Source organism: Tetrao urogallus (assembly GCF_951394365.1).
Source record: "Tetrao urogallus genome assembly, chromosome: 1".
NCBI classification, from domain to species: domain Eukaryota; kingdom Metazoa; phylum Chordata; class Aves; order Galliformes; family Phasianidae; genus Tetrao; species Tetrao urogallus.
The window spans coordinates 85702548-85846726 of record NC_136813.1 but is presented as its reverse complement, the minus strand read 5'-3'; the positions used below and the strand labels follow the sequence as shown (position 1 = coordinate 85846726).

Here is a 144179-nt window from a genome sequence, read left to right as displayed (position 1 = left end):
CATGCTTCTCACTTTTTCACTCCTTTGGTTGGGCAGAAGAGGAAACACTTTCTAAAATCCTTTATCAAAAGGATGGGATGTATCAGAGCTCTTGTAAACAGATGGCATTAATCTCTTGCTCCACTGCAGAAATACAAAGTTGTTATTTCATATTTAACAGGGGGACCTCAGGCCCTTGTATAACACAGATATAACATAAGCCTGCTATTTCAAATACTTACTAGGATGAAGATGAGTGGGTAGCTACAACGAACATTTTAGATGTAGTTATTGCAGGGAGGAATCACTTATACCATAACTTCAGAGTAGAACTGACAACTCCTTTATAAACCACCAGTGGGTTTTCTAGACATTCAAGGAAATAATCCAAGATGATATTTATCTCTAATAACAAAGCTTCTCTCTGTCTCATGCCAGCTTTCACAGTCAGTGCAGTGACGGAAGCGCCCACCTACACAGTCCACGCTTTGTCAGAGAGACAAAGGGTTCTGTGAACATTACACATGCAGAAGCTCTCTCCCACTCCTCACCAGGGAGACAGGAGGAGACTTTGATTTAAACCAAATGCTACTCACAGCTGGACAAAGACATGGAAACGCATCTTCTTAGCAAGCTCCTTCCTTTCCATGTTTCTTTAATGGGGAAGTTCACAATCAGTGAATTGAATGCAAAGCCCAGAATAGTATCTTGTTCAAGGACAAGCCTATGAAATCAGTTAACTTAGAGAATAGCTGTGTGAACAGCCTGTGATAAACAGATGTTCACTTGATACTCTCTTCACTTACTCAGCACTTGTGTGGCAGTGTTATCAGCTTGCCAACACCTTAAAATTAACTCCTGATGTTGTCTGTGAGAAGGGGAAGCTCAGTGGAAACTTAATGTACTGGAGCACTGGGGTGGAGTTGTGCAATTCATGTTCTGGACTTTAAACAAGCTTCTGTTGTCGAGAAGATCAGATGGGGTGAAAGCTCTAAATCAGGAGAATATTTATATAGCACTATGGAATTAGAGAATTGCTTCCATTCTAGTGGGAAAATTGAACTAGGAATTTGCAATCTATCAACTGAAACCAGCACTACACTGCTCAGAAACACTCCTACATACCCAAAACAGACAAATTCATCATCTGCCAAGGAAAATAAGCCCACATCTCTGCACTCATGTGGCCCACCACTACTTGCAATTCCATTATCACTATGCTTCAAATTATATTTTGAGCTTCAGTTAATTCATAGCGGATAACAGTGGCAAAAATGAAATGTAACACGAAAGAAAGGAAAAAACAATTATAACCCCACCTTATCTTCGGTTGCCAGAGTCATTAGCAGACTGAGTGGCACCTTTAAAGCACTAACTCAAGACCCTGTTACCTTAAATTCCAACTATAAATGTCACACTTGGTTTGAAGACGATCTTTGCCCTTTTGTACAGCTGGATGCACATCATGACTAAATACCACTGCTGGACATCAATTTCTCTGGCATTTCCAGCCCTACAATGCCATCAAAACACTCCTCTGGTCCGGCTGGCCATCAAGACAAAAACAATCTCTTAAAAAAAATTAATGCATTAATGAATGGTCACCACACAGGCTTAAAACAGTAGAGCTGGTCTGCCAGAAGTATGTAGTGAAATCTGTGTAGCAATACAGCACAGTTAATTTATATGCCAGCTAAATAATAAGCCAGTCTAAGCAACAAGTCACACAGAAGTAATAATATAGCTCCATTCACAGCAAGTTGCTTACCAGATTCCAATGACCCAATAAATCTAGCAGGCAAAGTATTGTAAAATAAAGCCATTCTCAAATAAATACCCTGCAACTTTACTGAAGACATAGATTCAACAGTTATAAAACAATGTTGTTTCAACAATGCACTCTCTTTTGACAACAAGTGTAAAACACCCAGATTACACAAGGATACCAACTGGGTGGATTTGTGATCTAATTTATTGAGTCAATTTTTCACTTACGGAAAAAAAGTCAATAGCGACTTCGAAAATCCAGATTTCAAGCACAAAAGCAGAAACAATTTGAAAGACTTTGTGTATCTGGACAGGAGTTGGTTTAAAATTTCAACTATTTTTAAGTTCAAGAGCAGGTTACATCGTCCAGATAGTTGTTACGAACTCCTGCTCAGAGGACAACAAGGGCAAAAACAAGTGTTTCAGTTTCTGAGGTTAGAATCCTGTGATGCAAGTGGGCTGCCCTCAGAGCTTCGTTAAAGACAGAAATGAAAGTTGCATGTTACTATTCCTGAAAAACAGACAAACAAACGAAACCAAACACCCACTGATGTCTTCCGCGTAGAAAAAAAAACGAGCTGTCAGGTCTGTCCCTAGGAGTATTGTCCCTCCATGTGCAGTCCTCTCAGTTCATTACAGGGATTCTGACTAACAAGATCAGGTCAGTTCCCCATTGGCACCCTGAGCATGTATATATCATACTACTCACGTACAGACTGCAGTATAAGCATTGCTTCTGGGATATTCGGTTTCAACAAGCAACAAGCAATACATTTTCATTTTGGACACTGCCCAGTTTCAGAACAATCAAAAAAAAAAAAAAAGAAATCCTAGCAGTTTGATTCCACGGGGCAACACTATTTCAGATAACTGGTTTCAAATATTACAAAGCCTCTTCACTCAAAAAATTTAAAGTGCTGTTCAAGTTGCAATTTAAGTATGTTACAAATGGGTCAATTTTTTAGATTTTTCCAGTCTTACAGTACACTTTCTAGCTAAGGGACTAAGACACCAGTGTTTTCTGAAAAAAATAGTAAGCAAAGGCTTATTTTGGTTTGCAGAACATGTATTCTGCAAGAACTAAGAACAGCTACTTTGAGTCATTGCTTAGCATTTTTAGAAATTCATGTAATTCATGTAAGACAAAAACGAATTTCAGGGACTTTTTTCCTTCCTTTAAATTCCAGGCTATTTAACAGTTTCTAGGTCTTATGTAACTTCCAATACCACTGACAGAAGGGATGCACTCCTGACAAAATGTGACAAACACTTCTGGGAGTCATAAAGGATCAACAGGACAAACAGGACAGCAAAAGCATTGACACAGCCATACCTGGTCCATTTTGGTTGTCTCAGACCCACAGATGCTGCTTAGATGACAGCAGTACACCTCTTCCCCAGTTTCATATTTCCAAAGTCTTAGAGTGCAGTCCTGGATAGATTGAAGTGAATACAAGTTGATGACTAACAGTTTCTCAGGCAAAGAGTGGCCACTTGTGGCCTGCAGCTAAATTCTATTTCCCTGAAGAGATTCCCACAGAAGTTCCTAAGTAGTTACTCAGCTAAGACTTCAAATTGCAGATAAGGCATTTTAATTAACATAATTTACCCCCTTTCTCCATAATTCTAAATTATTCAGTCATGATGACTGTAATTCTCCCTTTGAAGTGGAAATTAGGTAGCTCTAAGACTCTTGTCATCACCAAAATTCTCATTTGATTCAGTAACCTCCTGGAGAAAAACTGAACACCTCTCTTCAGTGACTGTTTTTCCAGAGAATTTGCAAAGAATGAAATACAGCCACACAACACTGACAGTGGAGCTGCTTAAAAAGAGGAGCAAGAGACAGGAGTCTTGGGGAAGCAAGAGCAGGAGGTGAACATTAACGCTAAGAATTGCTAGAATCTTCAAAATTGTTTCTTACCTATTCAGTTTTGGTAGTTTCAGATACCAATAATACTGTTTCCCTTAATTCAGATTGGTGTCTGGTGTGACAAAAGAATCCCATCAATTTAAGAAAAGGAATGGCAGGAAGTTAAAACACTTCTTCAGTTGTCATCCAAGCATTGTGTTATACTGCACTGCAGTCCCTGCTCAACATACACTAGATGCATTTATGAGGACATATAGAAGAGGACAACTCAGAGCATGTCTCACACGGGGAAGCAAGTGGGAGGATGACTAGGGAACAGTTTTCTCATCTTAAAAGCTCTAAGAAAATCTGGGATTCTAAGGCCATTAATTCTCAAGACACTCATTACCACTGCAGGCTGACATAACACTCATTTGCTTCAAAGTTGTTTAAAAAGTGCAACAATTAAAATTTGTCAGTGCTCCAAAGCAAGAATTAATGATGAAGAAATACTGAGGGCTTTGCAATTTCTCCATCCCAAAGATCTTAGTAAGAAGCTAGCTTTGCTACAAACATTGTAAATGGTTCTCATGGTCCAGCAATAAAAAGGCTTAACACTAAACAGAAAGCTGGGAAAGGAAGGAAAAGGGAGAGAGGACAAGCAAAAAAGATTATTCCAAGTGTCCCAGGAGACCTGCGGAAAACACAAGCAGACAATGGTTTCAAAGTCTAAATTTTCAAGAAAAACACTTTTTGGAAGAAACTGCAATACATACCCCAGAAGCTGACAACAGAAGATCAGGATAGTTGGGTACTACAAATATTCTGCTTACAAACCTAAAGGGAAAGAAGTCAAATACTGAACTCTCTCTTCCATAACACTCAGGTCTTTTAAAACACACTAAGAGAAAACACCAATTTCAAAGAAAATCTTATAATAAAAAAAAACAACCAGCTTCTCCAAATAAAGCCAGTTAAGAGGAGAAAAAGGGTATGCCTACAGTACTTAGTACATTATATACATTATAAGAACTTCATATCTAACATAAGTATTTTCCCACCTGCTCTCAACACTCTTCTCTAACTTCTTCCCAGCTGAGAGCATTACTATTGTGACCAAAAAGAATGCTAGTGTAGACAGATTTACTCAGGTAGATCTCTCCCTTTTCTCAATTCATGCTGCCCACTTAAACCACTTATCAACAGATGCTTTTAATACACATCAACAGTGATGACTCAGCTTTCATCTACAACACCTCTCCCATCACAGCTGGAGATCATTCAAAACCAATCTTTACAAAGTTCTGAAACAAGTCTGTGACAATTTACCACCAGTGTCTACATTCAGCCAGAATCCTTGTCTTCCAGAAGTATTTAATATTGCTACATCTACTTTGACTCATCTCCGGTGGACAACAAGGACCTGAACTTCTGAAGTTTATTATTATCTTACAGCTCAGCAGTATAAAATGCAATGCCTTGAGTGGGACTGTCTTGCTTTTGAAAACAGGCACAAATTTAAGACTATTAAAACAAGAAGGAAAAAAAAAAAAAGAAAAAAAAAAAAAAAAGGAAGAGAGAGATTTGGTCACTGTAATGGCAAACTTTCATGACAAAGCAGTAAGCAGTAACAGCAGGTGCATGAAGGTGTAATAGAATAAGAATCACCATGCAGCCCCCCAAAAGAAAAACCAGGACCATGAAACCAGATCCATGAATTACAGCTGCTTTCTGCAGTCCTCTGCTTATCCATTCCTTAGACACTGAATTTTTGCATCTATTTCAAGCAATTTACATTAAGTGCCTTTCCTCTACACAGCCATTAGTGAACTCTCTGCACAGGCACAATAGCCCCGGTTTAAAACTGCCTTCTGGGGCACCAGGTTCTATTCATTAGGAAGTAGAACTGTGTACAAAGCAGGCGGAAAGTGCAGATATGACTGTGTAAATATGCTATAGAAATTATCTGATATCAAAGGCTACACTTTAACATGTGTACTTTGGAGGTTTCATATTATTCTGGGTCTATACAGGCTAGATTATCAAATTGAGATTAAAAAAAAAAAAATCAGACAGGCACTTCAAATTAACACATCCTAGATGCTCTGTTAAAATACTTAGCTGGGTAAGTTCAGATAGGTTGCTCCCACGCCTCAAGTTCCAAAGTCACACTGTCTTACTTTAACTCTTGCTCCCAATACAGCAAGCTGACTGCACCATGTCGTGTCACCTTATGAACGTGCCTGGAAGGCTGTAGTTATCCTCAATTATGTCTGTAGCCAGCCAAAGAGAATTAAGCATGTTCTGTGACCTGTGTGGGATGACATCTCCTTTGTTACCCTATCACTATGGTCTTCAAAATGTACTAATGGCTAAGGAAAATAAAATCATAAAATCACAAAATCACCAAGGTTGGAAAAGACCTCCAAGATCATCTAGTCCAACCATTCACCCTCCACCAATATGTCTCCACTAAACCATGTTGCCCAGTATCATATCTAAATGTTTCTTGAACACCTCCAGGGACGGTGACTCAATCACCTCCTTGAGCAAGTTCAATATACCCCAACAACAAAAAAAACTCCTTAAAAGCCCACAAAACCAGAGATGGAAGGCAAACAGAAAATAGCACAGACATTTTACAAAGCAAAGTGTAGACATGGGAATCTTTTAAAGTCTCTTTGCCATTTGAGTCTTCTTAATGAGAGAAGAACTACTGAGAAGAGAAGGTACAGTCCCTCCTGCAGGCTAGTACTGCTATACCAGCTAGAAGACATCCCTTACTAGTCTCGTAGCAGGTCACATTTTAGATCATGGCAGCATCCTCCTATAAGGATATCCCCTAGGACACATCCACATATCCTTCTATTTGTCTAAATGTTCTTACCCACAGCAAAAGAACAGTTTCAAGAAAAACACCAAGTCCCTTTGCTCAGCTACCAGAAAGACCAGAAAACTACATTAACAAGTGTGATTCCAGGATTCTGTTTTACAAGACTGCTTTACAGTCCCTAGCTCACTGTAGTCTAATGTTTACTGAAAGAGTGCTCTATCCTTCCCATCAATACAGCTGTATTTTAAACACACAAAAAAAAACTACCACAGCTTGTATTACCACAGAACTTTCAAGTCTCATCTCCTAAGATGCCATTAGATGAATATCTGTTCAAACAAGACACTCCCTTCCTAAGACTAAGACTGTCTTGAGCTAACAATCTCCAAACTTTGCAGTCTTGGTAACCTAGACCTGGCTGACATTTAATATAATTTGGGCAGACAAGCACTTCATTTGTTCAGGCACACTGAAGAATTGAGCGCAAGGAACTTACTCTTCATGTCCCAGGCAGTAAGATACAATGTTGTAAGGAGCCTTAGTCAAACTGACTCTGATCTTCTCATCTCTATCTGCAGTGAGGATATACCGGTCATCGGGACTCAGTGCCTGTTGGTAAAGTGGCAGTTTTAGTATCCAGTAGTCCAATGTTTGTTTCAACACACTTTTCCCAACCAGTGAAAGACACAAGCAGTCAACTACCTCATTCTCTTGAGGCTGAATAGCAAGTGCAAGCATTAAGCCACACACTTTCATCTACGATTGATGCATAAATTTTTAAGAGAGCAACTTGCTTGCTTACTAAGACAAGTAGCACAGACCACTAAGTCCAGTAAAATCTGCTGAATTGAAAGCACTACAGCACAAGTTCCACTGCATCTTCAAAAGAAATAAACTTATCACACTGAAGAGCTAAACTGACATGACAGACTGGGTGAATTCCCTTATGCTCTTCATCTCCAAGTCTTCTGTGACCGTAACACAAATAATTTTTCAACGGTCATGTAACCAGCTAGATAAACCCACATGCTTGCTTCTTTTCCAAAATCACCATTCAGACAAACTCAGTAGGAAGAATTTCAGGCTATATAATGTCATCTATGCCTAAAGGAGGCTGATGCTCTTTTGCAAAGAAAACTACCTCAAGTTGAGAGAAGAACAACAATTAAAGACCTGAATACAAGTTTAAGGCCTTGAGGAATCAGACAGTAGGACTTGATGAACTTTGTAGGTCCCTTCCAATTGAACTGTTTTGTTATATTGTACGAAGGAATGAGAGTTTGCACACTAAGTGCACAGAGGGATGTGCTTACCGCATCCAGTAGCATGGACAAGTGACCCAGTTCAAATTTGCCCTCTGCTTGTGGTTCTGTTATTGAGTACGAATAGACATCACCAGATTTGTCTGCCACCAGAATCTTATCCTCTGCAGCTGTAATAACGAGTGAAGTGCATCTCCTATTCACAGGCCTGAAAGAAAAATAGCTGTGCTTTAAAGAAAGTCTACTGGATTTTCTTGTATTCTCTGTAAGACAAATCCAATCTAGGCACATGGAAAAAAAGAAAGAAAGGTAGAAGCTCTTAGCTCCTACTTTGCAACCACACATTAAAAACTGCCTTGAAGTCATTTCTCCAGTAGTTACTCTGTATTGTACAGCAAAGTCCTCTGTGAGCCTTACAGCAACTTCTTCCTCATATAGAGTCAGAGAGATATAGTTCCAAGGCTTCTTGTCCAGGCAAAACCCTGAAATGGAACTTGGATTCTCCCAAATCACCTGCCAGCATTTTATAGCTCCAGCTGCCAGCATGTTTTTTTCACAACTTTTCAAGTAAATTTAAGGGCCACATATACCAGAAAAACAAGTATTAAAATAGGTTTAATCACTTAAGAATGCTTCTGCAAATTAACAGCCATTGCTATTACCACTATTCTTCCATTTTCAAAACACCTCTTTTCCTAGTCTATGTCCTGAATGAGCATATGCAGACAGTGGGGATCATAGGAAGTGGGCATTTCTATTCACATACTCTGAAGCCCAGCGACCTCTAGAGGCAAACGAACAACATATTACGCTTCCAAAAGACTGACAAAAGTTTTCATATTCTTAGTGTTCTTAGAGAATAGCATAACTCATAGGGCATGAACGCCTACTAACAAACACACTTTTGTTTGCAGCACATTTTCAAAATAGGATACCATGCCATCAAGGAAATCTTATTTCAAGTTTGGCTGTACTGCCTTTGATCTTAGACTCAGAAGTTCCTTGCCTGACACAAGCTTATTTATTACAAAAGCTAGCACTATGTGAAACCTTTAATACAGCTTGCCACAAAAACCACCACAAGTTACATAACTCAGCCTTGGCAATCTATTTTTCCATGCAGAGATCCTTTTGACTCTATTTCCAGTTTCCTAACAGGAGTAGGAACAGCACAAAATTTCCATCTGTGATCTTAGCTGACCTTCTGGGTGAAAACTAAAAATGTCAAACAATTATCCAGTGGCATCTTACAGGCAGAACAAGACAGGACAGCAAGGAAATGAGAACACAGAATGAACAGAATTTGTCATTTTTGATTTTGTCAGCAATTACTCACTGCACCACTGATTAACCCAACATGGTTAACCCAGAGGCCCATCATGTATAACTCACACACACAGATAAGCTGAGAAGAGCTCATTCTGGTTTTGCACTTGTCAAGATCACCAGAGGCAGTGTCCTAACACACTGAGTTACCTTCTCAGGAAGTCCTTCACAGAACCCTTTTTTTTTTTACAGAGGATTGTCATAAGCAGCAATGAAAAACTTGTAACTGGAGGACCTCTGGTGGACAGCTGAAGACAGTTTTCAGAAGAGAACTGCATTACAGACAGGAAACATCAGTACTGCTAAAGATACTCTTTTCAGACAGAGTTCACAAACTCCCTAGAAAATCTTCTCCAATCAACAGAAGCAGACAGCATGTTCACTAACCTGCTCACTGTCACTCTTAAAGGCTCAACCTTAGCACTCTCCAGGAGAAGGTAAAGTCCCAGTTCTTAAAGATGGAAATACTGTCTTTTGGAATAAACAAGGTGATTACCCTTTTGCCAGACAACATAAACATCTGCACTTCCACTCTTGGTGTGGGATGTACCACACACCACTTCTTGATACGACACAACAATCTGTGAATTCCCAAAAACATTAAGTACTAGGGGGGGAAAAAAAAAAAAAGAGGAAGCTTAGCAACAAGAAATGGCTGCACCACAAGTCCTACTACATTATAACTCTACCTTAATCATCCATAGCTCAATTACAAATAGAAAAGTAAAATCCTGCTTCCTTACCTGATGCTAACGCATTCCCAAGAGGGCTTAGTCCGAAATAGAATCAGCTGTTTGTTGTCATCTGTCAAGACAAAATAATCTCCTGATGGGGAGAAGGCAAAAGCTAGGATGTTATCACTTCCTTTGTCTGCTGGCTGTCCATCCTGTCTAATAGAGAGAAAGGAAAAGAGAAAAAAAAAAAAAAGAGTTCACAACCTGAAATTCTCCAGAGAAGGTTGTTTTCACACCACCAGCAAGAAGGAATACAAAGAAGAAAGTACAATGCTAGAAGTCATGTTTGAGCTTAAAATGTTAAGCTAATTTGAATGTTAAGGCAAAACTACAGGGACTCTCCTTGCCCACAAAATCTTTTCAAAGATGCTTTCAGGTGTGTTTCAGATACATGATGGCCTAACTTAGAACTTAACAATGTCAATTTAAAAAAAAAAAAAAAAAACAATAATATGCCACAGCTGATATTCTACATGAAGACCTGCAAAGGCACATCACACAAATAACAGAATAACTCAGTTCAGAAGTGCACTACAATTCAAGTCAAATTACAGCAAGCTGCTCAGGTTCTGTGCAGTGAAATCTCAAAATATGTCTAAGAATGGAGACTCTACAACCTCTGTGTGTCCTGCTAAAATGTTTAAACACTCCTACAGTGAAAAAGTTTTCCTCTTGTGCCTTGTACTGACCTTCTGTTCAGACACAACAAGCTCATCTTCTTTATACTCACCAAGGTAATAATAAATAAGATAAACCCTTCTTCTCAACTCAAGAGGTTGGAATTTAAACAACCAGGAATAAATGTACAGCTTTTAAGACGCATCTCCATTTCACGATACGGGACAGTGCACAGAGCTGATGGTTGCAATGACTAAACCCTGAATCACAATCACCATGTGAGAAATTACCCTTTATTCAAACCAATCGGTACAATCAAGACACAGAACTTTGCTGTACTCAAATTCAGACAGGAATCCTGGTTTTCATACTGCTTATTTCTGGGCGGTGCACAGTACAGGAACCTCCACATAAATTCATAAGAAGATAGCACTCAAAGTGTATGGTTATAGACAATAATTTATTTAATACTTAGAGCATTTTTTAAATATTTAACAGCTTTTATAATCAGGAGGCAAGTTTTACATTTCTTTTTTCTCTGTGGTGGGAAAGAAAAAGCACAAGAAGAAGGAAACTGATGTAAGGCCAAGGCTTCGCCATTTTTTCCTTTAAAAGTACTAGAGTTCAAGCTAGCATATCTTCATACACTTCGAAGGAAAAACAGTAAAATTGGTTATGGATATAACAATGGCAAGTGGTTGAATTTAAATTAAGACCTCTTCATCTGTTTGAAATCTCCTAACTTACAGAACAGACTCAAAGGAAGTTATATGTGTGCAGCAATAGAACAAGGGACAATGGGCAGAAACTGGTACACAGGAAGTCTCATACTAGCAGAAGGAAGAACAAACTCAAACAGGATGCCCAGAGAGGTTTTGGAGTCTCCTCTGAAGATATTCAAGACCCACCCGGATGCTTTTCTGTGCAAACTGCTGTAGGGAAGCTGCTTTCAGCAGGGAGGATTGGGTTGGATAATCTCTAGAGGTCCCTTCCAACCCCTACAGTTCTGTGATTCTGTGAAGACTGTGCCAATTTGGTTGGTTTTTTGTTTTGTTTTGTTTTCCTTTCTTAGTTGCTCTAATCAAAGATACAGCATTTTTTCTGAGATGAAACTAAAATATATATATACATTGACATATATCACAGAATCACAGAATCGCAGGGGTCGGAAGGGACCTCAAAAGATCACTGAGTCCAACCTCCAGCTAGAATGGGTACCCTACAGTAGATCACACATCTAGGTAACATCTAGACAGATCTTGAATATCTCCATAGAAGGAGACTCCACAAACTTCCTGGGCAGCCTGTTCCAGTGCTCTGTCATCCATACTGTAAAGAAGTTCTTCCGCATGTTAGTATGGAACTTCCTGTGTTCAAGTTTTACTCCTTGTCCTATCACTACAAGCCACCAAGAAGCGCCTGGCCTCATCCATTTGCCTCCCACCTCCCTTTAGATATTTATAAATGTTTATTAGACACCCTCTCAGTCGTCTTCTCTCCAGGCAGACCAGACCCATGATACTCAGCCTTTTCCTCATAAGGAGATGCTCCAGGCTTTTCTAATCTTGGTGGCCCTTCACTGGACTCCTCCTTGGAGATCCCTGTTTTTTTTTTTAAACTGGGGAGCCCAAAACTGTGCATAGTATGCTGAATGTGGCCTCACCAAGGCAGAGTAGAGGGGGAGGATCACCCCCCTCAACCTGCTGGCCAAACTTTCAATGCACCCCATGATACCACTGGCCTTCTTGGCCACAAGGGTGCACTGATGGCTCATGGCCAACCTGTGATCCACCAGGACATCCAGGTCCTTCTCTGCAGAGCTCCTCTGCAGATGATCATCCCCTAACCTGTACTGAGGCATGTGGTTATTCCTTCCCAGTTGCAAGACTCTACATATCCATCAGGGTTAGCAATAAGCATCTGGCCATCACCTATTCAAGGAGCAATCTCAAGGGTTTATTACCTTGACAGTCACATAACCTCAGGCACAGATGCACCATGAAGGAAAACACCATATATCTACACTTATTTTCTCACCCTTTATTTCCTAAGGCCTTCTTTTCCACATTGGCACAGTCATACACGAAGAGAGTATCATCCCTGCAAATAAAAACAACAGAAAACAACACCAGAGTAAAACTGCAGGAAGTGGAATAAACACGACTTTAACCACAGAGCATGTCAACTCTTCCAGAACATCTTTTGCCATTATAAGCTCAGCTGATCCCTGCCCACTGCAAGCAGGGCTGCCCCCCACCAGCTCAGGCTGCCCAGGGCCCAATCCAACCTGGCCTTGAGCGCCTCCAGGGATGGGGCACCACAGCTTCTCTGGGCAGCTGTGCCAGCGCCTCACCGCCCTCTGAGGGAAGAATAGGGAAGAATTCCTAACTTATAACTAAGCTAAATATCCCCTCTCTCTCTTTGAAGTCAGTCCCCCTCGTCGTGTTACTACACTCTGAGAGTCCCTTCCCAAGGAGCCAAGCCGGAGGGCAACCCCACTCCACCCGGCACGCACTAACCTCTCCTCCCCTCTCCGCGCTACCAGCAGCCGGCTCCCACCGCCGACGGCCATCAACGTCCCGCGAAGCGCTAACGTCGGGCCGGGCCCGGAGCTGCGTCCTAATCCGCCCTCCATTCCCCTTCCACGTGCGAACGAGACGCGGAATGTGGACGTCACCAGAGGGCGAGACGATGATGACGCACGGGAAGGGGAACGCGATTAAAAAAATAAATAAATAAATAAATAAATAAATAAATAAATAAACGGAAAGGATCGCTGGGAGAGCAAAGAAAAAAAAAAGAAAGAAAAAGGGAAAAAAAAAAAAAAAAGTATTGGTGATAGAGGGCAGCACCGGGCTGAAGGAGGAGGACAAGATGGCGGCGCCCTCGCTGCTGAGCTGCGGCCGGATGGCTGCCCGCAAGGTGCGGGTCCTACAGAACACCCAGCTCCAAAGAACCTCGGCCCGGGGCCTCACCGAGGCACGGAGCGGCCGATCCGGCCGCTCCGTGCCTCGGTGAGGCCCCGGGCCAATGGCTGGGAACTTAATGGCTGTGTTTTTTCAGGCGGTGCAGCTGGAGGCCTGGGGGCTCCGAGGGGCGACGCTGTGCACCCGGCCAGGAGGCTCCGGGACGCCGCCGGACAGTAGTAAGATGCTTCGATGTTAATTTTCCTGCAGCTTTCTGGTTTCAGAAGGTGCTAGGAGACCTGTCTACCTCTTTCAACCGTCTGCTTTCCCTGCATATGGTTATGTTTAGTCTATGTATGGGATATAGCTATCTTTTTCATGCTCTAGCTAGACCAGGGTGTGCACATTTTGGCTGATGGAGTCAGTGATGGGGAATTGACCTGTAAGTTCTGGATACCACCTTTCTGAGCGTGAACCTGTTTTAAACACATATCAGTAATCGTACTGATGTTACACCCTAAGTCGCTTCTGATAATAATGTTCTTGTTTTGGATGTGTTGTTCTTCCATCAGAATCAGTTCAGTAATGACCAAATATAAATCAGGCAGTGAAAAGTTTGAAATACCCCAACTAAAGAGTAAGCTTACGATTATGAGTTGAAATGTGACTTTTCTGCATATCTAAATGTTACTGATTAAAGTATTTTTCCAGCAACACTGCTTCTTAATGCTCAAGTTGAATGCTCTCTGCTTTCTTCATTTCTTAGGACATCTTAGTACTAATACTTCAGCTTTTGCTTTGGTTTTGCTCGTATGTCTTCCCTTTGAGCGTTCTTGAGTTCTTCCTCTGCAGTTCTTTGAGACCTTTTTAGCCTTGAGGGATGCTTTCTCAAATATTAGATTATACAGGCTGCTGTGCTTTGCTGTTAGTCTGGGCAGGGAGTCAGATGTCCTTCACATGTGATTACCAGTTCTCTTGCTTCCCCTATCCTCTTTCCCCACCCTGTGCCTTTAGTCCAGCAGAGATTCATGTCTGAAATTCTCTGGAAGTATGACCTGAATAGTAAACTGATTCTCTATTGTTTGCATTTATTTTAAGAGCTCTGTATCTCTATTTTTGGCTTTTAATTAGACGTATCTGTCTCTTCTGTGATATTTTTATCTCAACGTTGTTAAAAGACTTGCTTCTATTCAGAGCTACCTACTTACAGTAACTCCTTAGGTCATAGAAGGTATTACTGTAGAACATTAGTAAGGGAAAAAACCTGCAGTCTACCTTACCTTACGTCCTGTGAAGTAGGTCTGGGCTTCCAAACCGTGCAGATATATCTGCGCAAAAGTGTGGAAATCAGCTGAACTACACTACAGGTTGGAAAAAAAAAAATGCAACTCCTATGGATGGAATGGACTTTCCTATAGCGAATAACAGTAGTGAACTATCTTGTTAATGTGCTCTCAGTCCTTTTCGTCCTCCTGTTTTCTCTAACAAAAATAGTATTTGCTGTTGATCTGCTTCTGGAGCCTCTGTGAGGGAGAAGAAACACAGATTCAAAAGCATCAGGAAGTCTTTTAGGACTTTTTAATGAAGGCTTTTTAAATTTCAAACTAAAATGGGAAGTAGAGATAGAAAAAAATAGTATTAAACTGAGATGCAGCTCGGCTGGTAGATCACACAGACCTATGAACTGGTAATACTTCCATGTATGGTCTCAGGTATCTCTTGTACTAGTCCCAGTTCCTTGAGAGTCATCCTTCCCTACTGCTTACAAGATAGCATTAGCCAACTTCTTGCAATAGCTAGATCTGTTTACTATGTCTTCTGCTCTGCTAGCCTGCTTCTGGACAAATATTTGAAGATCTCTGCTGACAAGCTGTCTGAATGTTTGCCGGAGATTAGAAGGTGTTTGTAACCATCTCCAGTGATGCAGAATTGAAGCACAGAAAAAAAAAAAAAAAACAACTCTTGCAAGGAGCAAAAGGCGTTTCAGCATCACAGCAGCAGAAACTGTTCAGTGCTAACTAGCGCTCTAGTTTCTTTAGCTTAAAATGCCTTAGAGCTTTCTGCTTCATGTCTATGTTCACTTTAATAACTTTGTAATTTGCTTTTTTTTTTTTTTTTTTTTTACTAGATTGTGTCAGAAAGTTAAATTAAATGGCTAACATTGCTCATTAGCTGGAATGTATGTGTAACGATGATAATCATCTTTGTGCCATTCCCTTTATGTAGTGGCAGCACAGGGAGGCACCATGATACTAGCCACCAAGGCAACAGTTGAATTTCCTAAAATGTTGTCTTCTAACTCTCACCCAGTATCTGCAAAAGAAGGTGGGAGCACGCTGAATACTAATCCAAAGGAAGCTTCAAAACCTGATGAAGATCTGAGAATGTTGATGTCAAAAAAAACTGTGGTTGCATTTCCACAGCGAGTGATTGTTTCTTCCCTTGAGGAGGCAAGACTCAGTAAAATTGCAAAAGGAGGAGGAGGCATAAGGAAAGAGCTAGCTGAAGAAGAAACTTCGTCTTCATCCAGCTCAGATTCAGATTCTAGCTCAGATTCCGAAGAAGAAAATGATGATGGTGATGAGTCAGGAGTTTCCTTTAAAACCAGAGTGGAGTTTCCTAGGCGAGATTCCATCTTTTCTGAGAACACACCAATAAAGACATCACAGCTACCAAGAGGTGACTTGTCCCAGAAAGACCACAAAGAATACGTAGCTAAGAAGAAGCCAAGCAAAACGGAAACTGATGTACCTATTATCAAGAAGGGTGCATTTTCTAAAGCATCAGTCAGTCATGAAACATTAAAATCCAAAGCAAGAGACCCGAACACAAAATCAACTCCAAAAGAAGCAGATCAGCAGAAGCTAGTTTTAGAACCACACTTGAAAAAAAAACAAGTCTTGACAGATGCCACTCTGAAATCTGATTATTTGGAGGAAAAGTCCCCGAGAGCCCAAATGGCAACTACTCAGCTGAGAGCTCCATCAGTGACTCAGGAAGGCAAAAAGCAAAACCTGATATCTAGAACGGAAGGAAAAAAAGGAAAGGAGACACAGAAATCAGAAGCAGTAAAGGTAGCTTCTCCTAAACAGGAAGAGGAGATTTCTGAAAGCACAGCGTTGGTGATGGGTACAAAGGAAGAGACTGTTCAGGAAGCAGGAGTCCAAACTGGAGAAAGCAGCACCATAGATGGTACACCTTTAATTTCTTTGATCTATGTTATAGATTCTTCTGGGTTAGGGTGTATTTTTTAAAAATGGTTTCCAAGTCATCTCTGTGATTGTCTGATCTTTATACTGAAGCTAATGATGTAGCAGTGTCTTTCTAGAAGATAAATTCTTGTTCACTGCTAATTGTTTTAAGAGCTTTGTAGCACTCAGTTTCCAGTTACATTGTGAAAGGAAGCTGTCTTCCTCTCACTGTACTTGCAGTTTCATAAACCAGTTGTTACTGATAAAAATGAAAACAAAAGTATGAACAAAATGAACACTTTTGTATGACAGAGCTCATCTTCCTTCTTCTTTGTCAGAAAGTTTTGGCAGCTTTCCTTCTCTCTCCTCCCTTTTTTCTCTCGAGCTCTTACAATGCTTCGGATTTCAGTAGACTTCAAGAAATCATAGTGTAATACCAGAAACAGGTGTTGATTCTGAGATTGGTAGGCTTTAAGAAAGTCATGTTGAAGTAATATAGGGTTGACCTTGCAGCCTAACTCTTGTTGAGGAACAGAGAGCAAAAGGTGTTGTTTTTTTTGTTCGGTTGGTTGGTTAGTTGAGTTCTTTTAGTATTGTTTTTTGTTAGTTTGTTTTGAGGAAAAAGCATCATGCCCTCCCTAGCTGTACTTTCCTTTCCAGCTTGGCTTTCTTAGTTGCCACCAGTCTTGTTAACTTTCCTTTTGATCTCATTCTGTGTATTTAAATAGTAAATTCTTCTCTGTCAAAATCTTTTGTGACTTGCCGTTCTTGATTTGAAACTTAGACAGCATCCTGTTCTTCAGATCGCCCTTTTGACTGCTCTTTGAATTTACAAAAAAAAAAAAAAGAAAACAGGAAAAAAAGGAAAAACTTGCTTGAAGCAGAAGCAGCATCATTATAAAGCTGTAAGGATAGCATCTTTCCTATCATATCCTTGAAGAAGCGGCCCTACAGGGTCTTGGTGGACAGCAAGTTAAACATGAGCCAACAGTGTGCCCTCATACCTAAGACCAACAGTATTCTAGGCTGCGTTAGGATGAGTGTTGCAGGCAGGTAGAGGGAGATAATTCTTTTTGCTCAACACTGGTGGAGCCCCACCAGGAGTGTTAGATCTCCAGTTCTGGGCTCCTCAGCACATGAGGCATGGAGAGATTCAAATATGAGTAGGAGGGGGGCGACTTGATACTGAAATGTGCTCATGATTCATAGTAAAGCTTACAACACCCCATGGATCTATTGAACAGCTTTCACTACTCTGACACTGACTCTGACACTGCAAATTCAGAGTAAGATTAAGCCTAATGTGACAGACTTTTCCTGTAGATCTGTGTAACAGCCATATTGCAGATCTCTTGTCAACACAGCCACACTAGCAAAACCTTTGGGATAGACCTGGCTATTCTGAGAAAATCACTTTGCTATTGAGCTCCTGTTGCTGTGTGGAGGTGGTGGGGCTGAGACAGCAGAAAATTTTCTGCTAGCTTTGTGCTGAGTCTCCACTAGAGGACTCTGCTGTTGTGGCTGTGTGGGAAGCAGGGATTAGTACAGGTAAGTTAACACACCTTTACTGCTGGTGAAACGTCCTTGGGTGTCAGGAGTAGCAGAGTGAAACCTAATTACACTGTTCAGCAGCATTGCTACTGTCTTTAGGCTGTTCTCTCTTCTTTTTGAGACCTTCTTTGGAAACAGCTAGTGCTTTTTCATGTTTATTGTTCACAGTTAATGATTCCTTTTGTTGTCTATAATTCTGTCCTGTTCCTATATTATTTCAGTCATCTGCAGCAAGTATACTGAAGATGTAGTAGTTTTAGTAGTTTTTAATTTAATGGCTTTTCTCATTACAAACCTAGATGTTAAGCTGATGTCATCCACTTGGTAGAACAGACATGCAAAAAGCTGCTGACTTCAGCTGCTCAATAACAGACAAAATAGCATGGTAACTCAGAAATATCCCCCTGATTCATTTCAGAAGGACATCCTGAGATATTCTTGCTCTTTAAGAGAGAAGGCATAGAAGTCTGGAGTGCAAGGAGAATGAAGTCAGAGATAAATTTTTCCTTTGAGAAGCCAAGTATAGTGTATTTGAGCAGAGAAAGTGAGACTCCATCTGCTTTTCTTCCTGAGCATCTGTCTCTTAATTTGCAACAACTGTCTCTTGCAGGTTCAATGTACGCTTCCCTACGCTTCCTTGTTCTTGGGGCTATTTGCAGCGAAGCCTATATCATCTGGCTTTTATATGTGTAGTGGTGTCTCCTGTGAGCTGTCTCAGTTGGAACTGAGCAGCAGGGATAGGGGTATTTCTTTTCATAGGTTGTGTGTTATTTTGCTGAAACTGTGCCTTACTACATGGTGTTTGATAAGCAAGCCATGCTAAATTTTATGTATACACGCTCTTAAACCAATAGCTTTACATTGCAATAATTGTGTCATAATCAAAGGGAAATTCTGGTTCGAGTTCTTGTATTTTTATTGTAGGCTGTTGCATTATAAAAAGAAGCTTAATACGGTCTAACATAAACCACTACATGCAAATTTATACGAGGAAGCTTTTCACTGGATTATGCTTATGTCTTTCCTATTGCTATAACTCTGAGCATACGAGAATAAATTAATATTGGGAATAAAGCTTTATTTCTTGCAATTTCCTTGGTTGTAAAATCAGCCCGTACCAGGATCCTTTTATGTAAATATTACTGCCTAAATTTGCATAATATTTTAAAAGTGAAAGAATTAATGTTGGTTTTAATGCGAAATAAAGAGTTCTGAGCAACACTATTGGATTGTTCTTTTAGGAAGAACTGATTACAAATTTTGAAAGATTCTATCACAATTGCTTTTTTTCTGAAAGAAAGAAAGCGTGTATCAAAACCTTATAATATATTATTGTTAGTATAAGCACATTTGAAATTAAACTGTGAAGATATCAGTAATTCAAGCATTTTCCCCATGGAAAAAAAAATGTCTTCAAAATTCAAATGAGCTGTTCTGCCCAATTCTCTCCGAGCATTAGGTGGTAGTTTGGATTTGAAAACCTGTGCTGTATTAGATGGCTTGTACAGATTCCTGTTCCCCTGTTGCATAATAATGTACTTCTTTAGGATCTTTAGGACCACAATGATCGTCTAGTTTCAACCCCCCTGCTATGTGCAGAGTCGCCAACCAGCAGACCAGGCTGCCCAGAGCCACATCCAGCCTGGCCTTGAATGCCTTCAGGGATGGGGCATCCACAGCCTCCTTGGGCAACCTGTTCCAGTGTGTCACCACCCTCTTGATGAGGGATCTGAATGTTGCCCTCTCTCATGGCATTCCTGTAGTCACCAATTACTGTTTCTTTTCACAGAGGCTACAGCAGCTGCTCAGCCTGCTCCAGAAGAATTTGATAATTCTACCTACAAGAACCTCCAGCACCATGAATACAACATCTATACCTTCATTGATTCTCTTGTGGATCTCTCAAAATTCAGGCAACCTCAGCCATCTTCTGGAAGACCATCACCAAGGCACTGAAGACCCACAATTAAATGCACAAGCAGAATGATAAATTCTTCTATTTAGCTCTAATGTATCATCTGTTATAAATCAATAAATGCATGATAAATAATGCTTGAGTTTTCAAACAGTTTTTGGTTCTTGGAGTCCCTCAATTCCTGATTTTTATGATCAAGCTACAGGTCAATGAATCATCAACAAATAAAAATAGGCTTTTTAACTCTGAATGTATACACAGTGTGAATCTGTCCTTACTTTTCCATGTTTCCAGAATTTTCATATTGACCAGGTACTGTGTTGAAGGAAATAATGGCTTCTGTTGATGTGTCTGTTCAAAATGTGCTGTAATATTGCATGGTTTTAGCAGGTATTGCTGGAGATGCTCAGGACCAGGTTGGAAGGGGACCTGGGCAGCCTGAGCTGGGGGAGGGCAGCCCAGCCCACAGCAGTGGGGCTGGAACTGGATGGGCTTTAAGGTCCCTTCTGACCCAAATGATTCTGTGATCTCCATAATGCAGTGAGCTGTTCACCTTGCACACAAATGTTTTTTGATTTAGAGGTTACTCTTACTCTATTTTTGGATGTGAAATCATTGGCTGAAAGCAAGTTGCATTTGCCTCTTGTGGCAACAGTGCATGTTGTATGTTAGCAGATGAAGGAATCTCAAGTTGTGTGTTGTTGTAAAGGGGAAATGTAACATAACTTACTCTTCTGCTGAGCACGCTAGCATCCAGGCAGTAGTTGAAGCCATTTAAAGTATATGAAAACTTGAAGTTTCTTTACTTCAGTTCCATCAACTTTGAACTCTTAAAGTTGATGGAACTTTAAGAAATAACATATGAGTTATATTTGCTTGCTATTTAAATGTGACTAAAGCAGTATTAAGGAAAATCAGCTCCTATTATTATTTTTTCACTGAGACTATGTTTCTGTTCCCACTTTTTTTTTTTTTTTTTTTTTTCTCCACAATAAAAATTAACATGGTTGTGTTCAGCTCCTCTCTTGCTCTGCAGAAGATGTGACAAATGAAGCACTTCTCAATCTGTACTATCAGCAGTTACAGTTGGTCTCAGTAATTTTGTATTTCCATCCTATTAGTAACAGTCTTCTACCTTCTGGGAAAACTGCCTTGATGACCACCAGCTGTTGTGGGTTTGGTTCCATTTTGGCTTCTTGTTCATTTCATTTTTCGGTGTTAATTGGTCTTTGTGTGGTTGTACTTGCAATAGCAGACAGGTTTTCTATCACCTGTCTGTATTCTTTCAAGCAGCAGAATATGCAAGATCAAAGGGACCATGGAGTCAGCTTTAGTAGTCTATCTGGATACTGGGCACAAACCCCTGGGTGCAATTACTAGAACAGCTATTTTGTACTCCAACTTGGCAAAAAATGTGGTAAGAAGGATCAAGAGGCCTACATCAATCTGCTGTTTAGATTTTTTTAAGTCAGAAACCTCTGGCGAGCAATTTTATTGTCCTGTAAAAACTAAAAAGCATATTACTGACTGTAACTACAAAATTTTAAATCAGCAAACGCATAAATCCACACGCTTAGGAATAAAGAGCAGAAAGTTGCTCTGAGCCACTGATGGTACCACGTGCACTGCACTTGGGAAAGAAATTTGCTGTTAACATTAAAAAGATGAAAGAATAAAGAAATGGGTCTTCAGAATGAGCTCTCGGACACTTCCCTTATTAAGTGCCCACTGGAGGGCCACTGTAAAGCTGCTGTGTTTTGTCGTTAGCTGAAACTCAGCGTAGTATGTAGGTTAGTCTGTGCTGGTGTGTAAATGTGTTCCCAGTTGCTTATTTTATGATGACTGGAGGAGGCTGCAAGCTGCCAGAATCTAAACAGTAAAAGTAAAAATTAGATGGTGCCCATTAATATGCTTATGTGTTCGCTAAGCCTGCTCACGGTGGTTGTGATTGTTAGCTGTTTGGAATCAGAATTACTCACTTAACGCACTTTTTATTTCTAAGGAGGGTTGGTGTTACAAACACTGAGTTAATCAACTAGGGAGGAGTGGGCTGAAACTGAAGTGTCTTGTCTTCACTCAATTCCAAAGTTCTTCTGAGGTGGATTTGCAGCAGTATTTTAATCTGTATTGATGCGAGGCCTTTCGCTCCCCTTTTTCAGTGATTACAGAAAAAAGTAGTGTTGAATGCCCTCCGTGTAATCCTATTTGAGTGCTTTGTGGGGCTATCTTTTTGCACCTCTAAAGTCAAGCTTGAAAGTCAAGCAACTTTGTAATTCTAGTACGTTTGGTAGGTGTGTGGCATACACTCTATTCAGTGAATCAGTCTGAGAAGGAAAATAATGTAAGGAAGGGAAGAACACAGACTTTTTCCCACTGTTGTGTCCCAGACTTCAAAGAAAAAGGCTTCATTTTTTTGGTCTTTGACTATTATCTGATGTTATTGTGTTTGAGTCATATGCTAACATTTAAATTTCAAGCAGGATGTGATACAATATGCTCATATTCTGTGATGTTATGATGATGAATAACTCCCTTGTTCTGCCTGGCACTTGTCAGATACAGTCAGGAAATTTGTTTTAAAGAATGCAGAGTCTGGGATACTAACATAATTCCTGGAAACTCTCAAATGTGAAAGAAAGAAATCAAGTCACAGCTTGGGTTTTGTGAAAATCAGTTCTGTAGATCCAGCATGGAATTCAGAAGTGGGCTTTTCAATGGAGGTACTGTGTCATTGTGGGAGTACATGAAAATATGGAAAGTGGGATTCACTGATTTCTCATTAAAGAAGGTGAAACTCCTGCTTCCTTTATTGAAGGGAGCAGTTTTCAAACAAGTCCTTCTAAGCTTTTCTCATGTAGCAAATGAGTTACCCACCAATAAAGTTGCTTTCAATGATTCCCTTGCATGTAGATCTTTCAGAATGAAATTATGAACCCAGAAGTTTATGGATAGTGGTTGAAAACTCAGACCCTAAGGTCTAAGGTAGTGATGAAAGCAGAGATTGTGCTAATTACTTGAGGTATTGCAAGGTCAAGATTCTTTTGGTCCTTGTGGTGCCTCTTTTGGCAACCAGTCATGATAACCAAGGCAATCTGCAATGCCATTTTGAAGATTTATTTTAAATCTGAGACATGGGACTTCTATCTGGAGATCTTCCGAAGTATGTCCTCAGATTTCAACAATCAAAACACATTCAGTGCATCTTGCTCTGCTTGCCTGTAAATTTATAAGCCATAAAAGATTTGCCTATAGTCTTTTCTCTACTGCTTAAGCTACTTGCACAATTATGTTCTCCACTCCTATCTGAGGATGGTACATAGTCCTTCCTTTTCCTACTCAAGCTAATGGGAACACAAGAATACTGCCTATTGTTGTCCAAGTCTGCTGAAGATCTGTAGTAGAGCAAGACTTCCCATCTTTATGCTGATCAGAAATACTACAGCTCACGACTGGGTTCAGGTGAGACATTGTGACCTTGAGGTATTCTGGGAGAAAGAATGGGGGAAGCCTGTGAAAGCAGCTATCTCTTCCAAACAGCTTTAATTCTTGAGTTGGCCCAATCAATGACTACTCCCATCCCATGAGGGAGGAAGTAGAAAGCATGCTCACAGCATCCTGAAGGATTGTAACATCAGAATGATGGATACTGTGGTTGGAAGCAACATCCTGAAACTAGGAGTCCTCTGCTCTGCAGCAGGTGCAAGTAGATCTGGTTGCACCAGGCCTTGTATGGTTAAGTTTTGAGTATCCCCAAGCATGGAGATTCCACAGTCTTTTTGGTCACCCCCAGCATTTTAACATCCTCACAATTCAAACAAAAAACAAAACAAAAAAAACACAAAAACAACCAACCAAACAAAAAAACAAAAAAAAACCCAAAACAACAACCAACTGATTTCAGTTATCTAACTGAAATGTTTGGGATTGTTACTCTCATCCTTACTGCTCCTTCCCTACCACTTTAAGTTCATCAGAGAAGGCAGTCAGCTTTGTCAGGTGCTACTGACTGCCTTAGGTAGTTCTGTTCTGACTGTTCCCAGTGCTCTTTTTGTGCTTCATAAACCTGGGCATAGGTCCTAGGAGGATTAGTTTTACACTGTTCCAAGGAGCTGAGCTAAGGATGGGTAAGTTGTAGTTTCCCTAGTGTTCTTTCTTATCTTCATTAAGCAGGCTTGGCGTCAGCTTTTTCCTCAGATATCAGGAGCTTCACAGAGTCCCCATGACTTCCCTAAGGTGAAAGAAATTGGCCTTACTATGGCCCAGCTCCCTCCACACCCTTGAGTACCTTACCTTGTACAAATGTATCTTAGTGCTTGCATGGTAACCTTAGTGTTCATCTCAGTGTTACACTGTTCCCAAGACATTCTGTTTGACATCTTTTAGAACTGTAGATTCGTGAAGGTTGGAAAAAACCGCTGAGATCACCAAGTCCCTACTGTTGTTTTTTTGCCTGCGAATACTTAATTACATTTGGAAATTCACACCCATCTCTGAAAGTTTTGCAATATATGGCACATTTGGGATAGAAAACAGTGTGTTTACAAATAGTTAGGGCAGACATAGGTTTAAATGTCTGTTCATAGTAATAAAGTATCCCACAGACTTTGGGTCAGTATAAGGGGTCAATAGATCAGATGCCAACATTTATTTTGGGTGTGCCTGTGCTGTGAGAAATTTTTTTTAATGTGTTTCAGTGAATCTGAAGCCTTGAAGAATGCAGCCTATAGGCTACGTGTAAATTCCTAATGCTCGCAGAACTCATGCCACGTATCTTAGTGACAAGTAATGCCTAAAATTCATAGCAGCAGTCTCTTTTTTTTCTTTTCTTTTTTTTTTTCCAGTCTGATATTCATTTCAAATGGCAGTATCCCTTTCCAAATCTGAGTGTTCTGTTAAGTCTAGATAGTTCCTGAAGCAGTCAATATCCAGCAATTTAAAAATGTGCTAATTAAGATTATTTGTGCTTTCCATTTTAGTTGGTTGGGTTTTGTTATGTTTTCTGTTTTTTTTCTTGTCTCTCTCCGTCATTATGAGGTGATTTCGTATTATGTTTTGCTGTTTGCATGGAGGAGATGGATATACTTTCTTTGTAAAATCAATGATAGTGACTGTCCAGCACTGGAGGGGGAATGTGCAAAGCACAGCACACCTCATACTGGGTAAATGCCAAGGGCCTGCATCAAAGAAGAGAGCAAATCTTACTTTTCCCTGGAGGCTTGGAAAGGGTTTTCACAGAGCCACCTCTTGAAGCTTTCATTTCTCATTTTCACGCACTCTTTTGTCCTAAAAACATCTCCTGTGTTTAAACCATTCTAATCCGTTGGTGCTTCCCAAACTCTCCTGGAGTGTTCTTAAAAGTGACATATATTCTGTTCTGTTAGGGTGGAAAGAAATGTAAGGAGAGCAGGAAAGAAATTCAAAATACGGAAAAGTAAAGGCTAATGTAGGAACGGAGGGCATGGATGGTCCCTATGACTCAGGTGTTGGACTGATTCTGGATTCATTTGTGAGGCCCCTGGCTGCTGCATAGCCTTTGGCAAGTTGCATCGTTTCTTGGGTTCTCAGCCCTGTTTTACAGGTGTGGAGTTAGTGGTCCCAGCTTTCTCTTTGCACCTCACATCTATTTACAGAGCAACTCAGACTGAAAACTAGTGAAAAATAAATACTTTTTTTTTTTTTTTTTTTTTTTTTTTTGCATATTCTATATCGTTTATGCATATTGTTTAAAAACTCTGAGCTAATTCAGGTCCTCCCAGGAGATGTGATAATCATTAAGCCCACAAACAAGTACATTTCAGATAGCCTGCACAGAAATTCCAGCAAATTTGAAATTGCATTCAGGCAATGGCAGGGCAGTTTAGATTTTTTTTTTTTTTTTTTAAAAGGGGGCTTTACAACTGTTCCAAATACAACTTCCTTATAGTGGAAGACTGTTAACAGACAGGAAAAATTGGGGAGGTATCCAAAACCAGCAATCCACCCTGGTGAGAAATCCAGCTGCTGGGAAGTGGAATGGTGCTGGAATTCATACCGGGTTGTTGTCTCTGGACACCAGTCAATGGCCTCCATCTTCTGTATCACCCTCCCATTAGCAATAAGGATTCGGTAGTTTTAAACTCTTTCTCTTGGTGGCTTGGGAAGGAGAAGGAACTTTTTCTCTCAAATCCTGAAGAACCTTTCCAAAGCTGTTATCCTGAAGGAACACCGTTGCTCTATTCCGCTCCTGAAGATGCTGCAGGGCAGAAGTAAATTCACAAGCTGTCTGCTTACTGCTGGGCACTCTGCATTCTCATAGCCTCCTTCCTCTGTGAGTAACTCCAAGATTTACCTTCAGGACCAACTGGTGCTGGGGAAGAAATATGTTTGAGAACCTCAAGAACCTCAAGAGAGACACCCCATCCTGTCTGCAAGTTTGAGGTGACTGTAAGAAAAAAAAAAAAAAAAGACAACTACAGGAAAAAAAATTGGGAGTTCTTTTCTTTGATTTAGTTGGGCTTTTTTTTTAAGATTTTCTCCATAGCCTCAGGGAATGGGGCAGCTATTTTTCTGGATGTTAAGATTTCGGGTAACAACAGCACGGCTCCAGCTGCTTGGGCCTCAGGCTTTCAGCTATTTACCAGTTCACGTGTGCTAATGTTCAGAGACCTGGCAGTGCTTCAAGCAACTGAGTGTGAGTGCTGGGCTTCCTCTTGCCCTTTGACTCTGTGGCGGCCGTGCTGCTTGCCCTACTGTTCCCCTGCCCTCTGCCTCGGTGGAGGACCAGCCCCAGAAGCACTGAGGAGACAGCTGGCTCAGAAAGGCATCCTTGCATCACGTCACACTCGGTAAGTGATCGCTGCTGTCAGAAGGAGTAGGGTTTTCCCTTTTTTTAATAACCGGGATAGAGGTGTTGTGCAAGCTGACCACAGGGATCCTGCTGTATCAGCAGGCAAAGCTTCCCACTCCTCATTGGTGAGGTGATTCTGAAATGCCGCTCACACTGTAAACCTTAAAAAAACTCTCTGCTGGATGCCTTTTGGAACCCCTTTAAATGAATTGTTTGCAACCTTGTCAGGTTATTTTTTTTCTTTCATTTTTCATGTTTATATTGTTCAGATGTAAATATTAAAACCAACACAAGCAATAAAGATGAGTTGCCAGTAAAATAGTCTGGCCTCTGACTGTGCAGAGGAAGCAGACTGATTCAAGAAAATATTTTCTAAAAGTCACTTTTCTAATCACAAGACTACTCTAATAACTCTTTCTTATTTAAAATCAGTACTATTTTCTATCTTACACATTGAACTTAGAGTGGAAGTGCAAGTTAATCAGCACTCTGCTTCCTCAGTGATACTGGTATTATGAAGGGTACCAACCTGGTTGAGTAAAAGTGAATGGAAAGCATCAGGGAGGTATTTCTGAGGCTCCAAAAAGGGTTTGCGAGCAATAGATGATGAACTCACATGAAATGGTACTTATGAGTATATGGGATACTGGTAAAATTCTGGCTCCAGATGAATCGAAGGAAAAATTCAGATAGACTTCTGTAATGCCAAACTTTTGCCTTGTCTCTTTAAAACTCTTATGGTGAAACTCATAGGGAGGTATGTCTTGCCCAGTTTGCATTTTGTAAAAGTATACACACGTCGAAGACTCACTGGTAGGGGATCACGTATGGGATTCTATCCTTGAAGTCGCTAAGCCGGTGAGTGTATTTTGCACCTATTTATGTTGAGCGTGTTCAGCAACTTGCATGAGGAATGCCGTATCCTGAAGGGCTGACTTCATAATTTGCAGCTGTGTGTATTTCCTTCATGCAACCACACTAGTGTTTCTTTATTATCATTGTTATTTTAAAGGTTTCAAAGACTTCTACTTCTCTTTCCTTAAGTCCCGCTACCCCATGTTCCACATTCTGACTTGTTAGATTTCAAGTCTTGGCTATGGCGTTGAAGCTCAGGTTGCCAGCTGGGAACATCTGGATAGGTTTGAAATCTGTGCATATCAAACTCAAATCTCTTAGCTATACATTTTGAGGCTACATTTTCATTCCTCCTCTCTATCTCTCATTCTGTATCATCTTACTTGCACGAATGTATACAGTCTCATTATAAAAATGCTTTCCTTGTGCACAGTATGTTTTATTTTTACAGCTTTACATTTGCTTTCTTCCTCTCTCTCTCTCTCTTTCTTTCTTTCTCTCTTTCTATCTCTCTCTTTCTCTTTCTCTCTCTTTCTCTCTTTCTCTCTTTCTCTTTCTCTTTTTCTCTCTTTCTTTCTTTCTCTCTTTCTTTCCTTTCCTTTTCTTTTCTTTTCTTTTCTTTTCTTTTCTTTTCTTTTCTTTTCTTTTCTTTTCTTTTCTTTTCTTTTCTTTTCTTTTCTTTTCTTTTCTTTTCTTTTCTTTTCTTTTCTTTTCTTTTCTTTTCTTTTCTTTTCTTTTCTTTTCTTTTCTTTCTCTCTCTCTTTCTCTCTTTCTCTCTTTCTCTCTTTCTCTCTTTCTCTCTTTCTCTCTTTCTTTTCTTTTCTTTCTCTCTTTCTCTCTTTCTCTCTTTCTCTCTTTTTTTCTTTTCTTTCTCTTTCTTTCTCTCTTTCTTTCTCTCTTTCTTTCTTTCTTTCTTTCTTTCTTTCTTTCTTTCTTTCTTTCTTTCTTTCTTTCTTTCTTTCTTTCTTTCTTTCTTTCTTTCTTTCTTTCCTTCTTTCTTTTCTTTCTTTTCTTTCTTTTCTTTCTTTTCTTTCTTTTCTTTCTTTTCTTTCTTTTCTTTCTTTCTTTTCTTCCTTCCTTCCTTCCTTTCCTTCCTTTCCTTCCTTTCCTTTCTTTCCTTTCTTTCCTTTCTTTCTTTTCTTCCTTTCTTTCCATCATCCCATCTTGTGTTCAAATAGGTAGAGTAAGTTAAGTAATGTGTACACCGGGACTACTCCACCATGGAATGGAGCTTTAAGTATCTCTGTTAACACTTGCTGTAGCCAAAGAAGTTTACAGCATGCAGAGGGAAAAGGTTATTGTTAGTGTAACTGAATAAGTATTAGGGTTAATATATAATGTATAGGTCTATGTAATGGATAGTTTTTATTCATCATAAAATGTTCAAATGACTTGCAGATGTATGACTGCTGCAGCTGTTGCAGACCTTGTAATGGCATTAGGCTCTGACTCAGAGAGCAGCCGTTTGCCAAGAGGTTCTGGCAGTGGCTGCAGTTGTGATATTCCCATTGAAAAAAGTATTGTCAGCAGTGGAGATGGTGATACAAAACCGAAGTGGGGTACGAGGAAAGGGTGAGCTTCGGTCTAGGTGCAACAGGAAAGTGAGGAATCTGGAAATCTATTGTTTCTAAGTGTTTGATTATATCAGTAGTGTCCCACCACTACATTGGCTACTAGGGGAGCAGCTGTAATTTATGGTCACTGCAGGTTGTGGCCACATGCAGCTTATGTTACACTAATTGGAGGGGAAGCAGCAAACCTTTGATAATGAAAAATGTTGTTCCTGAAGAATACTTTAAGAAGAAAAAAAGAATGATGATTCCTACAAGCAGGTAGAATGGAATCTCACTGTGCAAATGCAGGTTGGTGCACAAACTTCACAGGACAAAAGCTGGGCTGCTTCCTGCTTTTGGAGACTGTATGTCAGGAAGCACGCTTACTTAGCAGGCAGAGGAATGCCATCATCCTGTGGATGCATACAGTACTGTAAAATAGTATTGAGAGAAAAAAAAGGAAAAAAAACCCCTGCATGTTTTGTGTTTGTTTTCATAGGTCTGATTGGAATAAAGAAAATAAGGAAGATTGACATCTGAAATAGGCATGCATTTTATATGTGGGATGTCATACTGAAATAAACATGCTGGTTTGATCCAACTTCTTGAGTCTTGTACAACTGGAAAAGCACTTTTAGAAGGCAGTGCAGAGCAAAAGCAGAGCTTTCAAGGTGCAGTGATAACACTCCCAAAGTAGGATTGAGAGAAGCAAGCCCTAGTTAAAGCTGAACTGTGATTCTCTGAAATTACGAGTCACCTATACATGCAGGCTGTATTTCATCGCTTCATTTTCTGATGATTTAAACTACTGATGGTGTGTACTGCGTAAATATGGAATGGACTCTTGCTTTCCACCAACAGGTACAATCTCACAAACAGTATTTCTGGCAAAATCTGTAATGCCTCTGCTGATTCCAAGTGTGTTCTTTCTGAGACTGTTCAATATCACATCTTTGAAAAATATGCAGAATATTATAAAAGTGATGAAATGAACTTCACTTACTACACTAAAAAATAATAATTATGCAATCTTTATGCCTTACATTAGTAATATGGAATGAATTGCTAATAGCTTGATGCTCCCTGGATAAGACAGAAAAAGCCAGGCAGTGTGACTGTGTAGGCTATTGGTTGGTGTGAGGAGCTGAGAGCTAGCTCTCCCCTCTTCCCTTGCCAGGGTGCTGCTTTCTGGGCCAGTGTAATTCATCAAATCATTCAGCGACCTTTTCCTCTGGTCTGCTGGAAAACTTTACTGGGATCTGGTCAGTGGGAAGCCATGTGCAGAAGCAGTGGGTTGCCAAAAACTTCACACTGCCTTAGGGGTCTGTTACAATGAACCTCAGATTCTTCCTAAGTGAATGATGTGAATCACAGAATCACAGGGGTTGGAAGGGACGTCTGAACATCAGCTGACCCAACCTCCTGCTAAAGCAGGTTCCCTACAGTAGATTGCAAAACTTTCCAGTGTATGCAGGGTAGGATTTAGCTTGGGAATGGGATGGGAGAACAGTCAGGGCAAATTTTATTTCTGGTCCAGTGCCAGATCAGATCTGCATAAATAATCCTACAGAACGTTGCTCCATAATCATCTGCACTGGTCAGTAAACACTGTGTGCAATGAGGAAGAATTTCAGTAACAGATGAGTGGAGTTCCTGGACTTATAGCCATGTTATGGAGCATAAAGTCTGCAGATCTGTGGGATTTCATGCCCCCCTTCTGTGGGCTACAGTTTGGAGGACTCTTGCTGAGAATCTGTACCTACTCCGGGGAATAAGCTGAAAAGTCACTATTCTGCAGGCTCTATTCACTCCTCTGTAAATCCCAGAGATGGGTCAGTGTCCTCAGGCACTGCAGAGCTGTGGCAGCAGGCCTCTCAGGACGTGCCCCTATAGCAGAAAGCAGCCCTGTACTGCAAGCATCCAGCTCAGATCTGAACGGGCCAGTACTTCTCAGAGAACAGACCTTGGCAGGGATATAGGCACAGATCCCAGAAGCGGTACTGCCTGGTGTGCACAGTGCTCGGTCTCCAGCTGACTTCCCTCACCACTTAGCCCACCAGCTGGCCTGGGCACAGCATGGGGCTGGTATCACTTCTGCTGCTTCCAGAGCCACAGCTATTTCATGCAGAGCTGGTGTAGGGATCTCTGAGGCTTACTGCTCCACAAGCTGTTGATACATCCTTTGTTTCCTGGAATGTCTTCTCACTAAGAAATCTTGGAAAAAATGTCCAGAGATTCCCATATCTTCTCTTTCTTGTGAAGAATGGCAGGCTTAGGAGTCTAACTCCTGGCTGGCAAAAGGAACTGCAGTCATAGAGTCATAGAATCATTAAGGTTGGAAAAGACCACTAAGATCCCCCAGTCCAACCATCAGCCCACCTCCAACATGCCCACTGCCCACGTCCCTCAGTGCCACATCCACATGGCTCTTGAACACCTCCAGGGATGGTGACTCCACCACCTCTCTGGGCAGCCTGTGCCACTGCCTCACAGCTCTTTCTGAGAAGAAATGTTTCCTAACATCCAACCTGAACCTGCCCTGGCACAGCTTAAGTCCATTACCTCTCTTCCTATCACTGTTACCCGGGAGAAGAGGCCAGCCCTCACCCTGCTGCAACCTCCTTTCAGGTGGCTGTAGAAAGCAATGAGGGTTCCCCTGAGCCCCCTCTCTCCAGACTGAACTACCGCAGTTCTCTCAGCTGCTCGTCATCAGACTTGTGCTCCAGACCCATCACAATTTCAGTCCCCTTCTCTGGATACGCTCCAGAGCATCAATGTATTTCCTGTAGTGAGGGGCCCAAAACTGAACACAGCACTCAAGGTGGCGGCCTCACCAGTACCAAATACAGAGGGATGATCACCTCTAGTCCTGCTCACAACACTATTTCTGATACAAGCCAGGATGACATAGGCCTTCTTCTGGGTTCAAAAAAGGGAACTAAGCCATTAGTGGTAGAGAAGTCTGTCTGCGTGCATTAAATATGATAGTCTGATTGCAATTTGTGGTTCAGAAAGGTGCTAAGCTACTGATCCCCAGAAACAACTAAGAGATACAAGAGGAAGACTGAGCCAATTGTCTCTCACCAAGCATTGACAGTTGACCACAGCCGGACTCAGTGCGGAGGAAGAGCCAGACAAGTGCAAGTGCTTGCTGACCCAAGCATCCGCATGGACCAGATATGGGACTGCTCCAAAGAGGCCCCATGTGGCAGTAGGAGCATGTGTCCCACCTGGCACAGCTCTGCAGCCTGCTGTAAGAACCATGGTGTGGACTAGCAGAGGCAGACATGTCTGCTTTCAGCCAAAGGGCAGGTGTGTGTGCAGTAGCTTCCAAAAATCCAGCTGTGGCAGAGCAGGGAAGGGGAATGTTTATGGAACACTTTTGTCCTTGGCGTTTCCTATTTGCTTTTCAGTCAGTGCAGACATTTGTGTGAAGCTCAGCTTTTCTTCTGCTTTGTGCTAGGAGCTCAGGTATCTGGCTAGACAGTGGCATTAGGCAGAAAGACACATAATCCTCGACGAAGGCCAACTAATCCTCTCAACTGAATGGCCTTCTGCTTCTTCAGATATTCTGTCTTTATTTTTTTCTCTTTTATTTGCTAAGCAATGGATTTCTTTCCTCTTCCACTTGCAAAACTGTCAGGAGCAGGCTGGCTAGCCGGCCATTCCCATTCCCCACTGCTAACACCTTTTGGTTCTCCTAGGCTCCAGAATGCAGAAACCCATAAAAACAGCTGGAAGTAAATGAGTAACGGAGAGGAAAGACAGGTCTCTATGGACTGAAGAAAGTGGTCTGTAGACCACTGTTTGAAAACCTCTCATTAATTCTTCCTGGTTATTTTTTCTGCATCTCACTTTGCTGAATCCAAATCCTGCTCAAGCCAGTGGGAATTGTTCCACTGACTTCTGTCAGAGTTGGATCTAGCCCCTGGTCTGGAAGGTAAAACTAGTCTCACTGGTTTTCTTTTATTTCAGTATATTTTCACTCTGCTTCTCAACTCCCAGAGTAAAGTGAATGCATTCACTGCCCTCCATGGTGGGATTCATACCAAATGTTCTCTTTTCACATTTTTCTTAAAGATGTGTATCTCTTTTTTTTTTCTTTTTCTTTTTTTTTTTTTTTTTTTTGTCCCCCTATCCCCTGAACCCATCCACAGTGACATAAATGAAGGAAAGTCTTTTTAAGTGTAACACATTTTGGAAGAAACTTTGCAGTCCAGCAACGAGATGCTGTCAACTTTTGGCATCGTTAAAAGCAGTCACTTTGCACTCAGAAGGTAATCTGTTCATAGCATCTCAAGTGGAAAAAAGATATGTTGCATTGTGAAAGATGTTTGTTCCATCACCATGGAACCCCTGGTGCAATTCCCAGGGCAAAGCATTGCTTGAGGGGTGGCAATAGTGTTTTTCTGCATCATGGTTCATTCTTCAGCTTTTAAGCATACGCTGTACTTCAGGGATGAGCTCTTTTTCTTAAAATAGCATTTTGTTCAAATTAACATCCCTGATAGTGGAAAGTGAACGGAGTAGAGCATGGCACTACAGAACGTACAGAAGGGAGCATTATCTTAGAGAGCTTTGGGGTTTTATCCTCCAGCTTGCCTAAAATTCTTTCCAAGCAACGTGTTAGATATTGGTAATGCAGTGACTCAACCATATAAACAGATGGAGTGAGTAGTATGCAGCCAGTGATTCAATTAATGTACAGATCTGGAAATTCAGATTAGATTTAAGAAGAGGAAAAATGTTGAATAAGATATAAATAAGATACAGGATTTATCACTTCTCCCTTTTTAAAGGAAGTTTCAAAGGAGTTTTTAAAGCATCGCACAATAACTCCCAAAAGGACGGCATCACGATCCTGACACAGAAACTCCTTGGAGAAGTGCTGCACTGCAGTGCCAGCTCTTGGTCTGAGCCCAAACCCTGCTGTGGGACGTGAGCTCTTAATTTCTCCAGAGGGAGTGTTCCCAGCTGAGTTACACAGATCTCCATGATCTAGTTCAAGCAAAGCTTGACGTTTATTTAGACTGAGTTAACTCATTAATTTCAGCTTTAAAATCTTAAAAACCATATCCACCATAAAATAAGTTGCACATTTTTCCCAGGCTCCTCCTATGCCACGTAAAGTTGTGGCTGAAGATGGGAATGTGCTGTGCATGCAAACAGGGCACACAAAGTTTGCTTTTTGGAATGCTCTCCGAACAGCCAGAGGACATCTAAGTAGCTGACATGTCTTATTACATACTTTCTCCCTGAGGGTGTTGAAAGAAGAAACTGGTTTGCTGTAGAGACCTCCTATTGTTAAGAGATTATCACCTAAAAACTCACCTGACTTTTATGGAAGTCTGGCCAAAACCCTGCTCTGCTTAGATTATTCCAACTGCTGCAACTGTGGTCTTTATTCAGTAAGTTATGAGTGCAGATTGCTGTTACCTACACGGGAATCCATCTCTTCACCTCTATGTGAATGTTTCTCTTGAAAGCTTAATTATGAAAGAGTTGAGAAGGGCACAATCAGGAGCAATGCTATGTATCTAAAAAAAGAAACCTCCTTTTTCTGAAGAAAGTTAATGCATATAAATATTGTTTTGTGCACACAGTTGTAATAATTAGGACTTGGAAATGAGTAAAGGATGCCACAGTAATTTTAACCCGCCACGCAGCTGTATGTGGGAAGCAGTTTTGCCCTCTGATACATTTATGCATTCCTGCTATCGGTAAATTGCGACTGAAAGGATATTTCAGAGAAGAGATTTGGAGAGTGCTTTTCTCATTCAGTGAGACAGGATGTTAACAGCTTAGTGTCTGCAAATATTTGGTATGAGAGTGGGGATCTGGTACTGTTGTCAATAACCAAGTAAGGCTACAACCATACAAACATATCCGTACTTGCTTTAAGTAATGAGCTGTACTTAGGGAGTGTATTTAATATGTCCAATAAGAAGAAAGGAACAGCAGCTTGAGAAACTGAGTGTTCTGTTACTTGCGTTTTCCACTCTGAATAATACTCAACCTAATTTTTATGTACCTGTAATTTGTAATTACAAAGGATTTAAATGACATCTTATTCAACCTTGCACATAGATTTCGCATTTTTAGATTAAAAAAAGGTAGCAGTGTCAACATCTCACTTATTTGAATGCACCTGTACCAGTGGAATTTCACAGCATCAGTAGTACTAAATGCATAGTGTGGAGAATTTCATCCTGACAGCTGCCTTCAGTCTGTGTATTGGATCTTTGGAAAACTGAGGAAAGACAACACAGTATGTTTGGATGACTAGAAATAAAGAAACAAAATGCTACCTATCCTTTCCTCTGATTCATTTTCTCTTTTGTATGTTTTTTTTTTTTGTTCACCTTTGAATTACTCTTCTCAGTTACTTCTTTATTCCTTGCTCCTGTCCTCCCAGTTCCTCCTGTTTTTCAAATGTTGCCTTGTCATTCATAGTGCCTTTCTTAAATCTTCACCTTCTGGAATCATTCAGCTGACATGTTTTTTAAAAACAAGCTTAGCTTCTGAGCCTTCAAGGAGAGACCTGAAAGCGAAATGGAAAACAGGGACCTCTTCACAACAGCTGTGAACAGGGAATTTATAGATGGTCAATGGGAAAGCATGAGTTAGATCAAGAGTTACTTTTAGGTTAATGAAATTCATATGGCCATGTCATGCCCCATTCCTGGAGGCATTCCAGGCCAGGCTGGATGTGGTTCTGGGCAGCCTGGGCTAGTGTTTGGTGAGCATGTACATAGCAGGGTGTTGAAACTAGATGATCTCTGTGGTCCTTTTCAGCCCAGGCCATTCTATGATTCTGTGATAAAGCTAGCTGACCATAAGGCATACACGTGTAGGCAGTGAGGCTGGTGCTTGAGAAATGCCATGATTTTGGGATTGAGAGAGTTAGAATGTATATTTGTACTGCAGAAAACATTAGCGACTGAGGGGAATACAGCACAGAATAAACTTAATCACAAAGGAGACCGTGAGATAGGATTGCTGGGGCTCTGAGCAATCCATCTAGTGGCTGGTAGCCCTGCCCGCTGCAGGTGGTTGGAACTAGATGGTCTTTATAGTCCCTTCCGACGCAAGCAATTCTATGATTCTGCGATTGTGGGGGAGAGGGGGAGATGGCAGATGAGGAATTCCTACACCTGTGGGGTGTGAGCTAGGGAAGAGAAAGCAGCAGCAGAAATAGAAGGGCAAACAGAAATAGAAGGGAAGAAGGAGGAAGGGGAATTCAAGTTGTGAAAGGTACCCAACAAAGCTTTGAAGACAGCTGCAAGAAGGAATTAGAAAGTAAATTAGTTTGAATTGAATCTGTTCTTTCTCAGCAGAAGTCGGTGAACTCCTGTCCATAGAAGCGCAGGCAAAGCGGATGGAGAACAAAGGGTTTGCGGGGTGAATCAATTGTGAGGAAAAGGCAGGTCTGAACATGGGCATCAGTTAATGTGAAGCACCATGCGGTGAATGTGTCACCAATGAATGTGATGAGAGAGGGATGACGAGAGAAGAAAGTTGTGGTAGAAAAAGTCAGCTAGGCCACGGGAATTCTATTAGAGACATGGCATGGCACAAGAGCAGAAATGGAGAATGAGGATCTTGTAAGAGAAACCAAGAGTTGGATTTATTTATTTATTTATTTGTTTGTTTGTTTATTTTTGGATTTTTTTTTATTTAAGTCATTCCCATGAACGCTGAGACCCAATTCACACAAGTGAGCACTCTGGATGAGCACAGCTCATTTCCCTTCCCACTCTCCCCACTGGATGCACAAGTTCCCTCTGTGCTCACTAGCCTCACTAGCCTCTGTGCTCACTAGACTGTCCTCACTAGACAATCGTGTGGATCGGGCCGTGCTGGGAGAAGCAGCTGGAAAAGACACGGCTGCGGGGCTGAGGGCAGCCAGCCTGGCAGAGAGTGAGGCGGCCGCTTTGCCAGCAGGCAAACAGCAGCAGTGTGGTCAGTGGGGAGAATGCTGAGGGGTCCACAGTGACTGTCAGCAGGGCAGGGTTTGGGCACAGCAGTTGTGGACTGAAGGCAGGCCGGGCTCATAGGAATATTTCAGCAGCCGTTCCTATCGCCAGCCTATTAGCAGTCTTCTTTCAATGGCCTGGCACAGAAAGGCATTACACAGTGCAAGATAGACCAATGGGCCTGAAGGCCATAGGCACTGCAAATTAAGGGGACGGGATACTGTAGATATGGAAGCATTTCCAGATGCTCTTCTTTGGTGAAGAACAGTAGCACAGGCTGTGCCCGTTCTGGGCTGAACACTCTGAAGGAGCTTTGTTGCCTACATCTCAGAATCAAGGGGAGACCCTTGGCAACATGCATCCTCTGAGTAAGGCTGTTGAAAGGCTTTCTGTGGTGTCGTGAGGGTCTGGAGGGACAGATAAACCCACTGAAGAGTCACAGAATCATAGAATATCCCAAGTTGGAACAGACCCATAAGGATTATCAAGTCCAATCGGTGTGTGTGAATGCCAAAGGGTGTGAGCTCAATCCCTCTGCTGCAGCAGTGAGACAAACTCCTTAAACATCCCTAAGGCAAAGCCACTATGACATGAAGTACAGCTTCAAGAGACACTCCTTTTCTCCGCCTCTCCCGTCTTTACACCACTTCAGGGGAACGGCGTACACCTGGCTCCAGCAGAGGAGGCTGCGCAGCCCTATCCCGGCCGTTTGGTATCTCCCTCCCAGTCGGCCTCGCCTTTTCCCCTCCTTCTCATTGCATATTCATGAGCAAGCCCTAGGGCGCGCCGGCGTAGGGCGGTGGCACGAGGCCGCCCCGCCCCCCTCCCCGTCGTCCGCCGCGGTGGGCGTGCTCCGCCCCGCCCCCGGCCCCGCCCCCTTTGGTGCATATTGATGAGGCGTGATGCGCGGCGTGCTGTCGTGTCGGGCGGCGCGGGCGCCGATTGGCCGAGCGTGGGTGTGCGCGGTGACGCGCGTCGCGGCGGTGCGGGTCCCGATTGCTGCAGCCGCTTGTCAGTGTGACGAAGATTGGCACCCAGGTAAGCGCTGTCACTCAAACCCGCTCCCAGCCAGCCAGCCCGCCAGCCATCCATCACGGCGCACCCGCCGCCGCCGCCCGCCGGGCCCAGCCACTCCGCCGCCGCGCCGCGGGGCGGGGGAGATTGGGGGGACAGCGGGCCCGGCAGACGGCACGGCGGGGAGGGGGCGCCCGCATCGCCGCTCGCCCCGAGGGTGGTCAGGGGCGGCGGCGGCGGGCAGGCGCGGGCGGGAGGGAAGGAGGGAGGGAGGGGGGAGCGAGGAAGTTTCTGGAAACGCCGCCGCTGCCGCTACGGCCGTTGTGTGGCTGCGGCGGGGGCGCGCCGACGGGGGCGCGCGAGGGCCGGGCGCGCGCAGGGAGGGGAGAGGCGGGGGTGGGCGGGGGGGCGCGCGGCGGGGGGCGGAGGAGGAGGGGGAGGAGGGAAGGGGGAGGCGGCGGCGGCGGCGGGGTCCTTAAAGGGGCAGCACCGCGCGGGCGCCTAGGGAGAGGCGGCGGTGGCAGTAGCTGCAGCGCGCAGCTTCGGCCGCGGGGCGCCCTCCGCTCTCCGTGAGCGATGGCGGGAGCGGTGCGGAGCCCTCGTGGTGTCCGTCCGTCCGTCGGGCCCTTGACAGTCAGGCCCCGTGGTGTCTCCGTGGTGCCCGTGTGGAGCTCCTTGCCTCCTCTAGTGTTTCTCTGGCGTCTGACGCGGGCATCGGGGGTGCGGGATGGCAGTCAGGTGCCGGGCCTGCCCCGGTGTGCCGGGCTTTGTGCTTCCACGCAGATGCAGTGCGCGCCCATACAGTAATGCGGCTCCTGCAGCCGGGTGCTGTGCACGTGTTCTGCGGGTTATGCAGCCCAGGAAACCGATGGAGGCTGTGTCAGTAACCGTATGGCCAGGCCTTGCCAGCGCTGGAGTATCAAGCAGCGAGAAATGCAGCGAGTGCTGTTTTCTAAATGACTGTAAAACCAAATGGCACAATTATCCTTTTCTGGGTCTGTGTGTAACCATATATAGTCATTAAGTTTATTCCGTCTGAAGACTCGGTTTTCACTCTTCTTGGCATGTCGTTGTTTTTATTCTGGGAGTTATTCTGGATTTCTTCAAAATGTGCCCTATTGGTTTGTTCTGTATAGCGTGTGGTGTGTTTTCTCAGCAGACTGCTTAATGCTCTGCATCTTTCTGTGGTATTTTATGATGAAAATAACCCCGTGAAAGCTTCAGTGTAGGTTTCACACTGCTTTCCTCACATAAGCTTCAGTTCAGTAAATGGTGGATGGAATGGCTCTGTCATAGCCTACAGCTCCTCACAGGGAGCGGAGGAGCAGCGCTGAGCTCTGCTCTGTGTGACAGCGACAGGGCCCGAGGGAACGGCATGGAGCTGCGTCAGGGGAGGGCAGCTGGGGGTCAGGGAAAGGGGCTGCACCACAGGGCGGTGGGCACAGCTCCCGGTGCTGGAGTCCACAGGGCATACACACTCTCATTCCTGGTCTGATTTTTGTTGGTGTTGTGTGGAACCTGAAGTTGGACTCTATGATCCTTGTGGGTCTCTTCCAGCTTGAGATATTCTGTAATGTTCTTTGTTGGGTATAGTAGGGGACGGTGCACTGCACTGAGGCTTGGAAGTCTCTTTCTCTTCATTCTCACTGAAGTGATTTTGGGACATTTGTTTTCAGTCAATGGCAGTGTATCCTTGCCTGCATAGGTTTTCATAAATGTTCCTCCTTCAGGGTGGGTCTCATAGAGTGCTGTGCTGGACAGTCATTTGTCTTGTTACTGTTTCCTTTGTGCTAAGGGCAAAACAGAACTCCTTACATTTTGTGTAACTGTTACAGTTGCTTTATTCATGTGCATTTATGTGTGTATGTATACACACACATATATACAAACTTCACTTTGTCATTACTAACTACAGTTGCTGCTGCAGCAAATGTGGAAGTGTTTGAGACGCAGCTCAGTTCTTGGAGGAGCGTGACTCTCTTGCTGTTATTGAGACACACGCTGAAAGCCAGGAGTGAATGATCCACAGAGCCTGAGGTAGTGAGATGTCCCAAATAGAGAGAGGTGCGGCCCAAGCTGTATTTCAGAATATTGTGTAATGCTGTGAGAGCCGAATGCCACCTCTGCAATACCAGCACACGTGGAAGTTTGCAATAAAGCAGATGAGTATTTTGATGTAAGACTGGGTCGTTTTTGGTGTGTGAAATTTAAAATTCCACGGATGTGGTTTCTCTCTCTCGCAGCAGCTGGTTGCTTCAGTCGTGCTTGTTACAAGGCTGTAGGCTAACAAATGCGAAGTCTCATGGGAGGTTGTTTTACCACAGCTCAGTGCTGTACAAAATGTAAAACAACGTATTGCTCTTCTAAGCAGGGGAGTCCAGGAGCAAGAAGAAAGCTGCGAATGGAGTGCCTTCCTTGGCTTGCTTGCTGCCAGATGTTACCCAAGTATTTTATCCTGTCCATTACAGCTCTCCATCAGATAATCAGATGCTGAAGGATGCGTGTTTGTTGGCTGATTCTTCACTAAGGCTGTTTCATATCATAGCTTTGTAACACTGCAGTCACAAATAGAGCTGGAAATAGGGTAGAAAACAGAGACAGCAGGAGTCTGGAAATATCAGTCTTTTTGGTACTGGTGCATTACTGTTTATCGAGATAATAAAGGGCGATAACTTGGTTTCCTTCCTTGTCTTCGCATAATTTCTTATCATCTGTGATGTGAATGTGCTTGGTTGTTCTTAACACATGAACTACTCCAGGCTATAATCTCCTTTTTCTCCCTATATATATATATATATAATGTGTAAAAAAGACTATTTAGTATTAAAGAAGGAGGCCATTTCAGTGCTTACACTGAAAGGGGATATTTTGAAAATGGGAGGCAAATAACCAAGATAATCATACCCTTAGCTGAGTGATTCACTGGGAGTATGATGACTTTCTGCTGGTGTACTGAAAGAGGAATACATTTTTTCTGTACCACTCAACTTTAATTTATATTGTACTTGGGAGCCCTTTGAATTCCATGCATTTTATTTTGGGTACGGAGGGAATACGGAAATCTGGCTATACTTCATATCCTGCTTAGTTTTTTTGAAGCAGCACAGCAAACAGAACAACGGAAAAGGGTATTACAATACTTAGCACTGAAAAAAGTAAATTCCAAGTCTTTCATATTGAAAAGAAGCAGGTTTATAAGACGTAAATTGGAGCTTCATACATATTTAACATGCCTAGAGAATGGAGAAATGTATGTGCTGTGTTGTATGGTTACATAGAATCACTAAGGTAGGGAAAGACCTCAGAGATAACCCAGTCCAACCATCAGCCCTCACCATGCCCACCAACCATGGCCTTCAGTGCCACATCCATGTGGCTCTTGGACACCTCCAGGGACAGTGACTCCACCAGATCCCTGAGCAGTCTGTGCCTCTGCCTCACTTCTCTGAGAAGAATTTTTTCCAAATATCCAACCTCCCCTGTGCAACTTGAGGCCATTCCCTCTCATCCTGTTTTTGTTACCTGGGAGAAAAAGCTTACCCCCCACCTTGCTCCAGCCTCCTTTTGGGAGGTTATAGAGAGCAATAAGATCTCTTCTGAGCCTCCTGCTCTCTGGACTGAAGAACTTTATAACTAAGGAACTACCCAATCTGTCTATGATCACATAGTTCACGTATTCTGGCCCACTGGTAGTCTGTGGGTCATGGCACAAGCAATGTCAGCAATAGATCTATCCTGTGTTGTTTTTTGTTTTTTCTTAATTTTCTTTTAAGTTGTTGTTTTCAATAGCTTATTTCTTAGTCATACTGAAATTTGCCATTATGAGTATGTTTGAGTTATTCCGGAAAGTTTAGGCTAAAATGAATTGGCATTTTGAAAAAGACATTGGGAGAAAGTAAATGCGTTAATGAAAACAGGAGGATAAGTGCTTTTTTGGCTTATTTAAAAGCAACTCAGCACTTGGGTTCTAAAACTTAGAATAGCAGAGGAAGGGGAAACGAAGTGTACACATTGACATAGCACATATGGCTGTACCTAGAGAAACTTATATCAGATTACAAGCTCTTGAAAAACTGGATCAAGTGTATAACTCGGCAAATGTTTATTAAATTGCTTTAATATTCCATATATCTCGAGTATCGCCCTGTCTGTTGGTGGCTGCATGTCACCTGACTGTGCAATCATCATCTGGACCAAGCAGTTAAGCATGATGACTCTTGCAGCATTAGGCAGTGGGTAAGTTTAATCCTGTGTAGCCTTTTTCGTTTGTGCTTCTTCCCCAGCCCCAGGGCATGTAGATGCAGTGGTACTGATGGAGAGGTGAAGACTGGTCTTTGGGGAGGGTGGGGAGCAGAGGCTGAAGCCTGGAAGGAATGCAGTAAACCCAGGAGCCTGAAGAGATTCCGGATAGTCATAACTGGAGGGGATGAGAAGTCAGTGGGCAAGGAAGAAAAGTGAACAAGGAATAAGGGTGGTAGATGGCTGGGGAGCCCAGGGGACATGGATGGCAGAGCCAGGCTGCTCATGTTCAACCAGATGTTGGAGTTAAAAAAGTGGTGGAAAACTTGCTGGTCAATTGCAGCTGGGTTTGGCAGTTACAGGACTGGGATTTCATGTAGCTTTAGTTTATTCAACTGGCCCAAGTCAGTGTTTCCTTGAAGGGCTCCAAAATCTATTGAAAACCATTACTTACTGAGAGAGTGGTGAGGTGTTGGCACAGGCTGCCCAGAGAGGCTGTGGGTGTCCCATCCCTGGAAGTGTTTAAGGCCAGTTTGAATGGAGCCCTGGGCAATCTGATCTAGTACTTGTCCTAGCAACCTGCAGCCCTGCCTGTGGCAGGGGGGTTGGAAATTGATGGTCCTTGAGGTCCATTCCACCCCAAGCCATTCTATGATTTCTGAAACCATTGAGGACATAAAAATAAAACCACTGATACTGGAACATTTTAATCTTAAGCGTTTAAATGTTCAAAAATGTATAGAGGGGTTTTTGCTTACATATTCAACGTCTTAAGTCTGTTTTAATGGCAGTTATTAGTTTAATAAAACTTATCATCTTCCTTCAATTGTATGTCAATATCGTTAAGGTTTGTCTGTCATGGAATCATTAGAAACTTTTAAGTTTTGTGATATGAATGTTAGAAAACTTCCATGCCTATGAAATGACATCCTCCATAAATGTCTTGCTAACACTGTAAAGAATATTTAATAGAAATAAAGACATAGTAAGATTGGTGCTTATTTTGTGTGTTCTTTATGAAAATAAGAAATCATGATTAAAATAGAGCTTGTCAATGCTCTGGTTTAATTTAAAGGAGATGTTACAGTGAGCTTCTCCAGAAGTAAGAGAGCCATGACAAGCTTGTGGGGATATTCCAGAGGCTGCAGTGGCGGAGATACAGAGCTGGGTGCAGCACATGGGCAGAGATGTTGTTCATTCACAGGGAGTGCTGAGGAAATGGGGAGGGTGGGCTTCTGCTTTATTAATAAAATTGTGTTTGAAAAAGTAATTAAGTATCATTAGTTAGGAGAGTTGTATCAGAATCAGTTCCAGCTGTATAACTGCTGATACACACCCTCTGGTCTTCAAGGGTTCTTCAGTTGTCTTTCTGATGTGGTCCTCTTGGCACTACAGCAAGTCAGATACCATGCTATCATTTTGATAGTAGGAGTCTTAGATGTTACGATGACAGTTTATTTGGTATATCTTGAAGGGAAAAATAATTCTCTGTCCTGTGATAAATAGACATATGTGAGGAATTCATGTGCTAGGATACATAAGCAAAGACCATGGAAGTCCTTCAGTTTGCACTGTTAACAAGAAAAAATAGCAAAAGAGTCATCTTTTACTGTGTGGACAATTGGGAATGAATGAGAGTGATGGGGAGTATTTTTGCTTCCCTATGCTCTAATCCCTCAGGAGTCTCAGAGCAATTAGGGAAGGAAGCTTTCCTTTTCCTCACATTTTGTTTTCCTTTTATCAGAATTTCTAGTCCCCATAATTCTCTTCTACTGTACGGAGCCGATAAAGCAGCATCAAATTGCAGTGTGAAATGGATAAGAGAAACTGAGATGCTGCAGAAGTTTCTTGATTTGGAGAACCTTTTAACAGTTGGAAGAATGAGGTTTTATGCCTGTGAGGATTACCTTCTGCAATGCCAAGAGCTACCTGCAGCCAGGGTACCTAGCATGCTGAGGTGGCATCATTTTATGACTAGATTGTAATAGAATTCTTTCTTGTTTTTAAGAAGCATGACAGTAAATAGGCAATTACACAAGCCATGAACGTGAGCCATGATGATGTGTGCATCCCCAGAAATGTGCTGGTGCAAACCCAGAGGGTGTAGGCAGAATTAAGGAGCTGGAGTTCTTGACAAGACCCATCTGCTTTTACTGTTGTGCCTTGAGAAATGTGTATTGCCTTATACGTCCTTAGTATCTATTTTGTAAGTTACTGTGTATGCAATTGCAGCATGTAAAGTGGCACCATTTTTTATATATGTAATGGTTTTTTCGTATTTAGTACCAGCAAATAAAAGAATTTCCAGAATCCCTTTAAAACACAGAAAGCAGTGTGCTCAATGAGTGTGAACTGCTAAAGGGGCACACATCTTCTCATGAGATGGTCTGTTGTTCACAATACAGTGTGACACTGTGGCCATGCTTGGAAGATAAAACCTGTGATACAAATATGTTGTATGCCTTCTTATCAAATGGAATGATATGAAAACAGGGTGCTGTGGAGAAGTAATGGAACAACAAAGCAGTACATATAGCATTGAAGATATCTTGCTGAATAAAGCCCATATCTTATAGAACTGTAGAATCATTAAGGTTGGAGGAGACCGCTGAGATCATCTAGTCCAAATGTTGACCCATCACCACCAGTATATACATCCAAGATTGAGTGTGCAAATAAAGGTTAATGGTAGATTGAAGCCTCAATTTCTGAAAAAAAAAATCACCTTAGCAGTGGATTTTGATTTTATTTTAATTTTCAGTTTCTTAAAGTGTACGGTGCACTCTTCTTAAAATTTCATCTCATCTTCATCCAGATTAATATATAAATAACTTTATTTTATCACCAAACAATAAAGGGAAAAAAGTGACACAAAGTAAATCTCATTTTACTGCAGCAGAAAATTGGTTTTGTGGCTTTTTTTAGGGCTCTTCTCCCAAAGAAATTGACAGCATAGCTGTTGTGTAATAATCGTTGAGCTGTATTTGTGTAGTGTAACTCCCCGAGGCAGGTATTATACTCCTGAACAGGAACATAATCTTTCTAAAAGTACAATATTTCTAAATAATGGCTGTACTTTGTAAGTACAGAAGATAGAGGAAATGAAAGTCACCTCGCTGCTGAGTAAGGACTGCATTCTCATGGAGTGCATTTTTAATAAACTTGTGTGCATCAACTTCACATTGATTTGTTTGTCTTAATTTTACTTAACGTCTCTTTGTAGGCAGGTCGATGGAGATAAGTAACGACTGCAGCAAAGGTAGAATGAAGCCCTGCTGGCAAGTTGTCATATGTACTCTGTGTTTTACTTTGTTATTTTTATTTGAATCTGTAATCACATACATGTATATATACATACCCTTTATGTATGCTGATATTTATAGATCTGAATGTATGCACAGGTCTTTGTTTCTTACTGGCTGGCATGCAAAGTGAGAGCTGCTGAACGCAGGGCTTATTTATGCTTGAATGAACAAGGTTGTATTTTACTTCATAATAAAAACCTAAGCCTTTAAGTGACAAAACAAGCGGCCATTTGTTCTGGTTTCATAGTTAACTGTCTTCTTTATATTGATAACATGATTTTCTGTCATGATGATCATGATGTCATGATCATCATGATTTCAGACATGATGGTCTGCAAGAAGTATAAAAATGAAAAAACAAACGGATAACAGTAAAGTGCAGGCTCCACGACGCCTTGTTGTTGTCTCCATCCTTTAACAGGTGAGCTGCGCCCTGTTCTTGCCTCCTCTGAGGTATGTGGGAGGACAAAACATGCAAGTTCAGATCTCTATCGTTTTCTTCTCTCATATGTTTCGGAGTAGGCTTTGTAGTTGTAATTGCTCTCAGTTGTCTTTTGGAAGAAAGCAACATGACTGCAATGTCCTCTCACTCCTCTGCCCAACCTTTTCTTGGCATCTTTCACCTGGGCTGCATTTCTTCAGTACTTCCTCCATTCTGCCCTTGATGTCTCATACACGAGGTCTTGCAGCTTGCCTGTTTCTGGAGTTTTGGGAAAGGCTTTGGAAGCAAGGACTGCTTTCTTCTTTTTACGTCGTATTTTTTGAGTGATTAGATCTGTCAACCAAGATACTACGGGTTCTTTGCTGCAGCTGTTTCTGGATGAAAGAAACAGGCTCTTCAGATTTGTGATGGTAAAGTAGACCCTTTAGACACAAAAAAATGGATAATCCCCATTTATTTGGCAGTGACCTATGTTCAGAAGATTCTGCAGAGTGGGAAATGACTTTTTGCAAGTAGCTCAGTAAGCTGAGAAAAGTGAAAAGGAGTACCAGAATTACAGAAGGTGAATAGTGTGTGAAGAAGGGAATAAGACAAAAATGAGAGAAATTTCTACTTGGGGTACACAGGTCTTGGACAGCTGAGGACAGAGAGCCCTTCAAGGCTTCATGAACAGGCATGTCATTGTAGGCTGGGACTCCTAACTCAGTATTTCATCTCTTACCAGTGACTAAATCATATAATGCCTCACTGCTTCCTAGAGTATCTTCTCAGCTCTTTCAGAGCTGGTTTTCATGAACTGTGGATGGTGTCTGTATTGACTGGCCCTTAGCATTTTGTGCGTCTGTGAACTGACCTGGAAAACTGTACATATACACTATACAGATAAATGTTGGTTCAGAAATGTAGATACCAACTTCATCTCACTTTCAGAAATGTTGGAGTTACTTTCGTTTCAGCTCTTACGCACTCAGCAGAACTGGGAACACGAGTACTTTTTTCTGTGTGGGAAACAAAGATAATCTGGTGTAAGAGCCAAACTGTGCTGTAGCCATCATTTCAGATGGCCTTTGCACAAGGTTGGCATCAGTAACCTCTGGTGAGAGTTTTGTAGGCATTCTGTAATACTTCTCAGTTAAATATTTTTATAATCTTTGCTACTTTGCTTTCTTGGTCATTACAAGTCTTCTAAAGTAGCTTTAATGTATCAAACAAGTGCTGTGAAATTAAATAAAATTAACTGTAAATGGTAATTTTTGTGAAGTTTCTTTAAAATTGCTGAATAAATCTGTAGCAGAACCCGCCTTCTCTAAACATTCAGTACCAATGATGGCACACACTCCTTGGTATGCTGCTAGTGTTTATCATGTAGAAGATTACTTGATTATAGCCACCGCTGGAATACATTCCACAATCAAGTCAAAGTGTGATTATGAAAGAGATTTAAATTAGGAAATGAAAAGTCTTTGCCCTTTCTTGGCTTCATGCTGAATTTTGATGCAGAAGGACTTCCCTGAAAACTCGGAGCTGAGTTGTTCCTATTAGTTTTATTTGGGGATGTGTCTTGTCTCATCTAAGCAGACAGAGAGTAAAGTGTGAAGACTCAACAGCAAGCAAGTCAACTGTCTGAGTGTAGCCTTCTGTATCTTCTTTAATCATCTTCAGTCTCAGAAAGTGTGTTGTATGTTGTTGTCTCTGAATCTTTTTCTGTTGGTTCCCAGGTTTCTGTTGTGCACCTGGTACATCAGTGGGACTCACTCTGCTGGAATGAGATAATGGTGTCCTCAACCCACTGAAGGAGAAGGGTGAGCAGCTTTCTCCCGGCTTATATTTGACTTAGCCATGCATCATGGGAGCTATATAATTACATATTTTGATGACAAGTGAAGCAGGTTCTAGATGCTTTTCATATGTCAAGCAAACTCCGTGTTTTAATTTTGTTTCTGTTGAATTTTTGTTGAATGTTAGCTGCAAGAATGTCTGTTGTATTGTACATGCTGCCTGAAGTTAAGAATAAACCAATAAATAGCCATACAGAATCTGCCAGTCCCCTTTTCTCTCTGAAGTACTTCAAAAGAACGTGTGTAGTGGAAAATTAAAAGGAACAATTACGTGTTAACAGCTTGGTTGGGTAGTTTCTTCACAACCCTAAGACAGTTAGTGGTTGGCTTATACCCTGAAGCATAACTATTTATATCTCTTACAAACATCTGTTGTAGCTTGTATATGTTAAAAACGATATTACTGAGCTCCAACAGCTTACTTGCACCTTATGTTAACATTTTCTGGGTGGTCCCTGCGCTCTTAGTTATGAAGGAATAAGTAGAGCAAGTGAGGAGAGATGGGCACTTTGTCTGAAGTGTTTCAGTTCACCTTTGAGCTTTTTTCTTAGATATACTCCCTAATTTGCACAAGGTCTGCATACTTCTAGTTGTTATCATCCCTCTTAATTTAGCTTCCTTTCTAGCTTACGTTTTACCTCCATACTCATTTCTGTTAAAGGCTTGAATTTTTTTTTCACTTTTGTAGAACACAGTTGTTTTGCAAATTCCCTTTCACCACAGATGTCAGTGGCATTTCTGATTGCAGTTCATGTGTCAGCCTCCAGTTTACATGACCTTAAGTGTTTCCTTGGGTTTTCCTCACACTTTGTTCTCAAAATAAATAAAACGAGAGTTAATAGTGTTCACCATGAAGCAGTCTGACAGACCCCTCTCAGCCACCAGTTATTTTTGTTATTTGTAACTCTTTGAATATAACACAACTGCACTGTTTTCCTTCTACTCTCAATTTCCTTAACAAAGAATAACTGGAATTTTTAAAGCTAATTTGTCCAGAAGTCACGTGTGCTTAGGCCCCGTTCAGATACCTTAGGCCATGTAGCATTAGGTATAGCTGTGCTGGTTAAAGATGGTCCTGCTGTTAGTTGATAATCACCACACTTGAACCAGAAATTACCACACGTGAGCCAGAAATTACCACACTAATAGGTCAGCGAGAGCAGGGGTTGTGTGAGTGCACAGTAATGTGTCTCAGACAAAATCGGCTGGTTTGCATTATAGCCACCTTTAAAAGAGAGTTGAATTAGCCTGGCTAACTTTATGTAGAAGGGATCAGAAGTCATTCACATGTTGGTGAGCTCAGGGTAGGGCTGTGGAAATAATTAGCTCTGGCAGGGTGGCAGTGATAAACATCTGGGAGTGATACCAGCTTCATCCAGCATCACTGTTTGCAGAATGAACATCTGCTTAGGCTGTGTATCTGCTAACTGGGACTGGATGCTGTATCCTAAATTAGCTTATAAAAGCCAAATGTGTAAATACCTTTAAAGTTATTTTTCTTGAAGTCTAATGTAGTTTGTTTCTAACCACTACTGGATAATGAGATGTTTCTCTTTAGTGAACTCAAGTAATTCCTCAGTTAATTGCCTCAATTTAAGTGTGTCATTAGCTCAATTTGTTCTTCTTGATTTGCAGTAGTTTTCTTCACTAAATCTCATCAGTTGCTATCTTGCCTAATAGCTTAATCTTCCACTACTGTAATTATAAGTCGGAGGGGAAGCTCTTATGGGAAATAACAAATCTACCCATGCAGAATCCTTTCTAGCTATTCCATGGGGAGAGAATGGGGCTAAAGCCTTTTTTGGTGAGATTATCTATGAATCTAGCTCAAAGCTGCACGTCCCTTTTTTTTCCCTTCATTTGGCCTAAGGGATTTCTTAGTGTGGAATGTCTTTTCCTTACGGAAATGTGGAAGGGTCAGTCTAGAAATTCTTATCATATCCTATTGTCTTCACCAGTTTGAATGTGTTATCTTGGTTACTTCCGTTTTCATGTTGTTATTTGTGTCGCTGATATTATCTCACATCTTTGCTAACTCCACCACATTTCAAAGGTACTTTTCTTAAAGTGTTTTACCTTATTTCATCATTTCTAAGAGATTATCTGTCTCCCATAGCCAAACAATTTATTTAGTGACATTTTGCAAGATTCTTCAACTTGTAAAATAATCTTGAAATAGTGGTTACTATTTGTAGATTGATGAGTGTGATCTGTTTGAACGTTTTGATGTCGAGGGTAGCCTTGTTTCTGCTTCTAGTATCACAGTCAGTAATGAAATGCGCTCCTTTAGGGAAAGAAGACTAGGACTTTGTGCCTTTTGACTCTGTCAATACAGTCAGTCATCAATACTGTGGCTGTAAGCTATTCTGAAAAACTAAATGTTTAAACACAAGGTAAATGCTCACAGCACTTATATTTTAGAATTTTAGAATATGTTCCCTTAAAGTTCTTTTGGAAAGACATCAACATTTAGGTATCTGATTCAACTTTAATGTTGAATGATTCATAGCCATAAAAAAGCAATTCCGAAGTATTTCTATCAGTGAGTGTGTTCATGTCTTTCCCTTTTTTTTTTCTTTTGATGAGGAATTAATATTGTTTTCCGAGTTTCAAAGTAGTAGATATTGTTGTCCTATGAAGACTGAAAGCTCAGGTGAGATGTAAGTTATAAAACTAAGTAAATGTAGCATGAAATTTGAAGTGTTTCTTGTTTTCTTTGGCTCTACAGTGTAATAGTAAAGGGCTAAGTAACATTCATGTCATTTGATGTTTAGGTTAGAAATATAAAAAGAACTCAAGGGTTTTTGTTTGCTTCTTTGGTCGGTTGTGGTTTTTTTGTTTGGTTGGTTTGGTTTTTTTTTGTGGTGGTAATCTGTTATGCTTTTGGGTTTTTTAATCTGAATCTCAAAATAATAAGTGATGGCTCATTTAAGAATGTCTCTGTTCTTTGCAATCCTTTATTTCTTCTTTTATTGGATTGTTTTTTTTCAGTGCTGTATTTACATAAGGTACCAACATTTTTTCTGCCTTCTGCTTTGAAAAGGAATAGTATACGAGGAGGAAATGTTGATTTACTTTTCCTTTTTTGTCTGGAGCCTTCTTTGTGATTGGCCTTCTCATTGTTTAATTGTTAGTATTAATGCCAGCTATGTGAAAGCTGGAAGTAGAGTACAGCTTGTGTAGTTGCATATGAGTAATTATCACCTGACTATGCAATAGCAGAAGTTCAAATTTTAGCACTGCATATAAAGTCTTATTTATGAATATGAAATACTATTAATAAGAATTCATGTGATGTAAATAATTGTACAATATGTTGTATTGCTAAGCTAAAGCATAGAGTAGTAGTTGAGAAAGTAGATCAGTGCATTATTAAAACGGTAAGGTATTTTGTAATGTGGGTTTAGCTAATAAAAAGTAGATTTGAAGTTCTTTTTACGTTATTCCTTGTATAATGTTTCATGTTTTGGAAAGCAGATATGGAAGGGAGGAAGCTGTAAGTCAAATAGTTGGAAAAGAGCATTGCATATTAAAGATAGAAGAGCAACTGTTGCTAGAAAATGCAAGAAAGATCATTCAGTTGCTTGGGTGAGTTAAAAGGAGCTTTGTAACTCAAAAACATAAGATTATGATGCCTCTTCCTTGATGTGATGTGTGTTGAACCCTCTGCCACCCAAAAGCAAATGGTGGGGGGATGATACTGGTAGGCTGTTGAATTAGTCTAAAGAGAAAGTTTGTTTTCATAATACTTTGACTAAAATCCAAAGAAGTATTCTTCGTGTTAGTATCAAAGTGAAGTCAGGGGTTACAGGGATTGGAGATTTTATTCTATTGATGATCCTTCATTCTTTATTAGTGATACAGCTAAGTATTTGTCATAAGAAAACACAATAAAGCTGTACAAGAGAAAGTTAGTTCTCCAGCACTATTTGTGTAAACAAAACGTAAAAGAAGTAGAGGATTAATGTTTTGGCTAGAGGTGCTTTACTTCACACGTTAAACCCATATTTTTGGTGTATGCTAAAAATACACTCAAACATCAGCATGTTAGGATGTTGCTGTGAGAGGTTTCTGGCTCGTAGTTGTACAACTTTGCTGTGTGAACCAAAACTCTTCAGAGAATCCCGCTCCTACCAGATGCTTGCTGCCACCAAACCAGCAAACACTTGCATTACAGCTACCAGAAAAATAAAATCAGTCTTTACTCTTTTTTTCTGTCATCTTTATTCTTAAGAATAACTGTAGCACAGTTGTAGCGCGTCTCTTCCCATTCCACAAGCTGCTGAAGATGGTGTGCACGTGCTGTCTGCAGATGGAAACGTATGCAGCTACACCGTGACCCAGAGCCAGGAGTACCTCAGGTGGCACGGGCCGCCACAGGGCAGCTGTGGGACTTGAGCCATAGTGAGTGAATTTATATCCAAGTTTGGTTAGGGAGTCGTGCCTACTGGATTGTGATAAGCTCCTCTGGTCTTCAGAGCTGGTTTTTAATAAGTAAATAATGAAATAAATTCTTTGAGTAGAACTTGGTTGAGTAGAACTTGGCGCAAAGTAAGGATGGAGGTTTGTCCTGAGGAGTTACGGTCCATCTCTGTGCCTGAAACTGTGAAGTAAATGAGGAAGGGAATTCCCAAACTTGCCCTGTGTTTCTAAATTAAACCCTTGTGACTGTACTTGTGACTGTTGTGATCTACAGGGAAAAATATCTGAAACTGTAGAAACTACTCTTCAAAATGGTTGTATATTTTAGTACTGTGTCAAGGTGAAGGAAAGATTTGAAAACAGTTGAAAAATTTGTAGTCATTGGACCTATTACAAAGAAAATAGTTTTCAGATCTTAAGATGGTGAAAATTCTTATATCTCATTCTTCAATACTGAGATTAGTAGAAGAGAGCACAAAAACTGGAAGGAGTACCTGTGTGTAATCTTCTTCAAGACATGAGCTCTGTTTTTGCTTTTTTCCTCTCTAATAGCAATATTGTTATACTGGCTAACCATTAGGACTCCTACAGGTCAAGGAAAATTGAGTTCCATGGTGACATTTAGTGTTAATGCCTTCTTGGATTTTGTGATTTTTATTGTAGTGCCTGCTAATTTGACAAGGAAGTGAAAAGTAAAACTAATAGTTTGACGGATAACTCTGTCTGGTGTTGATGATATACTAAATATTGTCTTTTTTTAATGTTTGAACTCCTCTGCACAGCAGACTCCAAGTAATGCTTGAAGAGAATGCCAGGCATGAGTTGATTTGTGTCATAAATCACATGGAAATGAATGTTTCCCAAAGTATTGAATGACAGAGAAAATGATACTTCTGAATTCTGAAGTCCCTTTTGAAAATATGTCATTTCATAGGCCCAATTGTTTAAAAATTGTTAGAATTTGCTCTAATCTTTGCTGGGCCTTGCTTAACTTCAGTAGGAGATTCCTTACTTCAGAAGTGCTTTCAGATATAGGTTTCTAATAGAAATTTCAGGCTCTAATTTTAGAATATAAGATTCATGCTCATAAGTAAATTGCTGTTCCTTAGCACTTTCTACATTTGATCCATCAGTTGTAGTCTCTTTGTGGTTTTGGTTACAGGAATGTTCAATGTGTCGTTGGTCTTTTGAGAACAAAGAAGCAAATCTTTGTTCCTTTCCACATTTTATGCATAACCTTAGAATTAGTTAAGTACTGCAGAAATAAATGCTAGTTTTTACCTGAAGTTTATGGATGAAATCCTGTTACATCCATCTTATTGACAATGTGATGTTAAAATACAAAATGTTTCCATGTTTCATGCTGAAGCTTGTGGTTTTCCACATGGAATTTTGTTGAGAAAATGCACATAGCTTTTATTGTCGATAAGCTTGCTGATTGTTTCAGTATTACAGCTACATCCGTTTTCATCTTTTGCAATTGATTTCTAAACAGGCACTTCTGTAACACTATTTTTTTCTTCTTTTTTAGAGTATTTGTTCGTACTGATGATGATTTGATGCAATTAACATTTTCTTAACCATGATGGCAACACAGACATTAAGTATAGACAACTATCAAGATGGACAACCGGTAAGATTGTTTTTCTTTATGAACTAACACAGTTGGCAAGAGAAGGAAGTTGTGACTTCAATGCCTGTGTTGGCATTACTATTTTTGTTTGTAAAATGAAGTATTTGAAGTGAGGAGCTAATATTCTGTAATACTTTTAAACGTTTGATAAAGACTTAGTTAATCTTTGTGTGACTTTGCTTCATTTCTGGCAGAATGGTTAGATAAGAGATTTTATTCTGATTCTGCTCTAAGTGATTTGTGTGCTTCATGTTCTTGCTTTTAGGAAAGGCAAATTGGGTATCCTTAATATTTTGCGTTCATGATTCTTTGGTGTTCTTTCATGTCTGCTATTACAGTAGCCAGGTGACATTCAGGCAGTTATAAAACAACTTGGTTTCAAGGAATTAAATTTGGTTATCTAGAATTATATGCTAGTTTGAATTGAAGCAATTATGCTGGAGACTGGTAAGGAGGTCACTGATAAGAATGGATGGTTTGAAAGCTGATCAACGATACTCCAGTTTTTTATTTCTGTAAAGAGGCAGGTGAGGTAAATGAAGCATGTTTAGTCATGATGTTTCTTTTTGTACAACAAGCAATGTATTGCAACAGTTTGAATTTCTAAACTAAAATACTGTTAGCAGGGAACTAGTCATGCCATTGGCCTGTAACCTGATGACCCATCTTTATGTTACTGTGTGTCAGCCATAAGCAGTAAATACAAGTAGTTCTGTCAGCAGATGGCAACAGCGATGAACAGAAGAAAAAAATGGCAACTTTTTCCATTTTATAGAAGATAAAAATGTTTATCTGAATGCGGTCTTGTGTTATTGTTTTTGTTGTTGTTATGTGCTGCTTTTATTGCAGTTCTAATTTCTCTTTCCTCTCGCCTGCCTTACCCCTTTCACTTTATTCCCTCAGCGAATACAGGCCACCCTTGACACTTCGGTGAAAGTAATACATATTTTTGTAAAGAACAGATTGGTTGTTTTCTTTTGATTTAAGCTCTCAGTGACCATATAAGCAAGTAATTTTGATGCCTACTTATTTTGTAGCATTGAAATGACCCACAGAAAATAGTTCTCAGTTTGAAGTGAGCTATTTCCTCCTCCTAGCAAGACAGAGCCCTCGCTGAGCATAATCTCCAACTTCAAACTCTGCAAATATGTGGTGGTTCAACACTTACAATCACTTATATGAGTCACCCCCTTCCATTTTGCTCCTTCCCCTTGTCATTAGCCAAGAAATGAGTTCATTAATTGCATCATTTTTTTGCAAGCATTCTGGCTCTAAGATCAGCTGTGCTTGCTGAGGAAGCTTTTTACAAGGCAGGATGCTGTCTTGGGTTCGATAGTCTGTTGCTTTCTCAGTTTCCTATTTTTCTTGAAGGTGGGTGGCCCTAACAGGTAATAAAGCATAAACCCTTCTGTTCTTTCAGACCCTTGCTGGAGGTAGTGTAAATGCCTTTTGCTTCTGTCATGTGCAGATAAAGTTTCACTGGAACCCTCTCAGGGAAGAGGATTGCACTCTGTTTATACCTGGAGATGTCAGTTCTGAATATGCGGGGATACCCAGAGTAGCATCTGTCTTCTAATCCAGACAAAATTTCTTAGGGTTAAAGCAGAAAAGGCTGCAGTGACTCCTTGTCTTTTATGGAAGTTGCCGGTGCTGGGAGAGGAGAGAGCCAGAGTTTGGAATGTAGTGGAGGGGTGACTGTGACTCCCTTTAAGACAACTAATTTAGCCTGAAGGGTGCTTAGAGGGGTGTGTTGGGGAAGACCATTTCCAGCACCAGTAACACCATGATCATGTGGGCAAGGCCTCCAAGGCATTGCCAGCCAGCCAGCCAGCGCAATGCAGGCCTGGGTAGAAGCAATGGCTGTATGTTGTTTTTTCACTGGTGGCAGATTGTGTTACTGTGCTCTAAAATAGAGCTGGTGAAGCAATCCATGTAGTATAAGCAAACAGTTGAATGTGTGGATACTAAGGTGAGGGCAATGGGCAGGAAAAAGTCATAGGGAAGCAGAAAAGCTGTCATTTAGAAGACAAGCGTTCAGCTGCAGCTAATAGAACAGCAGTGTGGGAGGTAGCAGTTGTTGACCCCAGGTGGGATCAATTGTGGTAACGTGAGGAGGTATTTCACACTGCCAGGGTGGCTGTGGAGTTGTTTAGTCATTTAGGTAGATTTGTAGGTCTTAGTGTTCTTTTTCAGTAACACATCAAATATTTTTTTCAAGCTTCTTTTTAGGGGAATTACTGCTATCTCTCTCTCTCTTATTTTTTTTTTTTTTTTTTTTTTTTTTTTTTTTTTTTTTTTTTTTTTTTCTTCTTCTGCTTTTCTACTGCTGCAGTTCCTTCTTGCTCTATTTACTTGCAGGCCACCAGTTTAGGTTGGTTCTTTTAAACTCTCATGCAGATCTATCAGTTCTGACTGATAATTTCTATATGAAGTGTCTATGTTTATTTTGTATTAATAGGTGAATTGCAGATGTGTCTTAACTGCTATTCAAAAGTAGTTTTTACTTATTTTTCTTTTTCTCTCCCTTCAACATTTGCTTACGTGTTTTTGTTAAATAGATACCTAGACGCACTTACAGCTGTTTTCTCCAGGAGCTTGATATCCTTAAAATAATTGGTATGTAAATTTGAGTGGTAGAGGTCAGGGGAAATCATGCTCCTGATAACTGAGACATTGGTAGGACACAGAATATTTTAGTTCTGTTTAAGAAAATGTGCCTTTTAATGAGCAAGAAAAACTTCAGGATCTCTTTTCTGCAGTGTCTTGTTATAATGTACAGTAAAGAGCAAGAAGAAATGCTGAATAGAAACTTTTCCTTTCTGTTGTCTTCATCTAAATGCTTTTTATGCAGACGTTCTCATAACATTTTTGGAGCAATGTATTCTAGCCTACTCAAAAAAAAAAAAAAAAAAATCACTTCAGAGATGAAATGCTTTAAGTATTTACTGATATCTGTCATTCCCAATTTTAAAGCTAAGAGCTGAAACTTAAAGTGACCTTTACACTACTCATCAAAAAGTCTCAAGGATTAAAAGAGGTTTTTTGTTCCTACTGTGGCTTCTTGTGCAATTGCCAAGTCATGCCAACCTTCTGGCAATTTGGTAGCCCTCTACACTGCTATTTCCTTAGAAAACAGTATGCTTGTTTTACGTCAAGCAAGCAGATTTACTAATAACTTATCCTTTTTCTACAGATGCAAGTAGTAACAGAGTTAAAAACTGAACAAGATCCAAACTGCTCTGAAACTGATGCAGAAGGGGTGAGTCCTGCCCCTGTAGAATCTCAAACTCCAATGGATGCAGACAAGCAGGCCATTTACAGGTAGTAATGGACTTGTGCTCTGTCTTTTGAAGGGTAAAGAACAGGAATTTTTTTTTTTTTTTTTTTTTTAAATATATACTAGTAGAAGGCAGCTTAGAAACAGTTTGTTTCTTGGCTGTATGTTTTAGTAGCATTCAGGAAAAGGAGGAGATCAATTTAAATTCACTGCTGATTTTTAGCCAAAATATATTTAATTAAAACAAGAAAAACCAACAACCTTCCTTTTATTATGGATTCATTCTATCCAGCATAGTTTAAAGGAAGTTCTGCACTTGGCTGCTTTTAAAGAGCGATTTAGCATACTGTTCAGGCTGTTGAGCTGTGCTCACTGTAGATTATACAGTAGTTTTTATCTTCAATGTGGGGTATTTTTTTAAATTGTAATTAAGTTAGTTTTTACTTGCTTTTCTTTAGGGATAGCAATCTACTGCCTAGTGATTGGCTCTAACTGGATTGAATGTTATTGTATAAACACAGTAATTTGAGATTTTTTTTCCCAGTGTTAAGTGTTGCGCTGATTAGTATTGTTCTCTTTTTATGAGGTTAAGTGTTCTTTCATTTTTCTTCCATTTTAAGTGCTTTATAAATGCATAACTATTGCCAGTTCGCAGTTAATTAAAAAAAAAAAATAGGAAGACATATCCACGCATTTTCAGACTTGTGCTGACAAAACCTACTTCTGCTCTGAGCCATCCTAACCACTTTTACTGGAGGCCTCCAAGTACAGTCTCTATACTATCACCGGTTCTGTACATTTATTTGTGATGAATAAGCAAAGCCCACATTGAAGAACAAATGGCTTTTATCTAAAATAAATTTTAGACTCAACAGAAAAACACATTTAAGTATGTATTCATCCTATTTATAAGTCTAAATCACTATTTCTAAAGTGCTGTTTTTAACATATTTGTTGCCACTCGTTTACAGTAAATTATATAGCATTTCATAGCTCTTTGTTTTGTGATTGTTCTGTTTATTTAGATATATTTATCTTATTGCTTTTCTCGCCTGTAGGTTGTGTGGTAATGGAAAAAGGAAAAACAAACTTTCATCATGTTCTGCTATAGCCAGTGGTGCTATGTGCAGTCTCATTTAAGACTTGTCCTTGTGTTTCTTAGGAGTAATTGTTACCCTGTGTGAGCTAGATACCTGACTTTTCAGTATTATAACTAGAAGTGACAGTATTTATTTTAACTTCTATTCTAGACACCCATTATTTCCATTGTTAGCACTGTTATTTGAAAAATGTGAACAATCTACACAAGGATCGGAAGGCACGACTTCTGCAAGTTTTGATGTAGATATTGAAAATTTTGTAAGGAAGCAGGAAAAAGAAGGAAAACCCTTCTTCTGTGAAGATCCGGAAACTGATAATCTGGTAAGTAAAAGCTGTTTCTTTCATGTCTGAAACAAACATCATATTTGCCCCATTATTGTTTCATATCTCAACTGGTGCTTGTAGTTTCTCCTCAGATGTTTCTTCGTACAAGGGATTCCTTTTTATGTTAATCCTGAGGAATAGCTTTTGAAATTATTTTTTTCCAATCCGCTCTCTTTTTTCATCCTTATCTGTAAATTTTTATCAATCCCTTCATAGTTGCTTCTCATATGGGTTTCTAGACTGTCTGAGATCGATGTGTTGGGGATGACCAGAAATACGAGCTTGCCTTAGCCGGGCTCGCTCTGCAAATTAATGTTAAGGTGTCAAGCATGTAACCCGTGTTTAGGAAAAAAAGACATCAGTGTAAGTTTGTGGGGGTTTTTTTGCAACTTTTTTTTTTTTTTATCAGGATTTGTGTAGTTAATGGAAGAGATGTTATGAGCTTAGAGAATGTAACATACTGACTTTCTTCTTACATGCTGATGTCGTCTTTATGTTTTCTGAAAGTCCATCAGAACGTAAATCTTCAGTTCTGAAGATTTTCAGGAAGTGATGAAGCTGTGATTTCTGTGCTCCCTTTGTCTCTTTTGAATCACGTTCCCTAGCGAAAAGCTCTCTTGCTATGCTTGTACTTAAACTATCAACCTTCTTGTCTTTGGAGTCAATTCACAACTCAATGTTATCATGTTTGAGAGCACTAGATTTACAAGGGTCATGTGTTAATCTGCAGGACTTTTAGTTTTGGAAGACTAGTTCCTTTAAGCAGACTGCAGTAAAACAAGTCTTTTTGAGTCTACCTCATAGGAGAAAAAGCTACATAAACAATTAAATTTCACAAAGCTAAACTGACAGTGGTTGTAAACAACATTCAGAAAAGGTATGTGTTTTATAGCTCTTATATAGAAAGATTTGTGTGTGCCTTTAAGAGTGCGTGTGGGAGACCAAGACACAACGTACCTGGAGGAATCTTAGAATCAAAACCGTAACTTAGTTGAGAATAAATCTGAGATGCTCTTTAGAATTGTCAGAAGGGCTACAGTAAAGAGCGTGTTAGAAGGTTAGAAGGTTTCATGACTTGATTATCATTGTACTGCAGTTCTGGGAAATAATGTTTAAATACCATTGTGGAAGGTGGAATTGCAGGAGTCTCTATGTGTAATTTGAACAATGCGAAAGGAAAGCAAGCAGAAGATAGTATATTTACAGTGAGGCAAGTTTTTACAACTCTGGATAAAGAGGCGTAGAAAGTTATGTTTTCAGCTACTTGTTATATACTTTTCACTGTAAGTTACAGTGCTGGGATGTAGATACACTAACGTATCATGTTAATGATTTCAATCTGTAAATTTAAAGTTTCGTAGTTTAAATCATCTTCCAGGATGGATAAAGCTAACACAACTCACGCTGCGCTAGTCCATCTTCAAGGATGCTTCTACAAGGCTCTCTTACCACTTGTGTTCCAGAACTGTTGATTATACAGAGACTTTTGTTTTCAGTTTGGAAACACTCTGAGGTTCAAATATGCCTTTTGGGTGGGAAAGTAGCTGAAGAAGAATGCATAATATGATACAAAACAATACTCTCAGTGCTAGTATAAAGGTTTTCAGTTTATAAATGAAGACTAGACATTGGCCCCTTTAACCAAAGTTTATAGCTATAACAGAACTGAAAGCCCCAACATTTCAGTTTTGTATTTTAATGATTAGATCTTTGTGGGCAAATTTTGATGCAGCTCACTTGAGAAATATTTACTGATAGAGACAATGATTTAGTAATCTACGAAGATACAAGTATTAACAGATACATAGAAACACAATTCCATGGATTAAACCCTATTGCAAAATGATTGTTGCCACTGCAGGAATTAAAAATAGAATAAAAAAAGAAGAAACGTTACAGCAAAAGGAAATAAATGATAATTCTTTTCTTTAGTTACTTTCCTAGTGTAAGAAACAGTGGTATAGCTTTTTATTGTTTTGATATTTTTTTTTAACTTGAAATGTCAGTGGTGTAACATTATATTTATGAAATACTTGCAGAACGATGATTATTTTATAAATGTAAGTAGAATATAAATGCTTCAGAACTATTATAATGACACAGCCTATCTGTGAAGAGTATCACTCTTGCACTAGGGTGCAGAAAGCTTTGGCAGGCAGCTATGGTCAGGCACTGGCTGCTACTACTATTTTTCAGATCATTCTTCAACAGGAAGGCATTCATGCGAATTAAAAGAAAAATAATGAATTGCTTCAAATGGGCCATTGCTTTCTGGAGAGGACTAAATGCAAGCTGAAAATGACAAAATGATTAAATAAGGACTAAATAAATGGATAATGAGATGAACTGAAAACTTACTGAACTGCTAGATTCAAAGAATTGCAACCAGCAACATGAAATCCAGTTGAAGGCCAGTCATGAGTGGTGTACTCCAGGGACTGATACCACGACTAACATCATTTAACATCTTTGTTAATCACTTGGAGGGTGGGATAGAGTGTACCCTCAGCAAGCTGGAAGGTTGTATGAAATTAGAAGTGACTGGTGAAAGGGAGCTGTGCCACCTTTCACAGGGACTCTGATAGTTTGAAAAAAATAGGTCAGCAAAGAGTCTGAAGGAGAGCTCTGCAAAAGGAAATGCCAAATCTGGGGAGAAATAACTCCATGTACACGTTCATGCTACAGGTTGACCAGTTGGAAAGCTTTGCAGAAAAAGGACCTGAGTGCCCTGATGGACACCAGATTGAATATGAGCCAGCAGTGAATCACTGCAGCAAAAATTTCAATGTACCTGGGCTGTATTATGAAAAATGTTGCCAGCAAGTCAAGGGAGGTGATTCTTTCCCTCTGTGAGCTTTGTGCATCTGGAGTGCTAAATACAGTTCTGAGCTTCTCACTATTAGACACAGGGTAATGGAGTGAATCTAGCAAGAGACCGTGAAGATAACTAATGGACTTGAATGCATCTCCGAGAGATGCTGAAAGCTGAGACTGGCTAGCACGGAACAGAGAAGACTTGGGAAAGAGTTGTAGGAGACAAAAAAAAAAAGAAAAAAGTTGTGGGTTTTTTTTTTCCCAGTTGCGCCCAATGAAAGAGCAAGAGGAAGTAGATACGAATCAAACCACAGTAGATTACATTAAAGCCTGAGGAAAAAACAAAAACGCTTCTGCTATAAGGGAGACTGAATATTGGAGCAGGTTGCCCGGAGAGGATGTAGAATAGCCATCCTTGGAGGCAGTCAAAACCTAACTATGTAGGACCCTGGGCGACCTGCTGTAGTTGCTTCACAGGGGAGCTGGATGAAAGAATTGCCAGAGATGTCTTCCAACCTCAACTACTTTGTGATTCTGTGAGCCTTCAAAGCTCATTTTCCCAAATATCCTGCGTGTCTTAGCCTGCTTCATATGCTTTGTCGTAGATAAGTGTTCTCTTCAGATCTTGCTCACACTGGTGTAGATGGGTCTGCTCTGTTCAAATAGTACTACCTCCTGACTGACCTGTTTGTGACTTCAGTGGTGACAAAGTCTCTTATGTGGTATTTACTATTACTGATGGGCTTTGTAAATCTGGTTGACTTTGCTTGATATGGGTGAGGAAGTACTTGTTTATGTCTCGTGTCCCATGGCCACTGAGATCAGTGCTGTCTGAAACTGGAACCACGTTGCAAAATCAGCTTATCTTTGGCATTGAATTCCTGATGTATAGTCACATTGTTAGTGATGACTTTCTGTTACTAGATACCAAATGTAAGCTGAGTGTGACTTTTCCTCTGCAGAGGGCCAGGGTCTCTGCGTTAGCTGATGTTCTGACAGGCGGTTCAAGGGCAGTGAGTAGAGGAACAGAAGAGTTTCTGTCAAGTTTTGAAATGTCTTGTGTGTTCTTCAAACTCTTCTTCTGCTTGAAATACTGATGGTTGGATAGAGAAGACTGTAGCTGGATTTAATGGCAGATTTTTCTCCATTGTGTCGCATAAATATATATGTTTTTACATGGATTAAAAGCCATTTTTGTATAGATTAAAAATTACGTTGTAGTAGAGAGGGGCTCTAATATGGGGCATCTTTGTGATACCTTTTTGCTGTACTTCCCTTCTTAACTCTAACGATAAATAAACCATTTGCTTGAGAGGACAATCTAGCAGAGACTGAAGGGTGAAGGAAGTAGGCCAAGTAATTACTGGTTGTCCAAGTGTGTTCTCATCTCACTGCAGCAGAGTCAAATAAGTAAGATGTATATGTTTGCTTAGTAGCAAGCATTCAGCTTGGAGCCAGAACTAAACTGAGATGAATTGAGCATTACAGTGCTATAAAGACTCACTGAGGTCTTATCAGAACAAGAGTTGCAGGCCTACCTCAGGTAAGGAGATGAGTCACTTACTCAGCTGATTCATTTCTTTTCCTTTTTTTTGGTTTTTTTTTTTCCCCCAACCCAACTGCTCCATGTAGGCTTTGTGACAGAGCTTTAAGCCTATGGTTCCAAAGTGGCAGAAACTAATTTCAGTGTTTCTGCCAGCCTTAACACTTTTCATTTTAAGGATGTTCCTGGCCAGTATATTGCTAAGTCTGGCTTCTCAACCAAGTTTCTACCCTTTTTGATTATTTAAGGGGAGAGATTCCATTCTTTAATCTTCATTACTAAGCTCTAACTTCTGATTAGTCCTGAAGAGATCAGGCAACTAGATTATCTTTGAAGGTCCAGTTGAACTATTCTATTCGTTCTGATTAACCACACAAACAGCTTCAGTTGGTAATCTTAAAACTTCATGGCAAAGGGTTATGATCAACAAAAAATAGTAAAAGGTCTAGAAACACTAGGCGTTTTATTTTTGTAGTGTCTTGCCCATTAAAGACTTTATCAGATGCGTTGTCAGAAAGGATTTCTGGCACTGAAATAAATGGGAGCATTTCCATTAATATTGATGGCTTCTGGATTAGGTCAAATTTTGACTTTTGGCCTGAGCGTATTTAGAAGTACAAATTTCCTGGAAAAGAATTTGGAAAGAGTGAGGGAATGGCATTTTTTCATGTAATGTTTTTTCAGTAAATGAATTTTTGAGGTACTTTGTGAAAGGACCTGGGTTAAGCACACTTGGGTTTGAGTTTGTATAGCTATTGCAATGTTCCTAATCTTTTTCTGTATGTGCATCATGTAACGGAGTCAACAACAGTGTGTGTTCAAAAGCCACATCACTACAAAGTAAACCCTCAAGCTGTACTATGTCTTCCCTGAATTGTGAAGTGTCAGTTGTCTCTTCCTTTGTCTGAGAGGTGTATGAGATGCCTTTCTTTATTCTGAGGAAGAGTGTATCACTGAAGAATGCAAAGTTTAGTTCTAAGATCTGTTGAAAGAAACTTAGTAGGCTTTAGTCAGCTTCTGGACAGGTTTTTTCAGCTTGTCCTCAGATGTAGGATGTCTTGACATTGTCTTTACTTTTAACATGGCTTTATCTTCCAGTCAGAAGAGGTAGTTGTCTTTGGATGGAAAATCTTCCGGGAGAGAGTTTCCCATCTCTATTGAAAACATAAGGGAAGCGACTCTGGTCATTTGTGTAAACACCCTCTTAGAACTATTGTCCTCAAGGAGAACTTGAAGTTGGAGGGGTTCAGTTTTTATTAGCTCTACACAGGTTAAACTGTTTATGGAGGTAGGAGAGAGAAGTATGAGGCTATGCTTCTGTGCACTAGATATTTCTTCTCTATATATGTGCAATGCAGCATGTTGTTGAAGCCAGAATTGTGCTCTGTTTTGAATTATGTTCTACATCAATCTTCAGGTTTTCAGTAGTTCTTTCTGATTCTTGGTCATTCATTCTGTCTGTTTCTTTAGCAGTCCTTTCTGAATTCTGAAATCAGAAACTTGATTTAAGTGCCAATCAGGTGCAAGAAGTATATCAGACCTGCCCTTTTCCCATACTATTCATGGTGGGAAGGAAGTAGAAGAGAGTTCCTATGTTTAACTTGCTAGTCTGGAGCCTGCTTTCTTTCTGAGAGCTTTGACTCCCTCCTCATCTTTGGATCATTATTTTACATACACCTCAGTCAGACTCAGCACCTGAAGAGATGTTTACTCATAAGAACCACAGATTTTATTGGTCTGTATTACTAGCCAGATGTTCCTGAATGTACCTTCTCCTTTCTAAAAGTGTGTTCAACACTACTCATAATATTGAGTATCATCTTTGAAACTCCTTACACTTTCATATCTCCGTCTAATTTTCACAGCTGAAACAAGGCTTGGAGTTGCTAACAGAACAATGAGCCATCTTCCCTTTGTTTTCCTTTAGCCTTCTTTCGTTCTTGTAACTTACATGGGTGGGTTGTTCAGCATGAATGTTTACGAATCATTTCTAGAGTTTTCTAAATTATGCTTTAAGATGTTTAGAATTTAATGCTTTTTTAGTTGCTTACTGTTAATCCAGCCAGGACAAACATCAAATTGCTTCTGGAGGGTTCCTATCTCTTGTGTAGCTTCTGTTAGGAGTTAACTCTTGCCATATATGAGTATTTTGTTCATTTTGTCGTTTATTTTTTTTCCATTCCCCACATTCATAGGGCCATAGGATGATTCATGTTTGATCACTTGATTTGGTCTCAAGAACTCAGGAGGTCAGTAGTGCAACCTCCTGCACGAAGTAGGTGCAGCTGTGAGGTCAGAGCAGGTTAAATAAAGCTATATCAAGCCTAGAAACAATATGAAATACAGTGTCTTAAATATGCTCTCACTTTTGTATTTGAACAGGACACTGCCCTTTTTGAAGACCCTTGAGTTTTTGTTTCGTGTGGGGTAAGGATTTTTGGTTCAGTAGCCTCTTCTGAAAGACTATCCTGTTGAATTCTTAGTTCTGTCAGGAAATCCTGTAGTGATGATGAAGCCAGGAGATGTCATTTTGATATTCTCTATACTTTTTCTCTGTGTGCTCAAACCACATTTTTGAATTTCTAAAAAGTGTTCCTACATCTGCAACTTTTCTCAGACCTCTGATCTCACAGCTGTGATTCAGTAGGCAAGAGAGGTTATCAAAATAAAAGAAGTGAAGACTGAATGTCCCTTCTGTCAGACTTTGTGTTCCTCCCCTGAAGACCTAAGGCCCCATGTGGGAATTTGCTCGGGGAGGTAGACGAACAATGAATGGATGTATTTAAGTTGCTTTTGAAATGAGAAGATTACTTATCATCATTAAACCAGAATTTTTAAGATGAGTTGTCCACTTACATTTTTTTTTTCTACGTGCCCGTGCTATGTCCCTTGAAGTCCATAAAATGTCACGAGTGTGCATTTTAACTGAACAAAGGTGAGCTGGGGATTATGGTTAACATGCTGCGTAGTGTATTCTGTTCTCCTTTGTGCCCTACACTCAAGGCACTGAAAAGATAGGACAAAGGCATGATTCAAAGCATCTTAGGGCTAAAGACATCTCCAGATGGAGTATGTTTATATGTGAACATAGTTTACTTTTTTATGTACAATAACATCAACAGTATCCATATGTCTAATGGTTCCTTACGTCTTTCTACGTGTCTCTGAAGTGATGCTCCAGGTTTATTTCTTAGAGCTGAAAAGACTGGATCATGTGGTTTATAAAATTGTGTAGTTGTATGGCAGACTAAATAACAAAAATGTTTTTTGTAGATTTTCAAGCTATGATTCTAAAAAATAAAATAAAAAAGGGGGGGTTGAATAACATATTGCTATTGCAATTTTTGTTTTAGTTTGAAGGATCATAGGAGCTTCAGTCAGCAAATTTCACTTGGTCCACCCATGCCACAGTTGCTGTGACACACATGGTATATTTACAAATTTTATTTGCCTTTCTAACCACAATAGCACAGCTTCCTGTAAAAGTAGCATTGACTGTAGGTGGATCTATAGAAATCTGGCTGTTGTTACTTAATCCTTGGTTCATGCTTAGTTTTGATACTAGTATTATTTTCACGTTAGATACCAACCATTAGCTTGAATTAACTCTAATTTTCGTTGATTTTGTTTTGTTTTCCTGCAAGCAAATGCTGATACATAAATAATATAAATTTGGGTGATGGTTTAAGAAAAAACAAATAACAAAAGCTTCTTACAAAGCAAAAGTAATTCAATCATGAATGCGCTCAAATATGATGTGCCCAAAGTCATTTTTGTTACTTTGGTTCCAGCCTAGCAGAAGGAGGATGGGAGAGGTTAAAAACAAAATCTGTGTGTGGCTAATACACGTGATCTGTGCTGTTCCACAATGTGTAAGCAATTTTATAATTCAGGCTTTTGGTCTCTGAAGCTATTTGGTTATTGAAGCACTACAGGGCAATCATTAGCAATTCTAAAGGGAGCAGACTATATTTAACACAAAACAGAGGTCATCTTTGCTTAAAATCTAGTTAAATTTGCATCGTTCAACTTGATTATGTTTAAAGGTACTTAAATGCAGTTTCAAAGGCCACCACCATTGAGGGCTGCTCTAGAAGATGCTGTTTTGTATACCTCAGTGCTGGGCCGCTGCATTTTGGATTTCAAAGGGTTTTGGTGTCAAAGGTCATCAGAGTTACCAGATTTTAATTTGAATTAATTGTTTCAAGTCTACAGCTCAGACTTTTTTTTTTCTGCAGCTGTGCTTTAAAGTTGCATTTCTTTTTTTTTATTATTATTTATAGCCCTTAGTAGGGGATAAGATTTCCTTCTTTGTTATCGTTTCAGTGTTCCCATGTTTATTTTAACATACCATTTTCTCAGTTGGGTGAACGTCAAACAACAGGAATATCTTCTACTTTAAAAAATAATAATAAAAATACAGGAAAAATGTCTGTCATAATGAAAGCTGAATTCATTGTGAGGGAGAGGGAGGTGTACCCATAAGTGCCTGCCTTGATCTCCTCCTGTTGCTTTGAGTAAAGGCTGCTTCAGCTCCTGGCTAGCTTCTTCACTTAAAAATAAGAGGACAACTTGGGCTGTTGTTTCTGGTTATTGCCTTCACTGCTGTAGTTGGATCTGTGACTGTTTATGTATGACATGTTTTTCCAAATAATGTTAAAATTAAGCTTTGCATTATGTTTCAAGGCTGCGATCTATTTAAATTCATAAAATAGGAGGATATTTTTCTTTGAGCTCTAGCACAGCAAGTAAATGTTGGGGGTGGCACACTATATTTAAAAAAAAAAAAAAAAAAGTTTTTTTGCCAATAAATTTTCTGCGTAATTGAATGTCCAGGATTTCCTACTGCGTCATCAACATTTACACCATCTGGATTTGATTTTATCTTCTGATCTCCTGCCATGACCCTTGCCATCACCTATGCTATTTTTATGCTGTATGAAATACTGCTAGCTACCCAAACTTAGGAATCTTTTTCTTGCAGTAAGCATAAGTATTCTCAGCATACATTACCTACTGCCCTTCTTTAATTTTTGTATAAGCATGGATTTGTCAGTTGGTTTCAGTGCTCTCTCATTCTATTTCAGAAACAGTCCATTCACTCAGGAGATTCTTCCCCAGAGTTGTTTGTATTTGACATAGAAATGCACAGGTACTTCAAAACTGTCAGACAGTAAAACTGTTCTGTAGCTTCAAGCTTTGCTGAGCAAGATGACAGACTTTTAGGAAGGCAGAGGCTGGTTAGGAGGTCTGATCTGACATGCGACAGATGTGAAGATTATATTGTAGTCGTGTTTTCTTTCTCCTCTACATCACAGTTTACTTTAGCAGAGTGATGATACAGATTTGTATGTAAACACATTCCTTTGCCATTTCAGGAGCATAATGATCAGAGCTTGACAAGTCTAGTTTAATACTCTGTATTAATTGGACGGTCTTTCTTCCTGGAAAGAAATATTTTTTTAAATTAACAGTTACTTTCAATTTTTTTCCTCCCCCCCTTCACTCCCTAGATGGTAAAAGCAATCCAAGTTCTTCGTATTCATCTGCTTGAGCTAGAAAAGGTTAATGAGCTTTGCAAGGACTTCTGTAGTCGTTACATTGCCTGCCTGAAGACAAAAATGAACAGTGAAACTCTATTAAGTGGAGAGCCTGGAAGTCCTTATTCACCCGTGCAATCTCAGGTGTGTTTCAAATACAATTAAATCTGTGTTGTAGGGGATGGTCCTTCTCAGGTTTATGAATGTGTCTGATGCTATCTGTTTTTAAAAAGCCCCAGTGATTCTTAAAGTTTACTGTCTTACTTAGGTTTTATGTGGAAGTGTGGAAAGGCGAGTCTGAAATCAAACAGGAAAAAAAAAGCCTTCTAAGGATTATTTTTGTATGGCTCTTAGAGCCTTACTTCTGTTGACACAGGAGGGACTGAATTTTACATTTGGTAACAGCAGAAATTATAAATTTCTGAAGATGTATGAATTAGCATTTGCAAGGCCAAGACTGTATAAGAATTATCCTAAGCAGAACAAATGTATTATGCATCCAAGATATCTAATAAATTATTTTGAAATGGGAAGGAATTAAGATAATAACTAAAATTCTGAAGCTTTGATGCTTGTAATAAGAGCATCAAGGATCCGTTTCATATGTCCTTTATCCCTTGTGCCTTTTGGAAACTTTTTTTCTTAGTATTTATATAACTAGAATCATTTCTCTCCTATAATTACTGCATATAGTTTAATATCTTTTCTAACAGTTGCATTCATGAAAATTTTCAAAGATAATGATGGGTGATAATGAGAAAGTTAATGTAGGTAAATGATGAACTTCTAATGAAGTCTCTCCCTTTGAAGCTAATCCTGTGTTTAAGCTCCAAATGTATTTTTAGAGCTAAAATGACACAAGCTGCTTTATCTCCTTGGGGAAAAAAAAAAAAGTTCAACCAACTAATTGTTTTATTTTTCTAGCAAATGCCAAGTGCCATTGCAGGCACACTCAGTCCCCAAGGGATTATGGTGCCAGCATCAGCATTGCAGCAGGGAAACGTAACTATGGCAACAGTAGCAGGTATGACAACTAAAGAAAAACTGGCACCTTGCTATTTATTATGGGTCCTTTTGTAGTTGTTACAAAAAATACACAAGTATTCACTTGTTTAGATTTTAAGAACAACTGAAAAGTTGTTGGTTTAATACGAGTGCCTTTATGGTTTCTGAATATCGATTTAATTTCTGTGTATACCAGGTATGTGTGAGTGGAGGTTACACTTTAAGTACAATATTAACAGATATTTCTGTGCAACACTAGCTAAGTTTTAAGAGATTGGAATATTTTTGCATTTAGTAACCATCTCATGCTCTGTACAGTCTAGAACTATCCCTAGGAGTCTGTGAAATACTTCAGGTCCAAATAGTTGTGTTAATTTTGTATGGAGGTAGCATTTGAATGCATAGTTGACCTATATATCTAGGTGCCGCTCAGCTGATGGCTTTTGCATCATGCATCTTAGATGACAGCTGGAATAGATTGTGGTATGTTAAAATAATTGATATGTTGTCAGAAGTGTGGTATTGTCTACAGTGATGATGCGTTTCTATGTTTAAAGAGAATATTTAGGCGCTTCTACTTACCAAAATGTTTTGTTTTTTCAGGAGGGACAGTGTATCAGCCTGTTACTGTGGTCACTCCACAAGGCCAAGTGGTGACGCAAGCATTGTCACCTGGGACTATTCGAATCCAGAATTCTCAGGTGTGTTTCATGGGCTTCACAAAACAGTTTCCTGGGTTCGGATGAATCTCTTTGTTTTCAACAGTTTGGATTTGAAAGTGATACATTATAGGATTTACATTTAAATTTTGTAATAGGGCATGATATCCCAAGCAGATCTGCCTTGCGACGTCGGGCGTCGTACTTCATACTTGTTAAACAATATATTTTTCCCCTTCTCTGTCATCAGTAAAGAAAGAAAAAAAGCATTTACGTGTGGATTAAACAAAACCAGCCAAATAAAAAGCTTTCTAAATTAAATACCAGGTGATTTTACAAGAATTATAGCTTTCCTAATTGTTGAACTGGGTTTATGGCAGGTTAGATTTGAATGTTGCTGTGTAATGCTATGCTGCTGTCAGAAATTCGTCATCTTAAGATGGCAACCACCAACACTGTGAAATTGTATGTATTCCTGTATCTCAATTATAGGAAATACCTCTTGAAATGCTCAGTGTTTCACAGTGCTCTGTATATAGAAAAGAAAAACTGGTGGGTAACTATTGAAATTTCATTATGAAGCCTCCATATGCAGACAGATCACTTAGAGAGTGAAACATTGTTTTGCAAATAAAAGAATGCCAAAAATATGTGCTTGTTGTAATTTGATGACTTGAACTTAGTTCAGAAATGATATTTAAATCTTGTTTCATACCAGACGTAGACATAATGACTGGCCTGAAGAAACTGCTCCCTATTGTTTGAAAAACCTGATTTGGAATAAGTTATAATTGAATGAAATGCAATCTCATATGCAATTTATATTCTGTTTCTTATTATCTCTGCCTAAGCACTTAACAATGTATCCCCTTGTGTTCAGATAACCAATGTGCAAGCAACTTGGTGTAGCTCTAGAAATGAAAAAGAAAGCAAAGCTGTGAAAGAAACCTGAAATTTTAGGAAAACAGTGTTGTAAAGTGAATTCAGAATTTGATGGTAGCCAGAACTTTTTCCCCTTACTAGTCTTTTGCATATATCTTCCTGCTTCTTGAAAAGTTAGATGAATTTATTTAGCAGGACCTTAAATACCATGGTTTGCAATTCTAATGTTTATAATTTTAAGTTCTTTGCTTAAGACCTAAATCTTTACTACTTTACAGCTTCCATAATTGCTTGTGCTTGCACACAGTGAATTTATTCAGGATGGGGTTTTTCAGTTGCTCTTCACTCTTCACTTATGAAAGTGAGTTGGTAGGGTGAAAAGTCAGTCAAAACTCTAACATTGCATGGATCAGTACAGAGAATCCTGTCATTTAGTACATGGAGGGATTTTATTCTAAATTACAGCAAATCATCATTTGGCTCTTGTGACAAGATCACATATACACCCCGAAAACAGTTGTAATTATTAAAACAGAAATGTTCTATAACTTTTGCATTATCTGGAAATCCCATATCTTGTATTCCCTGAAAAAGATGTTTTGGAATGCTATTGTAGGTGAGCTGCTATTGTAAGCCTTCCCTAGCAAATAAAGTAGCTTTTTAAAATCAGAGTTCCTAATCTCTTTTCATTCCTTCTCCAAATAACATATATTAATGCAAAATACTGCTATTACTATGCTAACTTTCTTATTTTAAAATTATACACGCAGCTTCAGTTACAATTAAACCAAGATCTAGGCATCTTGCATCAAGATGATGGCTCATCAAAAAATAAAAGAGGAGTTCTTCCCAAGCACGCTACAAACGTGATGAGATCTTGGCTATTTCAGCACATAGGGGTAAGGACTGAACATGATCAGGAGTCAAAGATTTTTATGCAATTCTATGTGGTCTTCTATAATTTTGTTTCATAGGGAAGGTGAACTTACTGTTTGTGTAATCCCAGCTCAGTTTTTTCTGAAGTCATTTGGAGCAGTTCCATCTGTTGATGTCATTATTGTTTTAATAATCATGTTATATTTGTACTCCACGAGCTCAATTAATGTTGTTAAAAGGGATCCTTCTTCATTTTATTGTGTTGAGAATGTAGTGCTTTCTTGGCCCTGCTCTATGGCACACAAGGAAATACTTCTATTTGTAGCTGTGAGTTTTTTTGAGGGATTTTTTGTTTGTTTCTGTTGTAGAGGAATTTCAAGCTTTCTGTCTTTTCCCCTTTTCAACAACACTTCCAATGCATACCAAGTGTGTTGCTACCTACTCTTGCCTGCAGTACAAGTCCTGCTTTTGCATAAATATTTATTCTTGAAGAATATTGTGGTGTTTAATATTGGTATTTTCAGTCATCTAGCAGCTATTTTGAAACAGACAAATGATGCTGGGAAAGCACGTGTGCGCTTCTTTAACACTTTTCCACTCTTTTCATCCATTTAGTTCAGAGTAGCTTATTTTAACTAGAAAAGGCTTGTCAGTACTCTCATATGACAGTGCCTTTAGAAAGCATAACTAATCAGATCTTATCACATGCTTATTGCCCAGAGATCACGCTGTTTAATAAAGATTGTCAGCCATGAGAATCTCACTTGCTGAATTAAACATCAACAGTTTAATGATACAGTGCATATTTTCAAGGATAAGACCAGTTTTGCATAGTAACACACTTTTTGTTAAATGATTTTTATCTATAAAAATTTGTGAGGTTTCTTGAATTTGTTCATTACGAGTTAGGTGACCTTAGTCTAGCATCTTTAATCACTTGTAATAAAGGAGTCCTTATTTTTGATGAGGAAATGAAACAGAAGCTTATGTCTTTATTTGCTTTTTTCTCTTGTTTAGCATCCATATCCAACAGAGGATGAGAAGAAACAGATTGCAGCACAAACAAATCTTACACTACTCCAAGTTAACAATTGGTAAGACGAAAAACTCTTCCAACTTCTCTGTTTTTGTCTCTGCGTGCTTGTAAGATTGAGAAGTAATTAAGAGTATGGCTTGGATATGTGGAGTTGAGCTTACTGTTCCATGCTCCATGTTTAAGGACTAGAATTATGTGCTGATACACAAGTATCTTATTTATATCCTTCTGCCACTTTAATTATATAAAGACTTCAGAAAACTTTGCAGCCACACGAATTAAACTCTCTTCTATCGCTTGAAGAGATGGAAGTACTTGCATCTCTTCTGCAAGATAATTATATTAAAAAAAAATATATATATATGATATATATATGATATATATATATGATATATATATCATACATATATGATATATATATATGATTTTATATATATATATATATATATATATATATATATATATATATATATATATATATATATATATAAAAATCAAGATTCAAGGAATTTAGTGACCTGAGGCTCTGAGGAGTGTTCCCCGTGTGATTATGGCTGCATATTTTACAGTTTATTACTGTCAATAGATCTTCATTCCACTTTTCTACCAAATGACAGTTGCTAAACAATGGTGTCCAAATAGAAGGTGTCAGTATCTCAGCCACTGTAGTTCGCAGCTCAGTATGTAGCATGTCTTAAGTTTAAACTTAAGGGTTTACAGGCTTAAGGTGAGAAGCCTGGTCTTGCAGAAGAGGAATGAGGATGCCAGCATGCATCCTATTCTACTCATGGTATTGTGTTCCTCAAATCACTGTAGTGATTTCAAAATGGTGCTGGCTGCAGGACTGCACAAGGGTTCAGTGAGGAAATACACAAGATAGTGGCAGTACAGTGGTTGCATAAGTGCATCAGTCTAACTGTTCTCATGGTGTGGAAGTAACAGAGCTGTATGATACTGAGATTTGGCTGATGTTTCTACAAGGCATTGCATTACGCTGTGTGAATCTGACAGCACCACTCTACTTCCTTCTGAAAAATGTGCTTAGCAGTGTCTCCTGGATCAGACACCAGGCCTGGAAAAACCTGTGAGCCTTTTGAATAATTGAAGCAGGCAGGAGCTTACTGGAGTAAACAAAACCAGACCAAACTAACTAGGTTAGACAGGGATAAAATTTAGGTGAGCGCTAATAAGAGGAGTGTCAGCTTTCTGAATGGTACTGTCAACAACTTTTCTGGTGCTTAGCTTATAATAAGATCTTGAAATGTACATTTGTCATGCTGTCTGGAGAATTTTTGTCAGTAAGGTTTTTGGGGGGGGCACACTTAGCAGTAAAATGAGAGGAGTACTTACTTAGCTAGTTTGCTAATATTGAAGGATGACAGTATTCTAGGAGTTCTAGTTTTACATGCTAAAAAGAATGTCAGACTGAGCTGGAAGGGAGAAGTGATGATTTGCAGCTTTTATACTTCTGTTTGGTTTTTTCCTACTGCATACTTTGTGAATCCAAGAGACAGAATATTAACCAACTTCAGCTCGTGAGTACTTACCACTGATTGTGTTTAGGTTTATCAATGCTAGAAGACGAATTCTTCAGCCAATGCTGGATTCCAGTTGTTCTGAAACTCCAAAAACAAAGAAGAAAACAGCTCAGAACAGACCGGTTCAGAGGTTCTGGCCTGACTCTATTGCATCAGGAGTTGCTCAGCAGCAGTCTAATGAGCTCACTATGTCAGATGGTAAGGAGAGCTGGTTAGAACACAGAAAGCGAAGTTGATTCCTCTATAACAGAAATGGAGAGTTTGATACATCTCGTGGAAGAAACTCCTTGATATTTCAGCATGACTCTTCTTAATTTGGAAAAACGTAACAAAAATGTCATTTTTTTTCATCTTCAGTTCATTTTTGGGAGGGATATTTTATTGGAATAAATGCAGTGAGACACTTGCTTTTATTTCAGGAATTATGAAACAGTAGGAGGAAGGGTAGATGTGTAAATAAGTTCTCTCAGTATGTGTAGACACACCAGCTGCATTCTGTTTAATTAGAAGTACTGGACTGTCCCTTCAGCTTCACAGCTCCCCATCCGTTGTGAATCTGTTCACGTTCCTTTCACAGTTGCTATCTGCACTTTTATATATGCTTCAGGTGCTTCAAATTTCTCATTGTGAAAAAGAGAAATAGACTAATCTCCAAAAATTTGACTGCAGTAACTTCCGTAGCATCAGATCCAATAATATTTCACTTTCCTAAACTGAATCTGTTTTAATCTCAGGACAGTCCTGAAGCCTGCTGCTTTATTCGTTGCAGTGTTTTAGCAACTTTTTTTTCCTCAGCTTCTGCTGGGTTTGACAACAGCTTTATCAATTTAAGTCATGTTTTCTCTATGAACACTCCAATTTTTCTGCAATGGGTTAAGCTGGAGTACTTTGCAGAAATGATCTTGTGATTACTTGATTGGAGATTTCTTTAATGAGTATCCAGGACACAGATGAATTAAAGATTCTAGACCAACGTGATTCTGGCATTTCCTAACATTTAAGCGTCTGACAAGTTATTTAGCTTTTATTTTAATTTAGTTCCTTAGATTTTCTTCCTGTTGATCATAAACTGTACTACATACAAATATGTCTTGCTTAGCCTGAGAAACCAAGAAAGAAGCTAAAATTGTGTGATTGTGCTTCCCCAGGTGCTGTTGTAACAATTACAGCCCCGGTAAACATGAATGTAGACAGTCTCCAGTCCTTGTCATCCGATGGTGCTACACTGGCCGTTCAGCAAGTTATGATGGCGGGGCAAAGTGAGGATGAGTCCGTAGACAGCGGTGAAGACGATGGAGGAGATCTCTCAACGACAAATATCAGTGGGCTGGTTTTGGATAACAGCGATTCTCTGCAGTAGGAAGCATGAGAGTGTGACACAACGTTTAGGAAAAAGAATGGACTGACTGACTGTTTTTATAGTTTGCACAGCAAACATTTTACACAAGTTTTATTTCTAATATGTTTTATATGTAGATATAGAAGGGTGCACTTTTTTGTATTTCATAGTAAGCTTAAAGAGTGTTTTTGCAGGTGCAGCAACTTCTTTCAAATGTGGTTGTTTTTTTTTTCCATTTCATTTTCTTATTTCAGAAAATATTATCTAGTAATATAAAGAACCACGTAAGCACCCCTTTATTCTCTGAATTGGAAGTGCTGCCATTTCTAAAGAATTATGCAGTTTCAATTAGTGCTGTTATTTAACACAGCTCTTGATGGGCAGGTGATGTAAATTTAAAGCATGTGAGGAACTTGATCGTTAAGTTTGATGCGTATATTTGAAAGATGCTTCTGCACCTTAAAAACTGCTAGTCTGAGGTGGACAGCAACACACACACAAAGAAAAAGGCCATGTGTGATTCAGTAGCGAATGTATGGCAACTTCAATGAGTTTAGTTTCTCTCATAGTCCATGAGCCTGTTTATCATTTGCTATAAAAACTCCTATTTTTACCTTACCGGGATTATTGGATAAAAAAAAAAAAATATTTTTATAAATTCATGAGGAATTGGGATGACAACTGTATTATGCAGGAGTTTAAAAAAAAAAAAAAAATTTCCAGAGGGGAAAAATAAATGTTTAGTATTCCTATTTGGAAGGTCTGAAAACTGACCAAATTTAATAAACGAGCCTACGGTAGCACTCTATGATTCTCAGCTATCCTACAGTGATAGAGTAAACGTATATTTGATAATAGCATAAGAAGGGCCCACTGTTTGATGGGGTTTTGATATTGTCAAACGTTGATTTATATTATGTGTAATATTCAAATTCCATTAACTCTGCATCTAGACTTGTATCTGAAGATATTTGCTCAATGACTGTTCAGGTAAGTAAATTCAAATACCCACAACATTTCCAGTTATTGGAGAAATTTAAGAGTTTATAGTTTGTAGACCCGATTCTGAAAAGTTAAAAGTTGTGTACTGCATCATTATGAATTTTGCTATCACTCCATTGTATTGAAAATATTTTCCCCCACTACAAAAAGAAATAATTTATGGGTTTATATAAAACTTCCTCAAATCCGAAGGTCGCCACCAGAGTATACAGCAGGCTTTATTAGAGTAGAAGATCCTTGTATGTCATTTAAAAACGAAAAACTAGCAATGAAAATATGTTTTGTTAATTTCACCCTGTCCCTCTCTTCTCCCCCTCTCCAAAGTTTGGAGTCTCTATTTATCCGTGAACACTTACTTTTGGAACTTTGTGTTTCGAATAAGACTCCAAGAGTCACGGTATGCTCAATATTCTCATTTTAACCCTGTCCCTTTGTCCCTATGTTGGGTTGGATCAAAGCCAGAAATCTTTTCTCATTAGAACCAAATCTAGTTGCATTTCTAACATGACAGGGAAGAGGATGTTAGCTTGCAGAATCTTCATTGTGCTTGAGCAGAACTCTGCAAATATTTGAGAACTTTATTTCTGCTTTCCAAAATACTCAGGCATGTGCTTTAAGTCCCATTGATTTCTGTGGGATTAAAGCATGTACTTTTTTTATATATGCTTAAATGCTTGGAAGTAGGTCTTTAAAGACTGCATTACAAGGCTGGTTTAAATTGGTATGAAAAAAAAACTCAGAAAGAAATGCCAGGATCGCTGGTACGCACACATGTACAATAATGCTAGTTTTAAGTGATTGGTAGCTATTTTGAAAAACTGATGTTGGGACTTAATCAACACTCGTGATGTTTCTGCAATAGCTTTCGTTTATTCCTGGCTGAGGATTTTGCTTCCAAGTTCAAATCCTGTAATGATCTGCTGCAGCTGGAGTGGTACCTTCTAAACAATTCTGGTTTTCTTAAGTTCTCTGCTTTGCTGCTCGTGCACCGCATTTGTTAAAGGGCGTAGCAAATGGCTGACAAAAGATAGCATGACTATCCCAAAAGCTATTGTCAAATCCATTTGAACCCTAAAATATTTTACAAGACTGCTGTCATGTACAAATCATGCTCCTCTGGAAACGTTCAACCTACTGCTCCTATGAAGGATGCCAGAGATAACTAGAACCAAGAAACACATCCTGTTCTTAGTCGTCTTTGTTTTAACTCCAGAAGCACTTCCCTTTATGTAACAGGGTACGCTTTTGGTTTCTGTGAGGGGATTATTCAGCTGCCCTTGTTAATATATAATAATGGCTCTGATCTTTGTACTTGTAGCACGTAGGCAGATGAATAATAACTTCTCAGTGCATACAGGGCCATGGTAAAATCTGTTCTTCCAAATTGGCCTAGAAGGAAATTTGTGCTAGAAGAACAAACCATTCTGTCTCCTTCCTTCCCCTCCATGACAAGTTGCTCCTCCAGGTCTACCAGCAGAGCTTTCCCCACCAGCTTCAAGGCAGGCAAGGAAACAGTACAGCAGTGAACCTGGGCGGGCAGTGATTAGCCAGCAGTGAAAGGAGAAGGGTGAACTAAAGCAGAACTCAGCTTTTTTTTTCTTTTTTAAGACGACTAAAATGATTTAGTATCTGTACAGCTGGCTGGAATACATACAGTTTATCTGCCATTTTGAACTCAGTTGAAAATAGGCATCGGGGCTTGCAAACTTCTGAAAGCTTATTTTTTCAGACAGAAAATGTTACCAGCTTGGCTTCTCCATTCCTTCTTCCTCCCACACACCTCACTCCTTGCGGTTTTTCTCCTGAGAGTACTGTGACCTTCTCTTGATATAAATATCCAGAAAGTGAAACTAACAGAAGCCCCTATGAAAGGGAAGAACATGAAATAGTTCTGTTGTCCAACTAGAGACAGTTAATTATTAGAACAAAAGAGGTTTACCGATATAACCAAAGGTGTTACTGAACATATGGAACTGGAACTCTGTATTTTAATTTGGTGAGAATTCTGTAGTAGGTACGAGCTGCATAGAAGTGTGGTTTTGTTGTTGTTTTGGTTTTGTTTTGTTTTTCACAATTTGGGGGGGGGGGGGGGGGGGGGGGGGGGAAGTTGTGTTCTTTCTTTTTTGATGTGTAAGATTGCTGGCTTAAACAAAGCAACGTTATCCAGGAGAAGTGTATGTTTACATTAGACAGTTATTTACAAAGTCTTTATAGGGAACCTAACATTAAACTCATGTATAATTATCCCTGTCCCCAGTTTGTAGGCAACAGAAGAGCTCACTTGTTTTTTGTTTTTTGTTGTTTTTTTTTTGTTTGTTTGTTTGTTTTTTAATCACTGCTATTCTTCTGCAGTCACAACTATTGAAACTTCAAATCTTTTCCAATCTAATCCAGATCATTAATACAAAACAAGAGGTTTTAGACCACTTGTCCCAAGATTTCTGTGATAAGCAAACAGATCTCATGATCCTAGAATGGCCTGGGTTGAAAAGGACCACAAAGATCGTGTGGTTTCAACCCCCCTGCTATGTGAAGGGTTGCCAACCACCCGACCAGGCTGCCCAGAGCCACATCTTGAATGCCTCCAGGGATGGGGCATCCACAGCCTCCTTGGGCAACCTGTTCCAGTGTGTCACCACCCACTGTGTGGAAAAACTTCCTCCTAATATCTAACCTGAACCTTCCCTGTCTCAGTTTAAAACCGTTCCCCCTTGTCCTATTGCTATGCAGCTACGTGAACAGCCATTCCCCCCTCCTGTTTATACGCTCCCTTCTAATACTGGCAGGCCCCAATGAGGTCTTCCCAGAGCCTTCTCTTCTCTAGGCTGCTCAAGCCCAGCTCCCTCAGCCCGTCTCCACAGGAGAGGTGCTCCAGCCCTCTGATCATCTTAGTGCCCTCCTGTGGCCCCGCTCCAAGAGCTCCATGTCCTTCCTGTACTGGGGCCCCAGACCTGGATGCAGTGCTGCAGATGGGGCCTCACAAGAGCTGAGTAGAAGGGGACAATCACCTCCCTCTCCCTGCTGGCCACCTTTCTTTAATGCAGCCCGGAACACAGCTGACCTTCCAGGCTGTAAGCACACACTGCTGGCTCACGTCCAGCTTCTGGTTTACAGGACCCCCAAGTCTTTCTCCTATGGGGCTGCTCTCAAGGGGTTCTTTGCCCAGTTTGTATAAAACACCTGGGATTGCCCCAGATGAAGTTCAACACTTTGCACTTGGCCTTGTTGAACTTCTTTAGATTCACATGGTCCCACATCTCCAGCCTGTCTGGATCCCTCTGGATTTCTCATTTCTCTTCAACTTTAGAAGCACTGCATTTGGTAAGCGAATTCAAATTGGTCAGTATATATATTTTAAATATATTCCAAAAATATAACAAGTAATAATCGTACTGGAAAACATTTAGAATCAATAGGCATGGCTCTGGCTCTGCAGAGACGTTCCTAGACCTGGGTATTGGGTCATATTGGAGTCCTGCTGACCTCAGGGAAACTCCATAAGGGCTGCGTTCGCCTATGTAAGAATTGCTTCCCTCTAATGGTCCCTGATCATGATTAGGAACCTCTTGGAGAACCTTCCAACCTTCTGCGTGATGATGTTTTCTCCCAGTGGAAACCAGTGCATGGGTGAAGGGATTGGAAGGGAAGAACTTCATGTGGACCTGGTGTGTGCCACGTGTTGTTTCAAGTCAGAATATGGCCAGAAGACAGACCTGCTGTGAAGGGCTAGAGGTCTCATTTCCTATGCTGTAAAAGTAGTTTCAGGTTTATGGACCTTCTGGTGTAGAGATCTAATGTGTGAATCATGAATCGATTTGTTTCTCTAATCATGTGGAGAAAGAATTAGAAGGCAGTTCAGCTTCCTGAATTTATGAACTTGACAGCCCAAAAGGGTGCAACAGTCTTTCCAAGGGATGATAGTTTCTTAGAACTATTAGACGTGTAGCAGTTAACAAGGAAATAAAATAATGTATTTTGGAAAAAATGGAAACACATGCATTTAACTGTAATTAAAGTTGATTTAAGATTTATTTTCTGAAGCAGAGTTGTCTGGGGGAAAAAAAAATGAATAAGCATTTGTCTATGCAAGACATGAATGTCAAAAATGTTGTGTGGCTCTTCCATTTTCAGGTGCTATATTGTTGTCTTCTGGCTTCTGGTAACTTTTTTTTTAAAAAGTTTTTTTTAACTTTTTAAAAGATTAACTTTGTTAATCTTTTAAACCTTTCAGCCTTATATTCAGTTTGGTTCTGAGGGTCGAATGCGCAAAAAAAAAAAAAAAAAAAAAAAAAAAAAAAAAAGGTAGCTCTGGAATCCTGTTGGAAATGTAACTAAATTTACTTCTCTCATGAAAATCTCGCATGTTGAACAGTTAAGTGAAATGTTTTGGTTTCCTAAGAATAAATTCAAACTGTCACTGCCTCCTAAGGACAGAGCATATCCATGACAATGCAAGTTGGACTGTAGTATGCAAATAATGAAGTAATTGACCTTGTGTTGGCTTGGCACAGCAGTTGGCTTTGCCAGACTCACCCCCAGTCTGGATTCCACACATGCCTTTCTTGGCTTGCTGTGCTCTTTCAAATAGGTTCTGGGTTGTTTAAGTCCTCAAGTAACTTGATTGTCCAGTGTAATGCATAGTGAATTTGGCACTAACGCGCTCTTAAGAGATTGCCCAAATCGTGTTATTTGTTCATTCTTGTCACATGGAAATATAAAATGGTTTCTTTGTTTGTTTTCTGTGACTTGGTTATTTAGGGCCTGCTGAGTGATCACAGCTGTTTTTGCCAGAGAAAAGGAACAAGCAAGAAAATGGCGAAACGCTTGTTAACCTTGTTATCAACCTTGTCAACTACTACAAAGATATGTACCTTGCGTTAATTGAATCATGTGTTTCAGATCATGACAGAAGCGGCCCGTAAGGCTGCCAGCGAGTTAGCAACATTTGGTCTATGCAGCTGACAGTCTTTAAAATGTGGGCCTGTGACTTTTTTTTCTCCCCTTCCTTGTTAAGCAATTTTGGAAGCAACCCATCCGTCAAAGGATAGTTAAAAATCAGAACGTGCTTCATGGCTGACTTATTTTTTTGTCTGCTGCTCTCTGTGAACTCAAAAAGCACATTTTTAAAGCAAAGCGCTCACATTACTTTAGCAGTATTGTTTGGCTGAAAGACATGGTTTTTTTTTTAAGAGAAATCTTGAGCTAAGTTTCAAACTTTTTAACTGTTTTGGGGCAGGGTTGGATGGTCTTGGGCTTCTGTTTGTTTGGGTTTTCTTGTTTATGCAAATGAAGAAAAAATGTCTACTAGTCCTCAACAATATGGGGATTTTTATTATGCTTTTGTAATGCAGGAGCAGCTTTGATGAAAGAAAGAAATAGCAGATAAATAGTCCATAACGTGTGTGACTTTGGGGTTTATTTTTGTTGTTGTTTCAAAATTGTTAATTAAAAATGGCATGGACATCAAACTTTCAATAATGGTTCCAAGCATATATGGTAATGATTTATTGGAAGAGAACTCATTGGTGCAAGACCCATGTGCTGACCTGTGTAGCAGAGTAAACTACAGTGCGCTTCTGAAATCATGATGTTCCGCTAGGTCAGGAATCAAGAAGTGAACAGCCTACATATGATGATATAGCAGCTCCTCGTTAGCATGGAACTCAGACTCGTTCCGCGTCTGAGTCCAGTTTGGCAACAACTGTGCCCTGCTGGCTGACATAGCCCTTATGTGGCAGCTGGATGGAGGTCACTGCAGGATGTGGGCTCCTTCAGAGGTTCCTGGGCATCTCACAGGCCATGTTGAAATGGCTCAGGTGACCATCAGCCTTCTGGTCACCTCTATAACAGATGTCCTCCTACTCAAAAGGACATACACTTAATAATTGACTGTTTTCAAAGTAAGTGGTCTTTTTGCAGCTATCTACTCACTCCAGAGCATGTTCTCAAGGTCCATATTTTATTTTCAAAAAAAACCAAAGTTTTTTGACCATATTTTGTTTTTAAAGTGTTAATGTGTGATTAACTGAACAGTACGTGTTCTAGACACAGGTGTATTATCATAGAATCATAGAATTGCTCAGGTTGGAAAAGACCTTACAGATCATCAAGTCAGTTCTCTGGTATTAAAAGGATGCTTGCATGTAGTGGGGTCAGAGTTGGAAAGAGTTTCAACTCAGCTCCTCCTTTGCACCAAAACAAAACCATACAAACTCCAAAGCCCTAAATTATGGCCCAAATAGCATGTTCCTAGTCTGTTGGTCTCAAAGTTCCCTGGAAGATGAATCCCCTTTTTTAAGAAGGTGTTGCAGGGATTAGAAGCTATTGTTTCTAAATACTCTTCTGCAGAAAAGCAGCAGTATCTTCAATGCTCCGTGCACTCACTGTAAAGTGAGGGCTCTGCAAAAAGTACCAGACAAGGCCGGGACACCACACCTTATTTATTCCAAGTCCATATTTAAATTCATGCAACTTCAGAGAGTGCACGATACACAGCATCAAGCCTGTAGAGTATTTAAATACATATATACACATACATTTTAAAACCAGGGTGGACTAACAAACCACTGTTCCCATGCCCTACTACAGTGTCAGTGTGATCTTCATACATCAGGCTTGGTTTGTCTTTCCAAAGCAACTAAGGTGTCATCTGAAGCTTATGGAAGTAACTGGGGAAAAACTCATCAGGATATTTATCTTTTCTGTTGGTCTCTCAACTCTTACGTTAGCAGCAGCACTACAGGGCAGAAGATTTGGCCCACAGCCCTACTCCTGGCCAGCATTCCCAGCATGTTTTTTGCTAATTTATCATGGAACCCAGTGCATACAATCAATGTAAATGTCATAATAAAATTTAATTCAGAGACAATTTTCATTAAGGTCCAACATTTTTTTAAGATTGGATTTTCAGTAGTAGTGAAAATTATATGGATCACGTTGAAGAAATCAGTGATTCGCTTACTTGCTATTTGTCCTGTGCCTCCCACTCCCCTCCGAGCTCTCATTGAGAGCTACCACATGCAGAGATCCTGCATTTTAATGTCTGTTAAGTTACCTTTGTTAATACAATTCTGACTTTATAAGCTTGTTTCATCATTAAGATCTGGATTGCTCTTTCAGTGGGGACCTAATTATAGGTGTGATTCCACAAGCAGCATCCTTCAGTACTGTGCAGGTGCTGATTTTTCAAAGACACAGAGGAGTACATGTGTTCTCATGGGTAAGATCCAAATTAATGCCAGAAAGAAAAGCAAGCGAGTATTTCTGTTATTAGTGTCTCAGTGTATTTTTGTCTGTGATATTTTATATACATATAAATCTGTATGTATATACACGCACGTCGGTCATTCTGAAAGCAATGTCCCCTGTTTATTTCCATGGAAACTACAACAGATGCAAAGAGTGCAGCAACACTGATAGAGCAAATTCTCAGCTACACAACACTATTTTTCAACATAGCCACCACTGCTAGCTATGCATTTTCACCAGCAATGACCAAGGGCCCGCATGCTGCACTCATAAAAATCTGCACCAGCAAAGACGACCCACCATTTCACAGCTGCTGTGATGGTGTTGTTGCTAGGAAAATGTTGTCCACACTATCCAACATTCCTTGGTCCAAACAGATGGAAGTCAGAAGGTGCCAGACACAGATTACATGTTAGGTGTGTCAGCACAATCCACCCAAGACGGGCAATGTGCTCCACAGTCTTCAAACTACTGTGGGGCCTGGTGTTACTGTGTTGCAAGAGAGAGCTTGTCTTCTTCTCTGGCTTGACTCTGGAAGTTGGAGTCTTCCGTTCAGTCAGCATCACGAGCTCATGCTCGTAGCAGTCAGAGCTGATGGCTTGTCTGTCTGGGTTCCAGAAAATCCAGAAGGATCACTCCTTTCTGATCCCAAAAGACAGTGCAAGTTCACATCACTTTTTCTTCAATGGAGTGTTCACATGTCACCACCTCATGCACTGTTGTTTTGACTCTAGATCATAGTGGTAACACCACATCTCATCACTGGTAATGATGTGATCCAGGAAACTGTCACCTTCATAGTGGTCCAGTAAGACCTGACAAACTTACATATGTGTTCTGTCCACTCCTATACGAACATTTGTGATACACACTTCATACACACTTCGCGGTATTCCAATGTTGCCACCTTTTCTAATGCACTGAAGCTGATACTTCTGTATGCAGTTCCCTGGTTGTAATCCACTGATTCAAATGGAGGAGCTGGCCGAGATGCTCTTCATTTCATGTTGTGACAGCTGTGCATGGCCATCCAAAATGTGGTTTGTCTTTCACATTTCTGTCACCACTGCTGAAACGCACCACCCACCCCTCACTGCTCTCACATCCACTGTTTGATCTCCATCAATGTTCAGCAAGAGTTGATGAATGTCAGGGGCTGCCATTTATTTTCACGTGAAGGAATTCAATGACACACCTTTGCTTCCTCTGCACTTCCATGTCAGCTGCCACTGTGTCAGACTGCCCCTCTGCTGCCCTCTGTCACACAGCAACAATGTGTAATGGGATTGAATCAACACACCACATCCCTATGGGATACAAAACGAGAGTTGCTGGAAAAAGCCCAACAACTTCACAGAAATCAGCTGTGGATGTTACTATGAATGCAGTAGTGAGCCAGTAAATAAAAATAGGCAGTTGCTAGCTTAGATGCACAATGTTAAAGTTAAATCTTTGAGTGTTAAAAGTAAACTTTAGCACTTAAATGATCTGTACATTGTTTTCCAAAATGAATGTAATTTTCATCATCTATATGCAGTTTTTTATGCATGTGCTGTACTTTATGCAAGTACTGGAAGGCCACAGTGAGGTCTCCCGGCAGCCATCTCTTCTCCAGGCTGCAAAAGCACAGCTCCATCAGCCTGTTTCCACAAGAGAGGAATTCCAGCCCTTTGAGCATCTTTGTGCCCTCTTCTGGACCCGCTCCAAGAGCTTCACATCCCTCCTGTGCTGGGGACCCCAAGCCTGGACACAGTACTCCAGGTGGGGCTTCATGAGGGCAGAGCAGAGGGAGACAATCCCCTCTCTCTCCCTGCTGGCCGTCCCTCTGTTGATGCAGCCCAGGGTACCTGATAAGGTGCAGGAAGGACCTGAGTAAGTGCTTCAGTTTCTTGGCACCAGGTTGTGCCACGAAGATGCTCAAAGGGATGGAGCACCTCTCCTACAAAAACAGCCCGAGGGAGCAGGGCTTGTTTAGCCTGGAAAAGAGAGAAGGCTCTGGGAACATCTCCTCATGGGCTTTCAGGCATGAATATTTCCCTGGTGTCTTACAGCTGGTGTCTTACAGCTTCACGAGGCAGGCACCATGCAGGCATGCTTAAAAGACATAGGCCCAAAAAGCATTGCTGTGTGAATCATTGTCATGTGGAGAAGGAAAGCCCCACTGGTTCCACAAATAATGGGAATAATGAGCTTTTAGAAAGTCACAGGACGCTGATAACAGAAACAAACCCCACAGACTTGATTTCATTATATGTAAAATCAATGCTTTTCAAGGGCTGCAATCTTCATTCAAAGACTCATTTTGTCACAGCTGTCTGAAGATGGTGGCTCTTCGTTCCCCTGCTGACCCCAGTGTTTGCACAGGGAGCATTCACACACAAACAGAATTATTCAGCCTGTCATTGGCCTCTCCTTTGAAAAGGTTATCAGTCACACCAAAGGGGCAGATAAGGTGCCAGGCAAAGGATAAGCTCAGCAGGCCGGCACCCTCCCTAGAGAGGGCAGAGTGCTCATGGCTCTAAACAATTTGCTCTACGCTGCTCTGAAGGAGGGCCTGAAGCAAGGGGACTCTCTTCACTGTGCCAATGTCTCTCTTGTTGCAGGAGCCCAAACAGGAGAGACACGGACATACCAGAGAAAGTCCAGCAAAGGCCACCAAGGTGATGGAGGAACAGGAACACCCCTCCTGTGAAGAGAGGCTGAGAGAGCTGGGACTGCTCTGCCTGGTGATGACAAAGCTTAGTCAGGGGGTCTCATCAGTGCCTATAAATACTTGAAGAAAGGGTGCAAAGAGAACAGAGCCAGGCTTCTTTCAGGGATGCCCAGAGCCACAACAGGAGGCCATGGGCACACACTGGACCACAGGGGTTCTCAGAGCACCAGGCAGCTCTGCTGTGCTGTGCATATGGCAGAGCCCTGGCACAGGCTGCCCAGAGGCTGTAGGATCTCCTCCTCGGAGTCTTTCAAAACCCAGTAGGATATGAGCCTGAGTGTCCCTGCTGGAGCTGGGGTTGGGCCAGATGGACCCAGAGAACTCTTCCCGGCTTTCTGTAGAAGCCCACATGCCTTGGCTTGCTGTTTTTACCCTTCAGTGTTAGCTGCTGGCAGGGTCTGCTCTTATGCCTTGAACAGAATCATTTCTGTCACCCTTCCCATGGCCCAGTTGCAGTATAATCAGCAGGGGAAGAGGCATGTGTAGATCACTGTGTGATTCATGCTAAGTGTGAGTTTCAGCACTTCTGAGTCTTACTTTCTACCTTCTCTCATCACACCTACTTCAGAAAACCACTGGAAAGCAAGAGCCGTTATTTTCTAACTTTGTTCATCGTTGTGATGCATTTCTCAACTTCGAGCAGCAAAGCAAGCAGCACAAAAATTGCTGACAGCTGTCTCATCTCCTCATCTCACTCGGCCCTCAGCTTTGCTGTGTTCTTCAGCAAAATGATCAGTGGGAACCTTACAGTCCTTCTTGAGTCTCCCCCTCTGATTGCCATTTGCAGTCAAACGGCATCAGTGGGTGCCCAGCAGTAGAGAGGATGACAAGAAGCACACTGCGTGCTTCAGGGCTATCTGGGGCACAAGTGACTAATGTGTGTTTACCAGTAAAGCATTCACACGTTCATTGGTAACACTGATTTTATTCAACCCCATGAACATAGCTGACATTTGTTAACACATCAGCCTGATGGAGCTGTGCTTGATTACAGTCTCCCTGCATATATATATATATGAGGATATAAATATATACAGAGCACACTTCAGAGCATTCAGAGCGCATATTCTACTGTCTCCAGCAGCAGGAAGGGGAGAGCATTTCTCTAATCTGTTGACTTACTTAAGACACACACATCCACATACTATATAAACATAGACACTCACAAAAGCACAATAATCTCACAAATAAATAAATAACTGCAGTTTGGTTCATTGCAGTGCCATCAGTAACCAACCCAACCTGTCTGCCCACTAAAAAGAGGATGCTTAGATGCAACAGCACAGCATCTCCCCACATGATGGGACAGTTTGAGGCCTGGAATGCATTCCAGTGAAGAGGCCTGAAGGAGCAGAAGGCCTCCCACTCCCTGCAAGCCTCCAGTCCCACTGCCCTTGGTGCAGCTCATGCCTCACCCCCATCACTGCACTGCAGTTGGCCACCCTGGGGAGGGCAGGTGCAGAGCTGGCCACCTTGGGGCACTACGGAGCCAGCAAGCACAGCCACCTCCTCCTCATCATAGCAGACACAGCGGGGACAGCCATCGGCCACTGGGCTGCCCACAGCCTGGCAGGAAGCAGGCACGGGGTCACAGCGCGAGCTGCAGGTGATGTCCCCACTGGGCTGGCAAGTGCACAGCTTGCGGGCGAAGTCGATGTAGAAGGACCTGCCCGTGGGGACATGTCTGTCACTGAAGCCTTGCATTTCGCAGTCATCCTGCAGGTAGGGTGGGCAGGCACAGGTCGGCACGCATGACGAGCAGCAGCCCCCAGGTCCTGGCTCGGGGCAGGCTGGACAGGCACTGGGATCACAGGTGGGTTTTGGGACTGCAGCACTGAGCAGCAAGCAGAACAGCCACAGGCGGAGTGTGCTGGTAGAATCCATGCTGTGGGGAGAAAAGAGGGATTGGTGTGGAAATGGGCCCCCGATGATTCTCATCCTATGACTCTGGTTGCCCCAGCTATCTCCTCTGGCTGTGGTTACATCCTTGCCCCCGTGCTCTGTTTTACACAGCTTTTGCCTGCAAATATGCATCTACTTGTCCTTTTATAGTGGCCCTGTGTGGAGCCAGGAGTTGGACTCAGTGATCCTTGTGGGCCCCTTCCAACTCGAGATATTTGTGATTCTATGACTTTTCATTCTACTAGGCTCAATTTGCTCAACAGAACCCACACCAGCCAACCCAAAGCACCACGTTTCCCATTTCCCAGCTGCATAGGTAACAGCCTCCCACTCACCCCATTGCCACTCTCCCCAGACCCTTGCAGGTCCAGAATGTGAGGCCCCCCTGCCCCCTGCCCAGCCCCCTGATACCTGCAATATGGACGGATGAGATGGCTGCTGGAGTGTGAGGTGTTGCAGGATCCCAAAAAGTGCCCTGGTGGCCAGCAGCACACTGGCCCTCTATTTATGTGTCTGCAGTGTGAGACTTGATGAGGGAGGCGGGGAAGCCTCTACAGCACAAAAGGTGCTGGGCAGGGCTGGGGAGATGTTTATCTTGCTGACTTCTTAGTAGAATGAGCAAATTGTTGGAGAGGTGCTCCCACCTTGCAGAGTAATGGGGTGAAGAGCAGGATTGTATGAAGTTTACTGCATGGAATTTAATAGCAACAAATGCAGTATTCTGCATCTGGGGCAACCTCAGATCTGTGTACAGACTGGGGGGCAGAGATAGACAGCCCTGCATAAGGGGGTCTGGGCATTCTGGTTGATGGCAAGCTCTACCTGAGCCAGCAATGTGCACTGGAGCCAAAAGGGCCAACTGTACCCCAGAGGGCACCTGGCCCAGCACTGCTTTGCTCTGTGTGACAGCGACAGGGCCTGAGGGAACAGCACGGAGCTGTGTCAGCGGAGGGGCAGCTCAGAGTTAGGGAAAGGGTCTGCACCACAGGGCTGTGGGCATGGAATGGGCTGCACAGGGCTGTGGGCACGCTCCCTGGTGCTGGAGTTGAAGGAGCATCTGGGCAGTGCTCTCAGATGTAGGATTTGAATTTTGGGTGGTGTTGGATGGAGCCTGGAGCTGTACTTTGTGATCCTTGTGGGTCCTTTCCACCTTAGAGTACTCAGTGATTCTGTGTTTTACAGCAGATTGGACTCCTTAAACCTGACAATCCCCATTCCCTGCTAGCTGTGTGCAGTGACTCATGCTCTGCTAAAACTGGACATGTGGGCCATGGTCCTCTTCATCCCAGGCCAGCTGCAGAAGCTCACATCGGCTGGCAGCCCAGGACAGTAGGGGAACAATCCGGTCTCTGCTGAGGCTGCTGTCTCAAGCAGCTACGCAATGTCTGGTGAAGGCGCTAGGCAGAATACATAAAATACCTTGACAGGGGAAGGGAAGTGAACTTGAAAGAGCAGTTAGCCGCAGGGGCTGTTATCTGCCTCCCTGACCACTGCGGGACAGCCCTATGGAAGCAGGGAGATGGACTGCAGGCAGTGCTCTAGCTCTGCTATCTCTATCCAGCTTGCCCTCTCCCTTAGTACATTTGATTTCTGCAGGGGAGCCCTAGGGGCTCAGTGGCTCTGGCTCCAGCCCAGGTGGAGCAATCCCAAAGCAATCGGAGCTCGTGCTAGCCTTTACTAGTTCTGGCAGCATACAGGAGCCATTGTAAAAGCACAGTTAGCATTCAGCTTTGCATCACCCTGTGCTGTATTGCAGCTGCCTCTCATGTAGCCCCTGCTCAGCTGTCAGCCCGCACACAGTGGCACAGCTGCTGTTGGCACTGCTGTTGTTTGGGCTTAGCTGCAGGGACTGTGTGTATTGCAAGAAGTTTCAGGGTGGCAGAAATCTGGGCTATCACTGTGTAGACATAGACAGCAACAACAGTCTGCAGCTCTCATTTCTGACACAAAGCTCCGCAGGCACCTTAAAGCCTCCCTAACCACCAGCAAAGGCATCTGAGCTGCCCAGCAAACAGGAGACTGTTTCCACGTGGGTTGCATTCTGGGGCTGGGGCAGTGGTCTCCAGCTACGGGCAGGTCAGGTCACCCCTCAAAGGTGCCCTAGGAATTGTCTCACATTGACCTTAAACCTCATGAGCTGTCTTTGGGACATGAGCTATCCCCATAAGGTCCTTGCTTAGGAAGTGGGGAACCTGGGGTTCTCCCAAAAAGGAGAATTCCTCAAAGAGAGACAAATGCCCCTGGCTGTTGAGTGGAGGCAGATCTTCACTCCTGCTGCACTGGAAGAAATATTACAGTTATCAGGAAGGTCTTAGTGCGTCCTGGGCTTCAAAGGCATCAAGAATCATCTTCAGTTCTCACTTTGTGGAGTTATGTAACATTTAAAGACTTAATTATGTGAGTACAGAATACATGCACGAACCGGTTGAGGTGGGAAGGGGCCTCTGGAGATCACCTTGCCCAACCCCAGCTCCAGCAGGGACACATAGAGCAGGGTGCCCAGCCCCACATCTTGGGGTTTGAAGGTCTCCAAAGAGGAGAGCACACAAGCCCCAGGCAGCCTGTGCCAGGGCTCCATTACCCACACAACACAGCAGTGCTTTGTGATGGGCTCCTGGATGTCTCCCTTTGCCACTGATTGTGGCACGTTTCACCGCACGTCTTTCAGTTTGCAACAGAGCTGCTAAAGTAAATACAGTACAATAAGGTTGATCTGATTAGTTTTTACTTTTTTTCTGGACAAATATGGTCATTACTCAGGCAAAAACTTGCAGGAGATGTGATAATGTTTGTGTAACTGAAGGGAGCAAAGGGTGGCAGAGACACTATTCCTAAATATAAATACTTCAGTATTCCTTAATTTAATAAAAATCTTATACAAACTAGATTAAATTGAAAATACGGACTAGCCACTTAGCAGCAAGCCAAAATTAGTTGTTGTCCCCTCAGAGGAGTTCCTGAGATGCAGGGAAAACTGCAAAGCTCTCTGCTTGTTTTGAGAGCAGCTCTCCCAAAGCAGGTTTCAGCAGCAGCAACTCTGCTTGTTCCCACAGCACTGGTTTCACATTTGATTTCATTTACATTTTCAGAGCCATGACAAATGCCTCTTTTGACCTTCGTTATCAGTTCCTGGAACACAATATTATGACAGAAATAGGACCCCTTTCCCCTTTGCTCCCTTGAAAATGAGCTCTCAGGCTGAATATTCATGAGCTGAATTATACAGGAAATTGGGACGTAGCCCCATCTCATGGCCCTGTTATCACGTTGTGAGAATGAGTCTCTGCTTCTCAGATGGGTGCGGCTGGCTGTCCCAGCCCAGGGGACGTGTGGCTGGCACTGCTGCCACCAGCCCTCTCAGGCCTGCAGCCCCACAGGAGCTCGCATTCCCCATTTGCCCAGCACCTTGTCCCTCACTTCCCACCCCTCTGCCCATCGCAGCCCTTGGATGTCACTTCCCACCCACCCTCCTTGTGCCTGCCCAGCTCCCCTCTTTTTGTTTAGCAGGGTGTCCGTATCCCACCCACACCCTGCTCCTCCTGGCTCTGTCCCTCCTGCTCACCCCAGTGAGGGAGTCAGATTCTCCCTCTGTGGCTCCCAGAAGGAGCCAGAGATGAGGAGCAGGGAGCTGTAGCATCTGCGAGAGGTGATGAGGGTCAGGAGGGTGCAATGAGACATGGCTTGTCCCCAGCCTTCAAGAGGAGCCTAGAGGAGTTGAGCTGCTCTTGTTGGAGATGGGCTCCAATCTCAGTGAGACCTGAAGGCACTCCTTCTCCTGAAGGCACTAAAACCTGCATTGGGAAACAGCTGGGCAATAACAACAGCAATCCTCATCCCAACTAACCCCTTGTTACCTGTCCAGCCCTCGGTAGCTTCATGTAACCACATATGGCCATCAAATGTAATTTCTTTGTTTCACTTCTTTTTAGTGATGCTCTGGCTGGCATCTAGCAGACACGCAGTTATTACATTACAATTTTCACATAGTCATTTTGAGAAACCATCAGCTGGATTAGACCACAAAATATCCTCAGCCACGTGTTTCATGCTCAGGAGGAGCAGCTGACCCTGCTGGAGGCACGGGGCTCAGCACAGCTGGGCTCCTTCCTTACTTCTTGTCATTTCTGCTGACAAAGGTGAGGAGGTCCATCGCGGTGACCACTCCAAACACCATCTGTTTCATGAAGGAACTGCCATTTCCACTGACTGGAAGCACGGAAAACACCAGGTTAGTGGAGGAGAATTTAAGGAAAAAAGGAAGAAAAGAAGAAGAGAAAGAAGAATTTTAAAAGCCACAGCCGTGCAGATTGAGGCTGCTGTTCATTTTTTAAGAGAAAACCATAAGTGGGACAGCAGCTGTCTCTGCCATACCTCAACTGAAATGACCAGGGCAGCCTCAACTCAGGTTACAGAGTTACATCAGGGAGGTTTAACTGCAAATAGTGCACTCTTATCAGAGCAGGACCCCTGACTTCTCCATTGTTTGTAGCCAGCCTCCATTCTGGTTCTGCTTCTATCGCTGCAAAACTTTTCAGGCTGAACTAATGAGACTCCTTAGAGCAGCAATGAGATTCTTTAGAGATGCTTCCTATTCTGCTCTAATAATGTCCTACACTACCATTAATAAAACAACATCGCAGCAATTACTTCAACTATCTGATGTTTTCCTAAAGGAAAATAAAACTAGCCACCAGCGTCCAAACACGAGGAAGAAGAACAAACTGTGAACATGTGGCAATAAGATACAAGGGGCTAACTGCGAGGGCATTAAAGCAGCAACACTGCTGAGAAAGGGAAGTCAGCCCAAATGTGTTTTTTGGTGAAAGAATTGAAACTGCGCACCAAAGGCAGATTTGAAAAAGAGGCTTTTGCCTGGCTGGGCTTGCAGGTGGCTTTGGAGCTGCAGGGGGGTCTGCAGCAGGCCACAGGGATGCAAGCAGATGGATTGGGCAGCTGGCACACAGCAGGTTTGGGGCTCCCATTTCAACAGCAGCCTGCTGCTGGCAGTCAGTACAGCACAAATAGTGCACGCTGCTCACTCAGGAACACCTTGCATGCTCAGTGTGTAATCCCATAAAGTCAGTTTAATTGCAGCCTTCAGCTCTAGTGTCATGCTAAACATGGGTCTTCTGACTATTTGGGTCTTTTTTTTTATTTTGTGTTGCTATATTTTAAACAAAGAACCTCCTCAAGACAAGGTCAAATTCGTACCTCTGCAAGTTTTATTGTACCAGAAAGATGTGTTAGGCCAGATTTGCAGAACTGCACCTACCACCATACCTGTTTCTATCAGGGGAATAGCTGCTGCTATGCATGCTTTATTGGACTCATCAAATGGTTTTTCTTCACTGGCAGAGCATTCCTATACCCAACCTCAGTCCAGGAAGGACTTATAACAGGATGTCTGAAGGTATGGTGCTCACAGTCCAACATACCTCTTTTCAGCTTTCTTAACTTTCCCCAGCCCTCCAGGAAAGGTGTCTGATAGCACACAACCATGAGGGCCCTGTAAAGTGATTTTTTGGCTCAGGCCACTCAGGGCACATTGGCAGGAGAACATTCCTTGGCTGCATCCCTTGGGCTGGAAGTAGGAACAGAGGTGTTCAGAGAAGATGTCACAGCCTCTGTGCATACGGAGAAGGTCTTTAAACAGTGGGATGTAGACTGCATAGTTTTTTCCCTTACACTTACATGCCTGAATTCCACCTAAGACTTTTCGAACCTATTCAAACTCTCCTTTGCCCCTGTCCTCAGGCTACTAATTCTGCAGCTATCCCTCAGTTCCCTTGTTTCCTCTGTTGCCCACAACCAGCAAAGCAGTGATTTGAATCCAAGGCCAAGAGACTAAACGAGTACTAAAAGCCTGAGGCTACAGCTGCACAGCAAACACACCACACCCCAGATGCTACCTACAGTCTGCCTTGCTTGTCATGGGAGGAGACCAAGTGAACACACTCCCACTTCCAAAGATGGGTTTCCATGGGAAACTATGAGATGAGGAGCTTCAGTGTTATTTTTTCACTGTGGAAACAACACAGATCCAAAGGGCAGGATCTGTGATATGCACCTGTGGGACACAGACAGTCACATCCTGGTTCCAGGCTCCACTGGCTAAGGTTTCCCTTTGTTCCCCTCATCCCTGCAGCATCGGGAAAGGAAATGGGTGAATAATTGGGCTATTTCAGCACTTTGCAGAGCAAGGTACAACTCCTTCCTGCAGAGCTGCAGATACTGCACATGTGGAGCAGCTGCATTGATCTCTCTCAAGTTTGTTTTGGGGATTTCCCTCTCCCCTCTCAGACATTTGTGCAAAGCCCTGACAGTGCTTCCCCTTTTTACAGATACCTACACTGCATTTGCTCGTGCACAACAATAGCAAAGTGGTCATTCTCTAGGATGCAGGAAAGCTTCCCAAGGCTGTCCTCCAGGCTGATCTAAACAGGACAGAAAGAGACATTTTACAATTCACTTCACATTTACAGAACAGAGATGAGGAGCCTGCCTCCCACCTGTGATTGTAGCCAAGTGAGCAGAGTGGACCTTCCTTACTCACCAGTACTGTTTTTTGGGAGCGTCTGTTGGCTTTGGCACAACTAAAATACACTGCTGTCTCCCTCTCTGAAAGCCTCTGTGAGCCAGCATGAGCTACCTCCAGCACCAACCATATACCTCACTCTATCTCTGGACTGCTGATGGTCACCCCACCCAGGCATCCCTCCAGGTCACACACGGGACCTGCCCAGTGTCCCTTCAGAGCCCATACCCACTGCCCAGAACTGTGAATGTCTGGGCTTTGCTCTCAGTGAGCACTGGCCAAATGTAAGAATGAGTGAGGACCTTCAAGTGCTTTGCTCCTGATGTAGAAGCTCCCGCATCTGAGCTCCACAGGGCTGGCAACATTTTTGCAGGTGCCTTCCCTGTTCTCATCTCCATGATGGTCACCCTCCCCATTTCTCTCCACCTTCCCCTCTCTGCCCTTCTCTCCCAGTTGCTCTCACACCTGAGGGTAGTGAAGCATCTCCTCCCCATCCCCAGACAGTAGAAGACAGCAGCCACAACCTTAGCAGTACCTTAGAGAACTGGTCGTAGATTACTTTTGTAACGGGGTCTGAGAACTGTGCGCTTCCAGCCAGCACTGAGGTCAAGGTGTTACTGAGGGTCACCATCCCCAGAATAAGTCTGCAAAGGAACAGAGCTTTCCAGAAAGCCAGGCCTGAGGTCAAGCACACATCTTGTGAAGTCAGTGTCTAACTTCCTGCTGCTGTGAGCAAGATGCACCAGCTTTCTCCTCACTTGATTTGGATCTTTAGTGGGCAGGGGTCCTATGGTGACAACCTCCTAGAATGACCTATCACAGAGAGTTGCCTTGATGAATTGTGTCTGTTTTTATTGTTAGCAAAAATAAAAGGCTCTAAACTTTCCAGTTATTCTGTTCTAGGAAACACTGAGCTCATGAAATGCCTGAAGAATTTATGGGATAGAATGTCTCCAGATTTTGACCCATATGCTTATTCTTCACAAGGAGGCGGATGGCATTTTAAAAATGTGCATCTCAGAATTCAGCACAAGTGCTCTATCATTGGATAAGTAGATAGGACTTTCTTTTTAGCTTCATGGTGGCTGTTTTTCCTGTTGGAATGGCCATCTCTGTACCAAGTAAAAATAGTTACCCTGATTCAGCAACAACAGGAGCCTGGTCGTATCCCTTCTCCCGAAGGATTTCAATTGCCTTTTGACAGCTGACTTCTGGGAGAAGAATGAGAGGGGCTGAGAGATTCAGTTTCTGCACCTTGATGTTCCACCACCTGTTGAAAGACAAATGGCAGCACCAAGACGTTACTCAGTGCTGCATGGCTGCGGGATGTGCTCAGGGTGGCAAGGCCAGTAGAGATAAGGCCAACTGTGCAGAGATATTCTGTCTGCCTGCCTGCAAAGCTCATGCTTTAAGCCTGTAAGGAGAGGCTGACCAGGTTCCTCTCCATCACTCTCCTCAGTGTACTGACAATGACTGTCACACAGGAGTAGAACAGCATCTTCAGAACAGAAATGGCTCCTTACTAGACTAATTGGAGAAAAGGGATATCTCATCACTGAGAATAGAGGAGCTGACTTTACAGCCTTCCGAGAGGGATCTGGAGTTAATTGCATTTTTTTAAAACACTAGGTGATAAAGCTTTCCTTTGAAAATAATGATTCCCAGACTCAGAAGGCTGTTACCCTTAGCACAGTTCATACTGGTGGAAGTTGTCTTACCAAGGCTTGTGCTCCTGGACGTCATTTAGGAATCCATTTTTTATCATCCATTTATCATTCAAGAACTTGGACCTAGAAATCAACAAAAAAAGAATGGGTCTGTGAACCTTCCACAAGCAGTCGTGCTCTGCTCCATGCATTAGACCACAGCACTGCCTCAGGGTTCCCATGATTTTTGCAGCTGGCTGCTTTTAGCCCCTTTTAAGGTCACTGGGAGCTGCAGGTGCTCAGTGACTCCTCAAAGCACGCCAGCTATTTGCGTTCCTAACTCGAGGCATGCAAGTTCAAAAACTTTAGCTTGACTGATTCCTGCTCCGTGCAGTAAGGCAACGAGAAGAGGAAATAAAACCCAAGTGGCCCAACAGCCAGCCCGTGCTGTTTATCGCTGCATTGTGTTGTTTCTTCATGTCATTTTATTTCCTGTGAGTTGTTTGAGGGGAAGTGGGAAACTCACATGTAGTTCCTGACAGAGTCAGGCAGGATGACGACGCAGCGCTGACCATCCTTCAGGTCCTTGGCAGCCTGCACGGCGACTGACATGGCACTGCCTGAGCTGCCACCTGATGGGTACCAAGAAGAGAGAGACAAGCACTGGGAAGGAAATAGCCTCATAGGGTAGGAAGAGACCGAGCAGGGACTGATAGGACATGTTCCTAGGATGTCTTGTGGCAATAGGCTTATGAGGCAGCAAGAAGAGTTCCCCTACGAACCTTATAAATCACCTCCTGTGATTCCTTCTGGCCAAGGGCTGAAAGGTTCAATATGGGGACATTCATATCATTGCTGCCCATATCACACCCTTTCTTTGGGTGAGGAGAACACTATGCCAAATCAAGACCTTCTGGTGAAAGCATTTGTCAATCAAAGATTAGCTTTAAATGCATGGTAAAGATTGGGAAGAAAAAAAAACAAAACATAAACATTACACTCATGCTTGGAATACCAGGCCGACGTGATGGAAAGACCTGAACAGTGTGTGTGTGTGTGTGCATGTGGTTTGCTGCACGTAGGGGAAGCAGGTCACTGCTTTACAGAGGCAATTTCTCCATGGGTAGTTTGAGTACTGGAAGTCAAAGTCATTCCACTATCTGTGTGCCCATTACACACCACGCTCAAGGCAGCACGTAGTTTACTGCAGGTTAATTAGCACTGGGTCACATTTTTCAAACTAATGGTGAAAGTCTCTGAAGTAATGCAATTCTAGCTAGCAATGAAGCTATTCAGAATTTATAGACGAGTTCAGCAAGTGGTTTCCATCGAAACATAGTGACTTTGTCTCTGCTAAGTTAAATCAACATGACAAATAGCTTGATCTCTCTCAAGGCTCCTGGGATGTGAGCGCTCACCCAGCTGTAACTACAAGCCTCTATATCGTCTAGTCCCAAGTGCAAAGCTATAGCTATGTACTCAGGGACAGGCAAGGCTGAAAAATGCTGATGCTACGTAAGGGCCCATAGAGTACAGGCAGGGTTTGCCTGAGGACATCTATTCACTTTGGGAAGCCCTAAGGATCACTTCCAGTTTGTTGGCATGAGGAGAAATACTCAATAAGAACATCTTACACTTACTTTACTTTCAAACTTTCCTGGTCCAAACCTGAAACCTCTAGTATGGCAGTAGTTCAAAGACAGAGATTATAGCCTCACACATTTGGTAGCAGAGGGACAGTTTTAGTCCACCTGTCCTATCCTGAATCCCAGTAATCCTTCTCTTCAGCCTATGTAACACTACACCAGGCAAAATTAGGCCAGAAGATCCATGTGCAAAAGCGTTACAGCAAGCGGAGAGTTACTGCTTCTATAATTATTGTTGACGATGAGCCAGATCCCAGACCAATGACTCTCTGCAATACCTTTAACATCTACAGAGATCTACATAATAGCCATTCAACCTCATTAACCTAGCAGACACAAAATGCAGAGAGCACCTACCTTTGGAATTGCTTTGATCCCAAAGCAATTAAAAGATGAGGTTGAAAAAGTTTGTTAAGAGAAGCAGCTGCTGTCATTGATGCTTACCACACAACAATCCTTCCTCTCTAATCAGCCTGCGAGACATGAGGAACGAATCTCTGTCATTGCATTTATACCATTGATCAACCACCTGAAGAGAAAACAAGATGGTCAGTTCCTGGAGGAGATTTTTCAGGCTGCCCCAGCTGTCTGACATCTGCCATGGTGCTGATTTCTACAGCACCTGGTAGCTTTGAGCCGCTTTCCACACTTGATGAAAACAAATGCATTTATCAGAGCACCCCGAGTCCTTGTTTGTGAGCACCCCTCTAGCCTTTCCAGCCAGAACCCTTTCCTTGGAGAATGGAAGACTGTCTGACAGGTCCAGAGTCAGGATGAGGGACAGAAAATGGTGGAAGTAGGTTGGATGCAAAGACAAAGATCAGGCAGAGGCCTCTCATCTCACAGGCACTTACTGATCTGTCCAGGACAGTGGGGATAAAGTCATGCCCAATGCCCTCCACCTCTACGGTTGTGTTGTTCGTCCTGTTCAACTCACTGGGCAGAGCGACAATGGAGCCCTCAGGGTCTACACCAATTATCTGCAAGGGAAGGAAATATTTTTAACCACAAAAGGAGTTCAAAAATAACATCTCAAAGAAAAAAATACCCACACCTTCATCAGTGACATTTTTGTTCCCACTATATTCATTAATATTACTATCCACTGTCTCCCAGCTTACTTTGCACTCTGGGCACTTCTCCTTCAACTTCCTCGCAACGCCAGTGACGGTGCCCCCTGTGCCGGACCCAATCACCACCATGTGGACCTTGCCTGCAAGTCAGAGAAGAGAGAGGCTCATAGGGACTCAGCCTGGCCACAGCAGTGTCTTTCTTTTGTCCAAGTCCCGTGTCCATCAGCTGCTACAATTCTGCATGTGGTAAGGCAGGGTTCACGCTAACAGGCATGGTGAGGAGCTTGGAGGAACTAGTTGGATTTGACCACGACCGGTCCTTCCTCAGCATAGGAGGCTGAGGATGACCTCCAGATTTCCCACTGATTGTCATAGTTTCTTCACAGTTGGCATCTACTGGTTTAACGGGGAGGGAAGATCTCAGCACCTCCAGCCCTCTCAGGCTGCACTACATTGGATCACAGCATGCATGTGAATAATGGTCACACACATCAACAGGAGAGACAGCTTGTCAGATAGTGTTAGTACCAGGGAGTTTGGTGGTACCAGTGTCAGTCAGATGTAGTGTCACTGATTTTGGAGAAATTATAGTGATTCAGGACTTGTAGGAGCAGAATCTGTGCCAGGCCTTCAGAGCCCTATGATGCAACTACACTGGGGCAAAAGGACTACTGGCTGCCAGCAGGAGCAAATCTAAATGTAATGGAAGGAAGGCTGAGATTCTTGTTTCTGCTGCTACCCGACTACAGTGCTATTACGATATCTGCCCTCCAGACAAAACCCCTGAATCTTGTTCACCTTTTGCACTGCTCCCAGTACTGGCAATAAATTTCACTTCTATCTGTACAGGCATGGGCTGAGATACTTCTTCATCCTCCCCTGGCTGTCACATCAAACGTTGTTAGTTTGTTAAGTTACAGTCTGATTTGATTTGCAAATGAGATTTCAGGATCTGATGCAACCCTCCATGCCCTGATGGATGTGTCCCCTCCAGTGAGGACTCCTGAGCCACCCTGTGCTCTCAGGTCACCTAAGTGTTGTATCAGCCAAAAGATGGCTCTTCCTGCTTCAGGAGAGCCAGGTTTAGTTCACTGTTACGTCTTTTCCCTCAGGCTTTTGAAATCAGAGGCCATAACAGGGAAGACGTGCAGGCTTAGGTGGATCTGGAGTGGGTCATGTGAAGTTGCTACACTCTACGTGTCAGTGTTATCAAGGATATCTTCCCTTACAAAGGCCCTCTTGGCCACTTCTATACCTTTCACTCAATAAACTATGTAAAACAGGCCTCTCACAGAGGGCTGTAATCCTGCACACATCTTCAGCATGGAGAAATAATGGTACAAACGGTACCTTCACACTGCTCCAGGATCTCCTCAGCGGTGGTGTCGTAATGAGCCAGAGGGTTGCTTGGATTTCGGTACTGTTTATTTCAACAGAGAACAGCATGAGTTATGGGGTAAAGCATAGGTCAAATACCGAACTAGCAATAGCTCCCGATGAGCCTTGCTCAAAACATCCAGCTGCCCCTCTCCCCTCTCTGGCAGCCTCTCAACGGCTGCCAGGTCACAGGTGTTCCTCCTGTTTGTCACCTCTGGACAGGTTTCTAAGAACATTTAGAACTTGTCCACACTGGAAGCCTAAATACTGGCAGCCTGTGAACACTCACTATCTGGTGTGCGATCCCTCTGGTGTGAGGACAGCGTGACTGTGCCCCACTCTGCACTGCCAGGTTTTGTGGTTTTGTTGATGTCTTTGCTGTTGGAGGCAGCAGTTCTTCAGCATTGCAGATGGCTGTTATTAACCTTTCCTGTTGCCTCGAAAAAGCTGAAAACACAGCCCTACAATACTGCTGAAGTGATCAGAAAATAATTAAAAAATACCCCATCCCTCTCAAATATTCTATTCAATTCTTTCTTCAGGATTCTTTCCTGCAGTGGGGTCTAACCAGAAGGAGAAGTACCCCCCTGTACAAGAGTCAGTGCTGTAGGAACTTCTGCTGTGAATCATCAGGCTTTGCCCTTTGCAGCATGATGTTTATTTCTGAGGCAGGAATGAGGCTGCTAGGTTGGTGTAAAAAGTGATTTTCAGGTCAAAGGTAAACCTGAAGCAACACGAGGAGCCTTTCAAGTGGGCAAGAAAACCCAGTCTCCCCCACCTCCCAGTGCTGGCAGAAGTGTTACAGGTTTGGAGGTGTCCCCGATTTTGTTTCTGCCACTGCTCTGTAAAGCAGATTATGTTTCATGCGCCATAAAATGGTAATTCCACAGTGGTGAAATCTGCCTCCCTTGCCAGTTTGACCAAAGGCCCCAGATGCAGGCCGACTTGGAGCATGCTCTATGAGCTGTGTTTGGGAAGCGAGTCCATGAAAGAGCTGTGTTTACCTGGTCCAGAATGTGAGAGTTTGGGATTTCATTTTTCAGCTTCCAGGCGACACGAATGTTAGACTCTGGAGCATCAAAACGGGTGCATGGGGTCCTCACAATTTCAACACCCAGTGCCTTCAAAATATCAACCTTTTGGAGGGAAGAAAGGAGATGTAAGGCAACCAGTCCCATGCAGTGCTGGTAATTTGAGCCCAAGCATTCATGGCAGCGTCAGATATCAGAGAAGCTTTGCATGCAGGAGACATTTAAGATTTGGAGATACAATGTCCAGTTCTTGGTTATGCTATCTTTGACATCCTTCTGGCACCAAGAGCCTCCTGCCTGCAGCTGACACATGGGTTCGAGCTTGGCTTTGTGCCTTGTCCTACTTGGGAACAGTCTGGGGACACAGAGGAGGTAGGTAACGCTGTGCCATTCTGTGGCACATGGGAGAGGAAGCAGGGTAGAGAATAGTGCCTGGAAAGCAGCTTTTGTATGTGTTGTGAGTTGAGACCCCGCATGCAAAGAGGAGCTCAAAGCTGTCTTTGCCCCAAGATCCCTTGTGGGAAAGAGCAACTACCATCAATCCTGGGATATTAATCCACTGGGAGGTGCAGCTGTCAGAGGTAGAGGGGGTCAAAGGAGAAGGGTGGGCGCATGCCACTGCTCCTGGAGGTGAAGCTCATGGCAGCTGGATGTGGCATCTGATCCAGACTGAGCTTAAGTGAGATTTATGTTAAAATGAATGGTACTTTGGGGAAGTAGAGAGCTGAGTTTAGAGCAAAGTCAGGGTCCAGATCAGGCTTCATTAACATGAATTCACAGTGGAAGGAAGGGATGCCATTCAGAGGGACCTCAACAGACTTGATAGGTGGGCCCAGGTGAATCTAATAGGTTCAACACAGCAAAGTGCAAGGTTTTGCACTTGGGCCAAAGGAATCCCAGACATCCATACAGACTGGAAGGAGTGGTCCTTGAGGGGAGCCCTGCAGAGAAGGACCTGGGAGCCCTGATGGATGAAAAGCTTAACATGAGCCAGCAGTGTGCTGTTGCAGCTCAGAAAGCAAATGGTATCCTGGGCTCCATCAGAAGAAGGGTGGCCAGCTGGGACAGGGAGGTGATTGTCCCTCTCTACCCTTGTGAGGCCCCATTTGGAATACTGTGTCCAGTCTGGAGCCCCCAGTACAAGAAAGACAGGGAGCTGTTGGAGAGGGTCCAGAAGAGAGCCACAAAGATGGTCAGGGGACTGGAGCACCTCCCATAAGAAGACAGGCTGAGGGAGCTGGGCTTGTTCAGCCTGGAGAAAAGAAGGCTGCGGGGTGACCTCATTGCAGCCTTTCAGTACCTAAAGGGGGCCTACAAACAGGAGGGGAGTCAACTCTTTGAAAGGGTAGATAACAGCAGGACAAGGAGAAATGGTTTTAAGTTGAGGGAGGGAAGATTTAGGTTGGATGTCGGGGGGAAGTTCTTTACTATGAGAATGGTGAGGAGCTGGCACAGGCTGCCCAGAGAGGCTGTGGATGCCCTGTCTCTGGTGGTGTTCAAGGCCAGGATGGATGGAGCCCTGGGCAGCCTGGTCTGGTATTAAATGGGGATGTTGGTGGCCCTGCATGTGGCAGGGGGCTTGGAGATTCATGATCCTTGAGGTCCCTTCCAACCCTGGCCATTCTGTGATTCTGTGATTCAGCTAACTGTTCATGGGCCCAAGGTGGAGATTTCCACCATCCCCAGGGCACCATCGCTTGTGTAAGTAACTTGGTTCAAAGAACATTCAGTGTCTCCAGGTTAAAGGAAATCATACCGAGATGGAGAAAGCAAGTGACTGGACAGACACTGGAAAGAAATACAGCAGGGTATATCAGCAGCCCCAGCACCCAACATGCCTCTCCTCTGCTCCCTCCAGCCCCCACATCTCTACAAACACCATGTTCAGCTAACACATGACACAAGCTGCGTCACTGACACTACATAGTTAGATCATTGCAGGATGCTTTTTTTGTCAAGAGGAAATCTTCTGAACTGCTACAGATATATGCCATATCTGCAGAGAAGCTCATTGCCCTCTAAAGGAGAGAACGGTCTATCTTTTGACGGGAAAAGGCAGATAAAGACAGAGAGAGAAATGTTCCCAGGCTGTGGGTAATACCATACAGAGCTCTGACCTTCTCCATGCTCATTTTCTCCGGCAAGACAGTGATGCAACGGTAGCCTTTCACTGCAGCTACCAGAGCCAGCCCGATTCCTAGGTGGTGGGGAGGAAAGCAGATCATTCAACAACAGCATTTGGCAAAGCCAACCAGCACACATTCTCTTCTCCTTCCAACATGCCTCTCTCCCACTGGGTTGTGAACACTACCCAGATATTTTCACTGCAAAGCTGCATGTGAGAGCATGCATCTCTTTGTGAGCCCTCTAGGACACACTCAGCACCATGAGGATGTTGTAACATGGGACATGATCTGTGATAACACTGGTGTGGCATAAAGTGCTTGGTAAGGCTGGAGAATACTTTCCTCCTGATACAAAGCCTAGCCTAGTTTCACTTTCCTCCTGATACAAAGCCTAGCCTAGTTTCCTTTCTCCTTCCATAGCACAGGAGAGAGGTGATTTTTTTCAGGAGTACCTCACCCTCAAATGCTCTCAGTCATGCTCTGGGGGGAGGGGGAAGGGGTGTGAAGCTGCATATCTCACCCTATGGCCAGCAGGCCAAGGGGATCTGCATGCCAGTGTCACTGTTGTGATGGATGGAGCCAGCTGCTTCCCAGCCAGACGGGGCAGCAGGAGCAGTGTGTCCCCAATGGGAGGGCACAGCAGCAGCTGCAGGGACATGGTGCTGCCCCACAAGCAGCAGTGGGAGCTGCGCATGGATGTGGAAACATTCACAGAAGGTTTGTACAGGATGGACAGTGCGGGGAGACTCCCCTGCTGTCTCCCACCATGATCTAGTGCCTGAGTGGCATGATGGTGACAAGGAGAAAAAAAAAAGATTTGTCTCCAGCCCATCAGGAAAACCCTCTTCGGGAATCTCTGAATATTCAAGCCCCAGGTTCTCCAGCTCCTCAGGCTATCTGCATCACCTCCGTGCCTGCACAGAGATCCAGAGGCACTCAGGAATTTCAGCAGTGAGTCTGCCGGGAGAGAGGGAAGGAGGGGAACGGAGGTGAGGACCGAGCAGGTGCCACAAGCTACCGATGCTACCTGTGTTCCCCGAAGTGGGCTCAATCAGCGTGTCTCCCGGTTTTATAATCCCTGCTCTCTCTGCGTCTTCCACCATCCTCAGGCTGATGCGGTCCTTCACGCTGCCTCCTGCGTTGAAGTACTCGCATTTTGCCACTGGAAATCAAAGGTGAAGCTCCCTCAGGGACAGGGTGGGCTCATCGCACTGCACCACAGCCCCCAGCTCCCAAAGTCCTCGCCGCTATCACAGATATCCTCAATAACATAGAGATTACAAGGTAATTGCATCCGACCTTAACTGCTTCCTTAATGCTGCAGGCTGCAAGCCTTTGTTTTTTTTGCTGGGTAAGAGGCCCTGTGTCGACACACAGCTCAGGAACATACAGCTGCTGGGTGTCCTGTTCCCCTTCTTGTATCCAAGAAACATACAGGACAGTCAGTGGGCATGATGGTGGTAATGGGATGACGGCTGGACTAGATGACCATAGTAGTCTTTTCCAACCTTAATGATTCTATGATTCCCTTGCTGTACCATGGGAGGGAGACAGCATCCCAGCAAATGGGATTCTGCCTCACTCTGCAGCTTGCCTGGTGCAGTCTGTACTAACTCCTCCCAAACAAGGAGGAAGGCCCCACTGTTCTGCTTCCAGCTGCACTTTGAGAAGGTCCCCCAGTGGGAAACAGAAATTCCTGGAGGCAGAGACCCAGAAATGTGCAGCTCCAGCTCAGCCTGCAGGGGTGGTGCAGCAGGACGATGACTGCCCCATAAACTAATAACCAGGAGTACCCAACATGTGCCACATGTGGCTGTTCCATCTCTTCTTGCTCTCCATACAGTCTCTTCTGAAGCCCCCTCTGCCACTGCCCCTCACCCTCACACCTCATGGCCCAGAAAAACCTGGTGGAAAGGGGAAACTCACAGAGCTCACACTTGAGCCCATAGGACTTCCCAATCTTGTTGACTCGGACCATGGGGGTGCTGCCAATTTTCTTCAAGATGTTGGGTAAAATCTTTGTTTCTTCTGATCTGTATTAATGGAGGGGGAAAAAAAGAAAAGTCAAATCAGAGCAACCATTACACAATATGAACCAAGCAAGATAAAACCTGAATAAGGTTCCAGCAAGACCTATAAGAGACAACCCAGCACCAAGAGAAAATGAATCTATCAAGTAATGGCAAGAAGAGTTAGTTGTGGTCTTTCACCACTCTTACCTTGAGTTAATTATTTCTTTTCACAAAAAATAATGTAGTCTAAATGTAGTAATTTTCTGAAATTACTTGTTCTATAAGGAGAAATTTATAACTATGTGAAGTTAGGAGAGCAAACAAGCCTCAAGATTACACAGAGCCCACAGAAAGCCATGCACAATCCAGACCGTTTCCTCTTTCTCCATCTTATCCAATTCAACCTCTTCTTTTTACATTTTCAGCCATCCCCAAGCAACCTTTTTCTTGCCTTGCTCCTGTACTTGCAAGGATAGCTCCAAGCCATCAGAAAAGTCCAGATGCTCCAAGGCACCTCAGTCTCGGACTGACAAGAGAGGGCTCTCTCAGCAGTGTCAATTGATTGCCAGATTTCAGGGTGTGAATGACCACCACCTGCTTTGGAGTTTTATGCCCTTGAAGTGATACTTGTGATGAATTCTGTCTGAATTTTATGCATGAACCTGGCAACATTTTCAACCAAGGGCTAGAGTTACCGTCTTTGTTTGCCAGCATGTGCTCTGAGTAAAGAAATGTAATGTCAGTCAGGATGCTTTTCCTTCTCAGATCTGCAGAACCCTGCATCAGTGGGCTCTCACACAGCTATGCTCTTGTAGAAAGTACAACAAAATTGATACATCCCAGCTTCACCTGTGACAAGTTAGCAGTGCACCTTTTTTTTCAGAGCAGCCTTATTATGCAACTCAGAGCTTCCTCACACTCCTGTGTGTTGAGTGAATTCTGCCATGAAGGAGAGAACTCTGGAGTTTTTTAACAAATAATTAAACTGAGCTCTTGGGTCAGGGCAATTCAGCCTTGTGGTTTTGCTAGGCTCTGTCAGCCTCTTAGCAGAAGCCAAGAAACACGTCACAGTAATAGCAACTAAGATGTAGAAAAGTTGTTTGTCCAACACATAGCTGAATGCATCTTGCTACGCAAACAGGGAAATGCTGTCCTTGAACTTTTTAAAAGGAAGAAAAAGGTTGATGAGGGCTGTGTTTATTGGGGCCACAAACGTATTGCCCCTGGTTGATAGTCAACATGTCTCTCTAAATGGGGTGACAAACCCCTACCCCCTCACCATTCAGCACAGTTCTCGCCTATCATCCTTTGAACCTTGAACCCAAGTTATCCTTGTGTGTTATTGCAGCCATGCAGGCAGGATGGCTGTCTGCTGACAGAAAGTCCATATGGTACAAGATGACACACTGGTTTACTTAAAGTCACACACCTCCCTGCAAGTTTTGCAAGCATGATAAATACACTTCTTGGAAGAGTACAGGGTAATGTTTTATTGGAGGCATTTACTGCCAAAAGCAGCCCCACTTCTTACATGTCAAGTTTAGGAATTATGGTGTATTACACACGTGCTGTTAACTCTCACTCCATGGAAAGTGTTACTGTGCACATCACAACATCTACTGTGTGCTGGTAAATGCGAGGCAGTAACTCAACAAATGAGTTTTCCCCACAGCTGAGCCGTTTTCCATCTGCCATAAGGCCTCTGAAATGCTCACCTCTTTCAGAGAAGCTGAGACACAGTGTGAGGAGACTCCAGCTCCCTCAGGTGGCCTTTAGCCTTCCATGAGAGTGACCTGAGAGCTACACTACACATCTAGACTGTAGGAAGTCAGTTTGAGAGTAGAAAGCAAGGTTATTTATCTACCATACCCAGTGATTGTGGTAAATGAGATGTTTCCATGCTACATGCACTCCAGCAAGGCAACCACAGTGAGCACTCCCCCAAAAGGAGATCTTCTTTCTCATTGTGGAGCAAGGCACCAAATTTTCAGCAGTTCTCATCAAGTTACTTTTCTAATCACTACCGTATTTTACTGCAAAAATAATGCTAGCACAGTCAGCTTCCTTTGTCAGGCATGTGAGCCCTGTGCATGTGCCCAAAGGAAGCAGGTCTGTGGATATCAAGATCTGTAGAAATGTCTTTGGTGCTCCTAAAAGATGTGGTGGGGATGTTCTTGTCCTGTAGCAGTTGTTATAGGTGTGGGGATGTTCTTGTCTTGTACCAGTTGTTATAGGCTCAGGATAGCAGTGAACAAGGATGTTTTTTTCTCCAGCATTTCTACTTTTACTCATGACATGTTATTTAATAAGAGGTCCAAAGGAAAAGCAGGCCAGGTTATAGCAGATCAGAACTGTATTAAAGACTATCAGAACTAGTCTATCTCTGTATTTCAGGGAAAATGTAATTAATATCCTTAACTAAAATAACATTTTGCCTTCTTTCCCTGATACTATCCCTTTCAGCCCCAAAACTCAGCTCGGTTTCATCTCAGAAAGTTCAGTGCATTTCTCCTATTCGCTGCCATCTATAGTTCATGCAGAGCAGGGAAAACAACCAGCTCATTCCACATGCTTCTGCAAAGTAAAATGTTGTGGTTGTCCCAGTGCTGTGTGATTCGTGTGCATTTTCATCAGTGCTATGCAGGGGCTGTGTTTCATTCCCTGAATCAGTGATGCCATGTGCGCCCCAGGTGGGCTCCAGGCCAGCAGTGCTACACCTCTCACAGGCTCTGGTTCCTCACATGCTGGATTTGAATTAGCGCTCTGGCACAGCAGAGATGTGTCTTCAGTTTCCCTGACATTTATAGGACAGCCTTATCTTTAATAGCCTGTCTGCGTTTAGTTTGCAGGGCCATTAAAGCACTTCTCGTCTAGTCACTTTGGCAGGCTTACCTCACCCTGGGAGGAAATCTGCTGCTCAGAGGACAGAACAGCCTCAGAGTGGTCACCTCACCTTGCACTGAGCTCTTCGGTCACTTACAAAGAGTGGGCAACCTCTGTACGTGTCATTTCTTTTTTAAAAGCCCAAGCCATAGTAATCAATTTTTATGAAGCATTCTAGTCATTGGTAGAGACTTTGCTAACATTCAAACAGTCTTACACGCTGCTTCAGACTGTCTGAATGAACAAGGGTAGCTGAATGGTATCCCTCCACTGATGAATGCATGGCAGTCACTGACTGCAGTGTAAAAAGGGATGAGTGTGACAGCAGTATGTTACAACTGGGAGCACCATCTACACATGCTTAGCAGTTGGGAGTGCCTTCACTTCTGCTGCTCAACACCAGACCTCACACAGTCCATTTTGCAGAAGCGCGCAAATCCCTGATTGAAATCTACCTCTGCAATATGTTCACCTTAGCTCTTCTAAAGCGATGCCTCAAACTAGCACATTCTTCCAAGTGTGTGCTGAAAAACATTGAGATGAGTTTTGAGCCACCAAATCTTTCTGCAAGACTAAATGGACTGAGAAATTCTAGATGTGGCACCGAGGGATGTGGTCAGTGGGCATGGTGGGGGTGGGCTGGTGGTCTTAGTGGTCTTTTCCTACCTTAATGATTCTATGATTTTGTACTCGGTGGGTTTTGCCTTCAGGGGAAAAAAAACACATGACCAGGGTAAAATATTGTCCAGCTACAGACTTCTGGTCACTACCGTTCTGGTGTAACAACAGGGTTTCCTCTTCAGAAGAGATTGACCTTCCTGTACTCTGAAATAACAAGCGTGAAAGAATTACTTACAAGGGTATACAGGTGTGTGGAGACTTGTTGGCAGGCGTTGCAGCTGTCCATGTGCACTTACTGGGCAAGTTGGGAAGAATCCATGTGCTATCACCTTTGCTTTCCTGACTTCCCAAGCAGCTGCCTTTCATGAGCAGGCATGCTTTGGTTGCCTCCTGTATAGTGGAATAGAGTACACAGTCATCTGGGAAGAAAAGCATGGCAGGCAGGCACCCATGTAATAATTGCCAAAGGTGAGAAATTACATTCACATTTGGGTATGGAAGCAGGACGGGAGCCCACTTGGGGCATCCCTACTGGCTTTCCAAAAACTTAATTCTGCAGATGAGTTAAACTGTGGAAATTGCTCTTTTGTCACATGTACATATTCTGGTGGATCTGGAGAAGGAGTCTGAGAAACAATTTTTGGGTTGGATGTTAAGAAAAAATCTGTTCTCAGAAAGAGTGGTAAGGCAGTGGCACAGGCTGCCCAGGGAGGTGGTGCAGTCACCGTCCCTGGAGGTGTTCAGGAGCCGTGTGGATGTGGCACTGAGGGACGTGGGCAGTGGGCAGGGTGGGATTGGGCTGGTGGTTGGACTGTATGGTCTTAGTGATCTTTTCCGACCTTAGTGACTGTATGACTCCACAGTTCTATTTCACAGCATTGAAGGACAAGGCAAATGAAATCATCAGAAACAGCTATAGGAGCAGACATGTTAACATGGAAGCAAAAAAGGGTTAGATAAGTTCCCAGAGATAAAATTCATTAGTGGTTCTTAAATACAATGTTCTTAATGGTACTCTAGGAATACTCTAAATACAGAGAAAAGGTCAAGTTTAGTTTTATTCTCAGTGTTTGCTATAATTTCTGGTATTCTGACCAGTACTAGAAACAGGATAAACAGTTACATGAAGTTTTCATTTCATGTGATTCTTTATGGTGTGACCATCCATGGAGTGATCATCTATGCAGTTCATCAGCCATTTTGGGGGGACTAAGAAAAACATCCATACTGAGAAAATAAATGTTTCGGTAATTGGAAATTTGTCTTCTGGCTTATGCACACAATGGATTGGTCCTTATTCAGCCCTTGCTGAATAAAGGGACTTTGAAGCTCAGTAGGGTTGTGTTTGGAGACTTGCACCCAGGCTTTGTAGTGCCTACAAAGCCCTGCTGACTCACAACAGTCAAGCAAGCAGCCAGAATACTATTATGGATGAGTCACGATTATCTAAATAACTTGTGGCCCAACATACGAGCTCAAGGGCAGCCTTAATTACCATTTCTGCCATCCTCCTTCTGCTCACTGGTTTCACCCACTTGCAGTCACTTCTTTGACTGTTCGAATTCAGCACTGTGCTTTTCCAGTGGCTTCTCCACCAGCCAGGTGTACGGGGCTGGGGTTCACTCTGTGCGGGCCTCCCTGAAACACAGAAATGTAACAGATTTCAGCCAGAGGCTAGAACTTCTCTGAAGGTGAAGGTTAATAAATGCATGTTGCTGCCTGGCCCTGCCACCCCAGCTTCAAGAAGAGCACCAGGCATGGTGACTTGGGTGATAAAAATGAACTGTGGAGCCTGGCAGCAACAAGGGCCCAGCTCTGTACCTGAGTTGTGCTCCTGTGCCTTCAAAAATCAGCTCTTTGGGATACCTGAGAGTCTGCATGGCATGGTCAAATGTGAGCCAAGACCCCAGGCAGCTCTGTCACTTCCTAGTGGTTCAAGCAGAAGACACAGCGCCACTATATGCCAAGTAACCAGCTAGCTGCAATGCAACTGGAAGTAGACACATGAAGAAAACTTGGGTACACAGAGCTCCCCCTGAGCATGTTTGACGTTTTTTGTTCTCAGAAGAAAAGAAAGCCTCTGGAAGAACCTAGAACCCTGCAGCCAGTCACTGAGCAGCCACCCCTCTTCCTAAGGCAGCCAGGTGGCACATACTGCAGCCCAAAAGACAGCAAGAGACCATGAGTGTGCAGAGCAATCAGACCAAAATGACCTGGACGATGCAGATGGTCTGATTAAAAGCTCTCCTTGCAAACTTTGCTTCTCTGTGCTATACCCAACCACCACCAAACCTGTTGCTTCTTGGGAGAGATTAAAGGGGAAAAAATACATTTTCTTGCAAGCTAGGATTTGTGTCAGCCTTGAGAATGTCTCCCCAAGCAAATCCTTATTTACCTAATGCATTAACTGAGAAGGAGCAAAAGTCATTTGTGGGTAAAGCACAGATAAACTGCTTATCACTGTTTACCAACTAAAACACTGGAAGTAAGATTTTACTAGCATTTTTTTTCTTTTATGCCCATCTTCACCATTTTGTGGCGGGGCAGAGAGAGGCTGAAACTTTTAGCTGCTACAAAGCAGTGTGAGGGTTTCTTCTGTGGGTCCTTTTCCTCTGATCTCCTGACCTTGGTGGGTGCTGGCCCACGGGAGGCTGGGCAGTGGCTAACCAGGTGTATTGTAGGCCCATCTCCATTCCAGCAGGCCCGTGTGCTGGGCCCTCCTCTCAGTGAGTCAAGGATAGGAGATTTGAGGGGTCACTTGGAAGAGAAGTGCTGCTTTCTGGCCCTGGGTGATGTGTTCGTGAGAAGAGCTCATGGCCGTCTTCAGGCACTGTCTCTAGGTCACCCTTAAATCCTTCCCTAGAGGCACACCAGCCAATCCTCCCTCAGGCCACTGAGCTTCATTACACAGGGGTGCTTACACTGACAAACCTTGCACCACAGAAAGCCAAGCTCCAGCTCCAGCTCCAGCTGACCTATGCAGAGGCTGGTCCACACAGTCTTCTTACATGCCTAAGCATCCCAATGCAGACCTTTCCTGGAGCTGGAGTCTCCTTGACCAGGCTCCAAAGAGTGCAACTCTTTGGCCAGCTGCCAGTCTGTCCTGGCTTCAACTTGCGCCTCTTTGCCCTTGAGGCAGCTGAGCACAGCCATGGGCTGACACTGAGCTGTAGGGATCACCAGAGAGGACCTGCTGCTACTGCCTCCCTCCATGCAGGCATATAATCCAGGTTTGCACATCCAGTTTAAGTGGTTGGTCCCAGAGACTTTATGTTTCACCTGACCATGTGAGGAGCCAATATCACCCATAATATCACTGATTCGGATGTAGGTACCCTAGGCCAAGGCAGGTGACCTCCTCAGCTGCCCTTCTACCCCACTGGACAGCAACCTGGGACCTGTAGCCTTTGAGCTCCTTACCACAAGAAGTGCCACAAGCCCCAGGGTCGCTGCTAAGACCAGCTAAGCCTGCCCTAAAACTGAGCCTCAGAGACTACATGGTGTGCTGAGATGCCAAGTACAGAATCACGTGGAGGGAAAAGCATTACACTTTTTAAACTAAGGTCATTTGGCTCATTATGTTCAGCTCCCTTAACATCCTGAAAGAAAACACAAGGAATGGGATTTCCATTTATTCAGTCACCCAGAGTAGAGTTGGATGTATTTTCTAGCTGACCAGAGAACAAAGTACCCAAACCTGCCCCTTGACTATATCAACATCTACATTCCTTACTGATGGAGGATTCGTCACTTTTCTTCTCAAGAGCTGGTTAATTCCTCGTGCAGTGCTATAGAAACAGATATCCTGTCAACCTGGCATCATTCCGAAATCTCTGCCCAGCTGTGCCCAGAGTCTGGATTAGTATACTGAAGTTAAGATACATCTAGAACTACTGTAGTTCTGAAACTGAAATTGAAGCCTGAAGCATAGGAACCTCAGTAGCGTCTATGCAAGATTGCAGACAACCTGAAGCTTGACCTTCCCTCTATCTCTCTAAGGCCTGACGCAACATCAGGAGCCACTCTCCTGCTGATAAGTTCAGCAGTTTCATCCTGCTAACGTGCTTGCTTGCTTGAGAAGCACGGACAGGGAGGGGGTTGGGACCTCTGTGGAAGGTCTGCAGCTGAGCAATGCTGAAAAGAGCAATGTCCAGTGCAAACATCTCTCCACACTGCTTTCCAAGTGGTTTCAAGTCACCTTCCATCACAAAGCAGAGCAATGTCTTCTCTTGTTCACCAGAAATCTAACCTATATCCCTAACTTTTATCTGAAGCTTCAGCTATTATTTGACCAGCTGTCAAACGTGTCCTATTGTAGGTGTCTCCTATTAGCCCTCAAGTCTCTTCAGAGTGCAATACATCCAATTAGAAAAGCCTGGACAGAAGGTGCAAGAGATAATGGAAATATCCACTGGAGTTGGAAACAATCCAAGAGGCGGGCATGGTAACATTCAGCTGCTGCCACTTACTGAAATAATATGACAAAGATCATAGGCTAATAGAGTACTTTGCAGATAAAAGATTGTGTTTATTAAGTTATCAGACCGCATTGATAACTTCAACAAGAAGAAGGATGAGATACTTCAAAGTGGTTTGGGGGAGAATGGAAACTCAGCAGCAGAGAGAGAATCTATGTGAACTTTTTCTGCTCATAGGAACCTGCTAATTTCTTGCTTTATTTTATTCAGTAATGCAATTCAGTAGCATTTCCATAAAAATGAGAGCAAGACAAATGCAGAAGAATCAATTCAAAAGAATTGCAGAGGGACTTAGGCTGGAAGGGACCTCGGGAGGTCCCCAGCTCAGTCTCCTGCTCAGACAGGTTCAGTGCTGGATCCTCTTGGGTCTTGTAGACCTCCAAGGATGCAGACAGGCTTTGCAGACAGCCTGCTCCATCACCCAGCTGAGCTGGCCGTGTGGCATAAAGACAGAGCCTCCCTGCTTTGAAGACTTACTCAGAGCTTGCTGAAAGCACAGACACTCCCTGGGTCAGAGTTAAACTTTGATCAGGCTCAGAAGCAGAGGCCACCAGAATCCTCCTTTCAAGCCTTTTCATGGTAACAGCTACCTGGCTAGTACGCATGGCTCCTATGCACTTCACCATTATAAAAGAAGCACGCTCAGTAAGAGATAAACCATACTCACCACCTGCAGCGTACTGTCCAAGTGCTCTCACTGTGCTCCAGCTCCAAGCTTATATGTGCCCTCTGATAGTGAACACCAATGAGCGACAGCAGAGCGCTCTGTAGAGATGATGCTGATTGGGTCCCACCCCATGCCTAATTATGCCCAGAATCTGATTACTCTCTGATCATAAATGATTGGGACATAAAAAAGATAAACGATTTATTGTATTTTAATTCATACTTATCTTCAGAAGTGATTGCAGCTCAACCCCCAGCAATGCTGTGGTCAGTTCAGAACGTGATCCGATCTCTTTTTGCGCCTTAGACTGCTGCTTCAATTCAGGTCTAGTCTACGCCAGCATGTACCTTGCTGAATCAGGCATTAGCAACGACAGAAAAGACATGATGCCACTAACCCAGGAACCCGGGTTAGTTTTCATGCATTCTCCAGCCCTACACCTCTCTGTTCCTGATCAATGGCTTTAGTAGTAAGTTGCCTGAGAGCAGTAAACGTCTTCTGCTTTACAGTAATTCCCAAATGCTGTCTGGGGCCATTGTGAGAGATCATCTAGGTGCGAATCTCCTAGAAGAGTGAGAATCCCTCCCTTAGGGGGGGGGTTAGATCCCCCCTTTCCCTTCTGCTTCTCGCCACTGTGCCCTGCTCCCCACAACACAGTGTGGAAGAAGCTACGCTGCTATAGTCAAGCCAAAATAATGCCTATAGGAACGCTTATCCTGGAAACTTTTCCAAGACCCAGACTATTTTAGTTATTAGCACAGGAATGGCATTACCTTTGGTCTTTTTGCAATAAATGAAATCTCTGGAAAACATTGCCAGAGGTAATCCATTGTAGAAGGATCTTGGGGGCTATCTGATGTGACGTAGATCGTGTAGATCTCTCATAAAGAAGCTGCAAATAGCCCTAACCCCTGTAAGGGACATGTTTGCTGGGCACTGCAGTTACAGAATAACCCAGGCACCTCTCCCTGGCTGCCCTCTGAAGCAGCATGTGCTTGAAGCCATGTTAAAAAAAAAGGTTTGTCAGTGACCAAACTGAAAGAAATGGAGATCTCTTCAGCCTAAAACAAAGCAGATATTTGCAAAAGTGTTTTTTGGATCAAGTCTGATTTTTAAAAGTCACCCACCTTGAGCACAACAGGCTCTTTGACTTGGGTTTTGTGCTTTTTCTGTACCTGAGCTGAAAACAGAGGAAGAAGTCGCTCGTGGGAAACTGGCTGGGGTCTGCACTGCTATCCCTGTCATATTACTGCTGGGAACTCAACAGAGTATAAACAAAACAAAAATGTATTAAGCTAAAAAAACCCACACGGGTGAAATACAAAACTACCACAACAGACTCACACTACCCTGTATTTTATCAGAATAGTTACATTGCAGCTTTATCCTCACAGGATCCTGCTTATGAACTGTGTTGTCCCCAGGCCTGGAAACAGTGACCGGTGAGAACCAGCCAGCCATAAAAAGGGAGCTAGGCAAAGGGAGCAAGGTAGACTCAGGTCTCTCTGGAGCATTCTCTGCTCCAGGCTGAACGGTCTGTTCTTTCAGCTTGTCCTCACAGGGAGGTGTTCCATCCCTCGGATCATTTTTGTTGCCCTCTTCTGGACACGTTCCAACACCTCCATGTCTCTCCTGTACTGAGGACTCCCCATCTGGACGCAGTGCTCCAGCTGAGGTCTCACCAGTGCAGAGCAGAAGGGCAGCATCACCTCCCTCACCCTGCTGGCCACGCTTATCATAGAACTAATATAGAATCATAGACTCTGAAGTATCTGTCACATGTTATACCATGCGTGGACTCCTGAGGTGGCCTGCGCAGACAGGCACACAGGCCAATTGGTTATACAGATGCAGCTGGTTGCCACTAACAGGAGGCAGCTTTCCAAAGCCTGAGAGTGGGCCTGTGTGCAAAAGAACATTCATCTGTTAGAAGAAGCAGTGATATATTGTTAGCTACTGAAAAAACAGCACATGCAGTGTATACAGCACTTGTGTGTGGATTTCTACATATTATTTTCATAAGAATAACACAGGAGTGCATAGGCTACAAGTGAATTTCCCCCACAGAAGGAAGAACAGGCTCTTTTTCTCATGGCCACGTCACTGTTCAGGTCCCTCGCTGTCCTCCAGCAATAGCACTGAGCAACCCACCCTGCTTGGCATGGAGTAAAGCAGCAGCTGGGCTTAGCCATGCATTCTCCCACATTCCCTGCAGCTCTTCACAGAGGGAAGCACAAGCCAGTCCTTAGAGCATGAGCCTGTTTGAGCTGGCCTCAGGCCCAGCAGCCAGCCCACAGCCTCTGGGCAGGCATTCAGGCCTGGCACAAAGATGTCTGAATCCCAGGTTCAGGCCTGAGGCAACCTGATCTAGCTGTGGATGTCTCCTATTCATTGCAGGGACTTGGACTGGATGGCCTTTAAGGGTCCCTTCCAGCTCTAAGAATTCTGGTTGTTCCCAAAGTGGGATTCAGCCACCTCTATCCTCAATTCGTCTTCACTCTTACCCTGACTCCATCCTTCTCTTTCCTCTTGGCCAGCCTGGAGCCACATCTCCGTGCTCACCATCTCCGCTTCCACGCCACCTCTCCTCACCCCTCATACACCCTCCCCAGCCTCTGAAGGCGTGACCTGGGGCAGGCAGATGGGGATGGCAGTGGTAGGGGACAGGACCAGAGCCCAAAGCCTTCTCTTTCGCCTGTGGATTCAGCCCCTAACTGACCCCAGAGGGCCAGGGCAGCTCCTATTCAGCTGAAGGGAAGCCCACTTACCACTCCCACAGAAACACTAGCCCAGAGGTAGGCAGCCTGGCTACGTTCGTTATCGCTCTGTTTCTCTGGGGAAGGCTAACGGCTGGAAATCCTCCCAAGGCCCTTTTACAGACACCTCCCCTTCCAACAGCACACTTCTGGTAAACACAGCGTCCTCAAGGAACATTTCATGAGCAAAGCTCAAATGGATTTAGTTTTACTTTGCACTGGCAAAAGGTAGTGGCACCTCTATTAGAATCACGTGTGTTTTCTTTCTTTTTTTTTTTTTCTTTCCCAAAGGGAATTTATTGCTTTCATAAGGTAGCTTTCCGGACTGAAGTCCTCTGATTATCTCCAGAGCCTGAACAGAAGATTGTACCCAGTAATTTTCCCTATGTCGGTGATCCATGAGGAGGGGCTGCCCTAAGGCTAGGGATAGCACAGGCCTGGCAAGGCCTCAGCCATCAAGAAAAGTTCAGACCTGGGGTGCATGCAGTCACTGCCTGCAACAAGCAAACCCAGGGGCTGCTACTGACAGGGCAACCTCTGGGCACACCATGGATGTGGGAAGCATCACACTGCAGTTACATAGCTGCACTGGCTAAAACACCTGAACACCTCACATTTGTTAGAGCTCAGCTCCTCACTTGGGACCACAGCCAGAGCAGCAGCATGGCAAGAACGCCTTTTGCCTACTCCCAAAGTGGAACTTGATCCCACAAGCTGCCAGCTGCTCTCCGTGTTTCGTTAGCCTTTGGCCTTACTGCTGGAACCACACGCCACGCTTTGCAAAGGTGAGCCTGGGAGCAACGCTGGCCTTTTGCCTATCACAACCACTTTTGCTTCTCAGTGGACTGCCAAAAGTTGAAGGCTAGGCAATGAACCACAATTGCTGTGGACAAGGACAGCATTTTGACTAATCAATATGAAAGGGATGTATGTGGAATGTTTCATGCACCATTCACCTGCTTGGTTGCTCCCCCCACAGATAGTAAGCTGGAGATAAAGCACGTTCTGCACCAGAGAAGGAAGACTGAATGGAGTTCCTATTGAAAAAACTCATGAAGTAGCTGCAACTTAATGCTGCACGACCCTGGAACCTGACGCATGCTGAGGCGACCCACCCTGCACCTCTCCATCCTGCAGGTGGTGGAAAAAGGTGCCAGTGAGGCAGGCTGGCATGATCCAAATGTGTTTTGGAGACATTTGAGCAAGGGCTGATCGCACAAAGCAATGGGAACTGCAAACCAAGGGGTGAAAGGTTTACATCCTTGCCTGACAGCTATAAAATGCTTTTACTCTTGCTTACCTTGAGCAACTGGACAAGAGGGGACAGAGCTGAGCAGCAGCATGTACACATAGCTCTGAAACACATGCAGTCACACTGGTTCCTGCCAGCAGCTCCTTCTCCACAGTACAGTTCCCCTGCTTGGCATTTACATCTATAAATCTCTTACCTTGGCAAATCAGCCTTAATCTCCTTCTCATTGCCTCCTCACAGCATGGCAGGCTGGCCCCTACCCTTTGTATTCATTCACAAACACCTATCCAATTGACCACACTGGCAACTTTTACAGCAGGAACTTCAGTCACATTTCAGCCCTACCTCTGCCTATTTCCTTCCCTATTCTGTAATAGGGTAAGCCCCGAGAAATTTCTGACAGCCTACAGTCTAACATACTCCCAGCTTGAACTGCCACTGATAAACAAACCAGACAGAGCCATTCTGCAATCAAATAGCTTTTATTGAATTCTTTACATCGTATTGCAAATGTTTGTGCAACGAATTTTTCCCAGCTCCTTAAAACATAAAAAAGTCTTCCCTTTGTCATTGTAGTGTGCTGATGCTACACAGTTAGAAAACCTGTTGGACAACAGTGGCAGTACCAGGCAACTGCTAACAGTGAGCACGATATGCTAAACTCACAACAGAACTTTCCAGAAACCATTTAGCAACTTGGTGGGCAGGGGATCAGTCCAGGCACTTAACAGAAACTTGGCTACAAGGAGTTCTGAAGTCAGCCACAGCTTGTGGAAAAAGTGGGAAGTAATAATATCGGTCATTACAATTTCAAAATGATCCTAACATTCTTGCTTGATAACTCCTTGCAAAATGTACAGCTTCTATCGGATAAAAGTCTCCATATGAGAAAATAAAAGCATTCTTGCAGAGTAAAGAAAAGCAAAAGGACCGATATTCTCCTACAGTGACACAGAAACACAGCACAGCTTATATAAATAACCATGTGCAAAATAGTTTCCAGGCTGATGGTCAGCATGTACTTAACCAGCACAAGTAAACAGAAGATTCAGACACCCACTTCAGAAGAAAAAAAAAAACAAAAACAGTTCTGTTCAAGCTTTAGACTCAAACTCTGGATTAAAGACCAAACAAACAGCAATGTCTTTCCTGGTCCTCACAATATTTGAAAAAAAGATAGATTAGTAAAGCAGTAATATAGCCCTACAGCTTGTCACTAGGATCAAGGTAGTAAGAGCACTTTCAGGTATGCAGTAAAGCATCACACTGATGAACTTTTGCATCTCAGGAACTTCCATTCTGCAGGAATCCCCATCCCCTTGCTGTCTTCATCCCTGCTACAGGAGAGAGCTCTGGAAACTTTTTCAGTCATTCAGAAACTCCAGTTATTTCCCCAATTCCACTGACCATACAGGGTTGCTACTCTGAATAAGAGCAGTCAGTGAGCATCAACTTGGGTCTGTTCAGAGCACGAAACAGTTCCTAACAAACTGCATGTGCAGAGCAGTTTGGGTTATTTGTTTGGATTGCTTTTGACTCACAGCCCTTCTTCCTTGCCAACTCTGGTCAACCCTTCTGTTGTACAAGCACCACCTGGTTTTCAGGACATGGCAGAGATTAATTTATGAACAGCAAACTAAAATAAAAAGCTAAAATCTTCATACTTTCTGCTGTGTCAAAGGTAAAGCTGCCCATTAATCTGTTTCCTCAACCTGAACATAGCAATCCTATGCCTCTCTTGTACTGCCCTTATGAGAAGTGAGGCAACTGCCCTCTGCCTGCCATCCTCAGATGTCTTGCCAAATTCTGTTAGGCTGGGATGTGAAGTTTTACAGTCACAAAAGGAAAAGGAGAAAGAAACTAAGTGCCCTCTTCCCCATAGACAGGATCAGATGGAAAAACAGGGAGCAGAATCAGATTAGTAAAATAAATTAGTAAAGTAAATTTTTAAAAGCAACAGTAATGCCAAAATTCAGCAACATTAACAGCTATGGTTGTAGCAGATATTCCAGTCAGCGGTACTCAGTGAAGTACACAGGCTCTTTCACAAAATCCAAGGATGCAGAGAAAATAGAACCAAAGAAACAAGTCCCTCTTGGTACTCCCAGGAAATACATCTGATAACAGTATTTGAAATAACTGGGAAAGAAATTTAAAAGTTGGGCTGAAATACTGATGTGTGCATACAACTGACCATTCACAGGTTCTGCCTACACTAAGAAGTAAGCTGTTAGAATTGCTAAGACTTGCCCTTAACTGTACTAGTATATTTATGACCCCTTGGGGAATTAGCTCCAAAATTCCATTTGAAAGATGACTTCTTACATCTGTCACTGGCAGAATCGCTACAAAGCATGAGACAAAACAACAAAAATTAAAGAAACCTACCGTCCTCTAAAACCAATTGTTGTTGAAATGGCAAATTTTTAGATTGTACGGCAGTTTATTCCAGAGTCTTAGCAAAAGTTGTCTTAAATCTCACAGGAGTATAGGTAGACTAGATATTAGGAAGAAATTATTTACTGTCAGGGTGGTGAGACACTGGCACAGGTTGCCCAGAGAGGTTGTCACACACTCAAGCAAAATGGAGCTTCAAGCAACCTGGTCTAGAGGGAAGTGTCTCCACCTATAGCAGGGGGGTTGGAACTGGATGATCTTAAAGGTTCCTTCCAACCCAAACCATTCTACGATTCTATGAATTTAATGGTTAAAACCATATTTTAAGGTAAGTATCTTCTGGTGTCATTCAGCAATGGGTATTAAAGATGAATGTTCCACAATGGGTATTAAAGATGAATCATTACTGGAGTGTTCTTCCTCTCCCCAGTGAGCCAAACTGATTTGACAGAAGCTAGACTCTTGCTGTCTAGCTTCTATGAAAACAATTTTAAAAGATGAATCCAGGCACTAACAGAGTCTCAAAGAGTGGATCTAGACTGTTTTCTGCCTGTAGAATAACTCACTAGGGATAGAACATCAACCTGTTAATTAAAATTGCAAGGCCACCTGCTTCCATCCAAGTAACAGAGCAGATATCTTTGGTGACTTCTGCTTCCTTTCTCTCCTCTCCTGACTGCAACCCAGCAACTCCCAATTCCCAATTTTTTTGTTTAGTCTACCAGTCTCCATCTCTCATTCTTGATGAAAGTGAGTTCTCAAGGGAGGCTGTGTTATATTACTTCATTACTAACCCTATTCCAAAAAGGAGAGTTGATGACTAAGGAAGTAAATGGAATAAGTGCGGAATTAACCTAGCTTCCATTGGTACATCATTAAAGAACTAACATATCTACCTGAAGCTTTATTACTACAAAGTTCTTATTAGCCCCAGAAAAAAGAAGCAGCTAGCAGACAAACCAGCCAGTCACACTGCAGACAGATTGACAGCATCTGTGGTGTCACTTTGGCTTTGAGCTCTCGCCTAACTTTGTGTTTCCTGCCTCCTCCAAGTCACCATCAGCCAATAGGCACATGCAAAAATTCTGCTTTATGGTTTTGCTCAGCACTGATGTGGGACAGAGCTTTCTGATGGAAGACAGAGAACACCTCTCCTTGTGGCACACAGTTCAATTCCACTGTCACAGGGAAGCCAGCAGAATAGAAAGAAGAGATAAAGCTAAGAAATGTCACTCTTACTGATCATAACTTTCATTCTTGGCAAAGAATGGCAAACAACCTTCGGGCAAAAAGCTCAGGCTTTTCTTTCCATCCATGCTTACTAATTGAGGTATAGTTGGAAAAAAGAGGAAGGTCTATCTTTGCAGTGAGAGCTAGTGCACCGTGTAAAACAAACCACTATTTTTCGTTTGTCAGCCAAGTCAGCTCTGTCTCAGAGGAGCTGGTTGAACCAAACCTTAACTCCAGCCCTCAATCTCTGCTCCCATTTTACACTGATGTCACCAAAAGGGAAACACCTACTCCCTTCTTCACAGCCCAATTCCATGTTTTAGTTTCTACGCTATACTGTCTAACTTAACAACCCTGCACATTAAAAAAAATGCCTTCCAGAGCTCTTAGACTTCTGCCTTATAACTCTTTTCAACGTATTTAATTCATCTGACAACATTTTTGAAAAGCCAGGCTTTGGACACAACAGGTAAGGAACACACCAGTTAATTTAGGCAGTATTTTTACACACACACATATATATAGGTAAAAAAATAAATTGTCTTAAGAAATATCATGTAACTTGATTATGAAACAAACTCCCAGAAACTGTGCAATGAGTAGAAAGCATTAGCTGTATAGCTGACACCAGGATCGCTAACTGCATATTTTCAGAATTTCAAAACAAACACCTTAACAGACCATTCAACCTAAGAAATAAACCTGATTCTTTGTTGAAGAGAATTGCAAAATATTACTGAAGAGGCTCCCGACTGCTCCTTGACTTTAGTTGATCTTTCTTTCCCGTTCTCGCGCAGTCACAAAGTTGAGCAGGTCAATGGCCGTAACAATGCCAAACACCATTTGTCGCTTACTGGAGGAACCATCAGTGTGATCTACACAGAAACAAAAAGGGGATTTCAGCCAGCAGGAGACACAAAGACACGCTGTCCCACCATTGGTAAACCCCAAGCCATCCTAGCCAGGGCATTGCTGATGTCCCCCTGTATATCAGAAAGGCTCCTTAACACAGGCCTTACAAAAACTGAAGCAGTATGGAAAGGATGGGGGTTCATCATCCTTAATTTCAGCATGAAAATTCAAACCAAATCCTTTGTTATACAGCCTCACTTTCTTTATACATTTGTTTCTACCACTCTGCTTGAACAGGTTACAAACTGATAACATCCTGTTTGACCTAAGGGTCACAAGACTAGGATGTGCAACACTACCTGCCTCAAATACCCCCATCAAAGGGTTAGCAGAAAATTACAGTACAGCACCCTTGCATTTACACCAAAAACCTTATTAACACTCTGAGCAGTGCTTCACTGAGAGCACAGGTTCAGGAGATATTTCATTGCGACCATAAACCTTTGACCTGGGAACCCAATGATCTGAAACATCCTCTGTCCCTTTATTTGTGGTCTAGAGTTCCTTGTTTCTTTGGCTGTGCTGAGTTGCTTGGCATACTTCTACTGTTTGTTAAGACAGCTAGATTGTCTTAGACTTATTTATTCAGTCTTTGTTTCACTGCAAGCTTCCAGTGAGATTCCAGGTTATGTTAGTCAGCACGGAGCTGAGAGCACATCTTCAGGGAGATCAATAGGAATAAGCCCAAGTGTGTTGACTGTTCTTAATTTGCAGTAATAACTGACACAGCTGTCAGCCAAACAGATCTGGCGAGTCGTGTTATTGTTTTCAGTCTAGTTTCTCATCTATGTATAACAGTGCTATAGCCTACCTTCAATGATTTTTCAGTCATTTCCAGTTCATAAGGAAAGCAGTGTAAAGAGTTTTGAGAAGGACAGAAAAGAGTACAGTTTGGAGTAAAGAAGTGTCTGTTGAAGGGGAATAAGTTACACATATTACGTTGGCTTAAGGAAGCGGTGTCAGCATTGACATCAAGCTCTTAACTATGCTTCATTAAATTTAAGATTTTGCTTAAGAAGGAAAAAAAAAATTGTAGTCAACCTGTGACATTCATTGTGATAGAACTGCTTGTATTTGCTTCTTGTTACCACTCTTATAAAGATGGTAATTATAAAGATGGCATCTTTCAAGGTGCAGGATATCATACTCACACTGAATCTGTTCGTGAACCACTAGAGCAAAGTGGTCTGTTTCCAGGATATGAGAGAGCTTCCCCAAGTTGTCTTTCAGGTTAATCTGAAGAGAGAGTTACACAATTTAAAGAGCCCCTTATATTTTCAGTAGCGTATAATCACCTCCATCTAGTGTTAAAAACAGTACAGCAGTGCTCACATCTAAAGTACTGTAAAACACAAATCAAGGCTGAGTTAAAAGATCAGAAAGTTTCCTTTTTTTTTTAACCTCTAATTTCCAAGAAAATGAAACAAACAACAAACCCGTATGTGAAATTTTCATTCTGATTCTGAAAACATAATGAATATACTGAACAGCTGAAAAGGGAGAGGATAAAGAAGTGTTCCACGTGTAACAACAAGTATTCCATAAAACTCAAGATTATGCTTGGTGATTTTACTCTAGCGAGACAGGGAATGAGCAAATGAATCAGATTATGATCATTGTGGAAGTGAATACAATCTGAGAACAGGATCAGGGAACAGCCCAAACGATCCAAAACCAAGGGTGAACATTGCTCAGCTGCACTGTGCCCAGGCGCAAGTCAAGAAACTGAGAATCAAGAATTCATTTGCAGCAGTTCAACTTTGAGAAGACTAAACAAGAAAGCACTCCACACTGGCTCTGCAGAAAAAAACCCACTCCTTCTGAAACACTCAGCTGGAAATTTTTGAAAGAACTCATAAAACTGTTCTTCCTTAATGCTGCTTTAAAGTACTTAGCAGCAGCAACAAGTCTATCACCCAGGCGACTTCACAACTACCAGCAACTACCACTATCTGGCATACTTCAGGGATTAAATTAATTTGTAATAAAGGTAAGTCTTGTACCACAGACTCAAAAAGCTTTTATTCTGCAGTGAGTTCTGCTTGTGACTGGAGAATACACATCACCAGCATGAGCAGTTGGGCTCAACTGGAGCACAGAACTCTGGTTTCTATACTGAGAGAGATTCCCTGCTGCCTGTCTTTAATGGACCAGCAGGCAATAGTGCATACAAAAGCACCAATCCTTAAGCTTATGCATAAGGCGAGGGATGGTGAGAAACCTGGATTTACTACCAAGTCAAGTCAGCTATCAGTCACCATCACTGACAAGCAGTTCTGTGCAAATTTGGCTTCAAAGCCTAGCTTTAGAATTTAGGTTCAAAGCTCACTGAAGAATAGAACCTCTTGCCATCTCATCATGTGCTATCAGTAAACATGTTTTGAGAGACCAGGTAAGCTAAATGACCAGGACAAGCAGCCCATAGGTACTACAAGGACAGCTATGAAGACCTAAGCATGTTTTGAAGTCTTAATGGAAATCTGACAGAACTCCAATGCTTTTTTTCACCTGCCTCACTGCTGCTCACTCAATCTCCCTAAATATATTTTGCCCACGCGTTTCCCAACATTTTAGTTTTTATTTTTAAATCTTTTAAGTCCTTACAGCATTAGCCTATATGCATGCCACCAAGCTACACATGACTAGGACTGCTTGTCTGAGCAAGTACCATGGCATCATTCATGACCCTACAAATAAATTAAAAGGAGGCTCTCATCCACTTAGGATGCTAACGATTAAATGGTTTAGGACATTGACTAAAGTCACACCAAGAAACAAGCTAACAACTACTAGGTATAGAGGAAAGTGTCAGTTTCCCATGCTGCTAAAAGACAGTTTTGCCTTGGCATTCACAGGTTAAGGGGACTTCTTACTGATGCATTCTGTGGTACAGATCCTGGCTGCAGTATATCATTTCAGTGACACAGATGATCTGTTCTCCCAGTTTCACCAGTGAACAAGCCAAATAAACTTGATCAAAGCAGTAAGAAAAGCAAAATTCACAATACTTCTGAGGTTATGTGCATTTAACCACGTTTCTCTATCAAACCATCAATTCAAATGGAAAATAAACGAAGAATGATGCTTTTAGTTAGTATGTTAGCAATACCACTGCTCTAGTGTTGCTTCCCTTTCATCCTCCACCAAGAGACAACAAAGCTGAAAAGAAAAGGTTAAACTGGTCTATACTGAAGAAGCATGAGAGAGTTCAAGCTGTCCATGGAAAAAAGCCACAACCTCAGAAGTGCAGAGCATTGGCCACTACAGCTAACACCACTGTAGGTACACAAGCAAGTGCACAACAGCAGCCCCAGAAACTCTTAAGGTGTCCAAGTGAGGGAGAACATTGACCAAATAGTTTTGTTACGCACCACATTTCCACCTGATTCTTGATTATCTGCCTAGGAAGGAAAAAATACATTTACATTTGGTCTATAAAGCTAGCATTTCCTCTCAACTTCATGGATTCTGTAGTTTGTAGACTGAATGGCAGCATTACACATGCTTCCTGAATTCTGTGAGACTGCTGAAACTGAAAACCTGGTGAAAGCTAAGTTAAGCATTATATGTTAGGAAAATATTTCTCTTGTAAGTGAAGCAAAGCTACAGCAACAATACTCATGCATTCTAGAAGAGCAATCAAATCTGGGAAATTGTGATCTCCTGCCACACTATATTGCATGGGCAAGTGAAACCAGTGAAATTCATACATTTTGACACCAACAGCTTTCACTATCCAGCCATCCATCCCTGTTCTAGGAAGACACCTGATAAAGAAGGCAGTCCCCTTTTCAGCTGATACAGAAATTATTTAGTAAGAGCTGTTTCAATATCTTGCTGTCTTTTCTGTTGGAGAGTCCATTGCCCAGATAAATGCTGGGTTTTGGGGAGGGAACAAAAGACAAGCATGGAAGAAGAAAGCCTACTGAATTAATAGAAAAGCCCAACATAGGGCCACAACACAAATCTAGGAGCTACTAAGTGAACTAGGTCAGAATTGAACACAGGTCCATGTCTGCACTCAAAACCAGCTGTTCTGTATGGTCCTGGGTAAACTTTACCCAATCTGTAGTGTTAAAACGCCTGCAGTTGTACTTTATATCAGTGAATGTGGAATTGTTGCTTACCTGCTTGAACTGCTTGTAGATAACTTTGCTGACTTCATCTGAAGGCTGAACTTTTCCAGCAAGCAGTGAAGAAAGCATGTTACCTAGAGTAACCATGCCCAAAATCACCCTGGAAAATAAGAGAAATAAGATATAGCTAACAGTACAAGTGCCTTTAGTGTTCCTAGAGATATAAACACCCACTCTCAGCCAGCCTGCAGAGGCAATTCTGTGTTTCTGCAGGCGAAACCTGAAGTCCAGTTCTCAGAAGTGCTAGAAACACACAGAATGCAGTAGGTGGCTGGCCCTTCTGAGAATCTAGCTCAAAAGAGGACCTCCAGCTTTTTCAGTTGGAGAGCTTTTGAAAAGCAGATACAACTGTTTTATGACCTCAATTCTCCTTTTGAAAGGTATGACAAGGCCAAGGTCATGCTGTCCTCAATTTTGCTCGCTCTCCTTCACCCTACAAGCATACTACAAGGAATGTAAAAAGGAATCCCTTGCGTTAGCACCGCGTCTGGAATGTAATTGGGCAGCTCTGTTCATTATTCAGCCTGCCTTACAGCAGATGCACAGGGTACCTACAGCATACCAACTTGCTTGGGACACTCTGGCTTATAGGGGAGTCAGCTCCTCATTACATTGTAATACAATGCTCTGAAAAAATTGGTGGAAGCTGTGGGGAAGATGGGTAAGTTGGGCATTGTTTGTTTTACACGTGAAATTTGGTTTTGATAAGTTCAACAGCTGTCATAAAAAACAAGGAAGCCAAGCTGCAGAGATACACAGAGTGTCATACCATAAAAACCACTAGAAGCTTATAACATGAAAGGCAGGACCGTCACAGCATGACAACATGCCACCACTGGTGTGGCAACATTTAAGGCTACTTATAAGAACAACATTATTATAATGGAAGAACATGTTGTACTTCTATTCAACATCTGAAGACAAGCCTTGGCACCTGTTGAGAGAAGTGATATGTATGGATGAGTAGTGATATATATGGACATACCCAGATTCATCAACAACTGGTACCTGGTCGAACCCCTTCTCCCGAAGAATTTCAACAGTCTTTGCACAGGTAACAGTTGGAAGCACAGTCAGGGGAGCTGAGAGGCTTAACTCCTGAACACTGACATTCCACCACCTGGGACAAAATAAAAACCAAACCTATTCAAGCCTTAGAGTGAGAAGAAAACCAGTTGCTCACCTACCGTGGCATTTGCCACTACAGGAATGACAAAAACCTGCAAGGAAGAGTCTAGACTGTGCCAGAGCCAGTAAAGGCTTCAAGGCTTTACAGTTCTCTCATCAGCATCAGAAATTCATTCAGGTGTGAGAAAGTTTAAGACTGAAACACTTTGTTTTATTTAATTCTCTAGATTACAGATGATTAGTGAAAAATAACAAATGTGGGAGCCTAGTAGTTATATCTTACAAAGAAAATTCCAGGCTCCTGCTGAAAGGGTTACATTTACAGGTACTACAGGTAGCAACTATAGAAGATCCTCCCTCAGTTACGCAGACTTGTAATGCTTTGCCATCAAGAACTCTGCTGTTGGTAGGGTTCTCTGGATACTACTCATTCACTTCAGACATAGCCCCTTTCATTCAAAAGTTATCAAATATCAAATTTTCTTCTGTTGCCAGGAAGACATTAAATAATTCAGGCAGACTTAATAAATAGTCACAGTATGCAATAGCCAGAGTTACGCACCAACACCACAGCATGAAAGATTAAATAAAACACAAAGGAAGTAGTACAAACTGCAGTGAGCTTTAAATTAGCAACTGCCATAAAGAGGGTTGCTAAACAGTTTCATAAGAATCCAAAGGGATCCGACGTTCTTACCAAGGTTTTTTGACAAGGTCTTCTTCTGTCATGAACCCTTTCTGAATCATCCATTTGTCACTCAAGAACTTGGACCTGGAAATTATCAGGCAATAAAAAGCTCATTAGCAGGCTGAATATCTAACAGCAATACTAACACACAGTGACTGTTTACAGCTCACTATCACTAACAATAAAATCATAATTGAAAATAGACTATTTGCCATCCAAGCTTACCAGCCAGGCACATACTGATGAAATATTCATAGAAAGAAAAATGAATCCCATTGAAACAAAGCTTCAACTACAATAGTCCCAATTCAACATGTACTCAGTGCAGGTCTTTCTGTAGCCTGTAGTCTGGCTGTCACAGTAGATGACTGCACAATACAGTGCTATTGTGTTGGATGCAATAGCAGTCAGGTAACAGAAATAAAGAGAGCACACTTTGGAATACATTTCAATGTAGTGAGTATGAAATTTCTTCTCAAAGCCCTCACGTTGCCACCTGTCAACTCTCCCCAGCACTGGCTACTGCCACAGTAGTGCTGTGTACCGCTGTGGACACAGGCAGAAAGAGTGGTCAACAGCTTTTAAGAGATCCTTCTGGGAACAGAGTAACACCAAATGGCCTCAAATAAATTTGACTGAGAGCAAATCTTTTCCATGAAGACCTTAACTAACCAGTTTATGGCTATATACTCAAATGAGACACCAGGAGGAGCTCTGCTTTCATAAGGCTCCATGCCAGACCCTGTCTGGATACACAGCTGTAGCCCAAGCACATTCCTTGCTTCAGCAACTTGGCTCTACAAGGGATATGCATTCAATTTGCCCCTGCTGTAAGAAGGTCTGAGGGACTGTCTCATCCTTTCCCCACAGAGACAACGAGCAGGTTCTTACATGTAGTTCCTGATAGAGTCAGGGAAGATAACAACACAGCGCTGACCCTCCTTCAGCTCTTTGGCTGCCTTCACAGCTACAGACATTGCGCTGCCTGAGCTGCCACCTGGCAAAATGCATATCAGAGGCAAAACTGTCAGAATATACATGCAATAAGAAGAACGAAAGAGAGGAGGAGAGTCAGCAGAGGAGCCCAAGGTGAGGAAGACAGCTTCTGAAGCATTAGGAGGTCTCTGTGAACCACACAAGGCTTTAGCCTCCCACGTATTACTCAGAGATACCCAAAGGATTCATGTCTGCTCTTACCACACAGGATTCCTTCCTCTCGGATCAGCATGCGTGCTAAAGCAAATGACTCCTCATCATTGCTCTTGTACCACTGGTCCACCAGCTGGAAGGGGGCGGGAAGACAGAAACAAGGGTCTCTTTAAATGAGGAGGAATATGTAAGGGGGGGGGAAGGGGGCGAGTACAGAACAACACTATAAATTCAACCCCATACTCTTTGAGCCAAAGGCTGTCATACTGAGCACCACATGCTTAGGATTCCATCGCACAGATGGGAAGTAGAATTATTTTTTTTTTTTTGCCAAGGGAAGATGACTACATTAGCACTGCAATCTCTTTATTGAAATCTGTTACAAGACAGTCAGAGAGTATCAACTTATTTCCTCCCCCTTGGAGGGCTTCCCAGGGACACAGCTTCTGCTCAGGACTGGACAACATAGTCATACTGCTTTTGAGAGAGAGTGTTGGATTTTATCCTATTTTTATTATTTTTTTTAAAAGGAATTATGATGTTGTACAAAATTGTTATCTGTTTCACAGCATTTCTCCTAGCATTTTAAGACAAATGTGCACTGTACAAAAGCCATCTGAGAAAGCTTTTCCTGATGACAAAGAACAGGAATCATTCTGCCTGCCCCCTCTCCCCCTTCAGCTCAAAGAAATGCTTTCCCAAGTTTCTTCTTCTCTCACAACCAACAGATGGCAGAGGTCAGGAAATCAAGAAGAATGACTTACAGATCTATCCAACACTGTGGGAACAAAATCGTATCCAATTCCTTCCACTTCATACATTGTCTTGTCGGTCTTGTTCAGTTCATCGGGTTGAGCAAGGATGGAGCCTTCAGGATCAACACCTATGATCTGGAAAAGCAGTTTTCACTTTGCTACCATGACACACTGTGTTCAAGAACACAGCTACCTACAAGCAAGCACTCTGCTTTATTACAGCTGTTGGTGTCACTGGCTCCACATGCAGCCAGCTAACAGCAGACTAGTCTGCTGCTCATCTCTGCCTGACAACTCCCATCCCCCCTCCAAGCAGAATGCTTTGCTGCTTTAGGTTGAATATTAGGAAAAATTTATTCTCAGGAATAATGGTATGGCACTGGCACAGGCTGCCCAGGAAGGTGGTGGAGTCACCATCCCTGGAGGTGTTCAAGAAATGTGGAAACATGGCACTGAGGGACATGGGCAGTGGGATGGGTCAATGGTTGGAATAGGTGATCTTAGAGACCTTAATGATACTGTGATTCTTACCACTGGGCAACCCATCTTGTCTCCTCAGGCTGTGGACATTAAGTGAGAGGCACTACTTGTTCTACAAGGGCTTTGCTTTGTTTAGCCATAGGAAAGGGTTTCAGAGACAAAACTGTCTTCATTCACGTGTCAGGCATCATTGCAGTCAACATGAGCCTATGTTTGGCATGAAATACAAGCTTTATTTTTTTTATTCCCCTCCCCTGACTATATGGAAAATATTAATGACTGAAACTGGATACCAGCTTCTGGGAGGAAATCCAAAACTGCACACTAGTACACACACCCACATTGGTTCGTGCAGAGAAAGACTCACTTGGCAAAAACCTCAGGCACTCCAGAAAGTGTCAGAAGCCAAGCCATGGTCAGGAAGAAACCACAAGGCTGCTGTGAGCACCAGCAAACATCCCATGAAAGAACCTGAGGGCCAGTTTTCACCTGCTGAGCCAAACCTAAACTCCAGTCAATAGCAAGACCAGAACATAATGATTTCAGCCAGTGTCTAAAAACGTTTCTTCACTGCTCAGAGCTACTTTCAACTGAAGAATTCCAAGAGCTTCTCTTAGAGACCCAGGAGAGGCTTACAAGCAATGGGATACACAAAGAAGCAGAGCAGTTTGAAGCTATAGACATACTTTAGGCTTGCCACTTACTTTGCAACCTGGACACTTCTCCTTCAGCTTTCTGGAGACACCAGTGATGGTACCTCCTGTACCAGCTGTAGCCACAAACATGTCTATTTTTCCTGATTGAAGGTGAGAAAGAAAAGGCAGTTGTGACATTTCCCAAGGATGATGGATTAAAAACTCAGTGAAGTGTAGACTTGATATAACAAAATCACAGAAAGCAGCAAAGGGGCAAGATAAGGCTTTTTTCTTCCTAAGAACTGTGTTATGAGATCATCTTGCTTCATCCCCATTTACTTAAAAAATGGCTTTGAAATGTCCTTCAGTAGCCCAGCAAGGCAACAATTTGTCAGGCTTCAGGCAGAGCTAAGAGGAGGTCCACTGAGTTGATACCTATACTTTTCCTGTTGCTGTATTTGTTGATAAAGAATAATTCATTATTAAACTTAGAATGAGTAGCACATTTTGTAAGCGAATTTACAGAATGAGAGGCAAGAGCAAAGGATAGATGTTCACTGAGAGAGCTTGACACTACCACTCTCTTATTTCATATATTGCTTTGGTCACAAGTGCCCAGCAGAGCTATCAGGTATGACAGTTCATTCTTCTGTCAGTCATCACAATTTTCTTGGTGCACACACTTGACAATTTTGTGAGCAAAGCACATTTTAAAAGGTCAGTTTGTATACAAAGCCAAATGCCTTCAAGTCAACAGAGCAACACTGCACTGAGCAGGTTCAGTTCAGAACAAGACTGGTTTAAACTCAGTAACAACAACTGAGCCACTCTTGATCTGTAAGGTTATAATTAGAAACAGGAGAGTAACGAACTCATCCAAACTCCAGGTTTGTGGAATAGCAGTTTGTTAAAATTCACTCACTTTGAAATTTCTTAACATCTGTCACAGAAAGACAAACTATGTCCTCTGAACAATTAGAAGGATGGGTTTTTTGGGAGGGATGGAAAAGAACTCTTCACACAGTCCTCACTTTCAACAGAAGAAACATAATAACCAAATTTCTTATTCCAGTGGTCAGGGCCCCATCAAAGAAGCTTAACTGTACTGTTTTACAGGGCAGGTCAGTAGCCTCCTATATGGCCTTTTCTTGCAGAATCACACTGAATGCCTCCAATAGCTCTTGGGCTCCTTACCAGGATGTTAGCCCAGCTGAAACTCTCTGCTGCCACACCCCAGTCATTTCTGGTACTCCAGCTAGGCTGCCTAGAGCTAAATGGAAATGACCCCAAAAGAGAAAACTGGTCTTACTGGTGACAGCTGCAACGTAGAACAATTTGTCCTCCCAGGGTCTTCTGTTTTAATGAGTTTTCAGTGTGATGGAGCATTTAGTTTGAGAATGTAAAAATACCTAATTCTGTGTTGCGAGGTAAAAAGAAACAATCCTTTCTTGCTACTCTAGGTACAGGTTTTTGGGTTTTTTTTCCCCACCCCCCCCCTCCTCATACACGATTTAAGTATCACTATTTTCTCCACCTGGAGAACCTTAAAAACAGAGCATCCATCTTTAATGGAAAACAGTTTATTAGTAAGAGAAATGGAGTAAAGCAGTTCTCTAATGACACACAGCACGTGTACAGAATTAACCATCTCAGGTCCCATCTTCCAAGAACATAACAACAAAGAATATGAAAGACTCATTAAAGAAGAGGCCAGCAGCAGAGCAGTCTTACCTTCACACTGTTGCAGGATCTCTTCAGCTGTAGTATCATAGTGTGTCAGGGGATTGCTGGCATTACGGTACTGCATTGATAGACAAAATGGCCATTAAGTAGACCAGAAAAAAAAAACACCTATACCATCAGACATTTCAAGAACATGACAAGCATTCTTCAAGCCCCACAACTGCTACACACACTTTCCAGGCTGTTTCTTTATCTATTACCTGGACCTAGGCAGAATGCCTGCAGAGAGGTACATCCTCCCTAGATGATCTGCCATAAGGGTATTTCTGAGTTACCAGCAAATCTCCAACACCAAAATCAGACTTGGCTGTGGGACAGTTTCTTTTAATAAGCTGACCCTTGTACCAATTCTTCCACAAGGCCCTATTAACTCAGTAGAGAAATCCACAGTTTTCTTTTCTAGCTTCTCCAAACTTCTTTTCTAGCTTCTCCAAACATAGGCTTACTGTTGCCACCTAGTGAATATAAAAGCTCACTACCCTACAGCACAGTGACCACTCGGTGGGTCATTTTTCCCCCTCACAGACAGCCATACACTGTAGGAACTTCCAGACACGGACATAAGGACAAACATAGTGATACCTCTTGCTGTGATACACCTACATCTCTGACACTTTATTCTTACCTGGTCTAAGATATGTGCATTGGGGATTTCATTCTTCAGTCTCCATGCTACACCCACGTGAGATTCAGGAGAATCAAATCTGGCAGTAGTTGGGGTCCTCACAATCTCAGCACCCAGAGCTCTCAGGACATCCACCTGTAGCAAATAGAGACTGTCAGAAAAAACAGAAGCTTTACATAAGAGCTCAGTTTCAAATTCCTGCTGCCATTCCGGGTGTTTGAGTCTGGAGGTACTATTACTCCATAATGAGGAACCTCATTTAGGCAAAACTCTGTTTTGTGCTGGTCACACATGCTCTGATCTCTAACAGGGCTATAGCCCTCTTTTTTTTTTTTTTTTTTTTTTTTTTTAATCTAAATGCAAGCAATATATATTTACCTTCTTCAGACACAGGCATCAAAGGAGACTCTCTGTGGCCCTATTGCACCATACTGCTCAAATACTATGAGGGCAAGACAGTCAGGCAGAGCAAGGACTATCTTCAGAAGGGAAGCATTTGATGCTCTGTGGACCATGGCAGTGGCCACGCATTACCTTTCCTTCCAGGGCTGGTAATGGGCATCCCTTCAGGGGATGCTGTTCGTGGCTGCTCTCATTTGTGTCATTGATATAAGTGGTTTTCCTGACACTTATTTGCTTCTTCAATTGTGAGGCACCAGACCTCTTCTCCACTCTCTTGTCTTCAGATACAGTATCACTCTAGGTGGAAGCCTGAAAAAGTCTTGCTCTAGAGCTAGATGTTTCCTGCTTTTTCACTCCCAACGGAAGTGGGCATTCTCCTTCCTGAGTTGTGGTGACACAATTCAGATCCTTGCCAGCATCTCTCAGTGTGTTAACTCAAAAAGCCAAGCAGACTCACCCAAGGCTCAGCCTAGCGCAGAGCCAAAGAACATTCGAAGCTTCAGCCATTGCCTTCCCTTGTCCTCCTTTGCTCATTGGGGGACAGCTAACCCAGGGACACTTCAATCTGCAGTGTAGATCTCAAGTTCCCTAGATACCTGTGATGACAGATCTCCAACTGACAATGCTGCAGGGACAGGTCCTAAACACAATTCTGTCCATGGCTGTCCAGCCAGGATCTCTCTTGGCACTTCAGCAGAAGTCTGTCTGGTCAGCAATTTAGAGCCCAAGAGCCTACATCACTGCTAAAGCCACAGGACTCATTTGCATGAAGAACTCCACGAGTGCAAGCAAACTTACTTTTTAAACACTCAAAAAATAAAAGCACATCTGACCTTCTCCATACTCATTTTCTCTGGCATCACAATGATACAGCGGTAACCCTTCACTGCTGCAGCCAAGGCCAGCCCAATTCCTGGAAGCAAGCAGAGACATGAAGAGCACTAAGTGAGAAGAAACAAAAACCAAAACCCACAAGGCCAGCTTTGGCATGTTTTAATCAGATTCTCAAAGAGACTTGAGTACAAGGTCTTTAGAGGGGAGTAACAAAGTTTCTGGCTTCTGAAAAGAGAAGGAGTTACAGACACTGTTTCTTTGAAGACCGCAGCCCAGAGAAAGTTCAGCTGAGGGTGGGGGAAAATGTATATTTTTATGTACGTATTTATCAATATGTGCACATGGGAAAGCCAGTGGTCTGCATTTAACCTTCCTCTTGCCTGTTTGCCATCTCAACGTTTTTCCAGAAGAATCTCATGAAAAGAATGAATTTTAAGCTAAGGAGGACCTGGAGCAATCTTTTTGATGTTAAGAATATTAAATTCCCTACTATTCTGCATTACTCACTCAGCATTAAGTCCCCAGTTTGCAATGTTCCTAAACTAACTCCTTTCTAAAACAAGAAAATTTAGATTCTTTGTGTGATAGTGGCTGTAATGTATTACATCAACTTGTTACAACAATGAAACACCTAGACTGTTAGAGACACCTCATTTCTAGTTAGAAAGTCTGTACTTCCAGTCTGATCTCTGCCTTTTCATCAGATCTGATTTCTGCCTACTTGAGCAGTTAAGCTCAGAAATACCTTCCCCATTGAGATGCTTACACTTGTTATCATAATGCTTCACTACAAAATGAAGACATGGACCAAGGCAGCCATCTGAGGCAGGGCTGTGTGGCACCTCCCCTTGTTTTGGTTACCAGGTACAGTATCAACATATGCCCATTACATACTCTACAGAGTCCAAAGCTGCCTCTGTTTCTGCTTGGTTCGGGATTGCATAGGGGTGAAAAATCCATATTAAAAAAAAAATCTCAGGTAATTCAAATACCTTTAAATTCTCCTTAATTTTTAAAAGGAGGTGGAAACAAATCCTCTTCCAGTGCATTTTAGATAAATACAGGTACTAGAACTAAGTAAAGCAAGACAGCACTGAACCTAATAGTGCCAAAGCTTGAAGACAAACCATGCAGCATCCTTCCCTACAGTCTATGATGAAGAAAGCATTCTAAGACCTAAACTAGTACTTTGCACTTTCTGGTACTGACCTGGAAGTCCATCAAACATCAAAATAAAGCTCTTGCTGAGGAAAAAGCAAGATGCAGTGGAGAAAGATATCTGACACATTAGACGCTCAAAACAGTGGTTTGAGGCCAGGGTAATTTCCTCACTTCATTCTCCTCCCTGGCCTTTGCTTTTCAGTGCATCAAGACAGCTTTTGAAGTAATTGCCTTGTATCTCCCTTGCATCTGCTTTCTTTTTACTTCTCAGGATCCACACAAATGAGACTACTTATCAGGTGCAACACTGAAGTAAGATGTCATGGAACACTGGAACAGGCTGCCCAGGGAGGTGGTGGAGTCTCCTTCTCTGGAGATGTTCAAGACCTGCCTGGATGTGACCTGGTGTAGGGAACCTGCTTTGGCAGGGGGGTTGGACTCTATGATCTCTGATCTCTGGAGGTCCCTTCCAACCCCTATAATTCTGTGATTCTGTCATAGTATGACCTTATACTGGAAGAACACAGTATATGACAGCAAGTATATCAGACAGCAAGTATGGACTCATTCCTAAGGGCTTCAGTTGTACTGTAGACCTACAGAGCACTTGCTGAGCAACTGGCAACAGATACGACTGCCCAGTTTTTTGTAGAATGTATTCATACATTTTCATGCACCAGCTCAGTCATCTCAGTGACTCCATTAACAAGGACTGGAAGAAAATAACAAAGAAAAGTCTGTCTGACCTAGCTAACTTGTGTGCATCAGCAAGAAGTAGTGAAACGCAGAAAAGAGCTTAAAAACAGGTCAAGACATCCAGTGACACCTGTCCAGAGCATATCAGGTAGGGGAGCAGTTTGTAGCACATCTCACAGACTCCCTTGGAGGACACTGTGCTTATAACTCACTAGCTCAGGGCAGAGCATTCCTATGTTTACTCTCCATTAGGAGAACAGCTTGACAAAGGAACAGCAGGTTTGATGCAGCAGCCCACTGAACTCCAGCCTACTCAGGTCATCAGATGCTCTTTCCTAGCCCCTGACTGGTGGGACTTCTCCTTCCACCAGCCCTCCAAGGAGATGCTGGTCCAAAGGAAACCTGTTGAAGATCTAGGAGCGCAATGGCTGTGTCAACAAACAGAGCAGTAGGGATGCCGCTTGTCTCCCAGCTCAACTGCACCACTAAGGGAAAGGCCAATTCTCAGGCCAGCCCAACCTCATCTAACAGACTGCATGGCCAAGGACTATGTGACTTTCCAAACAGAAAATCAGACCAGTCTTTTGGGGCTTGATTTCCAACAGTTTCAATTGAAGTCCAGAATAGAACTTAGAGACCCTAGTGAATCTGGCCTAACACTTTTCTTTAAAAATAAAAAAAATAAAATAAAGCTAAGAGCCCCTGCAAACGTAGAATTCCTTGCTAGCTGTTCTGGTCAGCATCGCACACTGCAGAATTGTTGGTTTTTTTTCTGGTTTTTATTTTGTTTGTTTTACGTAAAAACTCCTCTGCACAGGCAGCCTCCATCTCTGGTCTCAGGTCTGCCTTCTCCAGGAAAGCCACAAAAACATCTTCCCCACTTTTTGCTAGGACCTCTACATCCCCTACCTGTGTTTCCAGAGGTTGGCTCTATGATCGTGTCCCCAGGCTTCAAAATCCCAGCTCTCTCAGCATCCTCTACCATCCTCAGGCTGATGCGGTCTTTCACACTGCCCCCAGCATTGAAGTACTCGCATTTTGCCACTGGAAACAAAGAAACCAAGCAGTGTTCTTAAACAGCACCTTGCTGCTGACCCTAACACATCTGGGAGTGCAACTGTTAACGTATCTGGCACAGTTCACCACTCCATATACAGAAGCAGAGATGGGGGATTCCCTTCACATGAAGAGTTCTATCCTATTCACATCACCAGTGTGTTCTGGCTCAAGATACTTCCAGTTTAAATAAAGGTTTCAAGAGGCACTTTCAATCCTTTTATCATTTTCTTTGATCTTTAGTGACAACTTGCAGATCCTGCACTTTGTGCACTAGTGAGAACTATAGGTATTAGAAACAGTTAACAGCTTCATACAGAACATACAAATCATTCTCAACCAAAGCAGAAAAATCGCAGGGAGAATCCTTGTAATAAAATGCAAATTGGAAGGCATTTTAGATTATCAAAACTTAAAAACCTGAAAATCTGCCGAATTAAAGGAATTTTAAGTCAGTTTTCTAAAGAGTCCCTGCATTCCTCTTATGTCTGAGTTACACAACACTACAAAGCAGAACTGCCTGTGTTTCCATAACAGTGTTTCTCATTTCTTTCTCCTGTCTGCAGTCGTACTCACAGAGTTCACACTTCAGCCCAAAGTGCTTCCCAATCTTGTTGATCCGCACCAACGGTGTGTTGCCAACTTTATTCAAGATGTTGGGCAGAATGTTTGGAGGGTCTGGCCTGGCACACAGATACAAAGTCAGAAAGCAGTTCACAGAGTAGCAACACAAAGTGTTTCCGATGTTTCATTACACCCAGCTTTCTCCCTTTTCTAGCAGACTTGAACATTCTCTTAAACCAAAGTAACTATTAGATATCAATTTGTAAGACATGTGCCCAATCCAGAACTCTAGGATTAATCATACATCAAGCCAAGTACTGAAGCAAGAACTATGTGCTCTGAACTTCTTCCTGGCACAAGTAGTGCAGCACTGCTCACAGTCAGCTGTTTTACAAGCAATTACAGCACAATTGTACATCGTCAGAGAACTGCTTGCCAGGTCACTTCATGTAATCTAATTCCAGTGCATGCAGCTTCAGATCACACAACTTCCTTGGTGCAAGGCCCCTTGCATGCTTAATCTGCATTCTCAGTTTTGTTTATGCATTGAACTTAAGAAGCACCAGCATATATCTACATGCGGCAGCATCAGTTTAAACCAGTCACCTTTTGTTAAACTCATATATCCTGGTGACCACAGTGCTAAGTCTTGTGTTGAAAACTAGCAACCAAAGAAAAGTAACACTTACAGAGACATATGACGATGGGGGGAGGCAGAGATGGGTTTCCCAAGCTTCCACGTGCACTTGCTGGGTGTATCAGGACGGATCCACTTCCTTTCCTTATCGTTAGTCTTACAGTCATCATTGTCTGTCCCACCAGGAAGGAAGTATTTGCCAGAAGCATAAGGGCACGAGTTTGTATCTGGCTTGGCCTGGGAAGGAAGGGAATGCATTTCATCCTTCAAGAGAAAAGGATTAGAGTCTTCTGTGATTCATTTGTTGTGATGTAATGAGGCTAGAGTATCTCTTAAGACTATCAAACTTGCTCAAGTTCTGCAGCACAGGCAACCCCTCATTCATGTTATTGCCCTGCAACTGCCAACCTCAACAATAGCTAAAAGTTGTGTTACTCATAGGGAGTCCTTATTCTTGGTTCTGCCTCTTTATCAACTGATCTTTCTTCTCCAGTGCTTCAGCATGCAGTTTTTCTGAGGGCAGCCTACCCAAACAGAAATTACCATTGTGCTGATTTTCAAGAGAGCAGCGTGATCTTGTGGGAGACACATTTCCTATACAAAAAGCTAGCCCCCAGAGAGAAACAGAGGAAGACTACTCCATGGCTAATCGGAAAGCGGTGCCAAAAGACTCCACAGCTACTTGTGATCTAGACAACTCTTGCACAAAGGCCACTGGTTTCAATAGCATCTGCCTCAAAAGAATTCCAAACCCCCAAAAACTACAAATCCCTCTGAAAGCAGACAGAGCTTCCCTAAATTCTGGTGAGAAAGATAGGCAAATAGTCACCCCCAAAGACCAAAGTGTACCTTAGATACTGGAACAGGCTTCTCTGATATCAGCTTCTCCATTTTCTTAAGCAAAGACACAGTGGACTTTCTTTGGGAGAAAGAGTACAGTGGGCCACGTGACTGGAATCTTCTTCAAAGCTGCAGATCCTGCAAATAAAAAAACAAACAAAACACTATCAGGAAATGGTCTCTTATTAGGAAAACGATACTCACCCCCCCTTTTACGGTGGTAGGAGGAGAAAGCTGCCAAACAAAGTGAAGCTGAATTGTATAGGCAAGATAAAGAGAGCCATGCAGCAGAACTATTGAGCAAAAGCAACTGAGGGCCATCTGACCCTGTTCTTCCTGTATTACCTCTTCCACCCTCTGCCCTGCCCTCACAGCCCACCTTCATGAAAGCAGCAGAAAAATCACTCTTAGTGATTGTCTGCATTTCTGTAAGCTTAGCAGTCAGAAAATACTTCAGTCCACAGGAGATATGCTTGCAGGGACATCAGGGGTGAAAGGGCTGTACAGGACAAACACCAAAAGATCCTGTATACAATTTAGAAAAAGGCTCCAAACAGGAACATACATAGATTTCTCTTCACCCTTGAGAAGGAGACCAAACTCGTAAGTTCCTCTTACCACCAAATTAATGCTGAACGTGCAAATACAGGGATATAGCACACAAACACTTCAACCACGAGGCAGCTCAGTAAGCAGTTGGGTGATTGAGAAACTTGTGAATAACAAGGGAAAGCAATCAATTCATTTCTCCTACCCCAGCCAGCTTACTATCATTGAAGGTAAGAGCGTGGCTCAAGTATTACAAAATGTGGTTTTATTCATCACTTTTTTGCAGCAGGATTCATGGCTCTTCATGTTACTGAATTGTGCCAGACCTGGAAAGGTTCTTATCCCCACTCTTCTGCCAAATGCTTGCAAAAGAGGCACAGCTTAGACAGGCAGTGTTGATGGTCTGCTGGCAGACTGGAAAACATCTAATCACAGGATCAGTGAACTTTAGCATCTGATCCTGCAAGTTAACATGCACCACTAACCACTACTGCTTTATACATACCTATTCCTTTCTCACATGCTGGTTTGAAGAAAATACTCATGGCATTTAAACAGCCTCCCTTTATGAAAGAAGTCTCTGGAAGTGCAAGCTTTCAAGACAAAGGCTTGACATAATTCAACATCTGGATATAAGAACTTCCATGCTACTCTGTTTTATTTGGGTTAATATATGCTCAAGTTCCAAAACAGGCTGCAGCCACTACACATGAGGACTAGATTGCGAGACACCAGTCCAAAAGAGCTCATATACCATAAACATGCATAATTTAACACTATCAGTCTTTGTTACTAGAGGTGTTTATTTCTAGCTCCACAGCAAGCCTCAGTTCTATTTCTAGGAGATGCCTGGCTCACAGTTCAGAACAACACTTTTTTTTTTTTGTAAAGCAGTAGTGTCACGATCTCCCCAAGCCACATATATGAGCTCAAGACAGTGGGCATAGATGCTGGCAATGGTTACAAAGCCCATCTAATAAAGATACCTTGCTGTGAAAGGATCACACCTGTTCAACACATGGGAAGGTAGCAGCAACAGCTTATAGAGAGGAAGCAGATTTTGTTCTTCCCTGTTAATTGCAGGGGAGTTGGATTAGATGAACTTTAAAGGTCCCTTCCAACTCAAATGATTCTATGCTCTTATAAAATAGAGGAGTGGAAAAAAAAAAAATAAATCAGACTTCAAGTCACCACACCTTGGTGTCTTGCAACATGGCCCAAAAATTTTGGAGAAAGGGAGAGAAATCTGCAGCAGTACAAATTTCAAAGATCTGTAGAAGTACATACTTGTTCTTTGCACTGTCTGCACGAAAGAAGTGAATATGGCTGTTCTCAAAAAGCTGCCTTTTGAAGGAGACCCTCTAAACTGGGGACATTGTATTTCCTCTATTATGAGGAAAAAAAAAGTTACAAGTCCATAAGAAAATCCACTACTGGAAATACCCATTATCTCTTGAGATAGAAATAGCAGGCATAGAGGAAAAGCTGTATTTACTGCCTTCAACTAAGATGTGAGATTCTCTCATGCGTTTAGAGGAAGAGAAATACTTTGATGCTTCATCAAAGCTTGGTCATGGGGCTAGAACTTTCAACAAAAATGAGGCCAAAGAGGAAAAAAACCCTAACCATAAACCTAACCAGCAAAAATCTTGCCATCAGATACCAATCTTAAGCAATGCCATCCACCAGAATCAACACAGGCCCCTATTCAACAATTCCTTTCAAAGCGCTTTACTAGGCATGATTTTAAACAACCTCACACTCATCCAATTCAAACTCTATAGGTATGTGCATATACATTTATAAAGTCAAATTCTAATCATAGTAGTAGAGAATCAGTCACAGCTACAGTCAGTCTAATGTCATAGGTGCTGAAGAAGGACAACATCCCATTACAAACTCAGGAATTCAAAAGTGAATTCTTACCACAGTGCTTAGTGAAGTCTTACAAGCAACAGCAATGGCTTTTTGCTCTTCGTACAGAAGAAGACAAGAGTCCAGTGGCTGACTCTGATCTGAACCAAGAAGACCACCTCATCTCTCCAAGCTCCTTCAATCCCACCAATGAGCTTCCTTAGACACCACCCCAAACATCCTTCTGGCACTTACAGCCCAATCTAAGGCAACTCTAGCAAAACATGGGGCAGATGTCCACACAGGACCACAACCAGACTCACCTAAAGACCCATAAACCAGAGCATAGGACGCTCATAAACCTTTCTGGTGGGGACATCTTTGGGGGACAAAGAAAAAGGGGTGAGCAAAAATTACCAAAACAAAAGATGACAGCAACTTCTTTGCTATCCTGACCCCCTTCTCAGACTGTCTTCTGGACACACAGACAGGGGAGAGAGGAGAATAGTGAATGAACATTGCTTGGTGGGCTGCAGAAAGGGCTGCCCATCTTCAGGAGGGAACTTCTGCTATCTTGAACTGAGGTTTGCCATAAAAGTAAACACTCCCAGAAATAGCTGGCGGTGTGGGCAGAACCCGGGTAGAAAAGCCTGACTAACTTCTGCCCTTATATCTACAGAGCACGCAAGGCAGAAAAATTAGAAAGCCAAATCACAGTCACTTAAGCTTAAAGCATGGAGTGTACTGGAGCACAGACAGATGTAATAGA

General features: G+C 42.3%; 5 protein-coding genes across 8 annotated transcripts in view; 2 read left to right on the top strand and 3 right to left on the bottom strand.

Annotated features, from left to right (window-relative positions):
- WDR4 (WDR4 tRNA N7-guanosine methyltransferase non-catalytic subunit) overlaps positions 1-13006 on the bottom strand; it is a gene marked incomplete at both ends in the record, with an annotated part of 18537 nt that extends 5531 nt beyond the window's left edge. The window contains 7 exons of the mRNA XM_079549433.1: positions 3080-3178; positions 4375-4435; positions 6928-7040; positions 7745-7901; positions 9763-9909; positions 12409-12471; positions 12891-13006. Coding sequence (XP_079405559.1) covers positions 3080-3178; positions 4375-4435; positions 6928-7040; positions 7745-7901; positions 9763-9909; positions 12409-12471; positions 12891-13006 — 756 coding nt within the window. The remainder of the gene's footprint in view (positions 1-3079; positions 3179-4374; positions 4436-6927; positions 7041-7744; positions 7902-9762; positions 9910-12408; positions 12472-12890) is intronic.
- A 239-nt stretch (positions 13007-13245) lies between these two features.
- On the top strand, positions 13246-20022 carry NDUFV3 (NADH:ubiquinone oxidoreductase subunit V3; the record flags this gene model as incomplete). 2 transcript variants are annotated; one of them, XM_079547942.1, is made up of 4 exons in its annotated part: positions 13246-13293; positions 13435-13516; positions 15588-16469; positions 19809-20022. In XM_079547942.1, 4 exons carry the CDS (start codon positions 13246-13248, stop codon positions 19973-19975), a joined length of 1179 nt encoding a protein of 392 aa, XP_079404068.1. In that variant the 3' UTR covers positions 19976-20022. The 2 variants fall into 2 exon arrangements, with proteins under 2 accessions (XP_079404068.1, XP_079404069.1); XM_079547943.1 differs by lacking the exon at positions 15588-16469.
- A 33964-nt stretch (positions 20023-53986) lies between these two features.
- Positions 53987-75992, top strand: PKNOX1 (PBX/knotted 1 homeobox 1; the record flags this gene model as incomplete). 2 transcript variants are annotated; one of them, XM_079549808.1, is made up of 10 exons in its annotated part: positions 53987-54037; positions 57231-57358; positions 58565-58736; positions 68610-68777; positions 69561-69660; positions 70245-70342; positions 71953-72081; positions 73076-73152; positions 74658-74830; positions 75781-75992. In XM_079549808.1, 10 exons carry the CDS (start codon positions 53987-53989, stop codon positions 75990-75992), a joined length of 1308 nt encoding a protein of 435 aa, XP_079405934.1. The 2 variants fall into 2 exon arrangements, with proteins under 2 accessions (XP_079405934.1, XP_079405933.1); XM_079549807.1 differs by having other exon boundaries at positions 68610-68780.
- Positions 75993-92944: 16952 nt separating this feature from the next.
- Positions 92945-110221, bottom strand: LOC306957931 (cystathionine beta-synthase-like; the record flags this gene model as incomplete). Its single annotated transcript, XM_079549281.1, has 15 exons — positions 92945-93042; positions 95186-95270; positions 95907-96015; positions 96507-96641; positions 97090-97161; positions 97544-97649; positions 99108-99192; positions 99518-99643; positions 99785-99876; positions 101087-101156; positions 102118-102249; positions 104262-104341; positions 105298-105432; positions 106197-106303; positions 110022-110221. The coding sequence occupies 15 exons, from the start codon at positions 110219-110221 to the stop codon at positions 92945-92947; spliced, it is 1632 nt and encodes a 543-aa protein (XP_079405407.1).
- Positions 110222-123331: 13110 nt separating this feature from the next.
- On the bottom strand, positions 123332-141058 carry LOC306951519 (cystathionine beta-synthase-like; the record flags this gene model as incomplete). Of its 2 annotated transcripts, none has more annotated exons than XM_079542025.1 (16): positions 123332-123441; positions 124630-124714; positions 127606-127714; positions 128600-128734; positions 129440-129514; positions 130322-130427; positions 130628-130712; positions 131344-131469; positions 132519-132610; positions 134181-134250; positions 134818-134952; positions 136053-136132; positions 138820-138954; positions 139543-139649; positions 140220-140431; positions 141017-141058. In XM_079542025.1, the coding sequence occupies 16 exons, from the start codon at positions 141056-141058 to the stop codon at positions 123332-123334; spliced, it is 1704 nt and encodes a 567-aa protein (XP_079398151.1). The 2 variants fall into 2 exon arrangements, with proteins under 2 accessions (XP_079398151.1, XP_079398152.1); XM_079542026.1 differs by having other exon boundaries at positions 140220-140404.
- Between the last annotated feature and the right edge of the window lie 3121 nt (positions 141059-144179).